The sequence below is a fragment of the Atractosteus spatula genome, chromosome 5 (assembly GCF_055471065.1).
Source record: "Atractosteus spatula isolate fAtrSpa1 chromosome 5, fAtrSpa1.hap1, whole genome shotgun sequence".
Classification (NCBI taxonomy): Eukaryota; Metazoa; Chordata; class Actinopteri; order Semionotiformes; family Lepisosteidae; genus Atractosteus; species Atractosteus spatula.
In genome coordinates, this window is record NC_142710.1 from 6,262,676 (window position 1) to 6,384,912 (window position 122,237).

At 49.6% G+C, this 122,237-nt stretch overlaps 1 protein-coding gene across 2 annotated transcripts; it reads left to right on the forward strand.

Annotated features, from left to right (window-relative positions):
- Positions 1-4,534: 4,534 nt before the first annotated feature.
- kirrel1a (kirre like nephrin family adhesion molecule 1a) lies at positions 4,535-120,581 on the forward strand. 2 transcript variants are annotated; one of them, XM_088916476.1, is made up of 15 exons: positions 4,535-4,773; positions 89,771-89,920; positions 95,308-95,457; positions 96,178-96,335; positions 96,896-97,046; positions 97,824-97,929; positions 98,064-98,212; positions 99,294-99,421; positions 100,136-100,262; positions 103,493-103,593; positions 108,175-108,373; positions 110,459-110,566; positions 112,853-112,980; positions 114,928-115,041; positions 116,261-120,581. In XM_088916476.1, exons 1-15 carry the CDS (start codon positions 4,701-4,703, stop codon positions 116,870-116,872), a joined length of 2,454 nt encoding a protein of 817 aa, XP_088772602.1. In that variant the 5' UTR covers positions 4,535-4,700; the 3' UTR covers positions 116,873-120,581. The 2 variants fall into 2 exon arrangements, with proteins under 2 accessions (XP_088772602.1, XP_088772603.1); XM_088916477.1 differs by having other exon boundaries at positions 4,616-4,773; positions 114,964-115,041.
- The last annotated feature ends 1,656 nt before the right edge of the window (positions 120,582-122,237 follow it).

A 122,237-nucleotide genomic window follows, 5' to 3' on the forward strand; every position in this document is an offset into this window, starting at 1 on the left:
GCTCGGGCGGTTGTGCTTGCCAGCAGCCGTATCACTCTACAACTCCCAGCTGGCAGTCCCACTGAAGCTCAGCAGGTGGGAGCCTGGTCAGTACCTGGATGGGAGACCTCCTGGGAAAAACTAAGATTGCTGCTGGAAGAGGTGTTAGTGGGGCCAGCAGGGGGGCGCTCACCCTGCGGTCTGTGTGGGTTCTAATGCTCCAGTATAGTGACGGGGACACTATACTGTAAACAGGTGCCGTCCTTCGGATGAGACGTAAAATCGAGGTCCTGACTCTCTGTGGTGGTGAAACCAGGGCGTTTCTCGAAAAGAGTAGGGGTGTAACCCCACCATCCTGGCTAAAATTTCCCATTGGCCCTTACCAATCATGGCCTGCTAATAATCTCCATCTATGAATTGGCTTCATCACTCTCCTCTCCTATAGCTGATGTCTGGTGAGCATTCTGGCGCACTATGGCTGCCGTCGCATCATCCAGGTGGATGGTGTACGTTGGGGGGGGGGAGTCTCCATTACCTGTAAAGTGCTTTGAGTGGACTGTCCAGAAAAGCGCTATATAAGTGTAAGCAATTATTATTATAATAGGGCAACAAGATCTGTAGTGTCAGTTAAAGGAATTAGCCACCAGAGGGCGCTGGTGAGACTCTCCAGATGCACGCAGGAACGCTTTAATATCACACAGGCACGAGGTAATTAAAGAACCGGTGTGAAGCCAAATTCCCGATATAGGGAATTCTAGAGTAATCAGTCCAGGTCGGCTTAGGGGGAGTCAGGTGGGTCAGCGAGAGACAGAGCTCAGGGGGAGCTAGACCACACCGGCCCGACGAGATCCTCGCTGTTACGGGGAGAGCAGGAACCCGAACAGTCCCGAACCCGAGAGCCGGTGTGGTCTGAGGAACATCAAGCACTGCAAAGCCCTAAAGTCTCTGCTAAATCTCTGTGTCTTGAAACAGAGTCAAATCATGGCTGACCTCCTATAGCTGGATCACCCCATAAAATACTGACATGAATTACAGAGTTTGTTAGGTGCTGTCCACGAGGCTGCAGTTGGCTTCTTACTCGCGTTTTTCGTTCCACCTTAAATGCTCCTGCTGTGATGTTATGTCACCTTTCGCCTCTAGGTGGCTCCCTACAGTCATTTAAAAATGTACTAATCCAGTTGGATTGCTGTACGTATCCTCAGTAAAGAGAGAATATGTAAGTAAATAGTAACTGTCCAAATTTGCATTTTGGTATGAAACACATTTCAGAAAAGCGATACCCAATTTTCAAAACACAAACTGGCATGTTAGCCATGAGTACCTAAGACAAAGGCAAAACGTGAATCCACCGGCACTTTCTGCATATTTACCACGACCTTGCCTTCTGATCATTAAAAGTCTCAAAATCTTGCAGTTTACGAGAAATTTTAATACACCAGTTTCAAATGGGGCATTTAGAACATGGCATGTGAGAATATATGGTTCACTGAGGATGAGCAGAGGGTGATCACACTTGGTGCTGTAAAACAAATCTTAGCCACGCTGCTCGCTGGAATGAATGAGTCATGAAGACGTGTAAAGGTTTTTTTTATGAATGAGAACGGTTGTGCCAGGCCATATTGATAAACTGTCGAACTGCCTTGTTTTAGAAAATGGGTGCCAAGAGCTTTGTCTGCAACTCTATTATCTCACGGCATAGATCTGAGTCTCGTTTTGTTTTTCAAGAATGTTACGGTGTGCTCTGAAAATTAAGTGGCCACGAGAGGGAGATAAAAACCATCCTTTCTGTGTCTCAGAGCGTTTTTTAACCTATTATTATTACTAATAATACTATTATTAGTATTATTATTCGTAGTAATAGTATTGTTGTTGGCGGTGATGATGATGATGACGACGATGATGATGCTGGAAATATTCCTGACACCGTTAGCTCATTTTCAAGGTTAGGATGATTGACACAATGACATCAGATCGATATTTTTTTTTGTCAAGGTATACGTGTAGTTTATCTAAAATAAATGTTTGCCAAGTAGTGGTCTCCGTTTCCCACATGAGCCTTTGCCCACAGAAATCGCTATAGACAAATGTAGACGTTCAAATTGCGTATTTCAAGACGCACGGTTGCACCCTGTTCTTCCACTTCCTAGCCCTGACGATTCCAGGAATGTCATCATCGTCATCGAGTTTACGAAACTTGTTTTCTCATTATATTTGTTTATTTTTTTATGCCAACGGCTTTCACGCGAAGCCGTCATTTGGGTTCAAAGTTACACAAAACAAAACTGAGTTATTTCACACCCTCCTCTCCCAAAAGACTCCCGTGAGCCTAAATCCCACACAAGAAATCGTGGAAGTGGTCGAGAAATTAGCGTTCACCATAATTCATCAACAGTGGCATATTTATACCGTTCGACAGACGTTAGTTGTCCGGGGGAACAGACCTGGTTCGCCTGTGTCTGCTGGTGTTTCACTGTCGATTCGGAGGATATCTCGGTGCCCCTGAGGGCTTTTAAAGACGACCAGCAGATCATCTCATGAGTCTTTATCAAAGGCTGGAAACATTCAGCTCCTTCAGTTTGTCCATGTACTGTAGGACACTGTTTCAAGCTCTGGGATGTACGGTATGTGGTTGCTATTCCCTGGATTGTATCAATAATCAATAATGTTTGAAAGTCTGGTGAGCAAATTTGCTTCACAATATTCGAAATGAGATCCGACTGGAGGGTTCCCCAAATTACCATAACGTGCTTTGATTCTGAGCTTTCAACTAGGTATTTTTTGTTGGCCGTCTTATCTGATTCCCCCACTTTGACTTGGAGATTTCAATAACTTGTCAACCGAATTTGTGTCCTATTCAAATTAAGCATGACCCATTTTGTGGCCAAAGCGTCCAAAATTTCATTTGTTCGCTACCCGCACGTAGTTTTCTGCACTTTAAATGTTTAATTTGCCCGGTCTTGGATTTTATCTTAATCTTTTTGAATTTCACTTGCTGCTTCTGTCGTGTTTGGTTATCATTCTATTTGGGTATTGACAATTTTAAGAGGATCTATCACAGAGCGGTGTAAAAGGGCTCCGACAGAACTGGTTCTGGGGTCCTCGGGTGTCTCACATGTCTGGCTTCAGTCAAGTTCTTATTTGCTGGCTAATTAGTGTCTGTTTTCTGTGTGTGGCCTATAGTTTCAAATTCGGTTTCAGCTCCTGAAATGCTGAATGGGGTTCGCCATTGTCATCAGCCTGAGATTCAGAATTTCTTTATCTAGGCTTGTCGATGGGGGAATGTAACTAATTGGGATTCTTCAGAAAGGAAAATGACTGCGAATTGTTGAAGTGTGTGATAGTCACACACATTCCCACATTCCCACCTGTGTCTGCTCTTTGTTAATTGATCACTCATGAAGAGCTGTTAAGTCAGACATTAGGAAGAAAAGTCCTTTCACAAGCCGAGCGGAGATTGCATCATGTTCTGTAGGCTGCAGCTTTTGATAAAAGGAGTCCGGTATTTTTAAAACCGAGGACCGCCTGCAGAAGCCGGTGAGCTAAACGCTAAATAAACAGGCAGATCAATTAAAAGGCATCCGTCAGTTCCACTGATCAACAACCCAACTGGAACCAAAAACCAATAAAGTCAGCGCTCGCCTGGGACCAGGGTTGGGAACCAGCGACCAAGAAGGCCAGCAGAAATGTTGGCGTAGGCAGTCAACAACAGTAATAATCTTCCTAATTGGGCAAGACTCCTTCCGCATTCCTACTCCGGGCAATTTGCGCGGCGTTCACGACGGGACACGCGTGTTGGCCCCGCACTTTCACGGGGCCATGGCCAGATCCATGTGCCTTAGGTCTCTGACGCGATTTCTGTGGGATTCGCCATGCTTTATAGTGAAGTTATGTCACCGAAAACACAAGGCGTTGCAGCATTAAAAAGAAGAGTTTCATCTGGGGGAAAAAAAAACATTTGGTTTAACACATGCCGATGGTGAAGCCTCGTGTGTCTGTAGCTGTTATGGATTTTGAAAAAGAAAGCACGTACAAGCATCCTTAATAAATGTTATGTCTAGTATCCCGTTTTATTTTCCAGATTGAACTCTTTTCATGCGCGTTGACACACACGCTAAATCGACAAGTATCGAGCCAACCCCGAAAACAATGTACTGTACGATCTCAAAGAAATCGTTTGCTTCTGTTTTTTTTTCGCTAGGGGAGGGAATAAAGAATATAATTTTTCATGCCGGTGTCAACTCCAGAGGCCGCGTTTCATAAAAGAAAGGGCGAGGGTTCTTTTTCCCCTTATAAAAAAATCGCCGTTTTGCGGCTGGTAGCTGTGCCGTGACAACAAAACCGCCCGAGGCGAACTCGGAACACATAGCTGGGGCACAGACACGCGTCTTCTCCTTCTGCAATACCGAATAACGCCTCTAGAAAGCACAATGAGCCCCCTTTTTTTTCTTGGAAAACACAAAACTGAGATTGAGAGAGAGAGAGGGAGACAGGGAGAGGGAGAAACAGAGCGCCAGCGAGCAGTTTCGCAGAGGCTGGGATTGGGGGAGTAGCGGAGTCGAGGAGTTCCAAGTTTGCGTCGCAGATTCCTTGAACTGGGAAAAAAAAACCTCCCCGTTATCAGCGGACCCGTTAAAGGCGAAGGGGAATACAAACAAACAGGACTTGATGCAGTTTCTACTTCAAAGCGGAGAACAAGCGGACTGAGGATTGAGGGGCATTTTATGGAACTTCATGACCCAAATAAAGCCATGCTACTCTTATGGATTATAACTTTCGCTCCCAGTCTACAAAAAGGTAAGACTAAGGCTTCAGCTTTTTTTTTTAAAGAAAAACTCCACCGTTTAAAACGCGAGTATAATAAAAGTTTGTGGGCATTGCCATGTTTAGCCAGTAATACTTTTTGCGTGGATTTGACTTTGTTTCCGTGGGCACATAACGTTTTTCCCTACAAAGAAACTGAAGCGACTGAAAAAGCCTGTGTTGTGCAGCATTCCATTTGGCGAAACTGTTTCTGAGGGGCATACGGCGAGACTAGTCGGGGGGGATTCGACATCACCCCGCTAGTTTGAGATTTCGCGTCGTTACACGAAACAATGACTTTGCGAGCCCGGAGACGTCTCGTTTTCTAAAAAAGACGACGACGCCTGAAAACCCCTTACTCTGCCATTGCAAATTCGAATTGCCTTCGCGATTCAGCTAACGGCGCTAGTCCGCGGCAGCATTGCGTAGGACCTGTTTGAATGTTTTTGTTTATTTGTCAACGCCAAAATCTGATTTGTGAGTGTCAGAGCCCCGCTGGTATTCATTCATGACTCGATCGGCGATGTATCATGTGAATTTTTAAATCTTTCATCTTTGGGGGGGGGGGGGTGTTGAAATGGGTTGCGTCTCATTGCTTAACTGTTCATTCAGCAGGCGCTAAAGGTTAGAAATATCGACAAAGCGTAGCTGACAATAGAGGATTATATTCTACCCGCCGACTGATTGTCAAACTATGTGTTCATTAGTATATCGATTTGTGCTTTATCTAATGATACCTGTTTTGGACGCCTGATCTTCTAAGACAGAAAGGGGTTTCAAAACCTTATGATAGTATTCAATACACCTTTCTTACATAGTCTGCAATACCAGCTCCATCACCCCCTCCCCAGTCAAAATAAACGATGTATTATTGTGTACGTGAATATAAGAATTAGGGCTGGCAGCAGAAATCTGTTTGGTGCTGAAGCAGTCTACTGTGCATCGGGCTCGCCCGTTTCCTCCACATCTGCAAGCGAAAAGACTGTCGTTTTAAGTTTTATTAGTTCTTTTTCAAGTTGTCCAAGTCTGTCTTGGGCACACCATCCGCCATCTCCTTCGGTGTCTTTAAAGATGGCATTTGGGCTGCTGGCGGATTTCTGCTGCAGATGTGCTGAGGTATCTCAACTGAACAGCTGAAGGATTTGAGAAACCCAGCAGGTGAATTTCAGGCATTGTCTCAGGCTGTGGATAAGGCTAGCAATGCACGCTATTATTTAAGAAGTCTCTACCTTGCAGGCTAGGCAAAGTGTAGCTAATTGGCTCCTATTACCTAAGGCTCAGATAGGAGAGAGGTTACAGCAGAGTTTTCAGCTGGGCTGGTTACATAATTGGCTCTTAATTAGCCCTTCTGTTTCCACCTCGCTTGCAACAAGATGAACCTGCATCCTCCTGGCTCAGTTTCGGTAGGTCTCTGTGCCTTTGATTGGAGATATCTGTACCGGAGAGCCACAGATCTTGGCAGTTGTGTTGTAGTTCAATGGCAACACTAGAAAAACAAATTGTTGCAGGCAATCAAAAGCAAGCAAATTGAAAATGGAATCGGAAGGCAGTTTTGATCAAATGTGGCAGGGCATGGATAACATTGCTGGGGCCCTGGGTTCAGTTCCAGACCTGGGGTGATGTCTGTGTGGAGTTTACATGTTCTCCCCATGTTTGCTGGGGTTTCCTCAGGGAGCTCTGCTTTCCTTCCACAGTCCAAAGACATGGTAGAGGGTTAATTTGCTTCTATAAAATCGGGTTGAAGAAGTTCAAGAAGGGAACTGTGTCAGCATGTGTAGGCAGCAAAGGAACAAGTGAAGGTTTATTCCATTCTTTTCAGCATGAAATCAACCTTTACTTGCTCCACTATAAAACCGGCCCTGGCGTGAGTATGTGTGTGTGTGCCCTGTGATGGACTGGCGTCCTGTCCAGGGTGTATCCTGCCTTGCGCCTGTTGATTTTTGGGATAGACTCCGGCTCCCCCGTGTCTCTCAGTTGGATGAAGCAGTTCGAAAATGGACAGAGGCATCAGAAGTTTGATGCAGTTGTTCAGAGTTCAGCTAGAATGGAAAAAAAAAAGTTAACACCCTAGGAATGTTCCAGGGGGAGGGAAAGATCATTACTGCTGTACGGGTACGCTCTGAGGGAGGAAACAGTATTGCATAAGATAAGATAAGATCACTTTATTAGCCATATACAATTTCTTGCATTAGAAATATGTCTGTTCACAGACCCCAGCTTGCTCTCCATGAGACACACAGACAGGGAGAGAAGCTTGGGGTCAGAGCGCAGGGTCAGCCATTTATACGGCACCCCTGGAGCAGTTGGGGTTAAGGGCCTTGCTCAGGGACTCGACGGAGTAGGATTCCTCTGCCGGCCGCGGGATTTGAACTTGCAACCTTCCAGCCACAGCTGCAGATCCTTAGCCACCGCTCTGCCCCATGGAGAAAGGGCTTCCACACAGGGACAGCCAGTCAAACTGCAGTGCCTGGCGTGCCTGAGAGCTCCAGTATGTGAGAGCTCTGAAATCCCCAGTCTTGTAGCAGAACGCTCCCAACTCTCACAATAGAGACACGGATTGTGGATTGGGGTGCTTCTTGATCTCCACCAGTCTCCACGAAAGGCACAATCAGAAGGAAGTGAGGGCTTTTTGTTTCCTGGGGTAATTATATTTTTTGACAAGTTACCCAAATAGAAATGAGTGTACAGACATGTTCACTGAAGGCATCCTTCAAAAACAAAACAAAAGAAAGTTATGTCAGTGGTGCTCAATTGTACGACCGTTCTACACTCCACTGGAGTGCTAAATGCGTTCGGCACCTTAATTGTTTCGACGATCGATTAAATAATTAACGAGCTGGTTGTAACAAGACCCCACAATGGAATGGATGACGGGGGTCCCCTGTTGAGATGTTCTGTACTTCATATCCACTGACGTAGTTTTTTTTTATACCAATTGCACGTATGGGTGCCAAATTAATTGCTCAGATGTGCGCATACCTACCCAGGATCACATAGTCCTAGGTATTTTATAGTTCTAAAACCCCTACCCTTATATGTGAAGGCTGGCACTGATATTCCCTTCTGGTTCTGAAGGACTACGGGGTCATTCCTGGTTTTCATTGCAGCCTAGAGTTTAATGACTGTACAGTATTTGAATCATCCTTTTCTTCACTGGCCTATATTATCCATTTCCAGGTCATTATTCTTTGAGGCTTAAAACTTACCTATAAAACCCGCTTGGTTACAACCTTTAGGAAGAACGCTGTGGGTGTCGGTGTTAGCCGGTTAAGCAGATCAGCAGTGTTTAGATCTCAGATGAAAACCTCCATCTCCCCCCCCCCCCCCCCCCAGATTTGAGGTAGTAGTGCATTTGTCGTTTTCTGGATGTGTGCAGTTCTGGCTCCTTCTCGGTTCACGTCGAGCTCCACGGTTGTCGCCCTCTGCCATTGAAAATGCAGTTGAAAAGATCACTTTACTCTCCCATCCTCCTCCTCTCTCTCTCTCTCTCACACACACAGCTTCACACACACACTGTTTCGAAACAGATTTGCATTAGTTCTGCCATTGTCTCTATCCGCAGGGTAGCGGCGAGCCCTGGTCTCGGAATGGAAAGGTCAGAGGCTGCCAGTAAAACACAAATAATCGGATTTTTTTTTTACAAAAACTTTTAATTAAAAGGCGAAAAACGTGTTTCAAATTAAAAATTCAAATCGTGTGTTTGCCTTCTTATATTAAAGTTTTGCTGTAGAGTAAAAGGACTTTTTTTTCACTTATTCAAAGATGCCGCTACTCGCTGGTGTTTGACGACAGCTGTTTCCTTCTCTCGAGTCCGAGTTTAGCGGTCCCTCCTCCCCTCCTTGTCCTCTTTCTTTCCTTCTCGGTCCATAAATCAGACTTTTACCATCATAGACTTACCTACGTCGATGGCTTTGGTAACACTTGAGCGGGTTCACAGAAACCGGAGAGCCCAGTCTGGGACCGACGTCTGTCTGAATTATTTCTCGCGGTCCCGTTCTCGTTATCGCCAGAGTAGGCGCCTCAGCGATGTCGTGCTCGGCTATGAGCTTAAGGGAGCGTTTCTTTAAAAAAAAAAACATCTTCCAAAAGGACGTTTCTCTTTTCCACCCGCGTAAATCGGGGTAGAACTGAGAGGCTTTGGGTAAGGTATGTGTGGGGGGGTGGGTTCAAATAATTTAACCCCCCATGAAAGGAATTCATTCTTCTCGCCCTTCATACACCGCGCCGGGCCGCATCTCCAGAGTTTTGGAAAGTTTTGGAAATGAAGGACGGGGATTAGGGAAAAAAAACCCGCAGGGAACTAGCTACTGTTTTAACCGAAACCAGCCTTTCGACAGATGTGCAGTAATTACACTTCCGCACCGAGGGCACAGGCGACGGGCCTACAACGGGCTGTAATGTTCGATGAATGAGAACCGACCTGGCCGGAGAATGTGACTTCACCCCCACCCCGCCCAAACCCGCCCTGGCTCCTGTATACAAGGCGAAAATGCGCCACGGCGATTTGAGTTTATGTATCCATTTTGTCGTTTAAGGGTGTTGTGTTTGTGGTGCGTTTTTTTTTGTTTTAATCACTCCGCCTGAATTTTTGGACGTCTGCGGGAATAAAAGTGAAATATTGTGAGCCCAGAAGTGAAAACCCAGGCAGTTATTCGGACTTGATTCCTCCCCCTGTCTGCCGGGTTCACTGCCGACGCGAAACTGAGCGGCGAGATGGCCGGCATCCAAGCGCGTGCCAGCGGCCTGTGCGTGTGTGAGACGCGGGCGGCGCCAGCATTGCTCCCCTTCACCTTGGGCTCAAGTGCGCAGCACAGGGACGGGGGTCGGATTGCGTCGATGAGCTCCGCGGTCCTCCAGGCTAGCCCAGCAATTAACGCCAACTGCTTCCAACACCAGACTGTGCTTGGCTTCGACTTCGACATCAGCCCCGGCGCGGCGAACGAGTCATTTCTTATGTTGGTCTTCTTATAAGCGCAAACTAATAAAAGGTGTTTAATAAACCCCCGCTTTTAAATACATAAACACGAAGCTGGAAAGCTGCTGTTATTATGCAGATGCGGCAAGAGCGTAAGAAAAAGGTTGCAAACGAAGAGGAGGCCCATTTGGGCATACAGTAGTTTACAGTAACTTCACTAAACGTGCTTGTGAAGTGTGCGATATGTACCGGGCTCGCTCCGTGATAATGCAACGTGAAGCACGGTTAAAATCATCTTTTATTTTCAGACGTTTCCGTGAAATGTAGGCTACCAAGGAATTCACAAGGATAAAACGACAGTTAGCAAATCCAAGCAGTAAAACAGCCTGATGAAAGCCCAATTTTAAAAAGCGCGTTTGGGGTAATAAACGTGTTACTGTAAGTGCGTCACTATTCTGCGCTTTGGATGATCGTCCTCACAACACGAGCGCAGAACAGGGCAACGCACGTTCACCTACAGCTCACTGTTTAATTATTAATTATTAATTACACCAGTGCAGGAGGGCACGGCGAGAAAAGCTCACCGATGCAATGTCTGCTTTTTAAGCCTTTGCGCGCCTTAAATGCTAACACCGTTATAGCGAATTTGCCCCTGACGTCTTCCCATAAGCCAACACTTCTGGGACGCGACGATGCTTGTACATCAGCCGGTTTAAACGAAAGCACGTTTTAGACTCTGATTGTGCTATTTTTTTCTAATAAGTCTGGGAGACAGGCAAGTGGATACTAGCGAGGTATTTAAAGCAATTAAATAAAAGAGCGCTGTAGGAACAATCCATTTTTTTTCAAAAGGCAATTTAGGTGTCAAAAACTGCGACACGGTTGAGTGCATTCGTGCCGCAACGGGCTGAATCTCAGTTCCGTCAATAAGCGAGTTGGATGTTTCAGCTTTAGGGACCCGCTGTGTTTTAAATCCGAAGTGGGAGAGAGAAACTTGGGGAATTATCACAATGGAACATTTTAATAAAACTAAAAAAAGGACCACGCCCACACGATGGCTGACCATTCTGTGTGTTTCGGTTACTCTTTTAGATGTTAAATGCCTTTTAGGACGCAGAAAGCCAAAACGCTTGGTGCGTCCTGTTCCAATTCATTACAAAAAACAGAGGTCATGAAGTTTCCCTGTACAAAAGCAGCACTGTAAGTCTAGATTTTTCCGAACCCTTTTCAGGTACAACGTGTTGTTGTTGTTGTTGTTGTTGTTGTTGTTGTTTTGTTCCAAAAAATCCCGAATATCCCGAGTTAGGTTTTGCACGAAACCCGAAAAAGCGAAACCCCGAAAAGTTGTACTTGTTAGCACTGTATATGAGCATTCCTCTGTGGTTAAAAAAAATCAAGACATGAGATCACTACAACATTCCTTAACCCCCTAGACACACTAGAATGGAGTATTAATTTTGCAAGCTTAGAATTTGCTTTCTTTCAGGGGTGGGTGATGGTACTGATGTCGTTAAGAAAGACTGAAACACTACTCCCTACTCATTCGCCTGTGTGTAGCGCAGATATGGAAAAGAATCAAGTTGGTCTTTTCCTCTCTCTCTCTTTTTTTTAACCCGGGTCTCGTGTTCTGTTCTGAAAAGGAACGCAGCGACTCTTCGTTAAGAATTTGCTCGGGACATCTGGAACTGCTTACAGGGCGCGGGGGGATGGGGGAATTCTTTTCAGAGTGAATAATGAACGGAGTGGATGCGAGAGGCTACAACTTTTTTTTTTGTGCGTCTGTAAAAAAAAAACCCACAACAACCCAGAACGAGAAATGGCGGGGAAAGCAACATAGTTGCAGGGCCAGAGAGAGAGAGACGAGGAAATTTTTTAGCTATTATCAAGCACGAGATTCGGATCAGCTCACAGACGCTATTAAACAGCTCGGCCATGCGTGTCGCACACCAAACAATGTCTTATCCCTGATAGACTCTGCCTAAAACCGTGTGTATTTTTTTTCCTTTCTGGAGGGAGGTTGGTAACTTTAATATTGTCGCTGCTTTCCTTGTTTCATAGTATTTCGCTGGGTTTCACCTAACAGTTTTACTCTAGACCGGTTGGATGGATTCTAGTTTTTCACTTTCTTTTTTCAACTATGAGCACAAAAGGATGAAGCAGTCCGCAGTTAACATCTGAAAACAGTCTTTTTTTGGGGGAGGGGGGGGGGGGGGTTGGTGGAGCTTTCTCTTCCAAATCAGCGCCAAGCCAAAGGGAACAGCGCGCTGTTTGAACTTTTAACAGGCGCAGGCGTTGGGACATCAAACCTAACCAGCGGGAGAGAAAGAGAGAGAGAAAATTGCAGGGGGCGGACGGGGGGCCTTATTCCACTCCGGTTCAGATACAGGGATGAGAAAATTGATGTGATTGAGAGCAAGTTTTTAGAGAAGGGGGGGGGGGGGGAGAGTGTGGGAGTATGGAAAATGTATAATGAGGTCCTATAAATAGCAAGACGGTTAATGTGGTTGCTTGTAATGTTTTTTTCCAAGGGGAGGGGGGTGGCAGAGAGGGGATAAGGGAAGGAGAAAGAGAGAGAGAGAGAGAGCCTTTGGTTGAAGCACTTCAGGAAGATTCTCTCTTGTTATTTCAATCTCACATGGCTGTTGAGAGAGAGGGCGTCAGAGGAATGTTGTTAAGGCGTTTTGAGCTGAAGGAGACCCCTATCCTCGGGGCTGGCGGGTCCGCTCTGGGCGTGCGGGTTTTTCAGATGAGGGGCGTGCCGGCTCTGCGACAGGAAGTGCCGTGGGGAAGCGCATCTGCGTTGCACACGCTCTGGGTATGAAACAGGGCCCTCTGTGGTGGGGCCTCTGTCATCCACCCATCCGTTTTGGTAGAGGAGGTGGTGGGGGGAGGGGAGGGGAGGGGAAAGGACAGTTATTTAAAATGTAAATTTGCCCATTATTTTTGCACTTTAACACCACCACCCCTGACCCCTGACCCCTTCTCCAAAGGAGTCACAACCCTGGAGTTCCTGCTAAGCAACAGCCTATGAACCTCCTGGATGGATCGCCAGCTTTTGTTAAGCAGCACCCAAGCCGAAAGACAGGACCGCGCTTGTCCCCTTTTTTTTGGATCGGCCATAGTTTTTTTTTTTTCCTCCTCGTGATTTCCTCTGCGAGTGGATTGGCAAACCGTCATCGCCGAGCCACGTCCCTGTCAAAAGGTACCCGCTGTGAGTTAAAGGGGAGCTGCAACGCTGTGTTTCTCCTTCGGGGTTAGAAAGAATCAGCATTGATGAGTGCACTTCAGACCGCAATAAAAGTAGCATGTACACAGTAACTGGGAAACCCCCCAGTCTACATCACACAATAGACAAAAGGTGCGCACAGCGCCATATTGCATCTGGTCTGCAACGAGAATGAGGAAACAAAATTCTGGTGATGTGTTGTGGCCTTATGACATTGTAAACAAGCAGGCTTGTGAGTACATCTCTTTTAATCCAGTAGAAATATTGCTTCCGAGTTTGAGACGGTTTCGCTGACAAATAATACTTGTGAACTCTGCACGCAGATCACGTTGGAACATTTCTGCGTTGAAATGCCTGCTGCCCAACCTGGACTCATTCGCTCGCACATCACAGTACATTAGTTGTTACGGTGACTAGTGAGCAGGAAGGGCCGCTTCACATCTCCATTCTCACCAACTGTCGCTCTCGCCCCGTGATGAGACCAGGTTTTGCAACACTGTCAATTCATTTATATTGTTAGATGTACCAACCGGTCTGAGAAATTGGGATTGCAGTTCTGCCTGACCCGGCCTGATTTAGGCCTGTCTCAGACAGACCTCCACATGCCTGAGATTCCCAAATGAGTAAACCAGTCCCGCTGTGCTTCAAGGACACCCCTATCATAGGGAATCCAGGGGAGACAGATGAAGAGGTTCATTTTTCACTGGGGACCCTGTTACTTTCTCTCCCTCTAAAACACCTGAGTCGCTGGTAGGCAGCAAGCTGTAACATGGTGCCATCATAATAATGACAATAATAATTCCTAGAAAGTATATAGCGCTTTTCTGGACACTCCACTCAAAGTGCTTCACAGGTAATGGGGATCCTCTCCACCGCCACCAGTGTGCAGCTCCACCTGGATGATGCTCCAGTACTCTCCCCACACACCAGCTCTCAGTGGGGAGGAGAGCAGAGTGATGAAGCCAGTTCAGAGATAGGGATTTTTGGAGACTCTGATTGGTAAGGACCAGGGGGAAATTTAGCCAGGCCACCAGGGTAACACTCCTACTCTTTTCGAGAAAAGTCATGAGATTTTTAATGACCACAGAGAGTCAGGACCTCAGTTTTATGTGTCATCTGAAGGATGGTGCCTTTTTTTTACAGCAGAGTGTCCCCTTCACTATACTGGGGCATTAGAACCCACATAGACTGCAGGGTGAGCGCCCCCTGCTGGCCCCACTAACACCTCTTCCAGCAGCAACCTTAGCTTTTCCAGGAGTTCTCCCATCCAGGTACTGACCAGGCTCACACCTGCTGAGCTCCAGTGGGGCTGCCAGCTGGGAGCTGCAGGGTGATAGAGCTGCTGGTGGAAAAACTCTGGGTTTCATCTGATCCCAGGATTTGAGACCCATCTGAAGCCATGCCTTGGAGCTTCTGTGCAGCAAGGCCAAAATGAAGATCAGAGCTATGCTACCAATATCCTTTCTTGTAAAAGAGAGGTGATCAATGCCCCTAAGACCCTATGGGAGTAACATTACTGTAACAGGCTTAATCTATACAGTGATTCCTCTTATGGTACCATTTAAAAGACAGGCATGCAGGTAAGTGCTTACTTTCTTTTATTTGTATTGGCCCAGATGGGAAATTTGCTTCACAGGCAGGTAGGCCATAATACAATTCACAATACATTTAACACAACACAAACCTATTAATAAATGAGACATACATGTACAGTATGATGGGAATATATGCATATATAAATTAACATATAAAGGTTCATTGCATGCTGAAAGGTACAGAAAAGACCAAGACTGAAATCTTCTTCACACAAAAGACTGAATAATATATAGAGTTGGTTGTCCACATTAAGCAGGTTAATAGTTGCGGTAAGAAAAGGTGAGTTAGTTCTGTTGCTCTTGCATCTTGCTCTTGCATGCCCAGATGGAAGGAGCTCAGATTAACTGGGCAAGGGGTGGTCACAACAGTCACTGATTGTATTGGCCTTCTGCGCTGTTTGTTTGATGTAGATGTCTGAAATCTGTAGTTGTTGTGCACCAATAATTTTGCTGGCTACCTCCACGATGCTGGCCAGTCTGTTTCTGCTGCGTGTATTAAGGTCACCAAACCAGGCTGCAGCAGTGAATGTTGGGACGAACGTGAAATATCCGATGTGTACTTCTTGTGGGTGCACCACTGTGGATTAGAGAGATGATCGTGACTATGGCAATAGAGCCACAGCACTCCTTAATAGCTAGACTTGACAGACTCAATTAATAGTAAACATATTTTTATACTGCCTTCAAAAGTAGCTTCTCAAAGCGCTTTTACAGTAGGTAAAAAAAAGAGGAGATGAAAGGACAATAAAAAAGGGTTTTCAGTGCGATAGAAGATGCAAAGGCGCAGACGCAGACATCAATTAAATCAAAGCCGTTCTGAAGTAGGAGGTTTCGAGTCTGGATTTGAGAGCACTCAGGGAAGGTGACTCTCTGATATCCTTTGAGATAGAATTCCAGAGCTCTGGGGCGGAGGAGGGGGAGAAGGCTCCATCACGAGGTCTCTCCGAGTCGTGAAAAGATCAGGAAGAATGAAAACCAGGCCCCAGTACCACTGGAGTACGACTGTGGCTGTCCAGGACCAGGAGTGGAGCATTGTGGGCCGAGCTGTGAGTGTGGACTGTCGCAGGACGGGGGGCCTGCTTTGTGATTTAAGCCAAGGTCTATGGTAAGACCAGGCTTAAGAGGCATGGATTTGAGACCCAGCTAGAGGGAAGGACGTTTCTCTGATTGTGCCTCCGTTGGTGTATCTTTCCGATTGTCTTTGCGCCTGCTAATTTAATTTCCACACTCCTTCGCCATTGTTGTTTGAGGAGGCTTTTTTTTTTTCGAAAATCTGCACGGGGATAATTAGTTAGCGTGAGAAGAACAGCAATCTGAGCGGAAACAACATGAGAGAATAACAGGGAACGCATATAATAGGATGTGCAACAAGCAAGCAATTAAACGACATGAAAACACAGATGATATAGGCTAATCCTCTAATGCCATTATTTGTAGTGACAGTTGACGAGCGTCTATGTAATGCTTTTCGAGAGGCAGGGTGTTTCTCAGGAGAAAGGAAGCAGGGGGAAGGATAGAGAGGTGAAGCTTTTCTTGCCTTGTAGCACAGGAGAATTCCTGTAAGAGTGGCACAAGTGTCGCCTTCCCGATATATGGTGTTGGGATGACGCCCCCATTATTGCAAGAGGCTAGCAGCTAGGGAAATAAAGACGGGGTGTTTATCACTGAGGTCATGCAGAGAATTGAGGTGCAGCGGTGTACGAAGATGCTCGTTCGTTTTAGCAGCGTTTTTAAATGAATGCAACCTTTCCCTCCCCTGAAATCTTTGCAGTCCTTCCCACGAACAGTACACTTTGTACCTTATTCTAGGGCTTTTCACGCTGTCCCTCTCCCCTGTTTGAAACCCCACAGGGAACAGTCCACTGACACCCCTGAACTGGACCCCAGGTGGCCGCCAGTTCATTTCAGGAGAGTACTGCGACTGACTCCTCACACACGTCCTGGGAAACAAACCCAGACTCCTCCGAGAGATAAGAGAGATAAGGTCAGATACAATTTCTTGCATTAGGAGTTCATCTTTTCACCTACGCCAGCTTGCTCTCCATGAGGGAGAGAAGCTTGGGGTCAGAGCGCAGGGTCAGCCATTTATACAGCACCCCTGGAGCAGTTGGGGTTAAGGGCCTTGCTCAGGGGCCCAAGGGAGTAGGATTCCTCTGCCGGCTGCGGGATTTGAACCGGCAACCTTCCAGCCACAGGCGCAGATCCTGCGCCACAGAGCCACCGCTCCGCCAACACCAGGCCTCTGACGTACTGCCATAGAAAGGAGGAAAAATCCAAGTGTTCAAAGAAAAAAAAAATCTTGGTCCACTTCTGAAACTGTGTTTTTACCAAATCCAGAAAAAAAACGCATCTGAACGGGACGTCGGCGAATGTGGGGGCTCTGGAACCTGGCGGGCAGACGGGAGCCGCCTCCGTCGTCTGTGGCGTTCAGATGACTCCCCCCTTTCAAAGCCGAGCTGCTTGTCGCGGCTGGAGGGGGTAAACGCTTCTGACACTCGCACACGCGCGGGCCCCTGCACCCCACAAGCCTGCGATCGGAGAGCTGGGGCTGTCAGGTGGAGTTAGTCAGTAGGGAAGCCCTGCTGGTCTCCTTGAGTTTAACGGCAAGGGACATGAGCTCTGGAGACGACGGGGGGGTGGTGGAGAGTTTGAGGGGTTACTCGGCAGGATGGGAGGGAGCAGGAGGGATTGGGAAAGGGGGCTGTCATTCCCGCGCGTGGAGGAATGCGTCTCTGCCCTGGGCGGGAAATAATCTCTGATCTCTCTGTCCTCCGAGGACGTGACATCTCCCCATGCTCCCAGGAAAACTTTTATGGGGGGGGGGGGGGGAAGGGTCACCATTGAGCTTTCTACATCCAAACTCCTTTGCTTCCTTTGACAATACCGGCCTCCGTTGCCCCTTCAGATACCTTGCCTCTGTATCGGCGAGGGGCCGCGTCGATTTGCAATCGCTGATAGTGCCAGGGTATCCGTATTCATCGACTGCGTCAGGATCGGTTCCTTTAACGGGTGCCGGGACCATACCAAGGGAACTTGTCTTTCGGAGATCAAGTCTCATTCCCTTGGCTTTGCTTGTGTTTAAAACTGCCCCCCGGATGGCATTTGATCACTGCCTCCATTGTAGGTCGATGGTTTAATTAGTGGACACGACGCCGCTCTCTAGGCAGTAGCCAACTCCACTTTTAGAGTAGCCCTTGCCTTTAGAGACGTCTGCGTTAAGTTTTTAGGAGGAGTGATATCACTTCAGCCAGCAGCCATATCACCCTGCAGCTCACAACTGGCAGCCCCACTGGAGCTCAGCAGGTGTGAGCCTGGCCAGTACCTGGATGGGAGACTCCTGGGAAAAACTAAGGTCCCTGCTGGAAGAGGTGTTAGTGAGGCCAGCAGGGGCTGCTCACCCTGTGGTCCAAGTGGGTCCTAATGCCCCAGTATAGTGATGGGGACACTATACTGTAAACAGGCGCTGTCCTTCGGATGAGACGTAAAACCGAGGTCCTGACTCTCTGTGGTCATTAAAAATCCCAGGGTGTTTTTAGAAAAGAGTAGGGGTGTAACCCCGGTGTCCTGGCCAAATTTCCCATTGGCCCTTACCAATCATGGCCTCCAAATAATCCCCATCTCTGAACTGGCTTCATCACTCTGCTCTCCTCCCCACTGAGAGCTGATGTGTGGTGAGCGTTCTGGCACACTATGGCTGCCGTCGCATCATCCAAGTGGGGCTGCACATTAGTGGCAGTGGAGGGGATCCCCATTACCTGTAAAGCGCTTTGAGTGAAGTGTCCAGAAAAGCACTATATAAGTGTAAGCAATTATATTATTATTACTTCTGTAACACCCTCAGTGCATCTAAGCCCTGTTCCATAGTCTGAATGCTGTCAGTGGATGTCTGGGCTTCTAGGCGTCAACCTTCGCTCCTGATTCAGGAGGCCACATAAGCCTCCTGATTGGTTGAGACACTCCGCGAACCCCTCCCCCCTAATTGAAGTGTTTTTTACCTGTTGTTAGAGGAGGGAGACTGTGTAGATGGGGTTAAGGTTTGACCTGTAAGAAGGAAGGCCGCAAAAATTCGCCCCAAATTTGCTGACTGGCACTCGTGACGACAGAAGCTCAGAAGAGGCGGGGTGGCTCGGGGTTTGTGGTTTTCGTCACTGACGATTAACTGTGCTGGCCGCCGCAGAGTTTCAATTTCTGCACCCCCGAAGGCGGGTGAGAAGCCATTGCTTATTAGAGAGCAATTCGTTTCCGTTGTGAACTTCCCCGCGTAGATGTACCGCAGCTGTTCGGTAACGCTTTATTCTCACGTTAATTTCTTTTAGAGGCACCGAGCGCGACTGACTTGCAGTTCCTTTGAACCTGGGCTGACAAATTGTTCCTCGCACGCCACTTGTTTAGCTTTTGTCTGCGGGGAAGCCCAGAAGAGTTGCGCTGGGCCCTCAGCCATCAGAACGTGCACTGTGCTGACGCAAGGCGCGTTGATGAATCATGACACTCGATTTTTTGATGTGTCCATCACGCTAGGAACGTGGATGCGCACAGGCGCCGAATCATTAGGCCGCCTCTTGTAATCCACTTGAAGGAGACGCTCGTGAGAAATGTGGTGGCTGGGAGACAGCGTGGGAGCCGAGATCTGATTTTTCCAAGTCCCTTTTTGAACACGGCGAGCTCAACTTTGCTAAGTGGCTTTGGCTCTGAGCCTCGGGATTTGGAAATCCCAGCAGAGACAGGGCTGTTTCCCTGGGAGCAAGGTTCTCCTCCCAGACCGCTCCGCTGAAGGGGTCAGCTTCTTAAGTGGATGGACAGTCTTGGACAGAAACATCAGCCAAATCAATTCATAGTAGTGGTCAGTAATTTCTAGTCACTATACTACTAGAATACTACTACTACTACTATTACTACTACTACTACTACTAATAATAATAATAATAAAAATAAATTCCTTCCACTTATATGGCGCTTTTCTGGACACTCCACTCAAAGAGCTTTACAGGTAATGGGGATCCCCTCCACCACCACCAGTGTGCAGCCCCACCTGGATGATGCTCCAGTACTCTCCCCACACACCAGCTCTCAGTGGGGAGGAGAGCAGAGTGATGAAGCCAGTTCAGAGAGGGGGATTATTAGGAGGCCATGATTGGTAAGAGCCAGGGGGAAATTTGGCCGGGACACCAGGGTAACACCCCTACTCTTTTCGAGAAGAGCCCTGGGATTTTTAATGACTAGAGAGACTCAGGACCTTGGTTTACATCTCATCCAAAGGACGGCACCTTTTTTACAGTACAGTGTCCCCGTCACTAAACTGGGACATTAGGACCCACACAGACCGCAGGGTGAGCACCCCCTGCTGGCCCCAATAACACCTCTTCCAGCAGCAACCTGAGCTTCCCCAGGAGTCTCCCATCCAGGTACTGACCTGGCTCACACCTGCTGAGCTTGTGGGGCTGCCAGCTGGGAGCTGCAAGGTGACATGGCTGCTGGCCTATCCTGCATTGTCTTAGTGAGAGGTGGGGAAGATTCTTTGGTTGGTTCTGGTTACAGAACATTGGCCTAGTCTGGCTTGGAAAAAACAAGGAACTGGATTGAATTTGATTTGATTGATTGAAGGTGGAATTGAGCCGATCCAGTCTGGCACTGCGTAATCTGTATTATCATAAATGTCATGTTTAGGAGAGATCATTGCATCTGCTCCAGGACATACATAAAGATTTCCGTCCGTAGTTCAGTGGTTATGTCTGACAACAGTTTTCCCTGCATTTCAGTTACTCCGAAATGTCACGTACAACAGTTGTCACTTTCCCTGCTTCGGTTTTGTCAAGAGTGTTAAAAAAGCGCGCTATCGCAACAGCTTTGGGGTAGATCTGCGACTTGCCAGCTGATTCTGGGGATTCTGTGTCATCTGTGAAATTAAAACTGTGGCGAAAGGCTCGATTATTTCGCTGTCACCGCCACTGAAATGTGCGTTGTGTTAGTGTTGTTAAGAAAGCAATTTAAAAGGCCCTGGCAGACAGAAAATTTACTTTAGGCCCACCTCAATGACAGTAGGGGGTGCATTTATAATATTTTCCTATATATTCTGACCTCCTATTTCAATTTAGGGTCCCAGGGCAGCCAGAGCCTATCCCAGCAAGCAGAAGACACAAGGCAGGTCCACCCTGGATGGGACACCCGTCCATCACAAGACAGACACACACACTCACACCCGGGCCAATTTGTCCCTGAAGTCCGTTAACCAAACCAGCGTGTCTTTGGACTGTGGGAGGAAACCAGAGCACCCGGAGGAAACCCACATGGACAAGGGGGGAACATGCAAACTCCACACGCACATACAGAGCACCAATGTTCCCTCTAAGCCGTGCGCGTGAGTGCGCACACAGGTTATGAAATCTACACACACAGGAAATTGTTGAACTGCGCCAAAAAAATTAAATTGCCCAAAAAATATGATGATAATAAAACAAACACGGCCGTCAATTGAGAAATGCTAAATTGACCACGTGAGACTGGCTGCGAGAGGCCCAGCTGAGCTGTGTGCAGTATTACTGCTACTCAATCATTGATATCTGTGCTCTCGTCTCGTCTCGTACCTCACTGCTCCTGCTCGCTCGGCACTCAGTCTCTCTGACTGGCCTCGTCGAATCGCTGTCCCGGTCTTTTGGATCTCTAGGCTTCTATGAGAACGACTAGATTAACAAAAAATAATTTCAGGTTGACCAATTTTACATACACGCAAATTTGCACAACTTGAAATTCGTGCACACCCAGGCTGTTCAAAATTAGAGGGAACATTGCACAGCACCCCAGGAATTGAACCCGGGACCACCATGCTGCGAGGCGGCAATGATAACACCAGCCACTGTGCCGCCCGGATTCGGTGGTGTGAAATTAAAACTGCGGAGAAGAGGCTCAATTTCCACACCCCAGAAACGAGCGTCGTGTTGGTGTAGTTAAGAAGTAGGCGATGTAAAATGCCCTGGCAGGCGAAAAACTGCTTCTAAAATTTCCTTGAGGCCCCTCTCGACGACAGTAGGGGAGCGATAATCAGGCCTTTCTGGTGAAAGAAAATCCTGCCTGTGTAGTAGTCTTCCTACTCGAACGCGTCTCGATGAAACCTGCATTCTGCGGCTGTCAGCTGCGAACGTCGCTTTCCAGAGGCGACTGTGAGCAAGAAGCAAATGTCAGTCTTCAGAAAAAAACAGCAAGCAAAAGTGTTCTGTAACAAAAGGTTAAAAAAAAAAGAAACTTACAGACATGACTTGTCCAGAAGAGTTTCAAATATGATGCTCCAAGAAGGGGGACCACCGAGTGTATGATATAGCTTTCATTTGGACGTTGCTCTGGAAAAACAGAATTAGGATAATAATACTAATCTTCATCGTAACTTTTCAAAAGGCTTTAAGCGGAAAGAGGTAATAAAATGAGCACAATTAAAAACCAAGGTTTAGAATGCAGTGGAAGAGGCAAGAAGCAGACAGAACCGATTAAGTAAAAAAAGCTGAAGAAGGTTTTGAGTCTGGATTTGAAGGAGTTTAGGGAAGGTGACTCTCTGATATCCTTGGGGAGAGAGTTCCAGGAGTCTGGAGCACAGCAGGAGAAGGCCCTGTCACCCCCAGAGTGTATACAGGATTGGGGGACAGATAGGAGACCAGTATTAGAAGAGCGAAGGTTGAGAGGTGGGGAGTAGGACAATAGCTCAGACAGGTACTGAGGTGCCAAGCCATGCAAAGCCTTATAGGTGAGCCTGAGGATTTTGAAGTCGACATGAAACCTGGCAGGAAGCCAGTGCAAGGACTCCAGGACAGGGGTGATGTGATCACATGCACAGGGCCTGGCTTCAGAATCTTGGACATACGGGAGTTTTTTCGGTGTGGATGTAGATTCCCACAGGATATTAGGATTTCAACATGCACAGTTTTATGAACAATCCATGAGGTTTCTTTAGTAAAACCCTCTCTGACAGGGTCTGGCCTGAGTGCCGCTCTAATCCACAGTGCATTTTCCTGTTTTCCTGTTTTGTTTGGTTGTCTTTCGGTTCTCGCTAACCTCACACCGGTGCCTCCGCCCCCTCAGACAGGGCGTTGACGTTTACCAGTGTTCACTGCTGCTCGTCCCATTCCTGCTACAGTAAGATCACTTTATTGGCCATATACAATTTCTTGTATTAGGAATGTGTCTGTTGGCATACCCCAGCTTGCTCTCCATGAGACACACAGACAGGGAGTGAAGCTTGGGGTCAGAGCACAGGGTCAGCCATTTATACAGCGCCTCTGGAGCAGCTGGGGTTAAGGGCCTTGCCCCAACGGAGTAGGATTCCTCTGCCAGCCGCGGGATTTGAACCAGCAACCTTCCAGCCACAGGCTGCAGAGCCTTAGACACAGAGCCAGCAAGTTCCACAAGGTGGTTGCTCAGAGGGGTTTGCTCTGTCACAGGGGGTTCCCAATCCTGATGACCTGCTGGTTTTCACTGCACCCCACCTTCAGGAGATAATTCAAGCCCTTAAGTGAGCTGAGAGCTTGCTTCATTGGAATATTTGCAACTTGTTTCTCGGCACATGTCTGGGAATGTTTTGTTTATCCAATATGCAATGGCTGGAACAGAGCCCAGCAGGTGTGTGGGCGACCAGGAGCAGGATTGGCAAGCACTGATCTATGAGACAGAATTTTGGCTCGGGTGAGAGGTGGAGGACAGAGGTGAATCTAGCCAGGTCTCTTCTCGGTCATTATTTCCGGGGAATCTAGTTTAATCTCAGTGGACTTTAGTCCTGATCAGAAACGAAGGAAGGGTGGCAGCAGGAATGGACAGGTTCTTGCGAAAGGTGATGTAAGAATGTAGTGGTAATGTGGTAAAGGATGCACCCCCCATGGTGGGAGTGCTGTGCAGCAAAGGTCATTGTCTAGTGGTGGAGTCTGCTGGTCTTGGTAAAGCACAGCATCGTGCTACCTCTCTTACACACACCTGGAGATGTGAATGAAGTTACTACCTACCTTTAATAATAATAGTACTTGCTTACACTTATATAGCGCTTTACTGGACACTCCACTCAAATAACTTTACAGGTAATGGGGATCCCCTCCACCACCACCAGTGTGCAGCCCCACCTGGATGATGCTCCAGTACTCTCACCACACCCCAGCTCTCAGTGGGGAGGAGAGCAGAGTGATGAAGCCAGTTCAGAGAGGAGGATTATTAGGAGGCCATGATTGGTAAGGGCCAATGGGAAATTTGGCCAGGACGCCAGGGTAACACCCCTACTCTTTTCGAGAAACGCCCTGGGATTTTTAATGACCACAGAGAGTCAGGACCTTGCTTTTACGTCTCATCTGAAGGACGGCGCCTGTTTACAGTATAGTGTCCCCATCACTATACTGGGGCATTAGGACCCACATGAACCGCAGGGTGAGCGCCCCCTGCTGGCCCCACTAACACCTCTTCCAGCAGCAGCCTTAGCTTTCCCAGGAGTCTCCCATCCAGGTACTGACCAGGCTCACACCTGCTGAGCTCCAGTGGGGCTGCCAGCTGTGAGCTGCAGGGTGATAGAGCTGCTTTCCTCAAGCACAACCTCCCCCAACACTCTCAAACCACATTCCTTCCCCACTTCCAGCATTTTGCCCGCAGACCTTAAGCAGCCTACATGGGGGGGGGGGGTCTTCCTCCTTCCTCTCTTTTGATGTTCCTCACCCCCCCCCCTCCAGCCCTCCTTGTCCTATCACGTTGAGACTGGATTGGTGCCCCCCCCGCCCAAACACCTGGGCAACCCCATCCCAGTGCTTCCACTAGCACTGTGTGTGTGGGCCCCTAGCATGAGCACAAATCATCAATCCATCATTTATTTTTCTCTTCTGGGGTCTTGGGGGGGGGTTCAGAGCCTATCCTAGCAAATCGACAGGTGCAAGGCCTTATACACCCTGTACAGGAAGGCCAGTCCACCGCAGTGCGCACGTTGACACGGAACCCACGCCCACGCGCTCACACCAGGGCCAGTGTACCCAGAAGCCAGTTCACCCACCTGGACAGTATAGTCCCACGTGACCCACGTGGGCAGGGGGAGAACATGCAAACTCCACACAGACAGCACCCCGGCTCCAGAATGCCGACCACCGATCCACAAGCACAATGCATGAAACTGGACCTAGCCAGGCGACACCTCTGCGGGGCTCAGCCCACGCGCGTCATGTCGGAAGCCGGATGACGTGTCCGCCGACGACCGCCAAGCCCAGGCCAGGAGCAGAAGATCAGGCCGGAGAAAGTGGCGAATGGGTCATTTAAATCAGGGACGTACATGTACGAGAACCTTCTCATTGAATCGGAGCTCAAGGACAGGCAAAGCGTGTGTCCCTTTAAGGTGTGAGAGGCAGAGGGGATCCAGTGTAAGCTAAGGATGGAGCCAGAGAGAGAGCAAGTGAGAGGGGAGAGAGAGATATTGAAGGGGAAAAAAAAAAGATAATTTTCTTCCCCTTTTAAAATAAATCTGTTGCTATAGCAACCCTGTAACCAGAGGGTTTTTTTTTTCGGGGAGGGAGGGGAAGATAGCGAGGGGGGGCTGGGTGGGGGGGGCAGGCAAGGCTAGAAATATGAAAGAAAATTTAAAAACCGGGGGGTAACCATGGCAACCGAGCGATCGCCTGGGCCAGGCAGAGGGAGATAGAGTGAGCGAGAATTAGAGAAAGTTAAAAAAATATATAGATCTGTGAACAGGGGAGAGAGAGAGAGAGGAAGGAGGAAGGAGGAAGGGGTCTGGCTGGAAACCGAAAGGCTGTCTTGTGTTGAGAGGAGGACAAGCCTGGGGACAGAACAGGGGAGGAGAGGAGGAAGACAGCGAAGACCGTGACGAAGAGAGGAGATAAAGACGGAGGGAAAAAAGGGGGGAACACAGTCTTGGAATTCGGGGAAGGGGGATGAGAGAGAGAGACGGAGAGAGACAGGGGGACGCACTGGGAGTCCGTCAGAGAGACGGCGAGCTGTGGCGGAAAGTTTGACTTCTGTGTGTCAGGAGCGACCGAGGGACCACCCTGCCAAACCCCCGCTGTCCACCGATATTTGAACATGCCGACTGTCAGGCAGGATGGAGGAGCAGGGGAACGGAGGCGGAGAGAGAGAGAAAGCCGAAGAGGGGTGGGGTGGGAGGTGCGAGAGAGGAGGGAGGGAGGGGAGAGAAAGGAGTAGAGAATGAGAGAAAGGAGTAGAAAATGAGAAGGGAGAGAGGAGAGAAAGGAGTAGAGAATGAGAGAGGGAGGAGAGAGAAAGGAGTAGAGAGGAGAGAAAGAAGTAGAGAATGAGAGAGAAGAGGGGAGAGAAAAGAGTAGAGAATGAGAGAGGAGAGAAAGGAGCAGAGAGAGGAGAGAGGAGGTTTAGAGGGGGTCACTCGGGCCCCTCGTTACGAGATGATGTCACCCCCAGTGAAGAGCGATAGGCTTCACCATGCCGACATCAAACGCGCCAGTTTCTGGGGCACACCGCCACACCGTTCCCGGATTTTGGGTTGAAAAGCCACGCCGGTTTCCCCCTTTTCCCGACAACCGCTGAGATCACATTCATCCAATCGGAGAAATTCCTTTCATTCCGCCTTGCAGATTCGTTCGTAAGCAGGGAGGGGGGCGCTCCACTGTGCACGGTCTCCAACTGCACACCTGGGACACGCAAGCCCCTTTCTAAAAACAAACGAAAGCTCGCGTGCGGGTCAGACCCCGCGCTCCACAAAGACACAGAGACCTGCACGCTGTGTGTCAGAAATGTTTCCTCTCTCTCATTGATATGCTGTTTGCGTGCGGGGGAGAATTTACAATGACGTCGTTGTAGGCGAGCATCGGAGAACTTTTTGAAATTACCGAAATGAACAAAAGGGGTAGCTGGTTGCATGACTCAGGCTTTTTGCTGGAATCCAGTCCTAATTCGTCAAGGGAATCCCAAACTCAAGCCACCGCTGGGGCCGAGGCTCAGAGGATAGAATGGCTTTTGTTTCCGAGTCCTGTCTCGGCCACAGCCAGCCATTTCGCTGAGTGATTGACAGAGCCAAACCCTTGCAATGAACTGAGAAGGAGGCAATGAGTAAGAAAGTCTGTTGGGTCAAACTACTCATGCGTCACAGTGTCTGAAGATCTATTTATTCTGGTATTGGTGAAATCAGACGCTCATAGTGGCAAGATCCCTGCTTGTGTAAAAGGAGCTCTAATGCAAATTAAATACCTGATTGTTTTCTTCAAGCTATTCCAAACAGTGTAATAAATGCACATTTTAGCTCTGATGTTCATACTTAAGGTTGCCTAAACTTTCAACATTAAAACTAGCTGTCTGATCAAATATTGCTAGGAGACCTTTAAAATGGTATAGTTATTGAGAAGCAGGGGGTGTTCTTATTATTGGTATGAAGACCTGAAGCCCCCTTGACATACCTTGTGCTATCACACACTTTGTGCTTGAAGTGCAGTGTGGACTGCAGCTGAGAGGATGCTGGTTCCACTCCAAGCTGTGCCACTGTTCACCAGGTTGTATCTTGTGTCTCAGGTCTGGCCAGGTCTTGAGGGGTGCAGCTGGCAGGAGGGGCCCCTCATTAACCCATTAGGGGGGCCCCTTCCAATCTGAGAGCCCGGTTCTTGAGGGCTGTGTCAGTACTCCGCCCGCTAACAGTCCAGCCAAACCCTTGCCTCCGAGAGACCCTGTACCAGCGTGCTGTTGAGGTGTGACAGGGGACCTTTCAGTGATCATTAAAAAACGAAAGGAAGTTAGCGTCGGGTTTCTGGGTACTACAGAGCAGGAACCATCTCTGTTATCATCCACTATTCCACCAACAGTCGAATACTGGCTTTCTGCTTGTTTATTATTGGCATTATATTCTTTAGTTGTGTTGGATGCCTTTTAGTTCCTCGAGCTCACCAAGCCAAATTCCAAGGAACAAATGATAGGTCTATTCCCTGCTGAAAGGAGAAGAAAGGAAACACAACGTTTCGGCTGCGGAGCCTTCTCTGGGTGTGTGTCGTTGTGTTTCCTCTCTTCTCTTTTCAGCATAGAACGGGTCTATAACTTGTACCTACGCATGCTGACGCAGCTGCCTGCTTAAACCCAGTTCTATGCCGGTAGGCTGTTGTGGCCGTGAGGTACTGGACTTGACCGAACTTGACAAACAATGGCAGTCCGACAAGAGCTCGCTAAGTTTTCCGAAACCCCCCGTTCTGAAGCCGCCTCACGTTCTCTTCCGGGCGGTTGACGTGTCTGACTGGGCTTCCTCCTCAGGGCTGGCACAGCCCGGTGTTGGCCAGAAGCATCTTGGGTCAGTTTTCCACCATAGTGATTGTTCATCTGTGTGTCTCGGGGAGAGGCAGGGCGAGGGGGTGGGGGGCAGGCAGGTAGACAGACAGGCCGAGCTGGGGAGACAGACAGGGAGCGGGGAGGAGGGGAGGAGGGGGTGAGTTTTGTGTCCGTTACAGGTGGGGAATCAGGAGAAAGGGAAAGACGGCGGTGGGGGGGGGGAGTCGGAGAAACGGCCACACGCGCAGCAACTGAGAGCAATATCGCCATGGAAACACGGGAACAAGTGGAGAGAAGGAGGGAGGGAGAGAGAGAGAGGGAAAGAGGGAGGGAGGGAGAGAGAGCAAAAGGAGCAGGAGATCACCATGGCAACCAACAGGCAGGATCGCAGGGAGAGACGGACGGACAGACAGACGGGTGGAGAGGGAGACTGCGACAGACTGGGGGGGTACGAGGGGGGTACGAGGACAGACAGAGCAGAAGCGGGAGAACCGCGGTGCGCGCTGGAGGAAAACGCCGCACCTGGCTGCGAGTTGTACTTCCCTCGTGTCGAAAAATCGAGTTTCTCTCGGGGACGCTGCGTCTTCTCTGACTCCGATCTGCGCGGGGGGGGGGGGGATCAAATCCTGCTTCTCCGCTCTTGGCAGCAAGAAACAAAGGCCGATCCTTTGATTTCCGCCACCTCGCCACACCCCCCCCCACCCCCCACTCCACTGTCCACCTCCCTGACTCCACACAAAACGGAATTTGGAAAAAGATGGCCGACGGGCCTGATGTGAGGATCGACCCGTATTGCTCAATGCTGGTGGCCCTCCTAGTTTAACAAAAGCACCCGAATCTGAGGTGAAATCTGAGGGGAACAGCGTGCTTCTGTGATCTGGGGGGGGGGGTTTGGGGAACCCGTTGCGGGAAACCCCTGTGGTAAGTTACCCCCCAAAACGGGAGCTGTTCTCCTGATTGCGTCATTGGAGAGGAGCCCCTCCTGCTCAGGCCCCTCCAGCAGGCTTGAAATGGGGCGCGCACGGAGGCCGCTACGGTCACGTGATCACACGGGGGTCCCAGGCCCACGGCTAGGGGTGTATTTGTTTGTCCACTCGGCAGAATCAACCGCTCTGGGGGTTCAGACACGCAGCGGGGAGATGCCAGTGGTTGAATCCCTGTCAGGGAATGAGCTGTCCTGGTCCCCCTGCGCTTTTTAGTCTGAAACACTTCGTCACCGGCCCAATTTTGTATTTTTTTTCTCCCAAAATCTGTTTTCCTGAGAGCTGGAAGGGCAATGTCTCGGCCCCGAGTGGACGCACACATCCGGGCTTGTGCACAAAGAGCCATTCTCAGTGGACGGCACCTTAACGGTTCCTTTCTAGCCTGTTGTACAAGCTGAACGTTTCGCTAATGCCGTCTGTTGAACCACGGCCCAGCATTCTTGTCGTTATCCCATTGTAGTATTAATCGGTTGCACTGCACCCTAGTTTACTCTGATGTAGATGGCCGTGTTTATTTCTGGGCAGCACTTCACAGGAAAAGGATCAGACACCTCAGTAAAGATCCAGAAAACAGTCTCCACTCCCCCCCCCCCCCCCCCGAGCTGCATGGCTCAGATCTCCCTTGAAAGAATGAAAGAGCTAATCTCTTTTGCCTAAGTGGCCGAGGAGCTGCAGGGGGCTACAGTGGAGGCTGGCTTCAAACTGCTGGTGAAAATAAGACTCTGGCAGCCACTGAGCATCCAAGCAGACCCGAGGAGACATCAAGAAGACCTACACCTCCCCTTCCAAGGGTCGGTAGGGTTAGATCCTGCCATTCCTGCATCCTGCGGGCTTTGCCAAAATGTTTCATGAAAGCTACACGCTGGCTCACAATACAGTAAGCCACCAAACAGCTGAGCCTCCCCTCTCGCGCTCTCATACTTTATCCACAAGTTTGTGTTCACTCTCTTGAGCCAGCAGCTCTATCACCCTGCAGATCAGCGGTGGCAGCCCCACTGGAGCTCAGCGAGTGTGAGCCTGGTCAGTACCTGGATGGGAGACTCCTGGGAAAGCCAAGGTTGCTGCTGGAAGAGGTGTTAGTGGGGCCAGTAGGGGGCGCTCACCCTGCGGTCTGGGTGGGTCCTAATGCCCCAGTATAGTGACGGGGACACTATACTGTAAAAAGGTGCCATTCTTCAGATGTCTCCCTGGTCTTTACCAATCATGGCCTCCTAATAATCCCCATCTCTGAACTGGCTTCATCACTCTGCTCTCCTCCCCACTGAGAGCTGGTGTGTGGTGAGAGTACTGGAGCATCTTCCAGGTGGGGCTGCACACTGGTGGTGGAGGGGAGGCCCCATTTAAAAGATGAAAAGACAAAGTCCTAATGCAAGAAATTGTATATGGCTAATAAAGTGATCTCTGAGCTCTATCTCTAAGTGTAAAGTGCTTTAGAGTGGAGTGTCTAGAAAAGCGCTATATAAGTACTATTATTAATCATTATCTTTTGCTTCGTATTTGATTCCAGACCTTATGCAGTATTGCAGTACTATAGGACCCAGCCAACTAGAATTTTTGTGCTAATGTTTGTGTTTGTGTCAAAATGTTTGTGCTACAGAACAGTGACACCTAGGGGCTGGGGGAATGAAAGTGTAAGGAATTACTATTATCCTTTGATGGTCTGATCCATGGGCAAGTATATCCAGTGCGTGTTTCCTGCTTTGGGTGGCATCTGTGCTGCACGTACTGAACCCGTGTTGAACCCTCGGTTAAAGGCACCATCCCCATATGCGAACCTCAGTCTGAGCGCTCTCACTCTCACTGCTCACTCTGCTGTGGGGTTGGGCGCTCGTGTGAGACGTAGGGTAGATGTGTCCCAGTGCGCAGACTCGCGGTCTTGCGCCCTTCTTTATATGCGTCCCCGGTCAAATCTGCAAGCGCTCAGGGGGGTCCTGTTTCTAAAGTCGTGTTTCACAAGGGTGCCCACGACCGCGTGACCCTTCTCTGAAGTCCGCATCGGAGCGCAGTGCGGTGAAGGGGATTACCCACAGTTCTTTGCGGAGTGGTGACGTTTCATGTTGTAGCCTATCAAAGCGGAGTGAGGTTGCCGTGGAGAAACAGATATTCAGTGTTAGTCAAAGTTGACTTTCCAGTTTTAAAATGCATTCTATGAACCAAAATAAAATAAAACTAAAACCAGAATTTCATTAGGCTACTTTAGATCCGTATATATATATTCTAGGCTCGCAGTGTTGACGTAACGTTTTTTTTTCCCATCACCCCACTTTAAATGATGAAAGTTTGTGTATCTGCGGTCTTTTTCATACACAGAAAGACAAAGTATTTCATAGTGAACAGCTTTGAGTGAGAGGCTTTCACTGACATGAGTGTTAACCACCTAGCTGTAGGACAAGACAAAGTGGACAGTGTGTATAACTAAAGGTGGACAGTCTGGCCAAGACAGGATGGACAGTGTGGCCAAAACAAGGTGGACAAGGTGATCGAGACAGATTGGACAAGTCAGGACCCCTTGCAGGGTGCAGAGTTAACTCACGGTTAGGAGCCAAGGTGAAGGAAATGAAGACCAAGATCGGCTATAAAACACCCAGCCGCCCAGGAAGTGATGTCACGGAGGAGAATGAGCTTGGGCGGCAGAGGGGGAGTGGAATGGGTGGTTTCCATTTCTTCCTTCAAATACTCCGTTCCACGTCATTTCGAAGAATTTCAGTTGCCGTTATACAGTCATATCCAGTAGCCTTTCACTCTGGAATATCATTTGCCAGTAGCTGTGACTAGCAGCCCTGAGCGTGCTCAGAACAGTAGAGCTGATATCACAGCTGCATCAGCACAGCTAGACATGCGGCTGTTCAAGCAGGCAGGTAATATAGTGCATATAGTGCATGTAATACAGAGGAGTATGCAGTATATGCAGTATATATATCATTTTCTATGGACTGTACAGGTGAATATTACTGATTACTGTTTTGCATGTTTAAAACTAGTGAGAGAGTTGAGGAGGGGGCTAGAATAGAGGGATATGGGGATGGGGGGGGGAGAAGGGTTTACAAGGGGGTAGAATTATAGAAACTTTACGAATTGCGACCGAGGTGTCGCCATAGAAACCAGAAACCGCAGGCTGGGAAGCAGGAGTAGAGGGAGGTGCAGAGAGAGAAAGAGAGGCAAAGCGCTTCCTTCGGAAAATCTAGTACCTGCTTTCCTACAGAAGAGGCTTCATCGGCGCGGTGTGCTAATACAATGAAGGTTGCCGGGATTCAATTATTCCAGGTTTTGCTCTGGAAAGTGTGTGCGGGTGGGAGGTGGGGGGGGCTGGCAGTGAGCAGGCTGTGTGACGGAGAGCGTTCGAGACGGAAATTGATCAGGATTGCTCGATATATTCTCCTTCCCCCACACGCCAGACTTACAGAACACGTCGGTGGCGTCGGAAAAACGTTTCTCAGGGAGTCTTCCTGGCCACTTCTCCCTCTGGCCTCTTTATTAGGTCTGTGTCCTTAGCCCACTCTTTCTTGTGCGCCACATGAGCGATACTCTCCTTCCCCGAAGGAGAAGACTTCCAGGAAACGTCGGTGGCGTCGAAAAGGTTTGTCTTCCTGGCCACGTCGCTGACGGGATCTCCGCTGCCGGTGTTTGGCCCCCTCTGGCTCCTTCATCAGGTCCATTTCTTCAGCCCCCTCGCTGACCTGCGTACCCCATGAGCGGCACTCGACGCTGAGGGTACGCCGCCATGTTTCCCCTCGCCCCCCTCTCACGGCTGCGGCCTCTGACGGGGCGCCGGGCCGAGCTGCTGTGGGCCGTGACGTCGATGAGGCGCGGTTTGTGCCGTGACACCCGTTCCACCTATCTTGAGGTCGAGGGCTTTTCGCACAGGGAGTGCCTCAGCTGGGCTTCAGTGCAGCCATCCAAATGCCACTCGCTGGCCACGTGTCCCAAGGGCTCGGGGGGTCCCGTTTGTGCTCACGGGCACCCCCAAACGCTCCCTTCTCTGAAATCCACCTCAGAGCGGACTTTGCAATTAGTTTTCCTCACCGAGCCCTTACTGTAATTGTGTCATCCTGCTGCCTCCTCCCTTTGTGTGTGTTGTTTTTTTCTGACTGTAATGCGCCTGGAGCTGGTTTGCAGCTATTTTAAAGGCGCTATATAAAAAAGGAAGTTCATTATTGTCGTTCCATCCCACCTGCGTTAGATCACAGAAGCCTGAATTGAGCTGCGAAGCTGCTTCAGGGGAATATTCGCCCTTGGTTTCTAGTCACAAGTCGGGGATTTTATTTCACTCACAAAATACGGTGACACAAAATAAGGGTGAGAGCCCGCAACATCTTTAGGAGCCGGGAACGAACGGTTCGAACGAATCTTCTTGACACGGAGACACTGAGGGGTTTGATGATGTCACTGAGGGCACGGCTGGAACGGAAACCAGCAGGTGTGTGGGCCACCAGGGCCAGAATTGGGAACCCCCCCCCCCAGAGGTTTTGGGAGTCAACAGAGCCGGGCTCGGGGAGATGCCCTGACTTCTGCCAGCACTGCACCTCTGGGACAATTTCGAGACGGATCTCCAGGTGCTTTTCCGCTGCGGCAGCCGTCGCTATGGAAACGGACCTTTTCGGATCTCCTGAGCTGGGGTAGGGGGAGGCGGTTGGTTAGAGACAGAGGGAAGGACTGGAATTTTGGGAGGAGGCGTGAAAGGTTCCCTCGGCGTGGGCTCAAACCACCCCTCGCCCCTCACGGACAGGCAAAGCCAGCTCCGGGCTCGTTTACAGGCGCGGAGCAGGGAAGAAACCTGGGCTCCGGAAAACAGGGAGAAGGAGGAAGAGGGGAAAATTGTGGGGGGGTTGGGGAGGCTGGGCAGGCCAGGCAGGGGTGATAAGGAGGAAGGGGGTGGAGGAGACCAGGGGGGAGCGCGATTGTGCGATACCTCTCTGCACGGAGCTGGGAGGAATGGGCAGTGAGGTGGGCATCGGGGCTCACAGTGAGTCTCTCTCCAGAGAGCAGATAATCCGTGCTGAAAGAAAGAATGGGAAAGCAGCTGAAGTAAGAAAAAAAAATAGTTTTTTGTTCTTGATATTTATTGTACGTTATTGATTATTCAGTCCAATTAATCAAATCCCGGTCAGTCCCCTCAGATATGTGCCCCGCCGCAGTGCCTGTCACGTAGTCCGGGACCCCTGTTTGTGTGACGATATTTCTCACTGTGTCGCCTCTCCTATGCCCACCTAACCAGAACCGTGGGCGCTGACGTTTAGCCATTCTCTCCCGCCAGTAATGAGAAAGACAGAGCAACACCACAGGAGCACCCCACACCCCCCAGCAGAAACCGAAAGGCCCCCTCTGCCTCGGAACGCACCGCGGGCCGTGAGGCGAGAGAAGCTGAGGGGGGAATGGAGGAGAGAAAGAGGAGAGAAAGAGCGGCGGAGTTCGGTGGAGTTTAGTTTAGGGGAGAGGTTGCCATGGGAACCAAGGGAAGTTCCTGGCTTGGAAAGCACAATGGCTTTAGTGTGAGAGGTTATCACCGTGGCAACACTGCCCTCCCACCCACCCCCCAAAAAAAAACCACAGGAGGGAGGTGCGGGCTCGGTGTGGAGTCGGGGGGGGGGGGAGAGGTCTACCTACGTCTGTGGTGCAGTAACTCCTGTGACGGTGAAGGCAGTACATTGAAAGCTTGGCCTTTGTGGCGCTGGAGTACTTCATTCACAAGCCAGTACGCGGGCGGCCTTTGCTCTCATCAGAGGACTCCCGCCTTGCTCTTTCATATTTCTTCTCATGGCCTTTTAAGCTCCGTCCCTCTGCCCTGCGATGGACTGGTGTTCTGTCCTGGGGATGCATTAGGCTAATGCATGGCAGTGGGGAGGAGAGCAGAGTGATGAGGCCAGTTCAGAGAGGGGGGTTATTAGGAGGCCATGATGGGTAAAGACCAGGGGGAAATTTGGACAGGACACCAGGGTTACACCCCTTCTCTTGTCAAGAAACACCCTGGGATTTTTAATGACCACAGAGAGTCAGGACCTTAGTTTTACGTCTCATCCGAAGGACGGGGCCTTTTTACAGTATAGTGCCCCCGTCACTATACTGGGGCATTAGGACCCACCCAGACCTCAGGGTGAGCGCCCCCTACTGGCCCCACTAACACCTCTTCCAGCAGCAACCTCAGTTTTTCCCAGGAGGTCTCTAATCCAGGTACTGGCCAGGCTCACACCTGCTGAGCTCCAGTGGACTGGTATCTTGTCCAGTGTGCCCTTTCAGCTGGCGCCCAGTATTCCTGGGTTGAGCTCCGGGACGCTGCATTCGCTGTCAGGAATAAGCAGGCTCATCAGAATGGCTGAGTGAGTGGTGGGGGTCATTTCAAGTCTGTTTTTGCTGTGCTCTTTGAATTTCCCCATTAGGAAACAAAACAAAACAAAAAAACTGTTTTGTCAGGGAAAAGACAAAGAACTACAACGGTGAAGAACAACTGGGGTAAACCAGCGTCTGACACAACAGCTCTCAAGGTAACGTGGTGTGACAGCTTTGCTTGGTCTGACATTGTCAGCTGTCCAGGGTTCTTCTAATATAAAGCAGTCAGCAGCTCTATCACCCTGCAGCTCCCAGCTGGCAGCCCCACTGGAGCTCAGCAGGTGTGAGCCTGGTCAGTACCTGGATGGGAGACTCCTGGGAGAACTGAGGTTGCTGCTGGAAGAGGTGTTAGTGGGGCCAGTAGGGGGCGCTCACCCTGCGGTCTGTGTGGGTCCTAATGCCCCAGTATAGTGACGGGGAAACTGTACTGTAAAAAGGCACCGTCCTTCAGATGAGACGTAAAACTAAGGTCCTGACTCTCTGTGGTCATTAAAAATCCCAGGGTGTTTCTTGACAAGAGTAGGGGTGTTACCCCGGTGTCCTGGCCAAATTCCTGGCCTCCAAATAATCCCCATCTCTGAACTGGCTTCATCACTCTGCTCACCTCCCCACTGAGAGCTGGTGTGTGGGGAGAGTACTGGAGCATCATCCAAGTGGGGCTGCACACTGGTGGTGGAGGAGGGGATCCCCATTACCTGTGAAGAACTTTGAGTGGAGTGTCCAGAAAAGCGCTATATAAGTGTAAGGAATTATTATTATTATTATTATTATTATAAGAGGATAATTTGATTGCTTTTGGAAGAAGGTGGTAGGAGACCCAAATTCAGCATCGCTTGCTGTTGGAAGATAATGGATCCCTGCTGCCCTAACCACTTTTCTGACAGCTCTCGGGCTGCGTGTGCGGACCCCTCCGCACCGTGCTCCGAAGTCTGGAGAGCCAAGCGGCATTGGCGCAGCTTGGGGAAAGGAGATGGTTAACGCTCGTCTTGAGGAGTCGGTTCAGCAGAGCTGAAGCCTGGAACCCAGTGGGACCGCAGACAGGAAATGCCTGACATTCCTTGTACTGGGAATGAGGGAGAGCAGAAAGCCACAGACTGAGGGAGGGAGGGGGGAGGAGAAACGGAGCGCCAGAGGGGGGACCTGGCCAGCGCTTTGCGGACATGATCTCCGGGATCTACGACGGGCGACGGGTGCCCCGCCAGGACAGCAGACCTGCAGCGAAGAATTGTGACAGAAGGAACCTCAAGGCTGTTGAAGTGAAACACACTCTATAGGAGACCACAAACCCAGACCAGTTGCCTTTACAGTATGAGTAAACACAGTGGGGGTGGGAAAAAATGTGCAAAACCCTTGTAGTGCTCAAATTGACTCCCCTTGTCTTCAAATACACTTAGCGTGAGCACCCAGAGGAAAGGCCGGGCTGCCTTCAAAGCCGGAACTGACCAAACTCGCTAAGCAACGGGAGTCTTACCGCGCGCGCGCTCTGGAACCGAGGCAGGCAGTGGGCAAGATCGCTCCTGCCAAAGGAAGACGTTTCTAATCCATGCCCCGTCTAAAAAAGAATTTCGGGCTGCGTTCCCTGGATATTGATCACAAAGTGACATTCCGAAATCTGGGACCCAGGCGCATTCCCAGATTGTACTCCCAGCTGTGCTCACGGGATCCGGCTGGGCTCCGGCCAGCGCTCTGAATTCCTGTCTCCCCTCCGCGGCCCGCGGCTCAGGCCTGCTGCCGGAGGAGTGGGGGGGGGGGGAGTAGGAGAACCGTTCGACATCCTCCTGGCTCGAGTTCGGGACGGCTCCCCGGCTACAACACGACCCGGATCTTTCAGGGGGCAAAAGAAAACCGAAACAACAGAGTGGGCGAACGAGTTAACAAAGCATGTGGCACGTTACATAACACTGCTTTGTACATGGCCCTGAGGCATTTGAAATTAATTTTCTATATTAAGCAGGGGATGGGGAAATAAGTTTGAGCAGTTAGAACAGCTGTCCACCGCTTCCTTCTGTACAAAAAGTTCAGCGGCAGATTAAAAACAAAAAAGTTCTCTCTTCTTGAACATCTTGCTAATGGCTTTTATTATGGGAAAATCAGCAATTTGCCTCTCTGTGTAGACCAGGCAAATTACCATTCAACCCAATGCATTGCTCCTGCCTCCACTGCTGAACATTGTTACTAACTGGTGGATCAGTTGAGTGGGGCTATGCGTGTTTTGTGAGGCGTGCCTAGGATAGGGGTCACACTTACCTGAGCAGCAGCTGGAAGCAAAGGCAGCTGACATCTTCTCGCAAACAGGGCGCGACAGTGCCTCCTTGTGGCCCGCTGGGTGAATGCACTTGTGTGAGAGGCAGAAGGGCTGTTTCCGTCCTGTGCTTGACACACAGGCCCTTATCCCTTTGGGTTCTGAGGGGACAGGGGCTGTTTCGTGAGGCCCGCTGTCTGGGTGTCTCCCGGGCTACAGCCGGAGGGGGCTAGCAGGGAGACGGGTCGGGTCGTTTTGCTTTCGTGAGGCCCGGGGCGGGCCGACGAGAGCTGTCGGGGGAGCGTGGCGATAAGGCGGGCGTGGGGGAGCTGTGTCAGAGCGTGGGCTGCCGGGGTATACCAGCCGAGGTTAAATCTGGGCCGGGAAAGATGGAAGCCGGCCTCCTCCTCCTCCTTCGAGCGTGTGAACTTTTTCAGCTTCGGAAAGGTGGGATTCACGGAGGACCTCAAACGCGCAGGACTTAAAGCAGCCCTCAGGCGTACGTCCGAAGACCGGGCCTTTTCGAAAGCGCTAAATTGCGGCCCGTCTTGACTTTGAAGTCTCCGTTATGGAGCTTCGCCTCTCTTGTTTCTGAGCCGTGTCACTGGCAGGCCTGGTACACAACAGCCACAGCCTCCGTGACAGGGGAGTGACGTCAGCCAGTGCTGCTGCTGCTGCTGCTGCCAGCGTCCCCGGTCCTCAGCTCGTTTTCTTGCGGTGTCGCAGGAACTCGGTTCATACTGAACAGAGGGGGGAGGGAACGAGAGTGAGGAGAAAGAGCAGGCGTTCTCAGGAGAATTCAAAGTCCTGTTCCTAGTTTGTTTTTTCTGCGCCCTCCAAAACCTCAGAACCTGAGAGACGACACAGAAGAGGCCAAGCCTGTGTGTCTGTTTTTCTTTTTGGTTCCGATTTTCTCCGAGCCAGCGCAAGACATTGTGCAATCAAAGACTTTTAACAGCGATTAGACCAAATTATCTCGCACTGGTGGGGGGGAGTCCTGGTTCCTGGCAATATCCTATCATCATCTCAGAGGTTGGCGTCTCGAGCAGAGCCAGGGGGGAGGGCCCCGGGGTGAGTCAGGGAAACGGCATTTGTGTGTTTCTGTGGCAGAAACCCTTTGGATGTTAAACGAAATTTCCGAGGGCCTGTGTTAGCGGGCTTTCCGAGAACGGCAAGAGTGTGAAAGTAGAGAAGAGAAAAAAAAGTATAGAAAACAAAGCGAGGGTGACTCCCGGCTACAAACTAATTAGAGTCTGCTGCTCGTTACTGTGGAGGAAGGGGGGTGGGCGGGTAAGGAAGATAAGGAGAGAGGGAGGGGTATTGGCAGAACTGAGGGAGAGAAAGGGAGATGGAGAAGGATGAAGGAGAGAGAGGAGAAAATGTCAGGGAGGAGGGAAAAGGGAGGCCGGGGGGGGGAGAGAGGGATCAAAAAGGATTGGGAGAACGAAAGAGAGGGAATGTGAGGGACAGAGAGGGAGAGCTGGGAGAGAGGAGGAGGAGGGAGAAACTAAGGAGCGTAAGATATAAAGCTGACAGGATTGTGTCCGCAGTCTGACAATAAACACTTCCAGGCGACTTTTCCGCAAACCGTAACTGCGGATCTCCACGTGATAAACCCCACCGGCTGCCGGCTTCGGCCCAGGAATCCAGCCAGCACAAAAGCACCGCAGAAAGAGGTGCCCGAAACTCTTCCTCACGGTTGAAGTCAGTAAAAAGAGAAGGGAAATTTATGTGCTGACAGGTTTCACATTCTTTCGAACCAGAGCCAAACAGTCCCCATATTTCCTGACAGCCTCACAGCGTAGTCCGTCTGTATTTGTCACACCACTGTCGTTTCGGACCAGTGTTTTGGAGTTAGGGAAAGAGTGCGGGTTGCACTGAAGCATAAAAAAGGCAATGAAAGTCTCCCTGAAATGTAAGACTTTTTAAGACCATTCAGAAAGCGAAAATCGATTGAGTGCACAGTTCGTAATAAAGCAACCGGACTGCCAGTTCAATAGGGCACTTCAGGACGTGATAAAGGAGCCAGTCAGTCTATAATTCCTGTGGGGCACGGAGGTCCTCATAATAGGGCCAAGATGCGGCATAAATCCAGCATGAGAGCTGATGAATTGAGCAGGCTTTGTGAAACACTTTGAGTGAGTTTCCAAGGATCGGCCATTTACAGTACCTTTAGGATTGTGCCTGGTCTAGAAGGAATAGGCTTTGCAGGGCTGGCAGAGCAGGGACACTCGATGGACTCAGAGCAGGGGCACTCGATGGACTCGGAGCAGGGGCACTCGATGGACTCGGAGCAGGGGAACTACATGGACTCAGAGCAGGGGCACTCGATGGACTCAGAGCAGGGGCACTCGATGGACTCAGAGCAGGGGCACTCGATGGACTCGGAGCAGGGGCACTCGATGGACTCAGAACAGGGGCACTCGATGGACTCAGAGCAGGGGAACTACATGGACTCGGAGCAGGGACACTCGATGGACTCGGAGCAGGGACACTCGATGGACTCGGAGCAGGGGCACTCGATGGACTCGGAGCAGGGACACTCGATGGACTCGGAGCAGGGGCACTCGATGGACTCGGAGCAGGGGCACTCGATGGACTCAGAGCAGGGGCACTCGATGGACTCAGAGCAGGGGAACTACATGGACGCGGAGCAGGGGCACTCGATGGACTCGGAGCAGGGGCACTCGATGGACTCGGAGCAGGGGCACTCGATGGACTCAGAACAGGGGCACTCGATGGACTCAGAGCAGGGGAACTACATGGACTCGGAGCAGGGACACTCGATGGACTCGGAGCAGGGACACTCGATGGACTCGGAGCAGGGGCACTCGATGGACTCGGAGCAGGGACACTCGATGGACTCGGAGCAGGGGCACTCGATGGACTCGGAGCAGGGGCACTCGATGGACTCAGAGCAAGGGAACTACATGGACTCAGAGCAGGGGCACTCGATGGACTCAGAGCAAGGGAACTACATGGACTCGGAGCAGGGACACTCGATGGACTCGGAGCAGAGAAACTAAGTGGACTAAATGCAGAGGTAATAGATGGACTCAGCAGGGGCACTAGATGGACTAAGAAGTGGGAACTTGATATCGTCGTGCCGTGGCACATGTGATGAGATGCCTGGTCTTCTCGGGTATTTGCTGAAACTGGATTACACAGCTGGCTCAGAAGGTTGTGCGCACAGCAGAAGCCCGTTCGCAAGCGGCTTTGCTGGAATGCGAGCAGCGACTCTTAAGCCTCTTTGCCTCTCTGTGAGCCGTCCAACTGGCCCCCGTGCCTATCTCCTCGCGCACACACTCCTGTTCCTCCAGGCCCGCAAATCCCTGGCGCCTTTGGAGACGGCGCAGGAGTTTGAACGTGCGGGACTTTGGCACGGACGCCGTGAAGACATTTTAATTGAAATTACAAAAAAAAACAACTCACTTTGTACTTTGCTAGCAGTTCAAGATGAGTGATTGATGGAAATAAGGAGGACGTCTACCTCTGCCTGGGTGCACACTCGATCAGTTTGTATCATATTTTTACCGTTTGAATTCACTCAAAACAATCACGTGAGTTAAACCATTTGAAAATGGAGAGACGCACAGGCAGAAAGGAGTTTCAAGCACCCACCTTCTGTCACAGACCCAGTCACCTGCAGGCATGCCAGCACCATCCAGAAAATGTTTCGTTTCTCATTAACATCAGGCATCATCATATCCTCTGCCTTTGCCAGTTGAATGAAATACCAGGACTGTCTTTGTGCGTTTTATGCGAACACGTGACAAGACAACTTCATCTCGGCAAGTTTTTTTCAGCATAACGCTGACAGAGCACCCCCTGTGCTTGTTTCTCCTGTCCAGTGGCTTATCCTGAGTGATACGTTCATTCCGAGGGGGACTGTAATGCTGTGGCACAAACGATCATCCGCCTGTTTTCTTACTGCTTCATCCAGTTCACGGTCACGGGGGAGCTGGGGTCTATCCCAGCAAACAGCGGGCGCAAGGCAGGATACACCCTGGATGGGACGCCAGTCTGTCATAGGGCACACCGAGACACACACACACACACACACACACACACACCAGGGCCAATTTTCCCAGTTAACCCACCAGCATGCCTTTGGGCTGAGGGAGGAAACCAGAGCACCTGGAGGAAACCCCACTCACACTGGGAAAACATACAAACTCCCCACAGACAGATACCCCCGGGTCCAGCTTTGATCCCAGGCCAGAGTCCTGCGAGGTCAGCTGTGCCAACGTGCTGCTGTGCCACCCGCGAACGAGCACGGCCCCCGTCACGTTGTCACGTACCTCTCTGTGCCGGAGAGTCCATCGGTCTTTCGGTACTGTGTCCGACGCGTCCTCTGTAGTTCTGAAACCCTCAGGACGGGTGATCCGATATAAAAGCAGTCAAAACCAACGCCAGAGCTTTCCAAACCTCGGTCATGTTGCATTGAGCCTTCAAACTACGGCTGGGCAGGGGCACTGGGAGACAACCCTACCCCTAAGATCGGAGAGACCAGCAGGAACCCCAGCAGATCATCCGACGTGCCTGCCTGCTCATTCTGAACGGTCCCCGTGCTTATCCTCGCTGTCAGCACGCCTTAATTCATTGCTTGCCTCTCCTTGCCTTGTTTTTTTTTCCCCTGCGCGACTTAAACAGATCTCTACAAGAAGCACGTTGTTCCTTGTGTGGCACGGGCAGATCGCTATCTTGAAGACTCCAGATCTGCGCCTCGTGTACCAATTAAGATCCCCTTCCGCGATGACAGATAGGAATGTTGGGTTGCGACTGTCGGAATCGTCATCCGCGCGCGCGTGCGGCCTCCGGAGACAGGGCTCGTCGCGGTGCCCTCCGGCGGGCAAAAGGGGGGCAGAAGCGGACTGCTATCTTCCCCTGTCGGGGGGGACGCACACCGGCACCGTCGCCGATGCCTGGCAACCGCGCGGCTTCCGAAGGGCGGCCCTTTTGTGTTCGGGAGAAGGCCGAGACGATGAACGCGACGGGCGGCGCGGTGGTGGGGGGGGGGAGATAATCGGACAAAGCGGCGAACAACTTGAAGGCGGGGGTCGGGAGCAGGTCACTGCGCTGTCGGTTGAGCCGAAGTCCCCACAGGCGGCGGTGAGGCCTTTCTCCAGGGCGTAGCCACCCGACGAGAAGCCCCAGAAAACAGCATGGTGAACGGTTTCCCAGTTTCCAGCTGACTGGGTGTACGACTTGGCCCAAACACCATTCCAGTGGTTCTACAGTGGGCATGCAGAGAGGGAAACGCCAAGCGAGCCTCCTCCTAAGATTGGACACCAGGGTTTGATCCAGAAGCAATATTGGAGGCTTTGAGTGCCTTTTCACTGAGAAAACCAGTCACTCCTTTTCATCCAGCCCCATTTCCTTTTTTTTCCCCTCAAAATGGCCTCCAAATCTTTTACCCCTTTCTTCATTTCCTTCATTTCTCCACCCCCCCCCCCCCTCCCTGTCTCCCTTCTACACTTTGTCCCTGGTGCAGACTGACCGAGACGCTGGGAGAGCGGTCGGAAAAATCCTTCCGGGAGAACGTCTTGTGGAGACCAAATTAAAGCTTTTTGGTTTGAGAGAAAACTGGGAGTTATTTGCAAAAAGTGCAAGGGGGCCAATATTTTTGGCCACGACTGTACAGTAGGTGGACAGAGAGATGAGCACAACGTCTGCCTGAGAGAGAGAGAGAGAGAGAGAGAGAGAGAGAGAGAGAGAGATTCAGAATCGCTTCTAGAAGTGTAAGCCTGAGATTTTCTCTCCTGCTGTGTTATTCCCCAAGACCTGTTACTACTCCTGCACGGATGTGTGTGCGGGCGTGAAAGTGTGAGGGAGTGCGTTTCGGCTCCCGGAACGCAGGGGGAGGTGAGAGCCAGAGAGAAGGGAGCACAGGGAGCTGCCGCCTCTGACCCGAGCCTGCGGACGTGCGAATGTGTGAATGGACACGCAGACGGGGACAAGGAGAGAGGGAGATTCTGTTTTGGGTGGGCATCCGATCAGCCGCAAGGCATCAGCACATACAGGATACATCAGGATGGCTAGTACAGTATCCCCTGCTGGCCTGGTCCATCATTGGGGTACAGCTCCCCTCTGTTGTGGACATGTTTACAGCTCGCTGTCTCAGGAAGGCTGGAAGTATCGCTAAGGATACCGATCATCCTGGTTTCTCACTTTTCTCCCCCCTTCCCTCTGGTCAGCGTTATAGGAGCATAAAGTCACGAACTTCCAGATTCGGAGACGGTTTCTTCCCACGAGCTGTCAGATTATCGACCTCGGAATCACACTGACGGGTTTTCTGCACACTGCTTGTGCCGACAATTGTGACTTCCCTTTGTTGTTGTCGCCGCTGTTGCTGTGTGTTTCCTTAAAACGCAAATCAGCCCACTGACAAAGAAACTGACCGGGCCGGTATGTCAGGTTCAGGGGTCACAAGGTGATTTTGACCTGCTTCGGGGCTGAGCGACCTGCGGCCCTCCAAGTTGTCTTTCTAGCCAGCCTCCTCCCCGGCCCCCTCCCCACGTCCTCAAAACCTTTCTGGGATTAGTCTCGCAGACGTGCCATTGCGCTGTTCAATCTGTTACCTTTGCGTCGGAATCACTCTGCCAGAGCACGGCGTTGCAATGGTGGTCCAGTCTCTTCTCCCCTGAAAGGCCTGGCTGCTGATGAAAAAAGCACAGGACTTGCTTACAAGCCCAGCAGCATGGGGGTCTGGCTCCTGCTGGCACTGGGGGGGTCGGCAGCTTACTGATCACTCGGATCCAGCCTGATTGAAGTGTGCTGATTGATGAGGCTTTGTAACAATCCAGACCTATGAGAAGCCGTAGACTTCAAAGGCTTAGAGGGGCTGCAAGCTGGGGCTGACAGCACACAGCTATTTCTGATGCCCTGGACACTTCATCCAGCCGGATTCCTACTGCCATACAGTACTTGTTCCCAAAAGCATGGCTTGTAGGGATTAATCCCTGGTGAAATAGTAAAAAGACAGGTGTGATAAGGCGTGATATAATCCTTGGAAAACCAGGGCAAAGCTTAGAGAGGTGTGTTATAAGTGTGTGGTGTGGATTTGCTCAAGTAGATCATGGTAAACATGCATCTGCTTAATCTGGACACTCCACTCAAAGCTCTTTACAGGTAATGGGGATCTCCTCCACCCCCACCAGTGTGCAGCCCCACCTGGATGATGCTCCAGTACTCTCACCACACCCCAGCTCTCAGTGTGGAGGAGAGCAGAGTGATGAAGCCAGTTCAGAGAGGGGGATTATTAGGAGGCCATGATTGGTAAAGACCAGGGGGAAATTTGGCCAGGACACTGGGGTAACACCCCTACTCTTTTCGAGAAACACCCTGGGATTTTTAATGACCACAGAGAGTCAGGACCTTAGTTTTACATCTCATCCGAAGGACAGCGCCTTTCTACAGTCTAGTGTCCACATCACTATACTGGGGCATTAGGACCCACACAGACCGCAGGGTAAGCTCCCCCTGCTGGTCCCACTAACACCTGTTCCAGCAGCAACCTTAGCTTCCCCAGGAGACTCCCATCCAGGTACTGACCAGGCTCACACCTGCTGAACTCCAGTAGGGCTGCCAGCTGGGAGCTGCAGGTTAACATAGCTGCTGGCCATATGAGAATTGTCACAGTCATAGCTGCCCACTGGGCCACTCCTCTTGTAATTCAGGAACATATTCAGAGGCAACTGGAAGACTCCGCTAGCTTTGTCAGATATGCTGATCAGAAAGAAAACAGCAGAGCAACACTCCAAACAGGTCTGGTGCAGAGCAACAAGTGAGAAGTGACACAGCACAAAGGAAAAAAAAAAACAAGAAATAAATTACTCAGCTAAGCAGCTGATTGCACAGATGGTACCATCAGCAGTTTTTTTTCCTTCCTCTTTCGGATTTGCGATTTGCATGATCGTAGCCAGCTCTCCGAATTTTCCGTCCCAGTGAGACGCGTCTGCAACGCGTGCAGAATGCCAGGCTGTGAGAGTCGCCTTTGCCACGACGTGTGGTCTTAGGGCCGGCAGCTTCAGAAAAAGAACGAGTGGGAAGGAAAAGAGCAGATGGGATTTGGGGAATGTGTAGGGAAAGTGGCCATGCAGATTTACCGGGGTAAGCGTTCAGTATGAACAGGATCGGGGCAGTGCAGTGGCTCTGTGGCTGGAAGGATCTGCACCTGTGGCAGGAAGGTTGCTGGTTCTTATCCTGCGGCCGACAGAGGAATCCTCCTCCCTTGGGCCCCCGAGCAAGGCCCTTAACCCCAGCTGCTCCAGGGGTGCTGTATAAATGGCTGACCCTGCGCTCTGACCCCTAGCTTCTCTCCCTGTCTGTGTGTCTCATGGAGAGCAAGCTGGCGTATGTGAAAAGATAAATTCCTAATACAAGGAATTAGGAATAATAATATAATAATAATTTCTTACACTTATATAGCGCTTTTCTGGACACTCCACTCAAAGCGCTTTACAGGTAATGGGGATCCCCTCCACCCCCACCAGTGTGCAGCCCCACCTGGATGATGCTCCAGTACTCTCCCCACACACCAGCTCTCAGTGGGGAGGAGAGCAGAGTGATGAAGCCAGTTCAGAGATGGGGATTATTAGGAGGCCATGATTGGTAAGAGCCAGGGGGAAATTTGACACCAGGGTAACACCCCTACTTTTTACAAGAAACGCCCTGGGATTTTTAATGACCACAGAGGGTCAGGACCTTGGTTTTACATCTCATCCGAAAGACAGTGCCATTCTACAGTCTAGTGTCCACATCATGAAACTGGGGCATTACGACCCACACAGACAGCAAGGTGAGCGCCCTCTACTGGCCCCACTAACACCTCTTCCAGCAGCAACCTTAGTTTTTCCCAGGAGTCTCCCATCCAGGTACTGACCAGGCTCCCACCTGCTGAGCTCCAGTGGGGCTGCCAGCTGGGAGCTGCAGGGTGACATGGCTGCTGACATTGGAGAAAGGAAAGGCACGTTTTCAGTTTCTTACAGAAGACCAGTTATCGGCCATCCTTGAGTTTTGAATTTAAGCACCGGGCTGAGGCAGCGTAGTAGCTTCAGACAGGTGTTTGGCTTTTTCAGACTTTCGGAAACTTGTTCCCTCTTCAGATTTGATTTATTTTTAACTGCTGGGAGCAGCGCGGTTTTCTTTTCGCAGAAGCAGGTACACGCGCTCGTGCCTCAAGAGCTTTATCTCTGCATCCCCTGGTGTGCAGAGCAAGTGAAATTCAGGCAGACAGGAAACGCTAAATATAGTAGGTGTAAGGTACAGGTTGGGAGAGGTCTGATCCGTGCGCTTATCTCTGGAACAGACACAGAAACTGGAGCACGGTGTATCTAACCACAGAGGAGGTGCAGCTCTCGTCTGGTTGTTTTTGCAGTTTTGTGGAACAGAGCATGGTCTGGTCCTGGGTGACTTTTGACACCACTGTGGTCGATCTCCTGCTCCAGTCGTGGTTCCCCTACAGGGCGTTGAGAGGCAGGCCCAGACGAGATCTGTACTCTTCTGTGGTCTGAGCGCTGGTGAGAACATGACGGGAGTCTCGGTTGTCACCACGTTCTGCATGGTGATCGATGAGCTGGGAACTTCAAGGCCAGTGGAGTCATTACTTATCGTCGAGATGCCAGTTGCCTCAGAACGTGGGGAAGAAAAAAAAACATTGTGCGCGATGTAGGGGCCATGTGCACGTCTTTGTTTGGCCTGTCATCTGGAGAGGTTATTGATTAGAAACTTTAAAAACAATCGGGCTTTGTAAAATTGCACTCCCCAACCTGACTTCCATATACCTGCGTGTCTGGGTAAAAAGAGTTGTTGTTTTTTTACTGTGTGCCTGATATATAGTTTATTTCCTTTGTCTTCTCATCCTGCTGATCTCTGATGAAATTGAGGTTTGTGTTTTTATTTGGGTTTGTCACACAGACCTCGTTCTGGAAGACAGCAATTCATCATGTGCTTAAGCAGTTAAAGACCAGAATTAACCAGTTCAGTTCCACAGATCACTAGTGGGGTTTTCGGCCCGATTCCTGCATTCCTGAAAGCTGCTTTACTGAAGAGTAAGAGTTTGCTTTTCCAAGCCCGTTTGACAAACGACAAGAATAGGCATTTTCACATCTCGGGGTCTGATTCTTCCTCTTTCTGGAGACGCAAAGTCCTTATGTTGCGCGGAGGCCACACTCTCTGAACAGAGCACATCCGTTCCTACAGGTTAGGGTTTGTGCATCAACACTGTGAAAGGAGATTACAGGAAAGAGATCAGGACCAGCAGAACTAGAACGTGATTCCCTGTTGTTAGGGTGAAGAATGAAAAGAGAGGATGCTAATAGGTAGAACCTTTTGTGGAAGGGCTGGTAGTATTTGGACAAAGCAAAGGGGGGGGTCTGTATAGCCCAGAATTTTAATTCCTTTAATCTTCCAGGTCCTACCCTTGGCCCCCTGGATGCGCAGAAGAGTTCTTCAAATAATTGATCCCGCAGGGCTTGTCTTCCTGTTTTTGTTTTTTTTTTATGGCTGTCCCAGGGCAACACTTGTTTCTCTATGTGATAAAACAATCTTATTAGTTAATTACTGCAGCTTAAATAATTGAGAATCCCTAAAAGTTGTGGGAGGGGACCCAGGGGTGGGGGTTGTGTTTGTGTGTGCACAGAGGGGATAAAATTCCTTTTCCATCATTGCGACCCGAGAGCCAAATTAATTTTTCCCAGCAACCGGAACAGAGGCTTTTGGCACACGTTCACCCTTTTAATGAAGTTTCAGCACTGAAGAAAACCTCATTAGCAGTTGTTACAGCTACAAAGAATTATGCAGATTGTTTACAGCTTATACATTTCAAACGTTCAATCATTAACATTCCTCGTAGCAAATTGCGGCTGATTTGTTGTCTTTTTTTTTTTTGATGGCCTTTTCTTGGTCTAGGTCCTCAAATTAATGAGCATCTCGTTATGACCGGTTTTTTGAGATGAACAGTTTCTGCTTGCTGTTGCTGCTGTTTTGTGTGCAGCAGTAAGTGGGTTTTCACTACGTGTGGTGAAGAAGAGCGCTCTGTATTTCGTGACCTTCCTTGCTTTTTTTTTTTGTGTCCTCGTTAACATCGTAGCATAAGCAGCTGTTGGTGAAATGACCAAGCAATGCATGAACCTAAAAGCAGGAAGGAGCACTCCTGTAACTGTAGATTTGGTGTACCTAATGTGTACTGTGGTATAGTCATCCAGCCCTGGGAAATGTCCCTGTAAAGTCTAACAAGCTAGACTTTACTCCCAAGTCATTTTATTCCGGAACCCGGTTTATAGCTGATAGATATAACACCACTGTGAGTGTATTAAAAGCCATGTTAGGTCACGCTGTATAGACTTAGAGGGTGTGTAACTCATGTATTTGTAGGGCTATATATATATATGGCACTAAGTCAGTGTCAGCTTCAGAATGCCAGTGAATATATTTTCTATTTGGGCCCGGTATACTAGCTAGACGTCTTTAGCAAAGCCTGAAATTCACCAAGATCCGTTTCTCATGATTTGGATGACACAAACAAAGTTTTACAAAAGTTCTGAATTTTGGATCCTCCATTAAATGAACCAAAAGCAATGCTTTTTCCCCCAAAAAATCCTTTTAATCTCCTCATTTGTTTATCGGCGGGTCTAAAACGTGATGCACTCTGATCCGTGATGTAAGAAACTGGTGGTAGTCTAGCCTCGTGAAAGGAGCATAACTAAACTCGGTACTAACAAACAGCAGGGGATTCTAGATAAATCACAGTGTGAGAGCCCAGTGTATTATTAACAAAGTGTCTTTTAGAGAAAGCACAATGTTGGTTTGATAAAAAATGCCTTGAGGTGCCGCCTGCCTGCTTTTATATATTTTACAGTCTGTATTAATCAGTGAGATGAGCTCATAATTTACCACATTATGTAACTGTGTTTTTTTTTCATTATGGGTGGATTCATTATTTTAAGAGTAGAAAGTTACCAACATGGCACTGCTCAGACCTGAGAATATCTGGCTTCATCAGAAGTTGGTCTCCTCTGTTTAACTGAAGATCTGCTGAGTAGTATCTATATCATCTGTTGCTAACTGGGTTTAACTGACCTGCTTTTTAATTTTATCATTGCATTAATGTGTTCCACAGCTCCGCCTGTTAAAAATAGATCTTCTGCAGGAGCGTGTACAATATGTGTCTAGCACATCTGCTCACTTCTGTGCTATTAATTTTCCTCATAAAGCACTAACAGTAATAACAAGCCAAATGGTCCTGATTCATAGGCCCTCTTGTCTTTGTAACAGGCCACTTTCGGGACCACGTTTGCATTTCTAAAAGGAATGTTGTAAGGGCATAAATACCACAGACTCCCTTCAGATTTTTCACAATGTGATTTAGCAAGAAATACCATCTGTTTAAGTCAATCCCACACTCACAGCTCACTTAAATATAATTCCCAGTTTCATCATCGAGCCTTCAGATGGGCTGGCAGATCTACAGTGTTGCTTCTATATTTTCTTCAGAACAATACAGCAGGGGGACTTTCCTTGCTAATGATCTTCCCCCCCAAAAAAAAGCATTTCCAAGCAAATGATTTTGCATTCCCGAAAATGTTTCTTCTCCACTCAACTGTTCGTGAGGATTTTCCATTACAGTGACTGCTAGAACTCATTGTAGAGCACACTGGAGAATGCTTGGCAATTCCTAACAAGGAAATCTCTTGCTTATTTCAGTGAAAATGTATTGTTCTTTTAGAAAAAAAAATATCTGTACATCAGTTTATATCGGTTTTTGGATTTTTTGTGGAAGAGAAATAAGTGAATGACTAACATCATAAATTCCAGATATACTCTACTAGCTCTTAGGTACAGTTGTGTGCAAGTGTAGGCAGCCCGAGTCAAATTGTATGTTTCAGTGAATCTCTAAGTGAAAAGAAGCTGACACAACCTTTGCAGGGTACAAGCTTATCTGGTAACCTTACACTACAGTGCACAGGGTAGTTGTCAAGCCATTAAACTAGAACTTCCTCTAGTTTCAGTCCGGTAGTATTGATGCTGTCATGAAAGGGGCTTAAGGTGACCTGAGCTGTGACCATGAGATTTTTTAAGTTTGTTTCTTTATAATTAAGGTTTTATTAAATTCTCCTACAAAATACAGAAGGGAAGGGTGGTTCCACCTTTGTGCTGTTGGAGTTATGAGTTTAATAGTCCATCCCTCCACTTTATACAATACAGTGTAGCAGGGGAGTCAGAGCCTATCCCAGCAAAGAGTGGGCTCAAGGTAGGATACACCCTGGATGGGACGCCAGTCCATCAGACACACCAGGGCCTGTTTTCCCAGAAGATGATAAACCTACTGGTATGTCTTTGAACTGGTGGGAGAAAACTGGCCCGCCTAGAGGAAAACCCATGTGAACACAAGGAGAACATACAAACTCCACACAGATAGCACCCTAGGAATTGAACCCTGGGGCCCAGTGCAGAAGCAGAAATGCTAACCACTGCGCGGCTGTGCCACCCTTTACAACAGTCAAAGTGTCTGTTCTTTGTAGAAGAGGCCACTCAAAAATGAGGCCTTTCTGCTTTATTTTGTCTCTGTTTTTCACGCCTCTCCATTCTCCTGTCAGAGATCTGTCCCTCTCTCCACACACTCCTCTCTCATTCAATGCCTCCCTCTGTCTCTCTGTTTCTAAGTATGATTTATGCCAATGGCAGGAGGTTGTTATTTTTTAATATAGCTGAAGGCAGGGGAATTTTGCAGAAGAGACCGGGAGAGAGAAGAAGCAGTGAGAAAATGGGAGCATCAGAGAAAGGCACAGGAAAAGAACAGCTTTTTTTTAAAAAAAATACAAATTTCAGTTCCCGATTAATCATTAATTAAAGAACGCCAGGATCCCCTCTGCAGACTACATTAAAATGAACGCGACGCTGCGTGTTTCGCACAAGATCTTTGCAGAATTTATTCGCGCGCTAATTAGCAGCAAATGATTTCATGTAAATGCATGCGCGCGAGAGGGTTTGCGTCGGCAGGAGCGAACGCAAAGCCGAAAGAAACGGAAACTTTATTTTTTGATGTTGCGTTTTTCAGATCTCGGCTGGGGGGGAAAAAAAAATCGCGTCTGGGAAGAGTTCTCGAATTCCCCTAGACGACATTTTATTTTTGTCTTTTCTGTTCATCTCTGGTTTCTTGGTCCTGATATTTTTTTTTTTTACTCTCCTTCTCCCTCTCTGTCTTGGTTGTTTTTTTTCTTCCCCGCCTGATCCATGATTTTTCGCTCCGGCAGTGCCCTATTTAGACCTCCCCCGGATATCGCGGGGGAGCCGAGACGCATCATCTCGCTTCCAGAGGCCGCAGACAAGGTCCAGAAAGGACTGAGGGGTTTCTTTTTTTCCTTTTGTCCCCCCACCCTGGCCGAAGAGTGAAACTGACAGCGCGAAACGGCCAAGTCTGCTTCCTCCCGGCTGATGACTTCAGCGAAGGTCGCCAGGAGATTGAAAGGAAATAATCCAGTTCAAGCCAACCCCAGCCCAACCCCATGACTTTCAAGCTTACTGTCACGATCGTAACGCCTCCTCTTAAGGGCGCTCCAGCCCTTTCGTATTTTAGTTCATTTCGTGCACCTGCCCCCTGTTTGTCCGTCTTTATTTAAGCCTGGCGCTCCCGCTATTCCGGGCTCAGCACTGGGAGATTGACACCCGGCAGCCCGCCTCCCAGCGGGTCCAGGACGGCATAGGCTTCTCCCCGGCGTCCTGACCGTCTGGGTCCGGGGCTCGGAGCGCCTGGCCTCGTCATGCTCTTTTTCTTCCCTGTCCCTGCACCGGATCCCGTTCCGGTTTTTGTCCCGGCTTGGTTGGATCACCCGGTTTTGGACTTTTGGACATCGCCCCGGATGTCCCCCCTGGACTCTTTGGACTTGCTTGCCTTGGTCACGCCCCCCTGTCTGTCACCTCCTGCTGATCCTCATCGTCTCCCCCCTGTTGTCCTTCTCCACTTACTTCCGGATTGTACCGTCTGCATAGGGTCCTGAACCACACATCACAGGAGCCTGGACCGGCTCCGGTTACACTTACCTTGTGGTTATAAATGGCCCATTTTTACACACAAAGTCTGGAGAGATTCGCAGTAGATTACACTAAGGAAGGCCTTGAATCTTCAAACCTTAGGAGGATCTTTGCTAAACCTGTGAAATTCTGTTTGGGGGAAAAACGTGCTTGTCCTTGTGAAATATGAATGAATCCAGGGCATTATTATAATCACAATTATAATCAAGTGATTGATTTAGGGGGGCGACGTCAGACAGGCCAGATTGCCCACACGAGCAGAATAGGCAGGATCTTATTTTAAAAAAAGAATCCAAATGAAATGCACTGCTTCTGACACAGAGTCCCTTTTGACCATACTGGGGGGTGGGCTTGGGATTTCCTGTTCACAGGGAAGAGCGCCACCTACTGGTCCACTAGCATAAGCAGCCTGGTTTTCCTGGTGGGCCTCCCATCCTAATAGTGATCAGTCCCAGGTGGGCTCTGCTTCTGTGCAGTGAGAAGGCAGCAATGCCGCTGTTGGGGTTGTTAGGCTGCTCCCTGCATTTTCCACTTAAAAAATACTCCTTACACTTATATAGCACCTTTCTGGACACTCCACTCAAAGTGCTTTACAGGTAATGGGGATCCCCTCCACCACCACCAGTGTGCAGCCCCACCTGGATGATGCTCCAGTACTCTCACCACACACCAGCTCTCAGTGGGGAGGAGAGCAGAGTGATGAAGCCAGTTCAGAGATGGGGATTATTTGGAGGCCATGATGGGTAAGGGCCAGGACACTGCAGAGAATTAGGGCCTCAGTTTGTTGTCTTATCTGAAGGATGGCGCCTTTTTACAGTATAGTGTCCCCGTCACTATACTGGGGCATTAGAACCCACCCAGACCGCAGGGTGAGCCCCCCCTACTGGTCCCACTAACACCTCTTCCAGCAGCAACCTTAGCTTTCCCAGGAGTCTCCCATCCAGGTACTGACCAGGCTCACACCTGCTGAGCTCCACTGGGGCTGCCAGCTGGGAGTTACAGGGTGGTGTTGCCACTGGCCAGCAGCTGGTAAGAAAAGTCCACATGAAGGGCAGGCTGGCAGGCAGCAGGGGAGGGCCAGCGAGCGGAGATGGAAATGTTAAGAGGAGGTGAAGGGAAGGCAGGGAGAGAGGGAAAAGGCTGGCCGGGACAGCTGTCAGAGAGAACAAGATGGAGCACGAGAGAGAGAGAGAGGAGACGGGAGAGAGGGGTAGCGAAAAGCTCGACTGGCAAACTGGCCCGTCGGAAGATGGAGGTTGCGAGGGGGGGAAAGAGAGGGGAGGCGGCCCGGAGCCCTGGCAAAAGCCGCCGAGACAGATGGGAAATGTACGGAGGGAGAGACGAAGCGGGGGAGAGAGGGGTCTGCTTGACATGCGTTGCATGTCCTCTCCGCCTCACACAAATAATGAAGATGGAATATTCGATCAGCCGGGAAATTAGGTGCTAAATTTGTTGTGAGATTGATGTCAAAACCAATAAACGCCAGTGCGAGAGGGAGGGAGGCCGGGAAGGGGAGGGGGAGACGGAAAAGACCGACGGAAGGAGCGAGCTAGAAAGCAGAAATGGCCAAGCAGCCTGCGCTGAAAAGGCAGGTGGCTTTATTTTACACGATTTTGGCTCGGTCTCCACTCCCCCCCTCCCTCCAACCGTGCGAACCTGGAGGGAACTGGCAGGCTGCGTTTTATTTAATTTTTCTACTTTCCGTAGTGTTTTTAAAAAAAAAACCCATTTCAATTTGACGAGTCGTATCTCGACTTCCAGGTGCGCGTCAGATTATTCCCCCCCGAGGCATGCGCTCTGCGGCTGGGGTCGCGATAGAGGAACGTGAACGGAGAGGCTGAATTAAACGTGCAAATCAGCAGAGAAGCAAAGAGCTTCTACAAGCAGACCCGCGGTTATTCTGCAAGTGTGTAAAACGTTGTCCCAGCCCGAGTTCATACCGTACTTCAGCTACGAACAGTTATACTAAGGCCGCATCAGCTGTCGGTCTTAATCGCGGTCTTCATGCCCACCGAGAAGGACTCCGTGAGAGACGATGGAGTTAGGAGACATTCGCATCTTCACAAGGAGATCGTTGTCGCCCGATTTTGGTTCAAAGCAGCTGTACTCGGCTCATGTATAGCAAATAGATTTTATCTGTCGTGTCATATCGGGGCAATAACAGTCAGATCTCGGCCTGTGCTCTCTTTCTTACTAGTCCAACTCCCATTCCCTTTCCATAACCGCAGAGAAATCCGAAACATCGGTGCCTTTCATAAACGGAGGGCTTTTCTTTTTTGCTTGTTAACTGCAGACGCACTGATGTCTCTTTTTGCACTCTCGCTTAAGGATAATAACGCACTGTGTGCAACTAAAGATGTGTTCAAGCCACACAAAATCACAGACGTCTAACGATGGTTGGCAAACCACAGAGAGAGACAGACGGCAATAACGCGGTTCCTCTGTGCAGCTGAACACCTTCAATTTACTCCCGACATTATGCCCAGGAAAAGCGGTCGGTGCTATTGAGAGGTAACTGTCCGTAGCTGACGGGAGAACTAGGCAGCCCCGCTTGTGGCGGGTCCTCGGAATTGACGTTCCGGCCACCAACAGGGAAGAATGACAGCAAGTGGTAGAGGCATGACCCGAGGCAAGAAGCCGCCGATACTTCTCGCAGAACGGCGGCTCCGTCGAAACGGGCCCGCGAGTGAACGGGGGGGGAATCGATTTCGGCCGGACAACTTTGCCCAAGAGGGCATTGAGTAGGAGCGCCGGGAGGGCCCCGCTCGGGATTCTGAAGAGGGCCAGGCGTGGATAAGAAATAGCGAGCAAATGGAAATGACGCAAACGGCTTCTTCGTGGTAACATTCTGTGGCTTTATTTCAAAGCACATTTAAGGACCTCTCTCCCCCGACGACGCCACCCCTCTCCAATACACACACACACGGCACTTTCAGAAATATCCCTGCAATGAAAAGAGAAGAGAGGAGTGAGAGAGAGAACGAGGCAGATTATATCGGGCGGTTTGGAGCCGCTTGTAACAAAGGCCCTAATCTAAATGAGACGATATTAGCAGAGCGTGTGGGAGGGCGAGAGAGGAAATAGGTTCTACAGCGGTACGGGGAGAGAAGGGCAATTTTAGATTGCGATTATCTCCTGATCAGCGTCGGCGGGAGCATAGGAGGAATTAACGTCAGCCAGCTCGGCTAACAACCAACAGCGGCTCTGTGGAGATGCGTGACCCGATGCTGACTCTCTCCTGGAAGTAAAAAAATGAAGTTCAGATGTGCTCCTTTTCACATTTTTTTTTTTTGCTGTAGTGTAGGCTACCTGGCTCCACTCTCTCGCCTTTCCTGCAGTGCTTTTCTGTTGGACGTGCCGTCATGGGTATTCGAGCTGCATCCTGAAAGTTTCCAATTCACTCCAGCCTTCTTATTGCTGCAGCTGTTGTTCCTTTGGAAGAGTGGGCCAATCGATCAAGCGTGGTTTGTGGGTTTTGATTGGCATGTTGTGTTTTGTGGCGGCACGGTGGGGTAGGGGTTAGCATTGCTGCTCCGCAGCGCTGGGGCCCTGGGTTCAGTTCCTGGGGTTACTGTCTGTGTGGAGTTTGCATGTTCACCCTGTGTTCTTGTGGGTTTCCTCTGGGGGCTCCGTTTTGCTCCCACACGCCAAAAACATACTGGTAGGTTGACTGGCTTCTGGGAAATTTTGCCCTGACTCTGCTGCAAACCTTGACTGGGAAAAGCAGTTAGAAAACAGAAGGATTGATAAACCAATGTGAAGATTGTGCCTGCGGTAGCACAGTAATTCTTTTAACACTAGAACCCCATTGTTGCGTTCCTGAAAACATTTTAATTATTAATTTAATAATTCCTTAGACTTGTGTTGCGCTTTTCTGGACACTCCACTCAAAGCGCTTTACAGGTAATGGGGATCTCCTCCACCACCACCAGTGTGCAGCTCCACCTGGATGATGCTCCAGTACTCTCACCACACACCAGCTCTCAGTGGAGAAGAGAGCAGAGCGATGAAGCCAGTTCAGAGATGGGGGTTATTAGGAGGCCATGATGGGTAAAAGTCAGAGGGAAATTTGGCCAGGACGCCGGGGTTACACCCCTACTCTTTTCAAGAAATGCCCTGGGATTTTTAATGACCACATAGAGTCAGGACCTCGGTTTTATGTCTCACCTGAAGGACGGCACCTTTATACAGTATAGTGTCCCCGTCACTATAGAAAAATATCAAATAAATGCATGATTTTCCCACTTAAATTCCACCCTTTAATTGTGTAATTGTTATTTTTGAGTACAGTGGGTGCTTGCATGTGCACAAATACGCGTTAGCATGTTTGTGTTAGTATGAATCTATCTATAGTATGAATATCCTGCATATTTATATGATTGAAGCAGTTCAGGTGGGGAGCTGCGTCAGCAGGCGTAGGCTGCAAAAGAACAAGTAAAGGTTTATTCCATGCTGAAAAGAGAAGAAAAACACAACGTTTCGGCACAACGTGACACCCGAAGAAGGCTCCACAGCCAAAACGTTGTGTTTACTTTCTTCTCTTTTCAGCACGGAATAAACCTACTGCTTGTTCCTGTTTCTGTGATTGTTGTGTTTTCCTGCGTGTTCATATCAGCAAGCTTCCTGAAACCATTCAGCTTGACAAAGACGACCTGACATAAAAGCATATGTTATATAATATACAAATAAAGAATGCAACATCGCACCACGGTTTTCTTAACCTTGAAAGACACGTTATGCAGAGACATCCAGATTCAGAGCAGGGGTGGTATCACAGATGTGTTCACCTTTGACTTTACAATGTGTTATCTCAAGATCTTCGTCCAACGTTAAGACTTTTCTTAGCTTTTAATTTGCAGAAGCACTAATTTCTCCTTTTGCACTCTTGCTGCTCTTGGTAAAGGGTAATAGCCCTTTTTATACAACTACAACAGTTATCCAGCATTTATACCACGGTTAACAACTACATCAGATATCTGCAGCTGAAGATCTGTTCAAACCACACAACCTCACAAATGTCTGGTAAACAAAATGCCAAGAGAGATGAGTGACAATAACATGTTCCCCTCTGTCGCCAAGTAACCTCAACATACTCCTAGAAAATACCCAGAAAAGCAGTCTATGCTACTGTGAGGTTAATGCGCTCCATGTGAAAAAATGTTCCTTTCATTGCACAAAGGTGTTATGCGAGGGTAGGTGGTATGTGAGCAAAAGTTACACATTGTGCAGGTGCTCTTGCGCCAGCCCTCCCTCTCTCGAACCCTCTCCCCGGGGCAAGCCTGCAGAGCACACAGCCGGGTCAGGGTGTCAGCTGGAGGGCTGACGCTGGTCTCTCTGAGGCCACGGCAAGTCTGCCGCTCCCAGCTGGCAGCCCCACTGGAGCTCAGCAGGTGTGAGCCTGGTCAGTACCTGGATGGGAGACTCCTGGGGAAGCTAAGGTTGCTGCTGGAAGAGGTGTTAGTGGGACCAGCAGGGGGCGCTCACCCTGCGGTCTGTGTGGGTCCTAATGCCCCAGTATAGTGATGAGGACACTATACTGTAAACAGGCGCTGTCCTTCGGATGAGACGTAAAACTGAGGTCCTGATCATATGTGGTCATTAAAAATCCCAGGGTGTCTCTTGAAAAGAGTAGGGGTGTTACCCCGGTGTCCCGGCCAAATTGCCCCCTGGTCTTTACCAATCATGGCCTCCTAATAATCCCCATCTCTGAACTGGCTTCATCACTCTGCTCTCCTCCCCACTGAGAGCTGGTGTGTGGGGAGAGTACTGGAGCATCATCCAGGTGGGGGGACACACTGGTGGTGGTGGAGGGGATCCCCATTACCTGTAAAGCGCTTTGAGTGGAGTGTCCAGAAAAGCACTACAGAAGTGTAAGCAATTATTTTTATTAAGCCTGTTGGTGTTGCCATGAGTTAGGGCTCTGGACTCTGGACGGTTGTGGGTTCGATCCCGGGTGGAGATGTCCCTGACAAGCCTTTGAGGAAAGTTTTGCTTGGCTTTAGAACAGGAAATAATAAAAAGGACTGCGTTTGTGTAGCGGAGAGAGGAGGGATCCCCTCCAGTTTGCTCCCCGCCAGTGGCGTGAGCAGGACCACGACAGCAGATCCTCGGAAATCTTTGTAGCTTAGGGCCCGGGCTCTGTGCTTCTTCAGACAGTGGCGTTTTAACCAGTGGCTGGTATGAAACACTATTGTACGCGAAGACCTGACAGTGCTAGCTGTGATGAATTTGTTCTCGCCTCCTCTCTTCTCCTTATTGCGGCATTCATCACCGCTGCCGGGTGCAGCTCACTGCCGATCGTGGAGGTCATTTGTCGCCCTTCGACTCCTCTCTTTGTAATCTTGAGCTTCAAAAAAAGTCCCGTAACGATTTAGGTCCCTTGCAGAAAAAAACAAAACACTAAAATATGCTCTTAAGGGAACACTGTATCCAAGTTTCTTTCTCAGCAGCCTTGCGCAGTTCTGTAGCTTATTTATTCGAAGTTTCTGCTTCTTCCCTTTATTGTACTTTCACCCTTCAGCATCAGAAACTGGTTTGTAAAGAGCATGGGAAAGCACAGCCTCAACTACAATGAGCCAGTTGATTGATTGACTCAATGGATGACTCTATTGCTTTGCTGATTGATGGGAATGGAAGGAGTGATCTGATTGGTCGGCAGAATAATAATAATTAATAATTGCTTACACTTATATAGCGCTGTTCTGGACACTCCACTCAAAGCACTTTACAGGTAATGGAGATCCCCTCCACCACCACCAGTGTGCAGCCCCACCTGGATGATGCTCCAGTACTCTCCCCACACCCCAGCTCTCAGTGGGGAGGAGAGCAGAGTGATGAAGCCAGTTCAGAGATGGGGATTATTAGGAGGCCATGATTGGTAAAGACCAATGGGAAATTTGGCCAGGACACCGGGGTTACACCCCTACTCTTTTCTAGAAACGCCCTGGGATTTTTAATGACCACAGAGAGTCAGGACCTTAGTTTTACGTCTCATCCGAAGGACGGCGCCTGTTTACAGTATAGTGTCCCCGTCACTATACTGGGGCATTAGGATACACATGGACCGCAGGGTGAGCGCCCCCTGCTGGCCCCACTAACACCTCTTCTAGCAGCAACCTGAGCTTTCCCAGGAGTCTCCCATCCAGGTACTGACCAGGCTCACACCTGCTGAGCTCCAGTGGGGCTGCCAGCTGGGAGTTGCAGAATGGAGGTTAAGGGGGAAACCCACTCTCAGGTGACTCGACAGAGCAGCCGAACGCACTCTTCTCTGCTTTTATTTCCTCCTCTCGGGTTTGTTGTTTTTGTTTTCTCGTTAAAAGCAAAGTACCTCGTATATGGCTCCGTAATAAACATCATTAACGATGAAGTGTATGTTAATGGCGCCGTCGACGACTTGGAACAATCGCGTTTCATCAGAAAGAAGCCATTAACACCGTGTTAATGTTGCGTTGTTGCTTACAAATGCACATTTTCTGTTCTGTCGTCAGTCTTGAGTGAAGGGGATGTGATTCAAATATAAAAGTTGCTCAATGGTGTTTTGCGAGCCAGCCTAATGGCCTTGTTCAAAGCAGAGGTGAAACAGGAACCAGGAGACACACATTGAAACTACATGCAAGTGCATTTATAACTAGGAAGGGGAGGCACTAACTCCCCCCAAAAAATGGTGGTGGAGGTGTGGAACAAGCTAATCAGCCATTTTGTTGAAGCCCATACCCTGGCTTCTTGCAAGAAACAGCTGGATGAGACCCTCCAGTCAGGTCAGGAAGCACATCTTTACCATCTTTACACAAAGGGTGGTGGGAGTGTGGAACAGGCTGCCCCAACCATGATGTTGAAGCCAATACCCTGGCGTCTTTAAATAAAGCAGCTGGATGAGACCCTCCAGTCAGGTCAAGAGTCGCGTCATTACACAAAGGGTACACAAGGAAAGGGCACAAGTGGAAAACTACAAGGGAGGATGTGAACCTGAGAACGGGAGGCTCTTCTTTACACAAAGGGTGGTGGGAGTGTGGAACCGGCTGCCCGGCCATTTTGCTGAAACTGATACCCTGTGTCATACCCTGTGTCAAGACGCAGCTGGATGAGATCCTCCAGTCAGGTCAAGAGTCGTGTGATTACACAAAGGGTGGTGGGAGTGTGGAACAGGCTGCCCCAACCATGATGTTGAAGCTAATACCCTGGCTTCTTTAAATAAAACAGCTGGATGAGATCCTCCAGTCAGGCCAAGAGTCGCGTCATTACACAAAGGGTAGTGGGAGTGTGGAACAGGCTGCCCCAACCATGATGTTGAAGCTATCGGGCGAATGGCCTCCTCTGTAAACCCTAAAATGTTCTAGTGCATCTTCCATAGCAAATGTGCCCCAAGTTGGCATAAATGGCAACATATTGTCTGCCTCTGTTAAAAAAAAAACGGAGCCAGTGGGGTTCCCCTTAGCCAGTCCCCCCTCTCCTCCCCCTACCGAAGCAGTAGAAGCACGGATTTATATTTTATTAATCGGGAAACACACTTCTTCCGAGCTATTTCTTTTTTTCCAGCCGGGATTTGTCTGGGGGGAGGGCTCAGTCCTGCGGGAAAAGCAGAGACGCACAAACTAGCAGCCGAAAGAGGAAGAGAAGACGAGGCACGAGTCCTAGGGGGAACGCGGATCCGAGCGCCGAGCTAGAAGCTCGGAACACATCCAGGACGTCTCGCTCTGCGTCTCTGTCTCTCTCCCCACCCTCCTCCTCCTCCTCCTCGCTCTCCCTGTCCCGCTGGCTGTCTCCAAGTGGTGCGTCCACCCCTCTGGTCCGCCTAAAGCTCTCCCTTTCCCGCCGGCTCGAGCTGCGCGGAAGGGCGCCGGGCACAAAGGAGCAGACGCGCTGTGAACGCACCGAAGGGCTCGGCCCTCGCCCAGCTCGTACTGGGGCTTCACCTCTGCAGCCAAGCCGGTCGGCTGTTCCCTCGACAGCGTTTTCTTCTTTTAATTCTTCCGCCTCTGTTAATTAGTCTTCAGTCTGTGACGTGCACTGAACCGGGGGAGTCTCTCTCTCTCTCGAACGTCTGTGACACAGGCAGGGGCATGAAAATGTACTCCTTCGCTCGGCTGATGAGCTTTCATGCGAAAGCAGCTCCCATTTGCTCCCATTTATACAGCTGGGTGTTTTAGTGGAGCGAGTTGGGCGGAGTACCTCGCTCGAGATGACGGCAGCTGTGTCTCATGTGGGATTCGAACTCTCAACCTCCCAGCTACAATAACCCTAACCACTGCTTCCGCACTGCTGATTCTCCCAAGAGCTGTACCGGAGCCTCTAAAATCATGCAAAAACGGACTTCCCTTGGAGGACGGTGGAAAATCGTGTTTTTACCATCTTTTGGAACAGTTCTCATGTAGTATTTTAAAAGCCAGTTCTCGTACCCACAGACACTGTTTCAAGGAGGAACCAGATGCCAGGCTGAAGTGTCATTGCTCCCACTCGACAATCCCATCTTTGAACGTGAAGTAGAACCGGTTGTCTCAACATGCCTACAGTACCATCCAGCCATTTTCGAACCACTTCCCCCAGTTCAGGAGTGCAGAGGAGCTGGGGCCTATCCCAGCAAGCAGTGGGAGCAAAGCAGGATACACCCCAGATGGGACACCAGTCCCACTCAGGAGGCACACACACCAGGGCCAAATTCCCCATAAGCCAGTTAACCTACCAGCATATCTTTGGGCTGTGGGAGGAAACCCACACGAACAAGGCGGGGAACATGCAAACTCCACCCAGACAGCACCCCAGGAATCGAACCCAGGGTCCCAGTGCTGCGAGGCTGTAGTGCTAAGCACTGCACCACTGTGCCGCCCTCAAAACGCATACGCTCAACATAAACGCAAACGGTTGTTGACCCCATTTCACTTCGTGTTGCAGTGCGCAGGGTGACTCTGAGGTTACAAATGTTTGCTGAGCGCAGCTCGTTTCCTTGTTATCGGTGAGCTTTTCACATCCAAAATAAACAGAAGCGTGAGGGGGCGCACAAAATCTTTGGAAATTGAAAACGGGTCAGCTGTAAGTAACTTACTGGTGGCTGGCTGTTGGGGGGGGGGCGGGACTTTTTTTTAAAAAAGTATCCGAAATGACCTCGTCTTTTCATTCCCGTCGCGAATGAACGGATAAGAGCGAGCCTTTCTTTTCCTTTCTCCCTCCCCGCCCCTCTCCTGCTTTCCCCCCTGCCCTGTTGTCTCCCCGGCTGCTCTTTGCAGAGCCAGGCAGTGGAACAAACGACGTACAAACGGAGAAATAGACTCAAATCAAAGCCTTTTACTTTCCCCATCGCCCGCGTCAGCTCCCCCCCCCGCCTCCATCTCTCTACGTCTCTCTCGCATTCTCTCTGGCTCTTTCAGGAGCAGAAACTGGAACAAACACGGACATAGAAATGAATAAATGGACTGAAATCACGGTTCGGCTGCTCTCCCTCCGCGTCTCTCCCCAGCTGACACCAGGGAGCCGTTTACACGCCACAAGCTGATACGGGCCGCGCTGCCGACGGCCGAGTTAACAACAAAAATGTTTTAATCTTGTACTCGCGTCTCCCTCGAGTTACCCTTTTAAAGAGTCAGCCTTCTTGGCTTTTAGCACTGATGTGTGTGTGTGTGGGTTGAAGGGGGTTGTGGGAGGGCTGTGTATCATCCCTGCTGGAAGATAATATTACCCCCCCCCCCCCCCCCCACCCCTTTGCTGTGCAATGGAGTCGGACTTGGGTGGCAGATTGGGCTGGGGTAGGAGACAGGTGCCCTTCTCCGGACAGAATTCCAAGCCCGGCACACCCCTAGTTCTGTCCCACAGCGGACGTCCTGCAAGAAATAGCCAGATACAGTAGGACTGGCAGGGCTGGGGCTTGAGTTTGAAGTATTTCTGCTGCTTGTGCTGGATACTGATCATTTTAATAATAATAATCCTGACACTTATACTTATATAGCGCTTTTCTGGACACTCCACTCAGAGCCCTTTACAGGTAATGGGGATCCCCTCCACCACCACCAGTGTGCAGCCCCACCTGGATGATGCTCCAGTACTCTCCCCACACACCAGCTCTCAGTGGGGAGGAGAGCAGAGTGATGAAGCCAGTTCAGAGATGGGGATTATTAGGAGGCCATGATTGGTAAAGACCAGGGGAAATTTGGCCAGGACACCAGGGTTACACCCCTACTCTTTTCAAGAAACGACCTGGGATTTTTAATGGCCACGGAGAGTCAGGACCTCGGTTTTACGTCTCATCCGAACGACGGCGCCTTTTTTACAGTACAGCTCTGTCTCTGTACTGTAATTTTGGCCAGTGAGCATAGTGTGCATGATGCTTGATTCTCTTCCATTATCAATACAATTCCGATGTAGCTAATAAAATGATATTAGGGTTGTGACGATAGTGACGAGAATGCTGTTATACTGATGCTGATTATTTTTACTCGTTTAAAGTATGACACCAAGACTAATGAATGCTTAGTGAACGCTTCCTAGTTCCTCTCCATCTAAATCAGTACAGCCGATTGCGATGGCTTGCTCTGACGTTGTAACAGTGTTCCCAATGTGGGACTGTCAAGACAGGACCTTACAGCATCGTAGTGTCTTTGACGAAGGCTGAAGTCCAAGCCCTCAGTGTGGATTGGGCTCCTGTCTTGATTCGTCCTCCCTCTGTCTCCACCAAAGGCCCCTGCTGCCGAAAACCGCTGTCGGTGCCCCTCTTCCCTGACGCCGGCTGACTCCCTTTGTCCTCTTTCTGGGAGAGGAACACAGCTGCCGAACGGCTGGAAGCCTGCCTGTCTGAGTGGATGTCCTCTGCCGACTCATCCCAGGCTGTCCCCCCCCCGCCCCCTATCCTATCGGGGTGTCGGTGATGAGGGGCAGCGCTTTTTGTCACGATCGGAATCCCTCCTCTTAAGGGCACTCCGGCCCTTTCATATTTAAGTTGATCATGCGCACCTGCCCTCTGTTTGTCCCTCCTTATTTAAGCCTGGCGCTCTCGCTACTCCCGGCTCAGGACAGGAGGCTCGTCTTTACACAAAGGGTGGTGGGAGAGTGGAACAAGCCGCCCAGCCATGTTGCTGAAACCGACACCCTGGTTTCTTTCAAGAAATGGCTGGATGAGACACTTGGATTGATCACCTGCCGAACAGGCTAGATGGGCCGAATGACTCTGATTTGTGACCTGTCCTGTGCTTTTTTTTACCAAAGGGCAGCCTTGCGGAGCATCTTGGTGCTAGACTGCCACTGTCAATGACTCAGAGGTGTGTGGCCATCCTCCGCTCGCCGCAGTCTTGGAGCACAGTGAAGCACAATGCTGTGTATCGCCTTTCCCCTGGGGTCTGTAATCCTCCCCCTCCAACCTCCTAGAGCCTCTTGCAGACACAGACATGCACAGGAGACACGCTTGCTGTTGGCAAATCTCGGTCGTGTTCGCCTCCGGGTCGAAGGAGGGGGTAGATGTTTTCTGGGGAAGAGCCTCTCGAGAGAGAGAGAGCCCGAGACCTGACCACTAACTTTCCGCTCCAGCAAAGACAACCAGCTATTTAACACACACACACACACACACAGAGAGAAGAGAGAGAGGAAGAAGAAAGGGATGGGAGCATAGTTTGTGCTTTTGTGTTTTCTTGGTTTTCTTAGAATAGGAAAAATCAGATGACATTTAGACAATATTTGGGATTTTGCTTTTCAATGAACTTTTCTCTTGCACGGAAAGCAGCATGCTGGCCCAGCAGTTAGAGTTACTTCTTAGCCGTGCTGGGATTTTGGGTTCTATTCTGGACCTGGGGTGCTATCTGTGGGGAGTTTGCATGTTCTCGTATTCACATGGGTTTCTTTTCTCAGTCCAAAGACATACTGGTAGGTTAACTGGCCCTGGGTTTCCTGCGGTGGACTGGTGTCCTGTCCAGGGTGTACCCTGACTTGTGCTCATTGCTTGCTGGGATAGGCTCCAGCTCCCCCCCTCCACCACTCCTGTACTGGATAAAGCAGTTAGAAGATGGATTAATAGACTTGAATGGTGTGGTCTGGATCAATCTCATGCTAAATCTCTGTGTCCTCTTTTATGTTGACTGCACACAAGGCCATTTGGTACGTCTCACGGCTGCCTAGTAAAGTATTTTAATTGATCACAGAATGCCATGAAAAGATCCCAAAAAGATGACATCCCCTGCCACTCTTTGTGTAAAGAAGCACCTTCAAATGCTTCAAAATGCACCTTCTGGTCATTCTTATTCCGTGGTCCAATCCAAGCTTATTGTTGCTTAAAGTCCAGTCTTTGATCTTAAAAAGCCTTGATGTTTTGGCTCCGATCTGTTCGTGGCCTGCTTTTAATTTAATTGGGGTGTGAGAAAAAACAAAAACAAAGCAGATTTGGGAAACATAAGCACAGAGAAGAAAAGACAATTAAAGTCTGTCAGAGAGTGGCATCCCACTCACTTGGGGGATGACTGGAAATCCCCGATTATAACACTTAGGTATGTGTCAGGGAACGCATGCAAAGCAATTCTCTCTCACCTAGACGTGGTGACGGAATGAGAGAAGCTGTTCTTCAAATTAGCAGCTTTGGCTGTGCTTTTGTAAAAGCTAGACAACACTTGCTGACAGGGGGAGGAAAGACAGTGATGCCTCATTTGGTGTGTCTCTGCTGCCGATTTAGCTGTAGGACTCAGTGAGTGAAGAGGCTGTGCTCAGTCTGCTCCATCAGAACCTTTCTTCAAAAAGAGCTGAAGCTCAGTCTCCGAGCTGCCGTTGCAGAAGCAGAGTTTCTCGAAAGAGAAGAGCTCAGATCTTTTGAACAACACTTAAGTACTCCAAGTTCAGCGGGCTTGTTTTCTGGGAAAGAGTTATCCATTTTGCATTGGGTTGGGTCTGTCTGTTTCCCTCTCTTTAATTTACCATTTCTGATTCTCATTATCCCGAGCAATTCAGCCATTTTGTTGAGACTCCAAACTTCATACAACGTGCCCCCCGGGTAACATCCGGATCTGAAACATTCACAGAGTCACTTTCTGGAGTCGAGCTGAAAAAAAAACCCCACCTCCCTTTGGTACGTACAGTCGTTCTGGTGAGTCTTTTTCACAGGGGGACTGTGGGGCGTTGTCTTTAATGAGCTGAGCTGTTCACAGCAAAAAAAAAAAAGATTATTTTTTCTTTTCCAAGATCAGTGCAGGAAACCGTCTTTGCAGACAGTATCCTCGGCTCATAAAACACATTCTGGGGAAAACTGCGCAGCTACAAATTTAGCAAAATTACTTAGCAATGAAGCTGCGTCACGGGCCATTACAGTATTTAATGTATAGGCCAGTCTGTCATTCAGAAACAAATGCATGCATTTTTAAGGCAACTACTAAAGCATGTGCCAAGTGTGGAATTTCTCGCTCATTACCGCTGGGGACAGAATAAAGATGTTTCCAGTTTGCAGCCTTTTCTAAACCGATGTTTTTCCCTTCAAAGCAAGCTGTATTTAAAGAGCTGGTCTATTATATTACACTGGATTGGGGCAATTTGAACGCACACTTGATAACCAGGTATGTTTCAATCCATTTCTGGTGCACAGCTTTGAAAGAGCACACAGACTTGCAGTGTTCATTTAGGACAAGTGGGAAAGCTCCCCTGAAGAACAGAACGTTCTCGTCATTGGCCAAGTAGTGCAGCGTTTCAGAAATAAGAAACACAGCAAACGAGAGGAGACGAACGAGCACAGGGTACGTTAAGAGCCCAACATGTTCTGCCCATTTTGCTGCTTCGGTGACTTAGAGATCCAGAGATGTGATTTGGTTATTACCGGAAGCAAGGAAATGCTTCATGACTTGTTTGGTTTTTCTGGGTCGCTTTGGTCCTGGTTCCCTTGCTGGTCGGGAAGCAGACTTGAGCATTGAACTCGTGAGGGTCTGTGGGGGTCCTAAGCACTTCCTGTCAGGTCAGGCTCCCCTGTGGTCATTTCCAGTTGCGACAGAAGAGATGCTGACCCTGTAATCTGTCAGTGGTCGTTGTGGTCAAGGGCAAGAATGCAACAGTTACTCAGATGTGTACTACAGTGAATTCAGCATGAACAAACGTTAGAGTAGTTAAGTAACCCCCCTCATTATTAATAGGGGTCTACAGCTGTGACACTATAAGTGTGACAGTAAAAGCTTTCAAGCTCATTGCTCTGCATCACCTCCCAGTTTTCCATTAACTTATCAGTAGATAATCATAAATGAATTGCATGTATATAGCGGCTTTCATTTGCAAGGGTCCCAAAGAGGGGGCCCCACTTCCTCCGCTCGTGACACTCACTGTGGCACCCATTCTGCCCCCGCAGCCCCACTACTGTATAGCAGATCAGGGAGAGGAGAGAGAAACTGTACCCCAGACTGTACCCCAATCTGCACAGCAGATTAGAGGATAGAGGGAGAAACTGTACCCCAGACTGTACCCCAACCTGTACCAGCAGATCATAGGGAGGAGAGAGAAACTGTACCCCAGACTGTACCCCAACCTGCACCAGCAGATCTGGGGGAGGAGAGAGAAACTGTACCTCAGACTGTACCCCAACCTGCACCAGCAGATCATAGGGAGGAGAGAGAAACTGTACCCCAGACTGTACCCCAACCTGTACCAGCAGATCTGGGGGAGGAGAGAGAAACTGTACCTCAGACTGTACCCCAACGTACACAGCAGATCATAGGGAGGAGAGAGAAACTGTACCTCAGACTGTACCCCAAACTTCACCAGCAGATCAGGAGTGGGTGTGAGAAACTGTACCCCAACCTGCACAGCAGATCAAGGGGAGGAGAGAGAAACTGCTTGGCCAGTTGACTTCAATGAGACATTTGGGGAGGCCACATTGTACAATCTCAGAGTGGAATTTCGCCAGGACCTCCGTGAAGGACAGCATCTCCTCAAGCCCCTCGCCATGCTAGGGAGCAGATTTAGGAAACGCGCAGAGAGTGGGAACAGCGCCACCTACCGTTTGACCAACATCGCTTCCATCAGCAACCTGGGTTCCCTTGGAGGCTGTGAGGGGTGGGGAGTCAGAGTGATTCATAAGGAGGAGACGTTTGCTGGCAAAGGAGATCCCAGGGCCCAGGCTTGCCGAGGTCCTGGGATCTGACCAGATCAGGCTCAGAAACTGATCGTCCTACTTAAAACACAGCGTGCTCGGATCCGAGATCCGTCACTCAGGAAGAGGTATAAAAGACAGCTGTTCGGTAACATCTGTATTCAGCACTTAGTGAGAAGGGGTGGGGTGGGGCACGCAGCGTTTTCATCTGGGGAGCGTGACTGTCGGATCCCATTGAGAACTTGTAAACGCTCCGTTCAAAAGACGTGACAGAGGCGAGACGCCCTCTCCTCTCTTTTCAAAAACGAAAACGACCTGCGCAGTGTGGCAGATAAAAAAAAATATCGATGCCGGTCTGCGGTCAAAGCGCTTTTCTAAAAGCCGCCTGTCGATGAAATAAAGCCGACGGGAGCTTCGAAATGTCACGGGGGAGCCTCAGCTTTCGTTCCGGGTGAGCGCACTCCATTGTGGCCGGCCGCCGACCAGAAGCGCTGGAATTGGGTTTATAGATCGAGCGCCCGGCTTATTCTTCGCCGCCAGTTTAGGCTTTGTGCCATCGCGCATGAAGGCCAGCCCTGACTGTTCTGTTCTCCCCCCAACCGATTTGCACCGCTGTCACATGACGAGGCCGAGGGAAAACGCTTGGAATTTTATTTTCCCCAGTTTTGCATAGATCTGCATTGTGATCGCATGACGTGTCCACTACCGACAGCCAGGGCAATAAACGGTAGCCAGAGAGCTGAAACGAAACGCTGAAACCTACTAGGTGGAGATGATTTATTGGAATCCAATAGAGTGAAGTGTGTTCTGGTGGCGCTACAACAAAAGGAGTCTTTTTTCTCCGTCTGGGGTGCTTGGAATATTTCACGGTTGCGCGGCTGTGGGGGTGACGTCGGAGTCGTTCACAAGATCAAGACTGCTGACAAGCCGCCCTGGTTGGGTAGTTGTGTAAAGTAGCATCACACTGTTGACCACAGTTTCCACTTGGAATCTTGTATTCGTGGTTCACTGTTTATTCTCAGGACGTTTACAGTCAATGTCGTTCAGTGTAGGACCACCCCTTTCGCCCCAGATAGATCTGGTTTAGCCTGTTTCTACAGCAGCGATATTTTTTTGCATGATGTGGCGAACAAAACTGCACACGTGCTCGTCACACAATCTCTTTACTCTGGTATAAAGCAGGCTGTGTGTTCGCAGGCAGGGGGGCTGGAAGTGCAGAGGAGTACAGTATATATTTCTGATGAATGCCAGTTTAAAACAATCTGCTTTCTAATTCGTCAGCGCGAAACCGAGAAGGACCACCTGGCCTTTCTCATATGTACTGCATATCGGAGTCGTTTTCTTGTTTAACTTTCTTCGTGGGCGCAGGCTTCACCAGGAATGTGTTGGGGGGAGGATTTTAAGTCGCCCAATGTGAGTCATTTGGACCTCCGGATACTTTTTGCAACAGCTTTCGTTTTGAGTTCTATGTGAAAATAAATAAAACGAGCGAACAAATTCTCCCCGTTTTGCCAAGCGGACTAACTCTTGGCCTGTTGCCCGCCAATTGCCTGCCAAAGTGATTACGAATACATATGTAGACCGTGGAGATGGCATTGTTGGGCTCTGGTCTCCGATGGCGACTCTGCAAGGGTTTTCTGTGGAATCAAAACGTGCGTTTCCACCGAGCAACAAAAGGAACAAGGCCCAGTTCGCGCTCTCCAAACTGAAAGCAAGAAATCTTAAGGGAAACGATGACGGGCGACGCGCCACGCGTCTGTGTATTGTTTTTTTTTTAAAAAAAACGAGTGTTTGCAATGAATTCTGCTTGGCTCAGCCCTCCTTCGCATTCCAAGTCCCAGCGTCTCCCCTCGTCTTAAACTCTCCGTAACTCCTAATCATATCTCCCCCCTCCCACTCTGCCCTCCTTTCTCTCTCCTCTCGTTCTGCTCCAGTCCGTCTCCCACACTCCCTCTTCGGCCAGGCCGTTAGCAGTTGCTCACTTTTCTTCCCCCCTTTTTCGTTTTAACCGCAAGACTTTCTGACAGGACGCGGAAAAGAGTCGGGGTGGGGAGACGCGCATAGAAATCCTGCCCGAACCGTCTCCTCCCTAATCCGACCATGAGACCGCAGAGCGCACACAACCCCCTCTTTATTCCCCAAAATAATAGCTCTTCTGCGAGTAAGGCGGTGTACGTCAATACCTCTCTTATCTGTGCTTCATACATACGCGCAAGCAAATGAACAGATACTCGGTGGGAAGAATTGGAAAGATGGCTCCCAAAATATTCATTTATACATTTCGTAGAGGAACCAAGTTCACAGGGTTGGTACAAGAGCGTCGCTTTAAAGGAACGGGTTTGAAAATATCTTTTGAAGCGTTAAATTAGATGTAATATTCGCAAAACATGATTGCCCTGTCAATCAAGGCAGGGTGGGGTGGGGGGGACGTCAGTGACGGATTCCGAGAGGTTTATGAATATGTTAACACCGTTTTATCTCATTAAAGCAGACTGTGTCTTTAAAGTGTCTTTAAAGAAAGGCGAAATGTTTGAGAGGCGTTCGGGTCCGCCATTCTTTGCGGGCGAAGATCCTTCGAAACGTGTAGCGCTGGAATGAAGTCTGGAAATGACAGGAAAACAGGTGTGTGTGTGTGTGTCACTTCTCCGGGTCTGGAGGGAAGTCGTTTCGTGCCGTTGCGAGTCAGGGAAAAGAAATAAAAGGAGACTAACAGAAACGGAGCTTTCTCCACTTGTACAGAGTTTACCGCTGCCCAAGAAAAAAAAAACGGTTTTTTTTCCCTCCAAATGTTTGAGTTCATTTCATTTTACTTCTCCCCCCTCCCCGGCTCCTTTCATTCCGTTTTATTTTCCCTTTTCTCCTCAATTATTCATCTGTGTCCCAGCTGGCCGGCACTCAAGCCGCCTCATTCTCCGGGTGATGTTTTATTTACGTCTAAATTTTGATTTCTGAATGTTTTATTGCATTTTTCTTTTAAAAAAAAAGACGCAAAACCACGTTTCAGTCAGGGTGAGGGTCCACACACGCCCGCGCGTGCGCGCTCCAGTCTCCTTTCTCCCACTTCGCGCCTCGGTCTCTACCGAAATGTTAAAAAAAAATAATAATCTCCCGTCTGTCAAGCATATTTCCACGTCTTCCAACATTAGTGTCGTTAGCGTAATGCAGGTGGTGTACTGTAGATCGTCTGCAGGCAACGCGGTTTTTTTAAAACCAAAGAGCAGGGCCCTCATCAGTGACTACAGTTGTTTGAGTCGCCTTTCAGCTTTCAGAAGTAAGCCAGAAGGAGGTTATGCTTTAAATATATATATATATGTTACTAGGGATAGGAGCTGGAGAAATTAGATGAAGTAGGAGAGGGACTATGGGTATAGGAAAGAGAAGTGTGTCTGACTGCTTAGAGTGCAGCACGATATAGGCTAAGAATATGGTCAGCTGCTGTGCTACAGTATACGTTATTCCACAGAGACGCATCCAGTTTGGAGCCCTGGGGATATCATGGCAGCCTGGGGTCTTGAAGCATCGTCTTCAAATGTGAGAGGAGTTGAAAAACGACCTGATGGTACAGGCACGTTAGCGACTTGCAAGCAGAATGTATCTGAAAAATGTATATTTAAATATGATTCAGGTTCGTATTTTCGTAATATGCGTTTTCAAGTGAACTTAACTACTTAAAAAAGAACCATACAATGTGCTGAGGGAGGCAAGGTGGTGTTTGTGTGTGCCACACAATAATAATAATAAACTTTATTTTATATAACGCCTTTAAAGGTGCCTTCACAAAGCGCTTTACAGAAGGACAAACAACAATAAAAACATAACAAGGTAAGCAGGATAAGAATACACAGAGAGACAGTAGATGGGGATGCTGAATACAGTAGGAGCAGAGGGGTTAAGAACAGAACCAGTTAAGTAAAGGCTCTTCTAAAGAAGAAGGTTTTGAGTCTGGATTTGAAGGACTGGGTTGGACTGGACTCCCATGTCTTGTGCCTGTTGTTTGCTGGGATAGGGGTCATCTTCCCCATGACCCGGAAGTGAATAAAGCTGTTGGAAAGATGGGTATATGGACAACACATCTGATACACGATTTCACCAGTGTGTTTCTTTCATTCTGATCTTACACCAACCCGCCCTGCCTATTTGGGAAGTGTAAAAATTAGCCATTCTCTCTGACCTAGGTTTTCAGAACAGTGACACCTAGTGGCTGGGGGGACTAAGTGTGGGTTATCTCTATATGCCAACTTCCTCGGCATATGACCTCAACCAGTACTGTTTTGGCTACCGGAGAGCAAGCAGACAGATGGTTGAATGACTCACCCATCAGAGGGTGCCGTGTATTTTGTGTTTGTTTTTATTTTTCTCTCCGTGTCTCTGCGAACTTTGGTGGGGGGTGGGGGCAATCTCTTTCCCTTGTAGCGAATCCGAGAGGGGTGGTGGGGTTCCAGGACGGGTGAGGTGAACAGAAGGGGAGGCCGTCTGCTCTTGGGAGGGGCCGGAAGGGGACGCGTTCCCAAGCCGGCCGGAGCCGTCCTCTCCAACCTGCTCCCGCCTCGCGTTGTGAAGCTGGAGACATATGGCGGACCCGAGGGTGCTGCGAAAATAGCCCAGCCGCTGTAAAAATAGAATAGGGAAATCTACACTTCATCCCTGTCAAGGCCCAGGTTCTTATTCCCCCTTGCCGCGTGGCGGAAAACCAGGACAGCACTCCCACAATCGAAGGCAGCTGTAACCTACTTGTCCAGTAATAAATAACGGCGCCCTGCCTGCCGCTGGGAAGAACGTCTCGGCCAGTCTTTCCGCAAAGCAGGATGCCGGGAGCGAGCTGGCTCTGTGTGTGGGCGCTGCGAGTGCTGGGATGGATGCCGACTGGCGATCTTTTTGCCGTCCATGTCGTTTCTGCGAGGGACGTAACTACCGGGGAGGAGGCGCTGTCCGATTACAGAGAAGTCAGGGGCGCAGGCCGGGAAAGTGGGGGTTCCTTACGGACTCCGCGGCCTTCTCTGTGAGTGGGAGCCGGCCCATTTTTTCCCCCGCCTGTCGACTCCCCCCCCTCAAGCTGCAGCACGTGTCGGGCCCGGACGGAGCCACGGTACGGGTCGGGAGTGCGGGCGACGAGAGCCGCGGGCCTCCCCCCGCATCTGGATTGGAACCCTCCCCCGGGGGCCAGATCCAGCCACGCTCTCGAAATCCTTCTGTTTTTTCCTCGCTCCTCTCTTGGGAAAAACTGGGAAAAGCTCCTGTTGTCCAGGTCGGGTGGAGGTGATCATAGGTCAGTGCAGTCTATTGGCCGAGAAAGCTGCTATTCTCCAGATTTGGTGGACGCGGTCGGAGGGAAGCAGAGAGGACATTCTCTTGGATGCGGGTCCGTCACACAGTCAATCAGCCGAGAAGGCTCTCGTTGTCCAGGTCCGGAGCACATGGTCCTAGAGAGGAAGAAAAGACCTTGTCCTGAATCAACACAGTCCATCGGCAGCCTTGTTTGACGGCTCTGGACGGAAAGTGAGCAGGAGAACAGAGAGAGAGGGAGACCGAGCCAAGGGCAGAGAGCTCTGGTCTTTGGCCCCTGGAGGAAACAGGAGTGCCTGGAGGGCAGACGAGGAGCCCATGCCGTTTCAGGATGGGATTTGAATTGGTTTGCATTCAGCTATTAGTAATGAGCGCGATTCCTGTGTTCGAGGAGATGGATGCATCATGAGTCATTGTGCAAAAAAACTGGAAGTGGATTTCGACAGGCTGGCTGCTGTATGCACTTTACTGATATAACATAACATAACATCATCACTTTATTAACCCTTTACAATTTCTTGCATTAGGAATTTGTCTTTTCGCATACCCCAGCTTGCTCTCCATGAGACACAGAGACACACAGATAGGGAGAGAGCATGGGGTCAGTATGATACGAGTATGAGCGTGCTATATCGTGGGCCAGTGGATCCGTCCTTGACTAATTTCTTTAAAAGTAATAGCAGGATTTCGCAATAAGCGTCTGTAGTTTACATGAAGTTAGGTATGAAGTAATAAGATCACTTTATTGGCCATATACAATTGCTTGCAGTAGGAATTTGTCTGTTCACAGACCCCAGCTTGCTCTCCATGAGACACACAGACAGGGAGAGAGAAGCTTGGGGTCACAGCACAGGGTCAGCCATTTATACAGCGGCCCTGGAGCAGCTGGGGTGAAGGGCCTTGTTCAGGGACCCAACAGAGTAGGATTCCTCTGCCGGCCGTGGGATTTGAACCAGCAACCTTCCAGCCACAGGCACAGCTCCTTAGCCACAGAGCCACCACCCTGCCTGCATTCTCCCCCCTGGCATCAAGGAGGGCTGCAGTCCTAATGCCTTTACGGGCAGTTCACATGACATCCCTGTTCCTCACGGATTTGTTCCGGACAGCCAGCGGGATGAAAACTGCGGCTGCACGTATCGGCCAGTCCCTCATTCCAGCAAGCGCTCGTTCGGAGCGGCGCCCCTGAATGAAAGACACAGTGGCACTCGGGTTTAAAAAGGGATGGAAAGGGTCTGGGAAGATACGGAATAGGAGGAATGACGAGAGAGAGAGAGGGGGAATCGAGGCAGAGGTGGCGGCACAGATGGCGAGGACGGACGGAGAGACGAGCGAGAAAGAAGGATCGAGACGGACAGGGTGACCGCAGGAAGAGGGACAGAGGGGCGGGATGAGGCAGCCGGAAGCTCCGAGCCGGGAAGCAGGAGGAGGCTCTATCCAGGAGCAGGGAGCGGGGAGCGGGTTGGAAGTGATGTAAAAAGGATGCAGCAGCTAGCCTGCCCTGGGGCTCACACTCCATCTGAGACACGTCACCCCGGATGAGTGGCTGAGCCTTGAACTAGCGAAGGAAAGAGCTGGGAGGCGGGCGGGGGGGCGGCGGGAGACGGGCGCTGTAAGACAATGGCATTTTAACGGCACAGATTCCCGGGAGGCTTAGGAGCTGGTGTCCGTGGTGAATGGGGATGGTGAGGAGGTGGGAGGGGGGGCAGGTCATCGGATAAGGAAACACAGAAGAGGGAGCTTGTATAGGCGGTGTGCATGAAACGATCCACATTTCCTGGCGTGTACTGTCCTGGCGGGCCAGAGTTTGCGACCGCAGGCAAGGACGATTGGACAAGTGCGGCGTCGCAAGCACAGCACACCCCACCATGTTCCTGGGGCGTTGCTTCATTTAGCAGACGTCAGGAGGCATCGATCGGGGTCTGAGAGTCAGGTGTCTGCTTTACACTCATGTAGCACTTTTCTGGACATTCCAGTCAAAGCTCTGTACGGGTAATGGGGATCCCCTCCACCCCCACCAGTGTGCAGCCCCACCTGGATGATGCTCCAGTACTCTCCCCACACACCAGCTCTCAGTGGGGAGGAGAGCAGAGTGATGAAGCCAGTTCAGAGATGGGAGTTATTAGGAGGCCGTGATTGGTAAAGACCAGGGGGGAAATTTAGCCAGGACACGAGGGCAACACCTCTATTCTTGTTGGGTTTTTAATGACCACAGAGAGTCAGGACCTTGGTTTTATGCCTGTCCTGACCTGATCCTGGGTGACCACTGTCCTGCAGGCTGTCCAGGCCTCTTGAAACCAGGAAAATCTGTCAGCGTTCCCAAAGTTCACAAGCTGTCGTGGCCCAATTAGGTCAGTAATTAGGACAGTCAAGACCTGTGCTGAAATAAGCTGAGAGTGTAACAGGAGCTCATTGAGACTGTCGGAAGGTGACTTTATCCCTTGGGAATTCTGGATAACAGTGACTGTGGGAGACCAGGCGTTTTGGCACAGAAATATTGGCACTGGCTGACGAGGTGTTGTGTGTTTCTCTCTATTATAATACACTACCAAGTTCAGAAATCCTTCAAACCCGTAACCCATAATAGACCACTGCAACCAAGCTAATGGCATTTCACAAATTTCAGGGGGAGGAGTATTTGCAATTAGATGTTTAATACCACCGTTTTTACCTATTTAAAAGCGCCAAACTTACATAGGTGTGAGCAAAGTCTGTAGGTAAAACTTTGACGAAACATCTGAAACCCATCACCTAATACAGGCCAGATCTCTTGGTTATGAAAGGTGAGGGACGTGGACAGGGCTAGTGGGAGAGTACAGCCTGTGCAGGTACGTTCAGAGTCGGTGCTGAAATGTGTCTGTAATAGAGTGATCTGGGCGAGAATGCATTTATTGCCGACTGTGGAAGGAGACAATGGCTGGGTACAGAAAGGTGCTAGGAGCTGCCATTGAGGGGACAAGACTAGAACAGCTTCTTTGGTGCTGCAGTCACAGTTTCTCAGACTGGTTATTAAATCTCGGTAACAAAATAGATTCATTGATGTTATCGGAAAATCTCACAGATTCCTAATGAAGCACAGAATTAAAATAATTGCTTACACTCACATAGCACCTTTCTGGACACTCCACTCAAAGCGCTTTACAGGTAATGGGGATCCCCTCCTCCACCACCAGTGTGCAGCCCCACCTGGATGATGCTCCAGTACTCTCCCCACACACCAGCTCTCAGTGGGGAGGAGAGCAGAGTGATGAAGCCAGTTCAGAGATGGGGATTATTAGGAGGCCATGACTGATAAAGACCAGGGGGAAATTTGGCCAGGACAGCAGGGTTACACCCCTACTCTGTTCGAGAAACGCCCTGGGATTTTTAATGACCACAGAGAGTCAGGACCTTAGTTTTACGTCTCATCTGAAGGACGGTGCCTTTTTACAGTATAGGTTCCCCGTCACTATACTGGGGCATTAGGACCCACATAGAGCGCAGGGTGAGCGCCCCCTACTGGCCCCACTAACACCTCTTCCAGCAGTAACCTGAGCTTTCCTAGGAGTCTCCCATCCAGGTACTGACCAGACTCACACCTGCTGAGCTCCAGGGGGGGCTGCCAGCTGGGAGCTGCAGGGTGATAGGGCTGCTGGCCGATAAGAGGAACAGTTTCCCCCAGCTGAGGAGCAGAACCAAAGAAAAGACAAAAGAGCCAAGAAGACTTCGTCAGGCAGATCCAGATCGAGTTCCACACACAGCCTGGGAGAGGAGAAGGAGATGGGGGGGGGGGGGGGGGGCTGTGGCCGGGGGCTGCGAAAGTTTTAATGTGATAAATGGAGGGCGACAGGCGCCCCCCCCTCCCGAAAGAGGGGGAGAGCGCGCAGGGATGTGTGATTATTTCCGAGGAGACGTTCCTCCCCACATGGCTCCGGAGCTCAGGGCTATGCACGGAAGATGGCGCTGAAGTATAAATGCGAGACGACATGATGTTGTGATGAGCTGGAGACTGTGCATATGTGGGAACACACACGCGCCTACGGTGCGGAAGAATATCCCATCCGCGCCTGCAGTCCTGCGGCGCCGTTAATGAATTCCGAGGTACGAGGGCGAGTCTGTGACTCACTGTGGAGGGAGGGGCATTTCGGTGTTCTGGGGACCTGAATCTGTGGAATGCTTACCCCCAAATCTGGATAAACTACCCACAGTAGTTTATTCAGTATAAGACCCGAATCAGAATACAGATACAAAGGACGAACCGAAACATTGTGTTTTCTTTCTTCTCTTTCCAGCACAGAATAAACCTATTACTTGTTCCTAATTAGGAGAGAGCTGCTTCCAAACTGTGGAACACTTTGTGGCATTCATTCAGCTTGTGTACAAAAACGACACCCATCTGGCTCCTGGTTTATTCAGTAAAAAAAAAAACCATCTAGGATTATAGATTGGCCCCCTGGAGTTGTTCAGGAATACGGGTTCAAATCCAGGCTGTGCCACTCCCTAGCTGTGTGGCTACAGTACACAAGGGGGTGAGCTGTTACAGGGCTCAGATTATTGTGCTCCGTCGCCCCGTCCGACGGCCACGGGGGGGGGGGGGGTGGAGACCTGCAAGTGACAATTTGAAAAGACCATGGCCTCATTCTGTTTGCCTTTTAGGGCCTGTCTCTGTGTGTGCCTTGCCTCCGGTCATAGTCATAAGTCCGATTTGTGTCTTGATCATGTGACATGTTTGTGTGTGCACAACCCAGGGTGTGGACTGTGGGACGTGTGGGTGCTGTAGGTTACTTGCTACAGCGATGGCGATTGATGGTGACATTATAACCGCGGCGATCATATGCCCAAAGCGTTCTACGCAAACTGCGAAGAAATTTTGCACTGCCGCTACAGGCGATGAGAACATTCCCGATTCCCTTCGGAGTTTAAATGGGAGGAGGGGTTCCTGAGCGAAGTCGCCCATCGGAATGCGCGCTCGTTCTCCGGCTGCACCCCCAAAACGGCCGGGAAGAAGTAACAGCCAAATAACAGAAATAACCCACAGAACGACGCGTGCGGAGCTGTTTTGTCAAGAGTGCTAAACCCCTGCGTGAAACCAGGCCCCGCAGGTCAGATCTGTGTGAGCTGTGTGAGCTGTGTAAGGTCGTCGCACATTAAGCGCCGTGATCGTCTCTCCATTGCCCGCAGGAAAGCGCTCCCGGCCTTCGCCGCCTCCCGTGACTGACAGCGAGGCGGCTGATTAATCGCTGCGGATTGTGGAATCTGAAAGCTCTGTGATTTGGAAGCCCCTCTCCGTGCAGTTTAATGAGGGGTGGCCCTGACTTTGAAAACAACTGTTTTCTTAGACTTCAGCAGCCAGGGGCACAATTACTGTCACACAGAACGGCAGGCTGGGCGTCCACGTGACCTAAGCCACGCAGATACGTTGGCCTAAAATCGTCTTTATCAAATACACTCCCCCCTGTTTAACAAAATGTGCTGGTAATGTGCAATAAAGCTTTGGGAGGTCTGACACAATCCCTGGGAACGAAAGACAAAGCAAAGTAGATGCCGTAAGCACAGAAAAAAAAAATCGGGGAAAAAATGTCGACATGTTAAAATAGCACAGAAAAGTTTAATTGGGAGGTCCTCCACAATAACTTATTATAGCACTGCCACCTTCCAATGTAATCACTTCCATTACGAGAAGCTCAGAGAGCCTGGATCCAGGTCAGTGCTGAGATACTGTAGATACTGTAGATACAGAATAAAGTTTCAATGTGCACACCTATGAGTGGCGGGAGAGAAAGCCAAAAAGAGGAAGAAAGCAAATCATGAATATATCAAAGTTAAATACTTTAGATGCACAGAGAGCATGGCTGCATATATAGATTCCACGGGGACTGAGAACGAGTTAAGAAAAAGATGCATTTCAAAAGCAGACGGAGCCCACGGGGTGTTAACAGCGTAGGCAAACAGACGCACAAACATACTGACGCCGGCATCTCCCTGCCTTGTGACTGTCCGTGTCGACGTGGGCGAGTGTGGACAGCGACGTTTCTTCTTTTCCCGGGATTCATCGGCCTCGGCTTCTCCTCCTCCTTCCCCTTCCCTCAGACAGACACACGGACTCGAATTGCCCCGAAGATGAGAGAGAGAGAGAGAGAGGCGCGGGGAGCGACCAAGAGAGAGGGAAGAGAGAGGGAGGGAGGGCCGGAGAGAGAGAGTTAAGCGGCGTATGTCCCGGGGGGTTAATTAAATTTCTGTTCCCTGTCACTACAGAGAACCGCGTCTGTGTGATCACCTGAACCGCTGTGACAGCGGCGCCCGCCCGCCCTCCCTCCCTCTTCCATCTTTCTCTGCGGCTCTATCTCTGTTACACCTCTGCGTGCGTCTCTCTCTGTTCTTTTGGTACTGGTACAGGCCTCCCGTGCTGTGCTCTTGTCCTGTTCGGACACACGGGGGCCCCCCGTCTAATTATCTGCCGCCTTTGGGGCTTTTACATCCCCTTCTTCTTCAGTGTCCTCCGCTCCTCTCTCCCTCTCTCTTTCCTTCGGAGAGCCGCACCTCCGCGCTCCTTCTCTCCTGCCTTTTCCTTCCCCTACTTTTGCCGCTACACGAGTACGCTCCGGCGGCGCGGCAAGACGATTTTAGAGGTCAGTGCCGTAGCGGCTCATCGTCCACAACCCAGTCCCCCGTCCCCCTCCCCGTAGTAACCGGGAAAGGCCAGAGTTCAGGCTATTTCACACTGCGTCTCTCGGCACCAAGTCGCCTCGCTGCGTCTGCCTCCTGTCTCCAGCCACTATAGCGGCTGATCGCTGGAGAGGAGCGCACCGGAGGAGAGGAAGAAAGCACGGCTTCAAACCTGCGGCGGAAGAAGGAGGCCGCGGGAGTAGATATTAGGAGGCGTTCTGTATTTATTTTATTTTTACAAAGGTAGTCATCGACGGCGTCTGGAACACACTGGCTGCCGGCGACGCGGGCATTAATTAGCATAGCATGTGCGCTCAAAGTAGTCGCTTTCCAAATTAGCCTCTGGGGTACATTCAGGTGTCTAAAGCAAGCGTGCCAAATATCCAGTACAAGGTGACAGTACAATAGCGCTCTGAGTTTAAGCACCTCTGAGGTGCTATGATTTCTCTCTCTCTGAAATCTCCCCCCCCAGCTCTGCAGAGACTGATCTGTGTCAGAAGGGCTCATGCAAGTCACACTCGTGATATAATGTGTGCAGTCGAACCACTGTGTGTTCTCCTCTCCTGACCCACTTAACTCAGGCGAGCAACAGACACTATGCCAAAGGGCAGGCCTCTTGCCACTGAGAGGACTGAACGTGGGGAAATGATGTCACAATGCAGCTGGCGAGAAACACGGGTCAGCTGACATCCTTTCACGTTCCTTTCAACTAACGTACTGCAGGAGTCAGTAATATCCATTTCCAGTTCTCCTTCGTAATCGTGATCGCCCGGGAAGAAATACAACCTTCTTGGCTGGCGTCCTTGGCCTGTTTGCTTTGAAAATCTGATCGGTGACGATGTTATCAAAGAGCTAAATAGTCCATTGAGTCACAGTTACAGACTGGTGACAAAATAACTACCATTATCGGTGACAGCACATTAGCCACCCACCTAATTTTATAAACTATTAGTGAGACGAGTGAATGGAGACACAGTCCAAGCCCGAACAAGATAATTTGATCTGGACCCGTCTCTCTTCTTATTCAAAGAACATTTCAGTCTAACAGGGTTAACAGCCAATCGAGCAGTGATGTAGTGTTACATGAGACCAGGCAACAGTAAATTTGTGTGATTTGGCGTCAGGATAATAAGGACGAATAACCCAGCACCTGTGGTTGACTTCTATGCAACTTCAGAACCCCAGAATGCAATCTGGTAGTCCAATGTAGTGCGATTTTCTTTCCTGCCAGCACAAATTTCGGAATCTCCCTGAGCAGAACTGGACAACCCCCGTGATGGGCTGACACATTAGCAAAGCTCCTCAGTGGAATACATCCGTCCACACCTGACCCTGATCTGCGTCAGCCCACTCGGCCGAAAAAAAGTCTACAGCCACAGCCGGAGAAGGAGCTGACACACAGACGTGCCAGTTCTGTTGTCCTCTCTCTGTATGAGATGTATCGTGACTAATGTATTAACGAGGTCCCAGCATGTAACTGGAGCTCCAAAGAAGGCGCAACAGCGCTTTTACTTCCTCAGACGGTTGAAAAAAATCGATCTATCCTCAACTGTCCTGACCACATTTTCCAGGTGCGCTATCGAGAGTGTGCTCGCGTGTGGTTTTACAGTGTGGTTTGGCAGCAGCTCGGTGTCTGGCTGGAAGACGTTACAGGGGTCGATCAGGTCAGACTGGTCCATCATTGGGGTACAGCTCCCCTCTGTTGTGGACATTTTTACAGCTCGCTGTCTCAGGAAGGCTGGAAGTATCGCTAAGGATACCAATCGTCCTGGTTTCTCACTTTTCTCCCCCCTTCCCTCTGGTCAGCGTTATAGGAGCATAAAGACACGAACTTCCAGATTCGGAGACGGTTTATTCCCACAAGCCATCAGATTACTGAACTCGACCCCTACCACAGGCTCACACTAGTGTTTATTTTGAAGTTGTATGTCATTTAACTTGCTGCTGCTGTTCTGTGTTAATGTTTTTGGTCTTTCCTTTAATGCCTTTGTATCGGAGCCCACATGCAAATAAGCATTTCGTTGCACTTGTGCACATGACAAATAAACTGAACGGAATTGTAACTGCGTTCCACCAGTGACTCACGCCACCTGGGATGAGTCACTAAAGGGGACAAAAAAACAAATCACCCCACAGGAGTCGCTGACGCTGCACCTTTGACATTTTTTGGTGTCGGCTTCAGGGGCTGGGAGGAGTTGAGCAACGCTGTGGTTTCTTTGTCATAGCTCCGGAATGGCTGGCGTGCGGCTGTCACAGTGCAGCCGTTTCGGGTTGGGTGTAGATTGTGGCATACCCCTCGGTGTCTCGGGGCAGGACCTTTGAAATATGTGGGACACACATAACACATTGTTCAAAATATCCGTGCCTTTTACAATAATAATCCTTACACTAACTGTATATAGCGCCCTGTTATACAGTGTAATGGGGACTCTCCTCCACCACCACCAGTGTGCAGTCCCACCTGGATGATGCTCCAGTATACTCACCACACACCAGCTCTCAGTGGGGAGGAGAGCAGAGTGATGAGGCCAGTTCAGAGAGGGGGATTATTAGGAGGCCATGATTGGTAAAGGCCAGGGGGAAATTTGGCCAGGACACCAGGGTTACACCCCTACGCTTTTCGAGAAACGCCTGGGATTTTTAATGACCACAGAGAGTCAGGACCTCAGTTTTATGTCTCACCTGAAGGATGACGCCTTTTTTACAGTATAGTGTCACATCACTATTCTGGGGCATTAGAACCTGCACAGATCACAGGATGAGCGCCCCCTACTGGTCCCACTAACACCACTTCCAGCAGCAACTTTAGCTTTCCCAAGCGTCTCCCATCCAGGTACTGACCAGGCTCACACCTGCTGAGCTCCAGTGGGGCTGCCAGCTGTGAGCTGTAGGGTGATATACTGTAGCTGCTGGCAGAAATTATTTATTATGCAGTGCAGGGCATATTTATTTTTTATTTTGTACAACTAAACACCAAAACAAAACCTAAGCACTTCATGGAGCTCCTGCCTTAACTTCTTCAATTCCATAGCTGAAGATGCCGAGCTGCTAAGCAGCCACCAGCCTCCAAACAAAATAACAAAACATTCTCTCAAACTTCTTCAAAATAAACAAAGTTTATTTCACTCTCCAAGACTCTCCACTGTTTTAGAAAATGTCCAGAACACTCAAGTTCCTTTGGTCTCTGCTCAGTCTTTCATATTGTCCAGAAGACAGACATCATTCCACTCACTCACTGACACGGGGAGTCTCCACTTCCTGCTCTTTTACATCACCTGACCAATGACTTCCTGCCGAGGATTCTGGGGAATGCGGTCCCTACAGGCCCTGGAGTCTTTGAACAACAGCTAGAGAGAGTCCTCAGATCATTTGGCTGCTAGTTCCCAGCAGAGCCAGAGGTTGATTGTAATCCGACTTATTTTCTCATTTTCTCCTGCTTTGTGACCACAGGCATAGTCTTTGAAGCCCACCTACCACTCTTTCCTACTCTAGTTCCATAGTTCAGCACAGGATAGTTCAGATAAGGCTTTCTTGCAAAATACTGTGCCATCCTCGGTTATGATCAAAGGGGTTATATTGTGTTTGATGTTGACATCATATGTAATGCTTAGTCACGTGGGCACAAGCTACTTACTGCATGTCTTCTTAATGGTTAGCAGTTTCAACATACAGTATCTCAGAAGCTGTCTGGTCATAGAAAGTGAAATGATAATATCCATGTAGCGTGGAACACGTTTGAAAAGGGGCATATGGTTTTTTGTAGTCTGTACACTCTCTTTAAATTAGACATTGACACTTGATAGCATAAGACATGTTTTGTCATGATATACGATGTATTTTGTGCACAATTCTGGGATTGAATCGACCTGAGTGTTTAAAATAAAAGCGTTTGTACAATTACATCTCATTCTGTTGAATTCCCCTGTATTAGTTAGTTCACTGATTTCGTTCGTTTTGCCTGTAGGAATAATGTTTTCTCCATGTGTTATCCGGGCTGGAAAACGCCTGCTCATCATCATATTTTCTGGCTTTTTTTGTTGCTCCTGACGGGAGTTTCTTAGTCAGCAAAAAAAACGGTATGGTTCAATTTGTCAGAATGAAGGAAACAAGGACTTGGGTGAAGGAAAGTGACAGGTCTTGCTAATTAGGTGCTTCACGTGACTGGCAATGTGGCACTAGGTCTGGCTGGGAAAAGATAACGTGAGACATTATGCGTTTACATTTTTCAATTTGCAAGTTACCAGGGAAATTGGAACAGATGCCTGTTTCAAACTGCAAAATAAGCATTCGCTTGGTGCCTAATGACCTTAATCCTTCAGTTTGGGGTTTGCAAAGTCATCCTTCTAATGAATTTCAGCCCCCCCAAAAAAAACACTTACAAATACACAAACTTAATATATCTCCAAAGGTGCTTGTGTAATATTTCAGATTGTTGTGTTTTCCCAGAATGTTTATATAAGGAAAGTGGAGCTGACATTTGTGAAATATACCGTACAGTAATTGTAGCTGGGGCTGACCAAAGGCTTTGAGGAAAACGTTTGATCTAGTTTATCCAAAAAAGAATCAGTTACAGTTGTATGGAACATGTGGAAGTCAAGGGCTTGGTTATAAGTGGTGCACTTCTCTATATCCTATCCCTTGCAGTGATTTAATTGAACCCTTAATTAGGCTATCTGTCAGCTTCGTTAGACCCCTTTAATTGTTTTTCACCTCCTGAACAGATGCGGGTGACAAGTGACGTATGAAATCTTGAAAACAATTAAAGGCTTCCAATTAAGCAAATTATTCAACCAATTAAGGTTTCGATTAAGGAAGTGCCCAGGACTTGATGTATATGAAATGCAGAAGAGGGCAGCTCTTACTTAGTACTGCTGTTTTGGCTTGATTTTTGAATGCCTCAACCTTGACATTAGTTTCCGCATCGATCTATGAGGAAGGTATAGGCTCTGTATCCCGGGGTGCTCCTGGTCCTGGTCCTGGAAATCCAGTGCTGGTTTTCATTCCAACCCACCCTTAGCTTAGCCCAGAAGAGATCACTACTGGCCTAAGGGGACCGATTCAACCACTTCTCCCCAGCTCTTTAGGTGCTTTTAAAAACCCGGCAGGCCCCCTAGGACCAGGATCGCTCATTTCTGCTTGATTTCTTCCCGTTTCTTTCTCAAACAAAAAGAGCAACTTCCCCACCCCCTCATTGAGGAAGCCTCTGGGGATCCCCCCCACATTAAAACGCCGCAATTACCCCAGCCAGTTTAATTAGCTAATAGGATTGTTTTAGCTCGGAGAGAAGCAAGGAGAGCCCTGGGATAAAGAGAGAAAGGCGGCGAAGGCCAGCCGCCTGGGATCAATTATTTAAGGAAGTCTTTGTTCATCTGAGAGGGGAGGACCTCTCGGTTAAGCTGAATTGAATCTCCGGGCTTGAAGCTGCGCTGAAATGATACGTTGCTGAAGGGGAACTGGTTTCAGATGGCGGCGTGGGCGTGAGTCGGGTGGTGCTTGGCCGGGTGCCTCCTCCTTCTCTTCCTCCTCCATTCTCCCTCTCGCCCCCTGCCCCTCGTCTTACTCTCTCGGGGCAATTTGACGCCGCGGCCGGCTTCTGGATTCAAATCCCAGTCTGCCCCGCCAGCCCACGTCTCCGGGGTCGCTCCCAGTGACGTCACCGTGGAGCCGTGAGGTTTTGGGATGCCAGCCCCCAACCCCCCCCCTCCTCCCAGCAGCTCCTTTTGGCGCGCAGAAGAGACGGCGGTAGAGGAACAGGGTCCGTTGTCCTTTCCGTTTTCTTGTTTGCCAGGCCCATCCCCCAGCAGGAAGTTGCAAAGCAGGAAGTCGAGCGGTGGGGGGGGGAAGGTTGCCCCAGACGAAGGGCTTGACCATTTTGGGGACGCTGGACCCCTGTGCCCTGAGCAGGGATGATCGTAAGGTCACGCTGACAGTCAGATCAGCCCTGCCATGGCAGTATTACCCAGGCGAACTGGAATCCAGGTGAAAGCAGGAATCCTGAGCACCTCTGAAACACAGCAGGCCGGGGGGGGGTGTGGTTGTGCAGGTTGGAAACTTGGCAGGTAGCCTGTTCGCTGTGGTGGAGATGGGATGGACAGAGTCTCTGAGGTCAGAGCCTAGAGAGGAAAAAAGGTCTGGGGTTTTTCTTCTGCTTTCTAGGGAGAGATGGAAAGCTGTGCTGGGGGGCAGGGAGGAGGGAGGGCAGGGGAGGAGAAGGTAGAGGCCGATACGGAAGGAAGGATGAAGAGGAGAGGGAGATAAAAGTGGCAGCGAGGGAGAGAGAGAGAGAGAGAGATCGCGAGTGAAGGAGAGGACTGCAGTTCTCCGCCCCAGGCTGCCGAATTCAGCCGGCGAGACGAGCGCATTGGGGTTTTCACGTGAGAGGCGTCTAAAGGGTGCAGGAGAGGGGAGGGCGTTCTGGGGCAGCGAGATCAGTGGAAAATTCGAATCTCTGAGTCATCGCTGCCTCTTGATCTCTCTCTTTCAGCGTGCAAACCTTTGTGCAGGGTCTGTCGCTTTCTTTCCCTGAGCAGAGAAATTTGGGAGAGGGGGGTCGTGACATCTCTCTGTCATCCAGCTCTACATCCAGTGGGAGAAAAGGAAACGATCTTTTTTTTAAAAGATCAACACCCTCGGCGCCAGCAGTGATTGGCCCCACCCCTTATCGGCTCTGAAGACCCCGCCCACCGATCGCCATCAAGGCCGGCGAGCGTGCAGTTAGGCTTCCAGGAATGACTCGCCCTCCGATTTCTCTCAGCGTTGCGTGGGCCGAGCGGCTCCAAATTCAAAGGGGGCATTATGGAGCTCAATATCAATAACAATATCTTCCAGCTGTTCTGCTTCTTGACACATCGGGTTGGGGGGGGGGGGGGGGGATAGTACAGAGGCCTTTGATCTCCTCAATGGCCAGCCTGTTCTACCCTGAGAACTTCTGAAGCTCCCATGAGTCATATGGTTCCAGTCCGGGGACAGAGCCTTCCTCTCCGGGGGACTGGTCACATGCTTTGTGCGGGAGGCCCATACAACCTGGCTCACAGCAGTCACACTTGCAGCTTCATTATAAGGTTTGCGTTTCCTGGTCCAACGCCATGCCACACGGCTGAAAGGACATTGACAGAGAGCAGAGCATTGTGGGGGGGTTTATAGTTCTACATCCAGTGGCCGGGCTCTCGTACGGTCAGCGCGGTGATTTATGACCATGAGCGGAATAATAAATCTTACCAATTACAGGTCAGGGGGAAAGAGATCAGGATGTCCCGGGAATTCTGAGCAGAGCTGCGCGGTTAATGATTCCCGATTCAGTTCCTTCACGCCGTTAGATGCCGCTGACGTCGCTCGCCCCAAGAAAGCGGTCTCGCGTGACAGCGGTGTTGGCGTTCGCGGTGCGGACGCGTCGAGATTGATTCGGGGGGAAGTGAGGCGCGGAGGACGTGACAGGCTGCTCCTCTTTTTTCCGATTGTTACCCCCGCTGCGGAAAAAAAACCAAAACCAAAAAAGGCTTCATCATTTCTCTCCGGCTGCGCTAATCCCCTGGAACGACGAAACCTGGCGGCGTGAAAAACAGAACTAAAAAAAGGCTGGGACGGCGCTGTGCTCGCGGAGAGACCGCCAGTAGCCTGGGGGCCTGCTGGAACAAGCAGTACGGACAGGCCGGCGCGTCATTTGGAAAGCAGTGGAGGGAGTGCAGCACTCTGGACACGCTGTGCTGCTCGGTGCACCAAAACTGCATCCAGACAGAAACAGCGATAATATTGACACGGCAATGTGCTTTTAAAACCAAGAGCAACCCACTCAGCCACGTCGTCAAAGCAGATACCCCGGCCTTTCTACTGCTCTTATTCTTGCGGACTCTGGTTATCCCAGTCGGGGTCATGGGGAGAGCCGGAGTCTATCCTGGCAAGCAGCGTGCACAAGGCGGGGTACACCCTGGGTGGGACGCCAGTCCATGGCAGGGCACACGCAGATACAAACACTCACGCCCTCACGACAGGGCCAGTCTTCCCAGAAGCTGTCCGGAAGTCTTTGGACTGGGTGAGAAAACCCACATGAACGCAGGGAGAACATGCAAACTCCACGCAGATAGCATCTTCATCAATTTCCCTAGGGGATTAATAAAGTATTATCTATCTATCTCTATCTCAGGAATTGACCCCAGGGCTCCAGTGCTGCAAAACATCAATGCTAACCACTGTACCTCCCATTATGACACTCTAGTAACACGAACGTCAACATTATAGCTGCATTTTAAGAGCAAGCAGGCAGTTAAGCTACAGCTTTCCTTTGAGGCAAACAGTTTAACTCAGGGGTTCCCAGTCCTGGGCCTGAGGACCCCCAGATCAGCTGATTTGTGTTCCACATGAGCACTCAAATAACTGAATGCTTAATAGACCCCACCCAACCTGGGGCGGTGTGGTGGCTCTGTGGCAAAGGATCCTCGCCTGTGGCTGGAAAGTTGCCAGTTTGTATCCCGTGGCTAGCAGAGGAATCCTACTCCGTTGGGCCCCTGAGCAAGGCCCTTAACCCCAACTGCTTCAGGGGCGCCGTATAAATGGCTGACCCTGTGCTCTGACCCCAAGCTTCTCTCCCCCTGTCTGTGTGTCTCATGGAGAGCAAGCTGGGGTATGCGAAAAGACAAATCCCTAGTGCAAGAAATTGTATATGGCCAATAAAGTGATCTTATAATCAATAATTGATCGAGTTAAATAATAATAAAGTTTAATGTTGAACTCTTTGATTGTTCTCGAGTCCTAAACACTGTCTCGCCTGAGTAACTTAAGATCTCCAGCCTTTGAGCAGAAGAAAAGAGCTCGCAAAGGTTCCAGTCAGACATCTTGATCATGATCGGTTTGAGGTTCGTTTACACCAAGAGCTCAGCTGCAGTGAAAAGCAGCAGGCGTGTAGGGGGGTGCCCATTACCAGTGTCACGGATGTCGGAAGGGACGAACTGTGGAATGGCAGGAGAGCGAAAACAGGCCCTATGCGTAGCGGCGAGACGGGGGTTAGCCCGGGCTCAGCTGTTCAGGAAATGCCGTATAGAAACCTATGCCCTCAGGCCACGGATGTGGGGCGACCTGGTGCTAGGCGGGTCTCAGGACATCCGAACCTCAATGCTGAGCGAGGAGGAAATTGTGACCCAGAAATATATAGCCCCAGACAGAGACACACCGGAAGGACAAGCAAAGCACAGGAAACTAGGGTCAGGGCAGAGTAGGAGTGCCCTCTAGCTGTAGAGGGCGTGACAACCTGCAGGTGTGTGTGGGGGAACACCCCTGTTTTTTAACTACTGGGATGGACTCATCAGCCGTTGCCTGAGGATGTTAGATCAGTAATCGAGGAACGTGAAGGCACCCTCCTCTCAGTTTGTAGCTCTTCGTGCGTTGGTAGGCCCTCTCCTTCTCATTCCACCGTGTCTCTCCAAGCCTGCGGTCCACTCGCGGAACGTCCCGCTCAGCTGCATCGCGGCTCATCCCTCTCCCCCTGTCTTCAGTTTCAGGAGCCCGGTTCTCCCAGGAGCCCGCCGACCAGACAGTGGTGGCGGGGCAGAACGTCCTGCTCTCCTGCGTGGTCTTCAACTACTCGGGAATCGTGCAGTGGACCAAGGATGGGCTGGCGCTGGGCATCGGAGATGACCTGAGAGGTGAGTCTGTCTGGGCATCTCTTCCCTCTTCCCACAGTGCTCTGCTCCTACGGGAAGAGGGGTGGTTTTCTTCAGTGGGGCTGGTCCTCAACATAAATCCACTCAACAAGGATCCAGTCTTTGGAAAGAATTTCCACAGCTATTGGAACTGCGCTTGTTTCATAAAATAGTCACTACATATATTGTGTATTCTATATTCACGCCCACGAATGTATATTGCTTGAAAATACTCCTGGGAAAGCTGAGGTTGCTGCTGGAAGAGGTGTTAGTGGGGCCAGTAGGGGGTGCTTACCCTGCGGGGTGTGTGGGTCCTAATGCCCCAGTATTGTGACAGGGATACTGTACTGTAAAAAGTCCTTCGGATGAGATGTAAAACCGTGGTCCTGACTCTCTGTGGTCATAAAAAATCCCAGGGTGTTTCTCGAAAAGAGTAGGAGTGTAACTCCAGTGTCCTGGCCAAATTTCCCCCTGGCCTGTACCATTCATGGTGGAGGGGATCCCCATTACCTGTAAAGAGCTTTGAGTGGACTGAGGAGAGCGAACTGATGAAGCCAGCACATAGAGGGAGATTATTAGGAGGATCTCAGTTTTACGTCTCATCCAAAAGACGGCGCCTTTTTACAGTATAGTGTCCCCGTCACTATACTGGGGCATTAGGACTCACACAGACTGCAGGGTGAGCGCCCCCTGCTGGTCCCACTAACACCTCTTCCAGCAGCAACCTTAGTTTTTCCCAGGAGGTCTCTAATCCAGGTACTGACCAGACTCACACCTGCTGAGCTCCAGTGGGGCTGAGCTGGGAGCTGCAGGGTGATAAGGCTGCTGGTAGTTACATATTTGAGACACTTCCAAGAAAACAAATTCAATGGATCCAGTCCAATCCCCTGTTAACATACACGTTATACTGTATATATTGTAACGCAACGGGGGCTCAGGCGGGCGCCCTTGCCGCATCTGGTCGGCCCCACACTGTCCGGGGCTCGAACCCGGGACTTCCGCGTCTCTCTGCAGCGACCCAGCCCCGTGAGCTAAAGAGAGATCTCTCTACAGCCCAGTAGCTGTAGTCCTGCTATCACAGGGAAGGGCGGTGACGTCACCTGCTCTGGCACGCCGGCTCTTATACAGTACCTGTCGGCCGTAAGCGTTACAATATAAATTAGCGTCCTGCCACAGGTGCAGGTTGGCTTCCCTTCTCTATAAAGAGGGGACCCCCCTCTCTCTCCCCCCGCCTCAAATATACTCTGTGCAGGAGTCACTGTGCGTGCCCGGCTTCTCTTTTCTTTTTAAGCACTATTGTCTTTGGGAGCATCTGTTGCTGTTCATACTTCTGTCGTAGTTTTGGTATTTGTGCTCTCCTCTTTGTCTCTGTGCTCCTGTCTGCCTGAGAGGGCTGTGCACTGCGGACTTTAGCGTACAATAGCATCTCTCTGCCTTTTGAGATCACCATGGTAATATGTGCTGCGAAATATCATATGTTATGGTAATGGCTTAAGAGAAATTTGTTTTCCCCCGGCAGTGGCTGAGCAGCATTTAAAAATAGTTTTTTTTTTGTTATTTCTCCTTAAAATACGGCACACAATAGATTAAGCAGCTGAGGTGACGTAATCTGTACGAATACTATTGTCTTCCTCGGAGGCTTGAAAAATCTGTTCGAGTCACATTGTTCCTCTGGGGAGTTGACAGATTCCCTGCCGCCCCCTGGTGGTCACATTGTGAACGACTGGCGAACACAGCTCAAGAGAGATGCTGTTTTTAGAGCTGCACACTTAAGGAAAGTCATGTTTGTTACCTGACGATTCTCAGCCGTGACCCCGAAAAAGATGTCGTTCTCTTTCAAATTGTGGAGCAGATGTTAAGGTTTTAGACTTTAGCAAGCGTCTTCACCAGAATTGTTCCACAACGATACGCAGTTTTGTAAATGGGTGCAGATTTGTCTAAGCCTCTTTGGCTAAAAGTGTCAGCCAAAAGACATATATATCAGTAACAAATTAAACAATACATTTAATTTGTTACAAATTGGTTACCAATCCTGTAGTTAAATGCTACACTACTGACTGAATTGCCCTTCCCTTATAGGTTTGAGTTTTCCACTTAAATATCAGAAGCACATCTGTCTTCAACAGAATTGGTGTTGTTTTGATATCGTTGTGCGATTGTGGCGTTACTGTAAAGCTACATGGGGTCAACAGCCATTGCATCTCATTGACTGGCACAGAACGCTACATTGTGTCTGCAGGTACTGTATTGCCCCAATTAAGCAATGTGGGGGAGGATTGGCGAATACATTTAGCCACGCTCCTCGGACCACACCTACACCATCTACCTCATTATGATTTCTTATTGATTGCACCTCTGCAATGTTTACATTCAAACTGTTTACTTGTTTACTTGTACATTGTCTACTGTTTGTGTCACGAACAGTTCTCTCCGGGCCCTATGCAGACGACAAGATCCGGATTAGTGAGGAAACACTGGGGAAAAAGTCATGCAGGAGAGGGTATGGAGACAGGGGGGCGTGTCCAAGGGGTGCAGGTGTCCGGGGGGAGTGAGTCTGGGGCGAACGGGGAATCCAAGACTGAAGCTAAAGTCCATGGCCAGGCGATCCTTCCGGGGAATAAAACACGGGAACCGGGTCGGAACCGGTGGGAGGGGATCAGGAACAGAAGGTTAAAATCATAGCGGAGCTAGACGCAGCAGGACCCGGGCTCTCACGAAACGGGATTCAATGAAGAGCCTCGAGATGGAACTGAAGAGGGGCTGGAATAAGGAACAGGTGTGGGTACTGGGGCAGAACGCGGAAGGGCTGGAGCGCCCTTAAGAGGAGGAGTAGCCATCGTGACAGTTTGTTTGTATATTGTCTTGATGCACTGTCTGCACTTTATGTTTTTACACTTGTTTTAACAATCGAGAGACTTTCTGTCAGTAAGAATTCCCCTGGACCAGTACCTGTACCGGTTACATATGGCAATAAAGTTCAAGTTCAGGTTCAAGATAGGGGTGGGGAGGAGGTTTCAACTTTGCTTGCCAGTTGCTATCAATTGCATCCCGAATGCGAAGGAGGAAGGAGGAAGATGATTAGAGTTTTCAGATGCCGAATTACAGGAAGCAACCTGGATCCCAAACCCAGCATCCGAGTGGATTAGAACCTGAGTGAAGAAAAACCTGGTTACGCTGCTATCCCATCTATATAGCCAAGCCTGGTGGCCATTGATGTGTGAGGAGAAGAACTCCAGTGTTTTTCTCTTTCTACATAATGTCTTCAGGCATTTTTCACACCAGCGGCTGTGCAGTTTGGACCACAGTCTTCTCAGCGTGAGTCACGGCCATTCTTCTAGTGCGGGAACTCGCTACCTCCCATCCTCGTTTCTGTCATCTTCAGGTCATCTGCAGCCGTACGGGCCAAGCTGGGAATATAATTTGACTGGTAGGGAGGTTTGTGTTGGTCAGCTGAAGAGTTCTCTCCTCCTCCCTCTCCCACCTGCTCTTCCAAACTCCCTCTCCCTTTGGCTCCTCTCCTCCATTGCCCCCCCCCCCCTCGATCCCAAACTCCGCGGCCCCGAGAGCGTTTGGAATTCGCAGCCAGCTGTAATCGTTCTGCTGGAAATAATTCCGGGACTGCCTCGGGCTTCCCCGTAAGCATTCGTCGCTCAGCGGGGAGGCTGGGCCTGAGGTCGTCTCCCGTGTGTCTGGCAGAAAGAGGCGTGCTGACCGTCTGCCTCCCCTTTGACTTCATTTCCTGACGCGCCCGTGACGAGTTGGTGAACCGTCAGTCCTACTCTTACCTCCCCGGGCCTGCTGACCCATTTCAGCACTAACTGTGCCGCCAGATTATACCACATCCAGCCACCTGCCTCCCAGCACTTGAACGCACGGTCCCTTTATGGAACACGGTCTTCACTGGCAGCGTGTTTATTTGTTTATTTGACATCTGCGTCTGTGCAGACTGCACAACTATGGTGCCTGTCTCTCTGCCAAACACTGCCTACTGTATGTTTCTCATTTTGAAAGCATTGATATTTATTCCTAAAGCTCTTAGCGATATTGCGTACATATGAAGAGTAGCATGTGTTATGCTATGTTTTCTTGACTGTAATCGAGGATGGGTACAATTCCAGGACTGTTATCACGCGAGCAGGCTACAGTGCATTGTACATTGTGCATTCCCTGCAGTTTCTGGCAGATTTTCAGGAACAGTGCCCTCCAGGCATTGACTGGAATTGAAGACAAATACCCTTATGTGCTGCCTGAGGATCTGTTTCAAAATACAGGTCTGTTATAAAGTCGAGTTACACCCAAAGGTGAAAATCCCCAAAACATGTGTGGTTTGTTTTGTGTGTTATGTGAACTTTAGGAAGGTTGGGAGAAAGAAAACTGCATGCCCTTTAGAAGTAATGTGAAAGTTAATTAATTCTGGCACTGGAAAGGTTACAGCAGGAAGAAGGTCATCAACAGCAAGTAGGAACATCCAACTCAGTGTGTTTTGGATCGGGACAGCAGGGTCCAGCTGAGTGTGTTTTGGATTGGGACAGCTGGGTCTAGCTGAGTGTGTTTTGGATTGGGACACTGAGCCCAGCTGAGTGTGTTTTGGATCAGAACAGCAGGGTCCAGCCGAGTGTTTTTTTGGATCGGGACAGCAGGGTCCAGCTGAGTGTGTTTTGGATCGGGACAGCAGGGTCCAGCTGAGTGTGTTTTGGATTGGGAGACTGGGTCCAGGTGAGTGTGTTTTGGATCAGAACAGCAGGGTCCAGCTGAGTGCGTTTTGGATTGGGACACTGGGTCCAGGTGAATGTCTTTTGGATCAGAACACTGGACCCAGCTGAGTGTGCTCTGGATCAGGACACTAGGTCCAGCTGAGTGTGTTTTGGATTGGGACACTGGGTCCAGGTGAATGTCTTTTGGATCAGAACACTGGACCCAGCTGAGTGTGCTCTGGATCAGGACACTAGGTCCAGCCGAGTGTGTTTTGGATTGGGACACTCGGTCCAGGTGAGTGTGTTTTGGATCAGAACACTGGGTCCAGCTGAGTGTGTTTTGGATCGGGACACTCGGTCCAGCTACGTGTGTCAGATCAGGACATCTGGGTCAGCTGGACCCAGCTGGATAGAACAAGTTGTCCGCTCTCAAATTTCTGATATATCTTTTGAAGTTCACTTCCTCTCTCTGACCATTCATCAGAGTAAAAATGGTGACAACTGGTTGGTTAACTCTCGTTACACCACACCCTTGTGCTGGGGCTCCACAGTTTTGACAAGATATGAAATCAAGTTCTCGTTTCCCCCCAGGAATTCTCATTTTTTGATGGGATCTCTTTTCTGACCCAGGGTCATTCCTCAGTTGTGATCGCCTTTGTACTGACCTGCTATCTGCTCTCTGTGTGCTGCTTCCAGCCTGGCCGAGGTATCGGGTGGTGCGGAGTCCCGACTCTGGACAGTATAACCTGGAGATCACCGGGGCCGAGCTATCAGATGACTCCCAGTATGAGTGTCAGGCCACAGAAGCCGCGCTGCGGTCCAGGAGGGCCAAGCTGACAGTGCTGAGTAAGTATCTTAGGAAGCAGAGAGGACTTGAGCATATCTGTGTGTGTGTGTGTGCCTCTGGAATTGTCTTACTGATTGTGCCTAAAGAGGTGAGTACAAGAGTGGGTGTGCTGTTTAAGGTTTTAGACAGGATGTGTACTGTGTTCGCTTTTTTTGTCCAGCTGCCATATACTTCCCCTCGTTATGTGTTTCACCTAGATCTGGTTCTGTACGCAACCTAGCAGACTCTAGAGGGGTTCCTTTAAATAGCAAAGTCATCTGGTGGCTCAGCCAGCAAAGAAGCTTGCTCAGAGTATAGGTCCTGTGGTTCTGATCTCAACGGTTTGAGCCTCAGATCTGAGCCGTCTCTTCATCCGGATATGCTTGGGGATTCTCAGGGCAGTGGCATACGATTGGCTGAGCATCATGGGATTGGACATTGACTGTCCAGGGTCTCTTTGGCACAGCAGTGAGTCCTGGGGGCAATCCCTGCCAAGCTTTCAGTGATGAACACCTTTAGACACCAATAATGACGCCTCTCCACCCCCCCCCAATGAGCTTATCAACTGACTGCCCTGCATCGCTGACACAGAGGTCGCTTTGTTATGTCTGAGCGGGTTTTTTGGGGGGATGAGTGAGTGATCGAGGTGGGAAAGAGACCAATCTCCACACCTATGATGGAAGACTCCATACCGTCCCCTTGTCCCTCTGTCCTCATGTTTCTCGATCTCCCTTTCTCAGTTCCTCCAGAAGACCCGGTCATTGACGGGGGTCCTGAAATCTTGCTGACGGCGGGGATAGCCTATAACCTGACATGCCACGCCCGAGCCGCCAAGCCAGTAGCTGTTATCGAGTGGCAGAAGGACGGGATCCGCCAGGAAGGTGCCATCAGTTCCACGGTAGATAACCCTTGCCCGTTTTCAAATCTTAAATTGGCATTGAGCGTTCCTCTCGGCTGTCCCGGTGTTGGCGAAGGCATTTTTATGTCATCCCCATGTCCCTCTGTTTTGCAGCGCTGGCCACTGTTTGTAACTTTTGTGTATTGTATTGACCAGGGGTGCCCCAGTCATAGACCTCTAGGGCATACTTTGTTTGTTGGTTACCAGTTCAGCTTGGCACTTTGTCATTGGCTTCATTGAACCAGTTTGCCCATTTATCCCAGCTCTTCAACCACTGGTGCTTTAACGATAGCTGGAAAACTTGCAGACACACCAGCCCTCTGGGACCACAATTGGGAACTCCCTTATACAGAATTTATGAAAATCTTAAAAATCAAAGTGAATTGAAAGCCAGCCTCCTGTATGATAATTATTCTGCTATTAGAAATGTATCTACCGCCCCTGTGCTTTCAGTATTACTCTCCTATTGTGCTCTCGGTAGCCTGAGTGACGTTTCTCTATGGCAGCCGAAGAGCCGATGCGCCAACGATCCCTGTTAGAGCTTTCGCCTCTCCTTGCAGGAAGTGCTACCGGACAGGAAGCGGGTGACGACTCACAGCTTCCTTCCCATCCTGCCCACGGATGCCGACATCGGGAGAAGATACACCTGCCACACGAGCAACGAAGCCCTGCCCGCGGGCAAGCAGACCACCATCTCGCTCAACGTGCACCGTGAGTCACGCGGATGAGAACAGCTTATTTGACCTGTGTCACCTTTGCCACAAAAACGGACAGTACTAAAATTAAAGCCTCCTGTCCCGAGCTGGCCCACAGATGAGTCTAATAAGGAAAAATGTGGAAACTCAGATTGTGTAGTAGCCAGGAGTCAACAACTGTCTGTATAGAGACGTTTGTCAGTGGCGAGAGTTATCCTAGGAACCTATGGTAGACTCACGAAACTCTTCTTGCGCAGTAGCAAAACAATCCCTGCTGCATTTCACCGGGTTCAGTGCTCAAGACAGCAGGGTCCCAAATCGGGATTCTTTGTTGCTGTGCTGTTGGTTTCGTAAGAAATGTCCACTATTACTTGGAATGGCACTGACTCCTGGGGATCTACAGAGAAAGCATGTGACGAGAACAAGACACTTTGTTTCACAGCCCTAGGCCGCACAACACCAACAGCGGGGCTTTTGTTTCTGGAAGATGATGGGTGTGGACTGTCCTATGGTAATGACTAGCCTTGCAGTAACTTGCATTCAGTCACATGTTTAGTCACAGCATGAAAACCCAGGCGTCCCCCAACTCCCCTTGTCCCTTTTCCCATCATTCTGCTGGTGAACTGACCCTCGAACGTCCAGACTGCGTAACCTCCTGATTGGGTTTCTTCCTTGGTGACTTCTAGTCTCCTTATTTAATGCATAACATCAGTCTGATGCTCTCCCAGCAGTTAATGCGGGCAAATCTCGACTTTTCGCTGAAGGTGATGAACTGTTTTTTTTTGTACTGCAGACCCACCCACGGTGACCCTCTCGATCGAGCCTCGGTCTGTCCTAGAGGGGGAGAGAGTGACTTTCACCTGCTCTGCTACCGCCAACCCAGAGATCCAGGGATACAGGTCAGGCTACGCGATCGCGGTCTCCTCCCTATGTCTCCACAACCCCTTGCAGGGCCCGTGGGGCAGGAGTTGCTCAGCCCTGGTGGCTGTTTCCTGTCTGACTGCTTCCTGCCTTGATCTCCTGTCATGGGCAGATGGGCCAAGGGTGGGATCATCCTGGAGGGCGCCACGGAGAGCGTGTACGTGACTACCGCCGACCACACCTTCTTCACCGAGCCCGTCTCCTGCGAGGTGTTCAACGCCGTTGGCAGCACCAACGTCAGCATCCTGGTGGATGTGCACTGTGAGTAAGGAGCAAGGCATACGTGTCCTTCCGGTCAGTCTAGGCCATCTGAGCACCGTTGAGCACCAAGTGGACACAGAACATGGAGCAACGAGGTCCACCTCCAGTCCTGGAGAGCTGGTGTGTCTGAAAGCAGCAGCACCTGGAGAACTGAGAGAAGCTCAGGTTCAGCAGGTCCCGTTAAACCAGTAGTGAGCCGCGTTAGGTCATCAAGAGCTGAGCTGGAGAACGAAAGCCTACAGAGACACCAGCCCTCCAGGACCGGCACTGCACCCCTTCTCAAGTGTTAAGCAGCAGTTAACTCATTGTTAACTCCGCCTCCAGACAGGATCTGCATTTCAACCCTTGTAATAGCATCTGGAGTGTGTGTTGGACAGCATGGCGCAGTGCCTGATTCCTTGTTGTGGAGCTCTTGATGGATGTTCCCAATCTCCCCTCTTGCATGCTGTAGTGGTGGCAATCTCACTTTGGGGGCTGGAATATCCTTCTAGCACACGAATTCCCAATGTGCTCCTGTGTCTGCTTGTATTCACTGCCACTGGACTTGTCTTACCTAAACTGAATGAATAATCTTCCCTGAAATATTGTGATTCTCATGTGGCATGCAAACGTCTGAAGGGAGTTGAAAATTCTCTTGCAGTTCCAGAGTTAAAAATAATTCAGAGATTTATTATTTTGTAATGGATTAGCTAAACTTGTAGGTTCAAATAAATAATCAAGAGAGCTCAGATGGACCAAAACCCACTACATAATGATGTCAGAAGGACCTGGATTGGAAAGCCCTGATCTAGAGAGACTGCATTTCTTTAAAGAGACAAAAATATACTGTGTGTTGCACTCATTTAGAAACTTTAAACTGAGATAAAAACTAGTTGTATCTAGGATTCAAGAATAACAGCCCTATACATTCAAAATCACAAACAAATTGAATGAAAGCAGTATTGAAATGGATATTGTTTCCAGAATTTTAATTTTCTTGCTTTCTTTCAAAGAACGAATAAAACATGATAAAATCATAAAACAAACATTCATATTAAACCTGAATCAACATTTCCCTCTGTCTCTCATTCTCCCTCTACAGTTGGGCCAGTGTTAGTAGTGGAGCCGAGGCCCACGTCTGTGGATATCGGCTCGGACGTCACCCTAAACTGCAAATGGTCTGGGAACCCTCCTCTTACTCTTACCTGGACTAAGAAGGGATCTAACATGGTAAAGGAACTGCCTCATTCATCTGTCCTGCCTCTCTCATACAGATGGCATCTTCCAGGGATTAAACCATTACAGCTACTCATGAGCTAACCCTTTTCCCTTTTACCTTTAGCACTCAACACTTAACACTTAACATTTTCCCTTTACCCTAAACCCTTGACCCCTGACCCTTGACCTTTCACCTGTAGCAGCTCACCCTTAACTCTTACCTTTACTCTGTATTGTCACCATCCCTCCCCTTGGATTTGCAATTGGTTTCATTATTCAATAATGAAAACAATGTCTCCTCATGTCCCTTAATATTTAACCATGCTTTTGTCAATATTTCCATGTACTTTACTACACTTTACTGCACTTTACTGTGGTACATCTCCAGAAAAATGAGAGAATGTCTGGGCCATTACTTTTTTTGTTTGTTTGTTTGTTTTACTTTATTGTAAATGGATAAAAGGAGACTGGGGGACATTTATCTTTCCAAATTTGTGCAGTGCTTTGTGACGAAAGAGCTGTATTTCCTGCTCACTTCAGCACACGGGGAGCTAGTTTTCCAGGCCACCACCACACTTCACAGCCCTCACAGAGGAACGCAGGCGCCCTCCCCGTCGGGATGAAGCAGTCGAGTCATGGTGACCGTCAAACGTCCAATGAATCCGGGGTCTCCCGCATCTCCTTCAGCTCCGTCTGTTCTCTGTCCCCCGTCTCCCTCTCCTGCAGGTCCTCAGTAACAACAACCAACTGTTCCTGAAGTCGGTCAGCCAGGCAGACGGTGGCCAGTACGTCTGCAAGGCCATCGTGCCCCGCATCGGAGTGGGGGAGAAGGAGGTCACGCTCTCAGTCAACGGTATGTGTGAGTTGTTCCCTGTCCGGACGCGGTGATGTGTTCCTGTGGGAAAGCATCTTGAGCGATCAGGCAGGGTCAAAGGCCCATTTTGCCCCAAAATATTTAAGTGGGAGGATCAGGAACCCTCAGGCTAAAAACTGTCTTCATTTGCTTTAGGTTTTGTAGTACTGTGTGACAATCGTATGTGTGTCACTGTGGACAATCAATCCTCTTTTCCTTAATAAAGTGTGTTCCCATGGGATCCTTGGGAATGAAGGAAGATGTCTAGTGAAAAGCCACTCTGTGTGAGTGACTATGTTGAATTTGAGAAATGATCCCCCTGTTGTCAAAAAACGGACATGTGCCAAAATGTATGTTTCTTATTGGTTGTTGCAGACTGAAAGTGTGTTATTTTCCCTTTTCTTGCTATTATTCTCCATAAAATTGAGTTATTGTTCTGCAAGGTTAAGTTTTTAGAATAATGTGGACTGTAGCTGTCACTGTTTATTACATCCATCCATTTTCGAATCGCTTCATCCAGTTCGGGGTCATTGGGGAGTCAGGGTCTGTCTCAGCATGCGGGGTACACCCTAGACGGGACGCCAGTCCATCACAGGGCAGACAGGCTCAAACACTCACACCAGGGACAGTTTTCCTAGAAGCCAGTTTACCCACCAGCATGTCTTTCGACTGTGGGAGGAAACCAGTGCACCCTAAGGAAACCCAAGTGGACGCAGGGAGAACATGCAAACTCCACACAAACAGCACCCCAGGTGTGGAAATGACCACAGGGCCCCAGACTGTGAGGCAGCAATGCTCGTGCCACCCCTACCAAAGTAGTGGTAGTGGTAATAATATTAATAATAATAATAATAATCATCATCATCATCTTCATCGTTATTGCTTTTCTGGACACCCCACTTTACAGGTAATGGGGATCCCCTCCACCACCACCAGTGTGTTAACCCCACCTGGATGATGCTCCAGTACTCTCACCACACACCAGCTCTCAGTGGGGAGGAGAACAGAGTGATGAAGCCAGTTCAGAGATGGGGATTATTAGGAGGCCATGATTGGTAAAGGCCAGGGGACATAACACCCCTACTCTTTTCGAGAAACGCCCTGGGATTTTTAATGACCACAGAGAGTCAGGACCTTATGTCTCATTCAAAGGACAGCGCCTTTTTACAGTATAGTGTCCCCGCCACTATACTGGGGCATTAGGACCCACACAGACCGCAGGGTGAGCACCCCCTGCTGGCCCCACTAACACCTCTTTCAGCAGCAACCTTAGTTTTTCCCAGGAGGTCTCCCATCCAGGTACTGACCAGGCTCACACCTGCTGAGCTCCAGTGGGGCTGCTAGCTGGGAGTTACAGGGTGATAGGGCTTCTATCAAAAAAGTAATAGGAAAGAAAGCCGCCTGCAGATGCACTCGCATACTGCTCCAGTCTGGCCTTCTGACCTGGTTGATCCTGTACAGCCAGCGGCAGAGCTGTCGGATCAGGCAGAGGGCTTCTGCAGCTGCCTTCAAGGAGAAGTTCAAGCGCCTGGCTGTGAGCTGCTCCTCTGATCTCCCTGCTGACTCAGGATATCCACTAAAAAATGTCACAGAAGCCTTCTGGCGGTAGGACTCACCCAGCACTCCAGGATGCATCAGCTCACGCAAGGGCTCTGATTTACAGGTTTTAATCAACATCATGGCGCGTTTCTTAATTGGCGAGTCAACCTGTTTTTAATCATCCCCGTCACTTCGGTTCCCCTTTGTTATACACAATGAAACGCCTCTTCCCATGAGGCCTGCTTTCTTCCATCACTCAGAGGCAGCGCCTGGCCTGCTGACTGATTAACGCAGCTTTTGTAGATCTGGTTTACGGGGAATAACTGCGTGAATCACGCTGACATGTTGACTAACCGGAACTGAAAACCACATTAAATCAGGAGCGATCCAGCCGCCCGTATCTCGCGCCGTCCTTGCAGATCTGCACTTTATAGTTGTGAGCCAGGGGGAAAAAAAAAACAAAACGGAAATATTTCAGCAAGATCTGAATCAGTTGTGTGTACTTATTCTTATCTTCCGTGATCAAATCAGAATATAGCCTTTCCAGAATCAAATATACCTGTGTGCTATGCTGGTTTCTCCAGGAAAAGACCACTCGTTTTCCTTTGGATATCATTTTTCTTTGTGGATATTTTGTTTTCCAAATGTACACAATCGGGAATCTTGGAAAAAAAGACCACTGGATGCAGTTCATCATGGGTTTGAACTGCGGCACTTTGACCAGCCAACTGAATCATCCATTCCCCAGTCTGATCAGTTTCGAAACACATCTGTAATAAATGGCCTAATACATCAGCCAGTGAAATAATTAAGGCATAATATAAGATTAAAACCAGAGGACACTGTTGCCATCCAGGAACAGCGCTAGAATTGTACAGCAGACCCTACTTCGAAAGTAGCCGGCAGGTATATCACCCTGCAGCTCCCAGCTGGCAGCCCCACAGGAGCTCAGCAGGTGTGAGTCTGGTCAGCACCTGGATGAGAGACTCCTGGGAAAAACTAAGGTTGCTGCTGGAAGAGGTGTGAGTTGGGCCAGTAGGGGGTGCTCACCCTGCGGTCTGTGTGGGTCCTAATGCCCCAGTATAGTGGCGGGGACACTATACTATAAAAAGGCACCGTCCTTTGAACGAGATATAAAACAGAGGTCCTGACTCTCTGTGGTCATTAAAAATCCCAGGGTGCTTCTCAAAAGGAGTAGGGGTGTTATGTTACCATGGCATCCCATTTGGTGGGGTGGGGGCTGCACACTGGTGGTGGTGGAGGGGAGTCCCCATTACTTGTAAAGCGCCATGAGTGGAGTGTTCAGAAAAGCGCTCATTATTGTTAAATATTAATATGCAATGTAATATATAAGTGGCACACTGGTGCAGCGCTGGGGACCTGGCTCGATTCCTGGGCTGCTATCTGGGTGGAGTTTGTATGTTCTCCCCGTGTTCACATGGGTTTCCTCCCACAGTCCTGAGACCTATTCACAGGCCCATGCAGGGCACATCCTGTCTTGTGCCCATCGCTTGCTGGGATTGGCATGCCCTGTGAATAACCTTGGATAAAACGACTCGAAAAAGGATGGATAATTCCAATCTTGCGCCCAGGCTTTTAAAGAGGTAGTCTTTTGGAAATATCTTCCAATTCCACATGTCCAGACTAAGCAAGATGGCTGTGCCCTTTCACCCCATTCTCTGTCTTCCCAGGCCCCCCTATCATCTCCAGCGACTCCGTGCAGTTTGCGGTTAGGGGCGACCGAGGAGAGGTCAAGTGCTTCATAGGCAGCACTCCGCCGCCGGACAAAATCGTGAGTATCTCTTTGACTCGAGCCAACATGGTGTCAGTGTTGGAATTCATCAGTGTTGGTGGCTGAGAGGGCCTTCTCGAGACTGTGTATTTGGTTCACATCTCGTGGTTTGAGGTACAAGATGAGCTTTCACCTGCATACTGGTTAAAGAAGTTAAAGAAGTGGGGACGTGTTCAGAGATCAAGGGCTGTAGAGCTGTAATGTGTTATATCTGCAGTTATTTCTGTATCGTGTTCAGCTAAAGTTCAGATCAAACACAGAAGCACAGCTATGGTCACTTTCCTGCGCCAGTATAAATCACGTCAGAGAGCAGCTGGACTTTGGGTCCGATCGAAAACGTACGAGCCAGTTTAGACTGGCCACATTCATTTGCTCTCAATTCCCAGAAGACAAACTAGTTTAAATGTCTTGGTGTCACAAAGGAATGCCAAGGGTGTTTTATTATTCTGAGGTTAGATGGGCCTTTGTTCGGTGTATAAGCTGTTTGTGTTTAACTGCATTCCTGGTTTGCCTTTCAAAGGGAAGGGAGACACCTAGTGGCTTATTGTAGAGTGTCACTGTGAAAGATTTTTAGACCCCTGTACTGAGTTGATCTAGACGTGCTCAGCATCTGAGAGCAAGAATGGTAACAGAGCTATGCAGTAACTGCTCATCTGCACACACAACAAGAGTTTACAATTGCAAGCATCACAGGGAGATTGGAGCTAAGGCAGTGTGCAAGTGGTGCCTAGGTTATATCTGAGTAACATTCAACAGAGCAATCTTACAAAGAAGACCTTTTGCAGTTATGGAGTTGTTTTACTTAAGAGTAGTCCAGATTTCCAATGTGGAACATGCTTTTCTGACCTGCCTTATCAGTTCCTACCTTCTTATCAGTTTTCTAATCAGTTGAGATTCATCAATGCTTACCACCACTGGTTGGGGGCTGGCTTATAAGGTTCACTACTCAGGGTATGCTTGCGTGGTACTAAAGACATGAAGTATTTAATATGGATCCACTATCCCTTAATGAGGGTATTGAGTTCAGTGCATTCAATTGCTTTCTATAACACCCAAGCAGCACCCAGGCAGGGGTAAACTAAGGACAAACTAAATTTACGTAGCCATCTGGCTGTGGGATTCGTCATGGGAAGGCTGGTAGTTCAGGTTTGCTATGCAGCCACTGATGGTGACTCCCTGATCTCCCTGAAACTCCCTGAATTTGACCTTGTGGGTCCTGGTTAACCAGGCTCTATAAATTAAGCTGTGATTAAGCTGTGATAAGACTGGCTTCCTATCTCTGAGGAGTTTTGCATGCACAGTTTGCTTAATGCTAAAGAAAGCGGGGCCAACTCTGGCCTTGTGAATCACCCGGAAGGCATTTAGCTCCCAAAGAGCATTCGCTGACAAGAAACAAACCCTCCATTTCAAAGCTCACAATGCACCAGTAGATGTGTTTTGAGCAGTGCCAGTATTGTTGCTCCGAGATGTCGAATGATACTACATAATTAGAATAGCGAAGCTTCTTTTCTATAAACATTTTCTGAAACCACACATAAATAAAAGTTAAAAAAAAAACAACTAAAACAGGTGAGACTGACCACCCAGGTCTTTTTTTAAGAAACAGGAAACGTGGAAAAATTCCCGACCTCCCTTGTTTCAGAAAAGCCGAAACAGGATAATCTGAGCAAGAAGCAGCTTAGGCCTTGATTTGTTTTATTGTGTACTTGTGGAAGTGAAAAACGATTTAGTTGCTTCGCAAAGCAAACTTATTTGTGTATACGGTATATGGAAATACATGTATACACTCACACGGAGCGCGATAAATCACGACAGGCATTTATGTGGCCCATATTTGTACTAACCGTATATGAGTTCTGATGAGGCCAGACAGAGAGATTAACTATTAAGCAGGCAGTAAATGGGTTGTTTAAACAGACTTTCCATTAAAAGCTTCAGCGGGGCTTGTAAAGTCCTTCCACGGAGCCATTTACACAGCGGCTGTTGATGAATTCTGACGTCGTAGGAGAATTGGCGCCCACCCGCAGCAAAGGGAGTCACAGCTCTTAGCTCTTTTGTTCCATGTCCCTGCGTTGTTTTTAACTGGGGGGGTATGGTAATTGTGCCGAGCCCAGCATGAATCTTTAACGGCCTGCGCTGTAAGCCCGTGTGGGCTGTACAAGACCGCGCGCTCAGCGTTTCACACCTGTCTGGGCAGGTCTTGTCATTGTTAGGAACCGCCGGGCTCCGGCCTGGCAGCCGCAGGCAGGTCACACGGCGTGCGGCGAATCACGTCGTCAGCAGCTCGCAGGGCGCTGGGGATTCAAGTCAACTTCAGCCTCCCCCCCACTCCTGGTTCTGCCCCCTGTGTGACCCCTCGGGGGTAATAGCTCACTGCCCCTCCCAACCCTTCCTGTGCAGTGTCTTTCCCTGCGTCCTCTGCTGTGAGTCCTGGGGCAGCTCTCTGCAAGGTTCACTGTAGGACATTCCGCATGTGGCTGTCTGTGGAGAAGCCCCCTTTTATTGGGTAGCGTGGCCAGGGGGTTTCCACATAATCATAATTGCTTACACTTACATAGTGCTTTTCAAAGCGCTTTACAGGTAATGGGGATCCCCTCCACCACCACCAGTGTGCAGCCCCACCTGGATGATGCTCCAGTACTCTCCCCACACACCAGCTCTCAGTGGGGAGGAGAGCAGAGTGATGAAGCCAGTTCAGAGATGGGGATCATTAGGAGGACATGATGGGTAAAGACCAGGGGGAAATTTGGCCAGGACACCGGGGTAACACCCCTACTCTTTTCGAGAAACGCCCTGGGATTTTTAATGACCACAGAGAGTCAGGACCTCGGTTTTACGTCTCATCTGAAGGACGGCACCTTTTTTTTTTTTTTTACAGTACAGTGTCCCCGTCACTATACTGGGGCATTAGGACCCACACAGACCGCAGGGTGAGTGCCCCCTACTGGCCCCACTCACACCTCTTCCAGCAGCAGCCTTAGTTTTCCCAGGAGTCTCCCATCCAGGTACTGACCAGGCTCCAACCTGCTGAGCTCCAGTGGGGCTGCCAGCTGGGAGCTGCAGGGTGACATGGCTGCTGGCACATGAACTGTAACCTTATCTTCCCATAACCTGTAACCGTCTCAACCCAGATAGCAGTGGCAATAACCTGTCTCGGTCATTTCCGGTTGGCCAGGGACGCTCATCAACCGTCTTCTTACTTCCTGGTGCCCCCTGAACTGGAAAACGACCGAGGCTGCTGTCAGTGTTATCCTGCTATGCTCACTGCTTCATAAAACCTTGAGGGTGTGTGGAGACGTTCTGTGAGAAAGGCAACCTTCACTGCCTCAGGAACTGCTTTTAGAGGGAGCTGCAGTCACCAGGTGCAGTCACATTTCCCTGTGAGAATCCGATTTTAATCCTGAATTAAAAGAGAATCTGCCCCTTGATGACTCCCCCGTTCTTTCAACCCCAGCTTTGCTACACTGTCCTAACCCTGCTCCTTCAGGCCCTAAAATCCATCTTTCCGGAAAAGTAACTCATAGCCTTCCTATTTGGTTTTGAAAGATGAGAATCTATACAGTACATCACATATACAGTACATCGCTATAGTTCAGGTAAGAAGACAAATAATGGCATTTGAAAACTCAAGTGAAAACTGTCAAGTACAGTGATAGCAGTTTTCTAAACTGAAAAGTGTAAATAGCAGTATTTCATGTAAGAATAAGAAATGTATAATAGTTTTTTCTATTATAGAAAGGGTCGCTACCAACTTATTCAGGTTGCATAAAGACTTGTGGAATCAAACTCTTACGTAACGTGGGGAGTAGGTGTATATGAAAAATAAACATGTGGAAATTAAGCATTCAAAGGTTTAAATATCATTCCATTACATTTTGGGGTCTTTGAAATGTAAGTAAATCAGCAAATCCCACACCTGACTCTGCATCCTGAAAATAAATCCATCCTTCGATTGCAGGTCAAGGTTTCTGTAATGAGAAGGGTTTCTAGGTGCTGATTTTGGAAAAAATATAGAAGACGATTCCGCTCCTTCAGGCTCTAAAATCCCTCTTTTTGACAGAACAACTCGTAGCCTTTCTGTTTGGTTTTGAAAGCTGAGAATCTTTATATCATAAACAAATCGCTGTAATATACACAATGCATTTCTACCAAGGACTTTGGAATCAGTGAATAGCAGGTACAGTTAGAGAAGAGCACATGAGGGTACGTTTGGTGTAGTGCGGCTCATGATGAGGGGGGTAGCATAGCACACTGGGGGTGTCTCTGGTCTAATCACTGGTGGGTTGTGGGTTCAGGTCCCCCTTGCAGATGCTGTTGTTGTGCCTTGAGTGAGGTACTGTACCTCAGTTGCTCCAGTCCACCCAGCTGTATAAGGGGGGGGATGATCCCAGTGATGGGGCAGCGTCCCATTTGGGTAAGGAGGATCACTGGGAGAAGCCTAGTCTGCTACAGAAACCAGCATGATCTATAGTCCTGGTAGAGGACTTTTGTGCCCCCTCCCCGCCCGGAAAGATCCTGGGTCCTGCCCCACCACTTCCCGCCTGTTCTCCCAGTGACCCTGCCTCTGTGCTCGTTCGCAAGGCCTGGGCCTGGAAGGAGAACGTGCTGGAGACCGGGACGCTGGAGCGCTACACGGTGGAGCGGGCCAACACGGGCAGCGGGGTGCTCTCCACCCTGACCATCAACAACGTCATCGAGGCCGACTTCCAGACGCGCTACAACTGCACGGCCTGGAACAGCTTCGGCCCCGGGACCGCCATCATCCAGCTGGAGGAGAAAGGTACAGCCCAGCTATGGTAACCGACCGTGGGTCGGCGTTGCTGCATGTTTCATGTTATCGACGGTAGGATCGGTGGAGACTTAAAGGGGCACGGCAATTCCCAATCTCTCAGACTGGTTATTAAATCCCCGATAACAGATTGTACAAATTCCGAATGAAGCACAAAATCGTGAACTTTGTGAAAGTCGGCATGTTGTCGCAAACACCTGGTCTCACCATGGGCGAGAGCGAGAGTTCCCATGAATTGCGACAGGATGCCCTTCCTGCTCACTAGTCACTGTAATAACTGATGTACTGTGATGTACGAGCAAATAAGTCCAGGTTGTGCAGCAGGCATTTCACCGCAGAAATGTTCCAATGTGATCTGCGGGAAGAGTTGACAAGTAAGTAGTATTTGTTGGCAAAACCATCTCAAAGTCAAGAGCAATATTTCTGCTGGATTAAAAGAGATGGATTCACAAGCCTGCTTGTTTACAGTGTAATAGGGCTGCTTCACCTCACCAGACGTTTTGTTGCCTCGTTCTGGATCGCAGAACATGATGCTGCGCATACCTGGAACCTTCCTCTATTTTGTGATGTAAATTGGAGGTTTTACAAGTTGCTGTGCACATTTTACTCTTATTGTGGTTTGAAACGCGCTCATCAATGCCGATTCTTTCTAACCCCGAAAGGATCCTTCTCTAAAAGAGCGTTGCAGCAGTTCCACTTTAACAGCCAATGTGGACCAAATCCAAAACGTGACAACTTCAGTTTCAAACTGACATGAGTTCGCAAAGGCCCCCAGCGCCAGATCAGCAGATCAGGAGATCACAGGGGCTACAGTTCAAGCAGAGGAGTCTTGAAGCAGTTCCTGAATTGATCTACAAGTCTGTAAGCCTGTAGGACCCTGACCTTTGGAATGGGATTTCACCTTTTCCCTGTTCTCCAAAGTAAACACCAAGTTCATCTGAGCCTGTACTGGTAGCGGCTCTGTGAAGATCTGCTGCACTGTTATTTTGCACTGAGTGACCATGAATATTTTGCTGACCCCTGGAGGCAGGAGGTAGGACTACAGCCTGGGTTCCTGCGGACTGATGACTATCCAGACATGACAGGAGCTGTGATTAAGTCCTTCCAATGTGCTTGTTGATCTACGTTTCTGCCCTTCTGCCCCTGTGAGCCGTATTGTGTCTGCAAACTACTGTATAAAGCGTTAGAGGCTTTGAATAGAGTCGGGATGTTTAAGGGTAAGGGAGAGCTGTTTGCTCAAGAAGGAGTCAATTCTATTGCCGTGTCCTCTGACAGCAGTAAGACATTTGTTTCCTCTGGTTTGGAGTTTGCATGTCTGAGTGCTGCAGTGTCATCTAGAACAGTGGTTCTCAACCGGGGGTACACGTACCCCTGGGGGTACCTCAAGATGCACCAGGTGGTACCTCGGGCATCGCATCCAAAATGGCGGATTTCCATGTGCTCAGTTTTAGTAAAATATTTATCAGCTAATTCTGAAATCATTTAGATTCTATATGATATGTGCATATTTAGGATATTCCTATTGTTATGAGGAGAAAGGGGGCAGCGCGATTGCCGAGCGTGTCCTCTATCCGCTGAAATCTGTATGCAGCCGCAGAAACGCTTTGTGATTTTGTGCTGGAGCGACGTGGCGGTTTTTTTTGCCGTTAACAATTTTTTTTTATTTCACATCGCAGCAGGTCTCTCATTAGATTCACCGAGTAAGTCTATTTTTTATTTTTTTAATCTTGATAATACTTACATTTTTGTTTTAGTTTAAAATTGTAAGAGTGGCAATTCGTTTTTGTGATACAGCACGTCCATGCATGCAAAAAAAACCCCCAGAAAACACTCCTTTCTGAGCGTTCTATGCCTACGGTAATCTTAGCGGGGTACCTGGCTGACCCTCCAGGGGGCATCTCGGCCAAACAGGCTGAGAACCACTGATCTAGAAAATAAGCGTAGAAGTACAGCACTGATGTTGAGGTCTCCCGATCTATGTATTTTGACTCGGGCCAGGTAGCGATGTTGGCGCCTGTTTGCGGGCGCGAGATTCCTACGCGGTGACTTACTTGTGGTCTTCCCCCCCTTGCGCAGAGATCGTCCCCATGGGCATCATCGCTGGTAGCACGGTGGGCTCCTCGATCCTGCTCCTTGCCTTCCTGATCGCTCTGGCCCTCTTCCTCTACCGGCAGCGCAAAGGGAGTGAGTACAGCTGAACGCGGGGCGGGTTGGGTGGCAGGCAAGGGGAGGTCATTTGGGCCAAGCGGCCTGTTTGGTCGTTAGCAGTTCGCAATTGATCCTGGGATCTCTTCCAGCCGTTTCTTGAAAGGATCAGGTTCATCGGCATTCCACGTCCCCCCACATTCCACATCCCCCCAACCCAACACCGTGTTTTCAGTCAACATCTTCATCCCAGCTCTTTCACTCATTATTAATAATAATAATAATAATAATAATAATAATAATAGCCAGCACCCATATCACCCTGCAGCTCTTAACTAGCGACCCACTGAAGTTCAGCAGATGTGAGTCTGGTCAGTACCTGGATGGGAGACCTCCTGGGAAAGCTAAGGTTGCTGTTGGAAGAGGTGTTAGTGGGGCCAGTAGAGGGCGCTCACCCTGCAGTCTGTGTGGGTCCTAATGCCCCAGTATAGTGGCGGGGACACTATACTGTAGTGGACGCCATCTTTCGGATGAGACGTTAAACCGAGATCCTGACTCTCAGTGGTCATTAAAGATCCCCGGGCATTTCTCAAGAAGAGCAGGGAGTTGTCCCGTGTCTGGGTCAAATTTCCCCCCTTTACTTTGGCCTCCAACTGTCCCCATGTATGATTGGCTTGCACTTGCCCTGCGATGGACTGGTGCCCCGTCCAGGGTGTACCCTGCCTTGCACTCGTTGTTTGCCGGGCAGGCTCCAGCTTCCCGAGACACCGTATGGTATATAGCAGCTTGGCAAATGACATGACATAATAATAATTTAATGCTTTGGGCCGCACCAACGTCAGCATCCTGGTGGATGTCACTGTTAGTAAGGAGCAAGGCATATGTGTCCTTCCGGTCAGTCTAGGCCATCTGAGCACCGTTGAGCACCAAGCGGACACAGAAAATGGAGCAACGAGGTCCACCTCCAGTCCTGGAGAGCTGGTGTGTCTGTTGAAAGCAGCAGCACCTGGAGAACTGAGAGAAGCTCAGGTTCAGCAGGTCCCGTTAAACCAGTAGTGAGTCGCGTTAGGTCATCAAGAGCTGAGCTGGAGAACGAAAGCCTACAGAGACACCAGCCCTCCAGGACCGGCACTGCACCCCTTCTGGAGTGTTAAGCAGCAGTTAACTCATTGTTAACTCAGCCTCCAGACAGGATCTGCATTTCAACCCTTGTAATAGCATCTGGAGTGTGTGTTGGACAGCATGGCGCAGTGCCTGATTCCTTGTTGTGGAGCTCTTGATGGACGTTCCCAATCTCCCCTCTTGCATGCTGTAGTGGTGGCTCACTTTGAGGGCTGGAATATCCTTCTAGCACATGAATTCCCAATGTGCTCCTGTGTCTGCTTGTATTCACTGCCACTGGCCACTGGATGAATTATCTGACTGATTAGTTGTCCCTTTTTTTTCCTGAGCTAATAATAATAATAATAATTTATAAAGCACCTTTCCAAACCCAAGGATGCTATACATGGTGATAAAAGGTACAATAAAGAGTGAAACAGAAATTTAAACAAAAATAATTAGGGTAGAATGTTGGACAATCAGACGTATGCCCTAATAAACAGGTGAAGTTGGAGTCTGGATGTGAAGAGAGTCAGAGAATTTGTCTCTCAAAGAGTCGCAAACAAAGGAGCAGAGATCTGGTCCAGGGTACAGTGAGAGAAGGGCCAGCTCGCTGACCACCTTTACAGCGCAAGAGCCCCTCAGAATCAGCCTGCCCAGATTTCCCCAGGCTCCGGGTGTGAGGGCAGGATCCACCTTCATACCCCCGCCTGGCGCTCTCTTCACTGGCTTCTTCCCTCCTTCCACAGCCCTCCCCTCTCTCTCTTTCTCTCTCTCTGATACAGCTCATCCGGCCCCTTAATTCCCCACTCTTCCCACTGATCAAACAGCGCATTTCAAAGCAGACCAGACTCTTTTATGTTGGATTTTCTTCCCCCCCCAAAAAAAACAGAAACGGAAAGGCGTTTGAAGTCAAGGATGAACCGTGTCCTCCTCTCCCTCCTCTCCCTCACCCTCTCACTGTTCGCCTCTCTCTCTCCGATTTTCCTCACATCCAGTGGTGTCAGCGGTGGGTTGGTGTGTGTGGAGAACACCAGGAAGCACCTCTCCCCACCACAGACGCTTCTGCCCGGCACTGAATAATTAGCTTCTTCATGTCTCCTCTTTCCTCCCCACTCCCCATCTCGCATTCTGTGCTGTTCTGTTGTGTGTTCAGTGAGCGTTAGGCCCTGGCAACCCTCTCTTGACATGTTGTGTGCTGCATGTGTGTGTGTGTGTGTTCAGGTCGCAGAGGGGTGACCCTGGGAAAGCCGGACATCAAAGTGGAGACGGTCAACAAGGAAACGCACAACCTGGAGGACGACGCCTCCAGCGTTTCCACGGCGACGCGCATGGTCAAAGCCATGTACTCCGTGAGTATCTAGGCAACTGCTGGAAGAGGGGAGGGGCAGGGGGCGGGGCCATTGGGTCCACAGGTTCACCCTCTGAGCCAGGCGCGTACACATATAGAAATCTTTACATATAGAAATTACACAGACAGAAATCTGCTCCACAGATGTCCTAGCAGGTCCATCCAGATGGCCTCATTCTAGATGTGCAGTGTGGGCCGTGCTCATTTTTTTTTTCGCGTTTTGAAGTCTGTGGTTCTGTAGCTACGGCTTTTGCCTCTGATCTGGACCGGGCATTTCCAAAACAAGGTTTCCTCCAAAGAGCAGGAACAACAACAAAAAAAGGAAGTTGGCAGAATGTGAAAATAAGCCTGTTTTTCTCAGGTAGCTGTATTGGATTTCTGCAAAGATGCCCCGCTTATCCACGTTGAAGAAACTAGTGCAATAAATTTAGGTGCAATCTCTTCAGTTTGTTTGATGTATGATTCAGCCTGTAAACTTGTAGATGCTCTTAATCTTTATCTTACTGTATCTTAATCTTCTGTCTCCAACTCTTTTTAAAGGGGTTTCCTACATCCAACAATTGTTGCTAAAATGTAAAAGGCACCGATTTAGAAAAAGTGTCTCTTAGGTACTGCAGGTGTACGCTGATCTCACTTGCTAGACTGTTGTATCATCTCACCTGCTGAAAAACATGGGAGATGATCACAGTTGCTGTTGTCTTTACTGAGCTATTAAGTCTTGCCGAAGTGAAGTGATCCCTACCTGGGCTTGTGTTGTACTGCTCAGTGTGAAGACAAGCTTTGGGCTAATCATGCTGCATTTATGAAATAAAAAAAAGCAATGCCTCTAATGAAAGGAAAATAAAAACTTCTATGCAGAACACGAGGGAAAGTTAGCTGTCAGAGGAGCTGATCACTGCATCTATCCTTGCGAGGAACAGAAATTTTATTAAGTCTCTATATTCAGGTCTCCTCCAATTCAAAAGGGTTTGAGAAACGCATGCGACACAGCAGAGTTATCACCTAAACTAACATGGGCCTGGTCCATACCAGGATGGGTGGCCACCTGGGATAACCAGCTTGTTGTTTCAGTGATGTTTTTTGGACCACTAGGTGGTGCTCTTCCTTCTGGACCAGAATTTCCAAGCCAGTTTATGTATATATATACGCTGTATAAACCAATATGGTGACAGAAGACACTTCTAGGCACTACAATGCTTTGGGTGAGACATTAAACCAAGGTCTTGATTACGTTGTTATCACATATCCCTTGACATTGTTCATAAGGGTTGGAGTATTGATCCTGGTGTCATGGTTAGATTCTGCCCTGGGCATGCACAGTCTGGCCTCCCTAAAGTGATCTCTTATTTCCATTGGCAAAGTCATTTCTCTTTCCTATATCTGGTTGGCTGTGCCTGTGCCCTGGGGCAGTTGTTGCCCTGGGGCAACCTTGTTGTGAAAGGCGCTTTATAAAAATAAATTGAATTGAATAGAATTGTTTCATTAATGGCTGCCACCTGTCACCCACGACAATATTGCCCTTAAGTGGTGGATAGAGTAGGTAGCCTTCCATTTAAGATAAGATGACTTTATTGGCCGTATACAATTTCTTGTATTCATTTCTTCTAGTGACTCATTGATATGAAAAGCACTCTACATGCACAACAAAGCACAGTTATTAGTTACTTTCTGGTGACAGCCTGCAAAGGAATTTCGTTGAAGGTGTGTGCAAGTCATTGGAATAAGCACAGCAGCTCAACTGCAGCCAAGCAAGAGGCATTTGGTGCTGTTGAGTATAGAGTACAGGGCTCAGCCAGTGTCTGATGTTCTTGCAAGTTGCTCTGCTGTTTTCTCTATGTTCTACGAACCTCTGCTTTCCTCTCAGTTGCTGATACGATATCTGTCTGTTTCCTCCCCCCTCCTCTCCTTTCCCTCTGTGTGTGTTGTTGTTCCCTCGTTTTGATGGCAGTTTCTCCCCTCTGTCTCTCTCTCGCCCTCCACCCAGCCCTTCAAAGACGACATTGACCTCAAGCAGGATCTGCGGAGCGACACTCTGGACACGCGCGAGGAATATGAGCTGAAGGTCGGGAGCTCTAGAGCCGCGTTCCGCTGGGCCTGACCCCGTCTCTTTCCCAGAAACACTAGGCACCTCAGTGTAGAGACACATCACACTGCTCCACCCCATCCTAGGGCCTTAACGTCAGCATTATGACGGCTGATCCTCTCCCTCCCCACAGCCGAAGCTCTGACAAAGGTCTCCCAACAAAGCACAATGCACTGCTGTCTGGAGTAAAAGCCAAAATCTTTCACTTTGTAGGCACGGTGTGTTCTTTCACCCGTCAGCCTGCTAGAGGCGGGAACCTTCAGTTTTCAAACTCCTTTAAGGTCTCACCCCTCTGTATTGCAGTCATGTCTTTCTCGCTGCCTGACGTACTTCAACAGTTGGATAGAGCTAGGAGATCAATCTCACTTTGGTGTCCAAGCCTATCACACCGCCAGGTGCATTTTGCCCCGTCTCTCAGTGAGGGTCTGAAACACCAGACATTTACCACACTCCCTGTCTTTCACGACACTGCAGTACAACAGGAAAGGTTGGGTTTATCAGTAAATGTGTCCAACCAAATCTCTGAATCTATCACTCCCTTCAGATGAACATTCAGATCCCTCCATCTCTCCCTCTTTACAGACATATCGAAGTTTCTTCTGCGCATACCAACACAAAACAAGTGTTCCAAAAAAGACACCACTGCAGATACTGTAGTCACGTTTGCGGTATCTTTCGCTTGAGTGAATGCAGATTCCTCGCCGTTCCAGACATGCACGGGTTATTATTTTCACAGGCTGTCCGTCGCGCCGTTTGGCAGCCATGGAGAACGCGGCGCACCAGATTTTTGCGCGACAAACGCGAAATGCGCGTGGAGCACATGCTACAGGTGGCACAGTCGGTTCACCAGAGCCGTGGGGTAGGCCGGGAGAAATGGGACAGATCGCGGCCAAGTGAACGGCTTCGCCGCTTGCTTGTAGCCGGCAGTTCCCGCGATACCGACCCTCAGACCCACCATTCCGACGCTAAAAATACAGTCAGCCGTGTTGGCTGGACGCTAAGAGAGGCGTCCTACCGCGGGAGCTGACCGGTCGTTCCTCGGGCAGAGAGCGCCTCCAGATTCGCGGGACTAGTTAGCCAGTTTGGCGGGATTCCTCCTAGAAAGGTTGGGAGATTTTGCTGGAAAATGGCGGCCGCCTCCCAGCCAGTTTTGGCTCCAGCCCGCTAACCCATATTTCCCTTGCATTTTTCACCGCAGGACCCCACCAATGGCTACTACAACGTGCGGGCGGCCCACGACGATACCCGGCCCTCCTCCCGCTCCATGCTCTACGCAGACTACCGTACCACGGGCGCCCCCGGCACCAGCCCCGGCGGGCCCGTGTCCGAGAGCCGGGGAGGGGCCGGCGGCGGGGGAGGAGCCGGGGGCGCGGGGAGAGGCTGCTACGACCCCAGGCCCCCCTCCCGGCTGTCCCACAACAGCTACGCCCAGTTCAACACCTACAACCGCCAGGGGGGGGCGCCCAACCCCAACCCCGTGCCCCCGGCCGGGGCCGCGGATTTCCCTTCCGAGTGCGGGGGCACCCTCCTGGACACGAGCAGCCAGCTGTCGTACGAAAACTACGGCACGGCGCACGGGTACCCCCCGAGCGCCGCCCCCACCTACGCCCCCTATAGGTTAGGATTCGCCACCCAGGGCAACTTGGGCAACCTGGAGAGGCTAGACCGTCTGGGCGCCGGGTACGAGGGCTACGCCCCGGGGGACAGCAGCATGGGCAAATACGGGACGGCCACGGCCCGCTTCTCCTACTCTTCCCAGCATTCCGATTACGGCCAGCGGCACCAGCAGCGCATGCAGACTCACGTGTGACGGGCTCGCCGGGGAGGACGCGACTCCAGATCCGCAGGCCGAGGAGGACAGGAGCCTAAGTTCGATAATCGAGAGACTAATCAAGAACTGTGATTGGGGGTGGGGGGGTGGGGGGGGGTGTTTTCTGTTCCACCGGCTTTCGTGTCCCTAACTAAACATCCTGCATTTTTCCGGGAGAATTCCCTTCCCTCTTCTGTCCCTTCTCCCGTTGGTCCTGGGCCACAGGCGGACAAGGGGCGGCGGGAGACGATTCCGAGCGCACCCCGGGCCCTCCCCCTCCTTTCGGCCATGCCCGGACCCTGGAGCGCGAGGCGTCTTCGTCCTGTGTCGACCTCCGCTGCTGCAAAGCCTGATGGGGAGGCAATCCGCGATCTCCGCGGACTCGGGGCCCCCCAGGGAACGTTGCTCCCGCCGCGGCCAGGCTCGAATCCGCCCCATGGTTCGAATGTCAGCGTGAGAATAAGAAATCGGGCGGGGGCCGGGGGGGGCAGGATTTTCTGATCTGATGCATCCTTGCCATTCAAACGCAGGGGCAGGCCTGCAACCTGCTCTGCCCAGACCTGATCAATCCGGACATGTCCTATCACTCCCCCCACGCAGGGGGCCGCTTACGAGGGCGGTGGGTGGTTTAGGTGGGGGATGAAGTATAAGGGAGGCTGAGGCTGGAATGATCATTGTAAGGCTGAGTCGAATTTTATTTGGGGGTTTTATGCAGCAAATCTGACAATCTGGGAATTGTGAAGTGACTGTGGAACTAAACAATAGAAAAACCTTTAACAGCTGCAGCAACCCCACCCCCACCCTCCCTTTGAAAGCCACAACCCTTTGCCCCTCATGCACTGCTTTATTTTGAGTCTGAACACAGCTGTATCCCAGCGCAGGTCTGTCCTCCAACCCCCCCCCCCCTCCCCCCAAGTCATGTTTAGCTTTAAAAACATTTATTGTAAAATGGAACAAAGAAGGGGTTTGAAATATTTTAATATAGTGCCTGTGGAAGGTGAGGGATTAGCGCTCCTGGAGACTTGAGCCCAGGTGTCTGCCTGTCTTGTTTTGCGTGTCTTTAGGTCCACATATCCTACGATAAAAATACCAATGTTGGTTTTTTTCCCCCCTTGTGGTGTGTTTACAAAAAGGGGTGGCACGGTAGCGCAGTGGTTAGCGTTGCGGACTCACAAAGCTGGGGCCCTGGGTTCAATTCTGGACCTGGGGTACTATCGGTGTGGGGTTTGCATGTTCTTTCACGCAGTCCAAAGCCATGCTGGTAGGTTAATTGGCTTCTGGGAAGGCCAGCCCTGGTGCGAATGAATGCATGTGTGCCTGTGTGTGCTCTGTAGTGGACTGGCGTCCCATCCAGGGTGTATCCTGCCTTGTGCCCGTTGCTGGCCAGGATCAACTCTGGCTCCCCCTGCAACCCTGTGTGCTGGGTACAGCGGGCAGCAAATGGGTGGATGGTTTATAATGATGATGGCCAGTTGGTCCCCCTTTGAAAAGATTCAGTCGTAGTTTAAGAAATATCTTGTACTACACAAAGCACACTGGTCTGGTGGACTTTTCATTTAAGCGTATATGTAAAATAAGTGTGGGAGTGTTAATCCCATTGTACCAGCTACATTATACATTGGGCTGGTACAATCTGGTTGCCTAAAGTTCCCCCCCTTAACCCAGTGAAGCAGTTTCTCTCTCCTCCCCCTGATCTGCTGTGCAGAATGGCTGCTGTGTGTCTCCCAGTTGTGGGACATTGACCATTTCCTATGTGTGAAGCACTCTGGGTGGCTTCAAGATTAAAACCTCTGTATAAATGCAGGGAATTAGTATAAGATTTGCATCAAATATTCCAAATTTCCGTCCTCGCTACAGCGTCGTCTTCCAATGTTACTGAGCTCATTTTCTCAATGGGACATTTAAATGAACACCCTTGCTGGAGTATCTTTCAGCACCTAAAAGATATAGATTTCAAGTCACCTCTGATTCTTTTTTAATAATAAAGGTGCATGAATGTGCAAAGTGACCATAATTGGGCCAGTGGCAACAATTATGCTGGGAATTCAGCTGAAATAGGCAAAGGGGAGCTCATGTGACCAATCAGAACATACAGCAAGTAGTCATTTTCTAACAGCACCTAAAAGGATTCCGATTAAGAGTCCCATAGCGTGTCGTGCTTGTAGTATGGCAGGAACTGTTGCAGGCGTTTTCTCATGGTGGCCAGGTCCAGCGAGATCTCTGGCCACTCCTTCTGGACCGCCTGGGTCGGCTGTTGAAGTCTGCGCGTTCAAAAAGATGTCACAGGGCGAGATGTGTGTCTGTTTGTGTCTCTCCTGAGTGTAATAAGGGCTAATTCATCATCCACCGAGCGTTAGTCCACATCTCTCCATTCTTTCATGTAAATAGGAGTCAGAAGTAGCCTAGCTAAATTTCCCACTGAAGAAACAAAAAATATTTTTGAAAGTATTCTATTGTATTGTATAGTTCACAAGCAAGCACATGCACATACACACACAAAGGCATAGTACTATAGGTGTTATCATTTTAAAATATAAATTATATATACGTATACTTTTGTACACAATGGGCTGCGGCGATTCAGGAAGAAATAAAGTCTGGCCATACACATTCTTGAGAAAGCACAAGCCAGTTTAGAAATGAAACTCAAAAGAGAAATTTAAAATTTTAGGGGACTGTTCAAGGAAGGGGGGGCACTGACAGACTAATTGTGGAAAGAGCCATGGCCACGAAGGAGAAGGTCTTTATTTTATTATTTTTTTAAGGGGAGCAACGTGTTTTGACGTTTTGTAGGAACAGTCCGGATCGGTTAAACGGGACACGGGCCTGAGGCCTGTGAAATATTAGCTTTCAGTCCAGAGGCCCAGCAAGAACCTGCTGGACTCAACTAATGACATTCTGTTGAAGCAGATAGCGGCTCAGTTGTGCTGCATTGTGGGTAGTCTCAGGCTGACCAGAGAGAGAGAGCGAGGATTGTCCTCCTTGCTTGTCTTGGCACTTGGTCGCTTCTGATATTGCTGTTGCCCATCACATGCTCAGTAGCGTGGGGGACTGTTGGTACTTTTTATATTAGAGTGAGACTTTAGGGGTATTCGAATATTTTTGTACTGAACTCTGGACCAAATGTATTAGGTTGTTATTTGATGCCGAGGGGCTCATTTTCGCTGTAAGGGAAAACTCCTGCTCTGAGCTGGTCGGAACTGGATTGGGATTCAGCTAGATTCAGGAGCTGCTGATGCTGGAGCTCAAAAGAGGCATTAAAACCACAGATCCCAATGCAGTGGTAAGATTGCAGGCCTTTTTTTTCCAACAATATAGACTACCAAATGACTTAGATGGGCCAAAAGGCATCCCCTTGTTTTGTAAACTTCCCTCGATTCCATTTGGCCAATGTGTAACGTCTCTTGTGTTATACGTTTTTAAAACGGGCATTTTGCGTGAAATTTCCTCACAGTCATGAATATGTCAGGTAAATTAACCTGTAAATAAAGCAGAGTCCACCTGCTTCCAGGCTAATGTACAGTTCATGATGTGGAGGTGGTTTGACATTCTAAGCATTAACATTGCACTGTTGTAGCTGCAGAACCTTTGTAGTGTTTTAGGAAAAAAAACCAAGGAAAGGTCAAATATTCTGACTTACCTTCTGATAGTACACAGAATATTCCCGTGCAGCCAAATAAACCCACAGGCAAGCATTCCGAGGCGGAAAGATGAAAGAGGCCTGTGAGCGCGTGTGATACTTGTAAGGATGTCTACTGAAAGGAAACAAAAACTGACCCAAAGCATTGTGGTGCGGAGGAGGTTCGCGTGCACGCGGGCGATAGCATTGCTGCATGCCCCCGTCAAGGGTGAAGATGCCAGGGTGAGCTGTTCGGAGATGAACGGATAGTGAGAGGAGCATCATCTCCTTCCGAACTGGGGCAGGACACGCTTTAATGCAGTCAGGATCAACAGGGAAAAGGAGGATCAGGCGGCCCCAATGGGAAATTAGAGAATGAGCGTTTCATGAGCGAGAGTTTTCTTTACACAAAGGGTTTGGGGGGGGTGTTTGAACCCCCATCCCTGTGGCTCAATCCGATTCTCCTGCATCTTTCAGGAAACCACTGGATGCGTTGATTAAGCAGCTACCACCCAACCAAGCAAAACGGGCTGAGCTGTTTGTAACCTTCCTTAAACAACAGAGAGGACTCTCTACCAAAAGCACGAGATGCTTTTAATTCACGCAACCTTCAAATAACCCGGGTGTGGACAGTGCCCTCAGACCTTTCCTTCATGAAATCTGAGATGGTGACGTGCAACAGCTGCCCCTTACCACAGCTTACGGTTCTCGCATTTGAAGGAAAAGGAGGGCACGTCGTTGAAGAAGACAAATGTCTGTTTGTTTCCCCCTCCCCCCCCCCATTGTTCGTTTTAAGAGCATTCCTTACGCAGAGTACAAAGAGACCGAGAATCTGTTATGGCCAGACCTCAGGGTGTCTGAGAATTCGTTTTGAGAATAATCCATGACAAGCTCTGACAGGATGGGCACAGGAGTTGACCTTTAGGCGAAAATGGGCCTTGTCTGTGTTTAAGAAGAGAGATATCCTGACATTTTCAAGTGTAAAGACGTTAAGAAAGCCAACATCGTACATTCGGGGTAAAGGGTGGCCTACAGGCATGGCGTTATGCTGGCTTTTTTAACTCCTATTTATGGAGAGACCTGTGTTGAAAGCCTGGTAAGGTGTCTTGGGAAATGAAGTGCTGTACTGTATTAAGTGAAAGGGAGGAAAAAAGTATACAGCAAAATGAAGTCACTTCATAAAAATATTTGAAGGAAAACTCCTGGAGGGAGTCACATCTGAATCGCCTCTTTATGCAGTTTGGATCAGTTCAGGGGTGTCTGGAGTCTTATTCGTACCCATTATTGGCTTAAACCTTGGCATTGTGTGAGATCCGAGGCTTTTAAGGTTTGATATTCTTCAGGCACCATAGAATGATATCGAACAGGTAAAGGTTCATTCCATGCTGAAAGGAAAAGAAGGTTCCCCAGCTGAAACGCTGTGTCTCTTTTCTTCTCTTTTCAGCACAGAATAAACCATTACCTGTTCCTTTGCAGCCTACGCGTGCTGACGCAGCTCCCCACTAGAATGATATCAGCTTTGTCCTTAGCATCTGTGGAAGGAATCTAGAACCCAATGCATCACTTTTATAAGTATATTTTTGCTCTCCCTTTCCAGTCTTGTCCAGACACTTCTTGGGGGACTTGTTTGCCCTGCAAGGTTTGGTATCAGTGTGAATTATAAGAGGGCTGCGGTTTGACAGGACGGAGGCCAGCTCGCCCTAGATTAAAAGGACACTTTGAGGCCTCATGTAGGTTTCGAGATAC

Excerpts from the sequence above, each read along its gene's own strand:
- kirrel1a (XM_088916476.1), top strand. The coding sequence starts at position 4,701 with ATGGAACTTCATGACCCAAATAAAGCCATGCTACTCTTATGGATTATA. Across the intron at positions 97,047-97,823 it reads CATCTCGCTCAACGTGCACC|ACCCACCCACGGTGACCCTC; the intron begins GTGAGTCACGCG and ends TTTGTACTGCAG. Across the intron at positions 99,422-100,135 it reads CTAAGAAGGGATCTAACATG|GTCCTCAGTAACAACAACCA; the intron begins GTAAAGGAACTG and ends CCTCTCCTGCAG.